Consider the following 144,179-nt stretch of genomic DNA (forward strand, 5'->3'; position numbering starts at 1 on the left):
GGGGGAGCCTAGCGTTACTTGCAGGTTTGTATTTGCTTACCAGTTCTGTTTCCTTTTCCTGATTGCAATGGGGAGGGTATGGTAGCTCTCCGAAGACGATCACGACGAGCCAGATGTCAGCAAATAATAATAATAATAATAATAATAATAATAATAATAATAATAATAATAATAATAATAATAATAATAATAATAATAATAATAATAATAATAATAATAATAATAATTTAATTTGTATACCGCCCTTCTCCCGAAGGACTCAGGGCGGTGAACAGGGCAATACATAATAAAAAACAGAATACAAAAATTAAAAAGTGATTAAACCATTATGCCTGTAATAATTAATACATATTAAAATTTAAACTATTTATAAAAACCCAACCCCATCCCGTCAGACCAGGCCAGCTTGTTCGAAAAAGAAGGTTTTGAGATCGCGCCGGAAGGAGCGAAGGTCGGGGGCCATCCGGAGCTCGACCGGTAAGCGGTTCCAAAGGTCTGGCGCGCCCACAGAGAACGCTCTCCCCCTGGGGGTCACCAATCGGCATTCTTTGATCGGCGGCACCCTGAGGAGGCCCTCTCTGTGGGAGCGCACTGGACGGAGGGAAGTTGACGCCGGCCGCAGGTGTTGCCGTAGGTAACAAAGCCAGGAAGTCATGCGCCAAAAGCAATGGCTGATCGCCCTGAGATGCCAACTGATTGGATACAATTCAAATCCCCACGCGGCTTTGGTGGAAGGGGTTTTACAGCTTGGATGACTATACTGTTCTGTCCCAGCCTATGTATGTCCTTGTTAAATGCACAAGGACAAAATCCCTTTTGACAAGTAGGCTGGAGACTCAGAAGAAAACAAACCCCTTTTGACAAGTAGGCTGGAGACTCAGAAGAAAACAAAACCCCTTTTAATATTGGTAACAAACCTGCCAAATGGTCCAAAAACAAAGGTAACAAAACACAATCCAAATGGAGAAAATTGTCCACACGAAACACAATGCAAAACAGAGAATCATTCACCGGCAATACCAACAGAACATGATCCCATGAAGTACTTTGCAATGGTTGCCTTCAGCAACCAGCACCACCCACACATTCCCTTTTTGTAATTCAGTCCTCAAGGCATGGCTTCTCAGTGCCTTCTCCTCCCCTGGATTCACCCAATTGCCTCCCTCTGGCCTACGCTCCTGGCCTGTCTTCATTTGCGGGCGTCTCTGATGTCCTCCAGCTGTGCGTCCTTCGAGTCCGACCAAGCCTCCCCATCCAGCTGCATCTCATCCTGAGCATGAGCGGAAGGGCCAGGCTCCTCACTGGAATGTAAATCTTGGAGCTCATCAGAGCCTTCCTCTGACTCTGATGGCTACCCAGGGCCCTTCTCCTCCTCCTCAGATTCCCTGGACTCAGCTGCTGGGATCACAGGCTGGCACAGAGTCAAAACATATACAGTGTTAATGAGCTTTTACCTCAGACCTCACCTTGATCCCTCACTGTTACTGATCCTCAAATAAAAGAATCCTGTTTGAAGCAGTGATTGCCTCAAGAGTTCAAAATCTTGGGAGAACTGATGAAGTGGGTCATTACAGATACCCTTCTCATTCTGCAGCAGTGCCTCTGTTGTTATATGTTTTTCCACCTGAAGAGTAGTATTTTGAAAGGGGACAGCAACAACATCAGAGGGAAAGCCCAATCACATTGTCTATAACCATCGGCATATCAAAAATCAGAAAAAATAATCCACTACAGATACAGTACAGGTAAGGATTGAGAACAACAATATCAGCAATATTTTGTACTGGTCCAAGGATGGGTCAATAACATTTTAATTCAGGGCATGGGGAAAGGCCTCTGTATGGTGAATAAAGACTGGAACTAATAGTTTCAATCAGTGAAATGTTATCAGAGAGTATAAGTCAGATGATTTACAGCTCTCTGTAAGTGAAACTCTTGATTAATGTTTTCAGAAACATCACCAAGAACATTACATGGTTCATTAAGACAGTTCACTCAGTAACATATTGATGAGCAAATCTCAATGAGTTTTATAGATTTTCTATGAAAACTTTATATAGAAAATGACAAAGGTGGGTTTTTCAGTTGCAGAAGAGGCTGGTGAAATGTTTTCAGCTGCTGTCAGGTCCTCCAAATACTGACACAGATCAGAAGAAAAAAATTATATATTGATCTCAGTTAAATAGCTTTGTCAGGTTGCTACAAGAATGCAATCAAAGTTTTATTGAGAACATCAAGGACATTGAGAGCAGATTCATAGCAACTTTCCCCAGTTGCTGGAATCCCTATTTCTGTAACTGAAAACCTGTTCTATTACTGTAAGCTATAATGCAGAACTATGTTTTAAAATTATACAGAAATATAAAGCAAACTTGTGTCGTAAGCATTCATTCTCTGATATACAGAAGTTCATAAAGGATTAAGCCAGCTACAGTATACCATTTGGTTAAATGAAGCATGTAGCCAACAGTGAAATCATTTTTTCTCAAAATATTCTGAATTTAGAATAATTTTCATCAGACCAGAATAATGGATGGAGTAGTATAAGAATCTGGATTTTGCCAACAGCAGATCCATTCTAACGAGGTCTGAAACTTCACATTTGATTTTTTTCTAATTCTTTGGACCAAGTTCAAAATCTCACTTGCTCATCCTGCATAACCCCTAGATACTCAAAGAATGAAACAAAATGAATTATACATAATATTCTGTCCCTGTATCCCCTATTATGGCCTCTTATTTTAGTTTCAGCAAGCTTTGAAATTTCTACTTGCACTCTTGCAAATTCCTAATGAAACAGAATTGATCAGAAATGGAAAGTTTTCAGATTTTGCTACTGGATATGTATGGATTATTCAATTTTAATATGTTTTATTCAATTTATACTTTAAAAATATTTTTATATATTATTAAATTTAAGTCCACTTTTCTGCGGATAGAAAACTCAACTGGTTTATAGCAATACAAGGAAACCTACAGGGTGCATTAATAGATTTCAAATGTAGTGCCAAACTAAACCTGATATCAATTGCATGGTTTAGCAGAAAACCTTTTAAGTTTGTTTTAAGTATGTTTTTGTTCCCCATAACTGTCATTGCAATATGCTTAATGGAAAAATTAAACATTTCTATGTGCATACCCACACTCCCATTTAATCTTTAGAAAAGTCTTCATTGATCTCTCAATTCAGTTATTATTTTTAGTGCAATATACTTCACAGGGATGTGAAAAGAATGAATTAGTGGGAAAAAAACATATAAGCTTCTTTTGCTGTTTAATGAACTGATATTTATAAATATAATTATTAAATAACAATGAACATTAGGAATTAATTCATAAATATTGTCAATGTGTGGCAAATTCTGAGGATGAATATGAAGAGGTCCATTTTATAATAAAATGGGGAATGATATACATCTTTAAAAGAAATACTCCGTACTTTGGGATGAAAATATATAAGCTTTTCTGAATCTTACTTTAATGTAGACTATGATGGAAATTTGACATGATATTTTTTTCCATCTAAAACATGTTTCCTTTCTCCAAGGACTCTATTAAAGTGGTATATAACAACTCCAAGAATGTTGTAAAAACGCAGATGGCAGTCTGATTTGTAAATAATTGGCATCCCTGAGGATCACAGCAGAGGCAGTAAGATTCAGATCATAACTGACATTTCATAAAACATGTCGGAGTGGACTTCCTCATTGGAAAAATCATGTCACATATGTTTCCAATAGCTTTACTTGGAACTAAGGTTTAACTAGTGTGATAAGCATTAGTAGATGAAGATTTGTTTTGTTTTTCTTTTACACAATATTGAGTTCATCTGCATCTTTAAACCCTCCTCCTCCTCCTCCTCCTCCTCCTCCTCCTCCTCCTCCTCCTCCTCCTCAACACAACAACCCTAGTATTTACTTGTTATGCTTCAGATGGCAGAAGAAAGGCAGAAGAAGCTCAAGGAAAATCAATAGCAATCACTCCTTCTCCCTGGTCTGTCTCTCAATATTTCTATAACATTTTATATTGTCCACATTGGAGATTATTTACTTTGGCACTGCCTATCAAGGCAACAGACATCACACTAAAAAGCAGAGACATCACCCTGTCAACAAAAGTGCGTATAGTCAAGGCTATGGTCTTCCCAGTTGCAATGTATGGCAGTGAAAGCTGGACCATAAGAAAGGCTGAGCACCAAAGAATTGAAGCCTTTGAACTATGGTGCTGGAGAAGACTCCTGCGAGTTCCTTGGACTGCAAGGCGATCAAACCAGTCAGTCCTAGAGGAGATCAACCCTGACTGCTCTTTAGAAGGCCAGATCCTGAAGCTAAAACTCAAATACTTTGGCCACCTAATGAGAAGGAAGGACTCGCTGGAGAAGAGCCTAATGCTGGGAAAGATTGAGGGCAAGAGAAGAAGGGGACGACAGAGAATGAGGTGGCTAGATGGAGTCACTGAAGCAGTAGGTGTGAGCTTAAATGGACTCCAGAAGATGGTAGAGGACAGGAAGGCCTGGAGGAACGTTGTCCATAGGGTTGCGATGGGTCAGACATGACTTTGCAGCTAACAACAGCAAAATCAAGGCAACAGCCAATATCCTATATTACATATGAAAGCCAAACTTCTTTTTGCTCAAATTCAGAAGTAGAATCTGTTTTATATGTGCTATTAAAATCAGTTTAATACCCCTAATCATTAATAATCTAATTGCTATGGTGACCAGGAAACCATTACCTAGTCCTGGTTGAATACTGTTTAGAAACCACCAAGGAGGTTGCGAAATTTTTATCAGTAGCTATACTAGTTGTCAAAAATCATCAGGCGTCTCCTCAGTACAATTAACTGTCAACTGCCAAATGTTTTAGGATTTTCTTGGAATTTTTAAACTGTTGTTTTATAGATATTGAACAGTATTTTGGTCATGCATATGTTTGATTTTGGACCATAAATATTTTTTTAATTTGATGAAGTATCACTAAGCAAATATAGAGATAGTCAGTTCCCTCCCTCCAAAACATATAAAACTTTAAATGTCAACTTGGTACAGGAGTCATTAAAAGGGAGTTAAGAATGTAGCTGTTATATTCCGAACAAGTGACCTCTGTTTTCAAAGGCAATACAACATATGACACATTATAATCCCCTTTATGGACACTGTCAGTTGAGATAGATGTACCTAGCTCAAATTGGCAATGCATTTATGATATCTCCTGCTATCACTTCTTTTTATCAGCTGAAGTTATTTGGCTAAAGGTAAAAGGTAAAGGTTCCCCTGCACATGCGTGCTAGTCGTTTCCGACTCTAGGGGCTCATCTCTGTTTCCGACTCTAGGGGCTCATCTCTGTTTCAAAGCCGAAGAGCCAGCGCTTGTCCGAGGACGTCTCCGTGGTCATGTGGCCGGCATGACTAGATGCCAAAGGCGCACGGAACGCTGTTACCTTCCCACCGTGGTGGTCCCTATTTTTCTACTTGCATTTTTACGTGCTTTCAAACTGCTAGGTTGGCAGAAGCTGGAACGAGTAACAGGCACTCACTCTGTTACGCGGCACTCAGGATTCGACCCACCAAACTGCCGACCTTCTGATCGACAACCTCAGCGTCCTAACCCACTAGCCGGCAGCAATTGTGGCTGTGGTGGCAATGGCAGTGGCTGCAATGGTATCACAGTGGTAGCTGTGGCAGTGGCCGTGGTGGTGGTTGTAGTGGACATGGCAGCCCTATTCATTCAGCCCTCCACAACAGTCCTAGTTTTGCATGTGGCTCTTGGGAAAATTAATTTCCACCCTTGGGATACTACTTTATATAAGCCTATAAGTCCCTCCCCAAAGCCCAATCGTATCTCATGTGGTAGTTCTGGAGTGAACAACATAAGCCTATTATACTGACCAACACAGCTCTGGCTTGGAGAAAGACCTGGCAACCTGCTCATTTTCCCCACCAAAAATCTTTATGGATCAGCTCAAAGATGTGGAAGGTATGGTACCAAGCAGTGTGTCCCCCTGACTGAGAGGTACCAATAAAGCTACAAGAGGAAGAGCAAAGAGACTATCATAGTAGCAGGAGCATCCATGATGTGGGTGGGGTAATTTCTAATGGACCCACACTGTTGAGACAGGTCCTAGTGCAGGCATGTCAAACTGCCGGCCTGTGGGCTGGATGCGTCACACCAAAACCGTGCTGACCCCATTGACAGCAATGGGGAAAAAGTCACGATATGTCACACGACATCAGGTGACGTCGCAAGTTTAACATGCCTGTCCTAGTGAAAATTTCCCTCTGATGTTCAAAGATTTTTAAGTTAGGAATATGGAATGTCAATGGCTTAAAGCTAGGAAAGCTGAATATTGTTAGGAATGAAATGAGTAGGCTCATCACTGATATCCTAGGCATCATCCAGGTTCATTGGACTGGCTGTGGCTTCTTCAAATCTGATGGTCATATCGTATACTACTCTGGCAATGATACCATCGGAAAAAGAGAAATGGGTTTTATACTGCATAAAAATGTGGGGAGAACCATAGAAATTTTTCAAACAGTCAGTGAAAGGATAATGGTAATATGTATCAATGGAAGCCTTGGAATAAGGCTGTAATTCTGCAAATTTACACTCCCACTCTATGCTGAAATTGAGGAAACTCTGAAACAAACACTAAAGAAAGACATTATATTATTGGAGATTTCAATGCGAAAGTGGGAAAAATGGGAGAAACAGGGGTCATAGGCAAGTTTGGCCTTGGTGAATGAAATGAGGTAGGAGAACATCTGATTCAGCTACACCACAAATAACAGCTAATAAACACATGGTTTGAACATCCCAAATGGCAACTATACATTATACACTAATGGAGAACGTTGAAACCACATTGACTACATATTACAGTATGTAGTGGAAAAGTTCCATCCTCACCATGAAAACATTCCCTGGTGCAAAATGTGGGTCAGATCATGAACTGTTCACTGCCAAACTAAAGTTCAAGTGCTACAGGTCCAACCTTCATTCAGAAATTTGACACCAATGCAGTTGAAGCTAAGAACAGATTTGAATTGTTCAACCTCACAGAAAGACAACCAGATATGCTACAAAAGGAAATAAAAAGAACCATCACTGAAGTAGCCCCAAAACATATTACATACATGAAACCACTGAAATTGGCCATATGGATCTCAAAAGCTACAGTAAGGACTGCAGGAAAGATAAGGAAAACAAAAGCCATTGATGACAGGGAAGAAATGTGAAGACTAAATGCAAAATTCCAGAAAGAGGCAAGAAAAGATAAAGAAAAGTACTGGGCTGAGCAATGTGAAAAACTGAAGGAAGCAGCCATGACAGATCATACAAGAGAGGGTTTCACGTATGTGAAGAAGGTCAGAAATTCTTTTATGGCAGGAAAGGCTATGATCAAAGGATATGATAGGCAGGAATTGCATGACCAACAAGCCGTCAGAGAAAGATGGCAGGAATATATAGAACAAGTTTACACAAATGAAAAACAAGGCCAAGCCGTAAGAGGAGAAACTGACCTACCAGAAATGAAACCATATATCTTGAAGGAGAAAGTAGTGTGGGCAGTATCATTGCTACTTATGGCTGCGAAATTTGGACTCTGAAAAAAGGCAGATACTGTAGAAGGATGGACGCCTTTGAACTGTGGTGCTGGAGGCGATTGTTACACATCTCATGGACTGCAGACATAACAAACAAAGAAGACCTAGGCCGAACCTCACCAAAAATATCACTTGAAACCAAGATCACCAAACAGAGGCTGTCATACTTTGGTCATGTCATGAGAGCTGACTTACTGGGAGGGATCAGCATAAAAAGGTGAAGGGGCCACCCTAGAACCCACTGGCTGGATACTACAAAGGACGACACTGGGATAACCATGGCAGATCTGAAGGAGGCAGTGCAAGACAGAGAGGCATGGAGAGGGCTGACCCATAGAGTGGCCGAGGGTTGGACACAACTTAAATGGCTGACAACCACAATATATCTAGTTCTGTGCCCACCATAACATTCCATCTGTTGTTAGTGCTCTTTTAAAATGTATCAGCAATTTAGAATTTTAATGTGACAGAAAGCAAAATAGTTAACTATACTGGGACTACTTATATTAATTATATTTAATTTATAATAATTAAGTTTAAGCTAAATATAGTTAGCTTTTCTGTTTTATCAGTTTTCAAAAACATGGGGCCTCCTGTTCATAGCCTGTAGTAGCGCTGGATCTAAAAAAAGGTTGCACATTCCTTATGTAATAGCACATTGATAAAATTAATATTTTAATAATTAATTAATTAATAATTAATAAAAAATATCCTCCCCTATTTCCAGTGTGCTTTATAAATGACCCCTTAATTTGTTGAGTTTATTATTGATTTCCATTTCCATTTATTTTCTCTACCTACTGGAGATGAAGTAATTTTTCAGCTGCCTCGTAGTGCTGCTTCTGAGTTAGTCCCGATCAAAGAGAGAAGTGGCAATTTATCATGGATGTGTCCTTTTCTCCCCGATTGGTGTAATTTCTGAACTATAGCATCAACTGTATGTTGGCAATGCAAAGAATAAAAGATTCTTGGTGAATTGCCTGTACTTTTTATTTTTTTTTGAATGGATGAAATGTGGCAACCTGCATAGAAAGCACTGGGCAAAGTCAGCTTGTATTCCTGAGGGCTTGTTGAAAGATAAGTGGAATTGGTTTCTTTAATTAAAGTACACTTTATCTCCAAGCTATAAAGAATTGCTACAGTGAATAGGTACCCAACTAATGGAAACCTCCAATAATCTCTTCAGCTTTGTATCCCAAATTCATTTTATTCTGCATAAAGATTATTTTTAGTGCTAAATCTACAAGTGAAATAAACATTCCAGTACTGCAAGATGGAAATAACTGTTTCTCTTCAGTATTTATATTTTGCCATTGAAACAAGCTGAAATTATCCCTTTAAATTATATAACAAACAGCACTGCATTTGAATTTCCTTTATATATTTTGGATAAAGAGACATAAAGCTAAATGAATCCCAAATGAAATAGAGAATTCATTGTTATTTTTTTATTTGTAAGAATTGCTGCTCTGAACAACATAGTGGCTTAGGGAACCCCAAGATTTGGCTAACTTTTAGGTAATCATTAGATGAAATATTATACAGCTTTAAGCATAGTTAACTTATATGTCTTCATGTGAAGTGGCTGGATTTAATTAAAAATGTTATGCTGATTATTAAATTCAACTTCGATGAATTAGATTGTTGATGGAAATGCTATCTATGTAAAATTTCTATAGGAAGTATATGTACATTTGTTGTTGTTGTTGTTAGCTATGAAGTTGTGTCCGACCCATCGCGACCCCATGGACAATGTTCCTCCAGGCCTTCCTGTCCTCCACCATCTTCTGGAGTCCATTTAAGCTCATATGTAAGTTAGATAATGTTAATTATAATGTACGTCTGAATTAAGACAAGTTGCTCAAATCAGATTTCAATCCTCTGTACAACTATTAGCAGCTAGCTCTTTTTATGAAGCTATTGTCCTATTTCTACACAATGCTATATGTGAGCTGGGATTTGAGCTGAATTTCCCAACTTGTCTTGTGGCACTGATTATGGGGCCTTTCCAGAACTTAATTGAAGATGCTGTTTCTTTTAGCTTATGAAACCATACAGGATAAGGACCAAGGGTATCTGTGACATTGCATTCTCTAATTGATTCTTTGTTCATTCAGCTTGCAAGATGATTCTCTAGGCACTCTAACCTCAAGAGGTAAACAAATGGGACTCATAAAACATTGGTTTTTGTGGCTGCCTAAGCCCACTGAAACATTATCTTCTGAATATATGTCTGGCCCCTATTTTAGTCAACTTTCAGAAAACTTTCAAGACATGGCTCTTCTGAAATGAATCTGGCCATCTGTTTGGCAATGTGCTGTTTTAATTTTGCAAAGCATCTAGTATGTGTTATGAAGAATTATGGTCATATACAAAGAATGAATGAATAAATAAACTCCATGAGCATAGAGCTGATTAAAATCTTTGATCAAGGACAGAGAAAATGACCACAGTCAAATCTTCTCTCTCTTCATTTACTTATTGTATGTGGTTTAGGGAGTCTAAGCATTCTTTGGAAAAGAGGAAAGAGAAAGATTTGGCAGGAAGCAGAGAAAACAGATTTAAGTTGTTTACATGTCAAATCCTAAAATAAGCAGAATCAATGGAATTGTACATATCTATTACATAAGCAACAGAATGAAGCTGCTGCTATTTACATCCCAGTGTTCAACCTCTAGAAACCAGAAGATCAGCTCAAATCAATTGGATGACCTTATTGACCTCAGGAATGTAATTGCCTGCCCCCTTTTACACTTTCACTCCCGTATTATAATAAAGGACAAATGGTTTCAGCGAGACTGTTGACAGTGTTGTGTTTGAGAGAAATGAGCAAATTGCAATCCTGCCCTATTGCTTTTTTTCTGCAGCAACATCTCATTTAGTCCCATCTAAAAGAACTAGATTTCCTTTTATTAAACCAAACACACAGGATTATGATCGGAAAAAGTAATATCTCTACTTTAGAAACTTTTTTTGAAATCCAAATCATATTTGTTCTTGAAAATGATCTATATCTTTTAGAAATATATATATATACTACTTGAATTGCCATTTTTCTTTCCCCCTAAAGCAACCCAACATAAATAATCCATCATTTTTTTTAAAAAAAGCATTTGTCATTTTTCCTTGAGTAATTTTAATATTTTTCTCAGTTCTAGTCAATTGTAAGGAGACCATTTCATTCCAATTCTCCATCAAACACCAATTTCCATAAGAGAAACCTATTAATCCATCTACAAGTCCTTTTTAGAACAGTACTTTATCATCAATTGTTGGCATAAATACACAATATCAAACTGTTAGTCTCATGCAAATTTATTTCCACCCCAAGAAATCTACAATGCTTATCAGTCAATACAAATTATAGATGGGGTTTAATGTATAAAATAACTCTATTCCTTTTTTAAGATCCTGCTGAAATAAATTCTTTATTAAAATTTTATAAATCAAATATTTTATGTTCATTTTCTTAGGCAAATTATATTTTAATTTTTTAAAAGAATATTTATTTTGAGTAAATATTGTTTTTGGATGACAAAAGAAAAAAGTTTTAAAGATTAAAAAGCTTTTGGCAAAAAGCTTATCAAGGAATGTATATTTAAGACAGTTTAAAATGGATGGGGGTGAGTGATGGCTTAGTAATTAAAGACACAGAGCTTGTCAGCTGAAAAGACCTGAGAACTGGAAAACAGGATGAGCTCCTGTTACTTGCTCCAGCTCCTGCCAACCCAGCAGTTTGAAACCGTGCAAATGCAAGTAGATAAATAGGTAACACTTTGGTGGGAAGGCAGCAGCATTCCATACGCCTTGGCATATAGTCATGCTGACCACATGATCACAGATTTCAGATAATACTGGCTACTTCAGCTAAGAAACAGAGATGAGCACTGCCCCCTAGAGTCAGAAAAGACTGGACAAGGGAAACCTTTACCTTTTTGTTGTTGTTGTTAGTTGTGAAGTCGTGTCCGACCCATCACGACCCCATGGACAATGTTCCTTCAGGCCTTCCTGTCCTCTACCATCTTCTGGAGTCCATTTAGGCTCACGCCTACTGCTTCAGTGACTCCATCCAGCCACCTTATTCTCTGTCGTCCCCTTCTTCTCTTGCCCTCAACCTTTCCCAGCATTAGGCTCTTCTCCAGTGAGTTCTTCCTTCTCATTAGGTGGCCAAAGTATTTGAGTTTTAGCTTCAGGATCTGAACCTTCTAAAGAGCAGTCAGGGTTGATCGTAGCCTTGACTATACGCACTTTTGTTGGCAGGGTGATGTCTCTGCCTTTTAGTGTGCTGTCTAGATTTGCCATGGCTTTCCTCCCCAGGAGCAAGCGTCTTTTAATTTCTTGGCTGCAGTCCCCTGTCTGCGGTGATCTTGGAGCCCAGGAGCCCTTTATCTTTACTTTCTAAAATGGATAAAGGAGACAATTATTTTTAAAGATTTTTTTTGGTTAAAGTGTTTTTGAACAAATTAGTGTGCTAGACTGATAAAGACTGAACCAAGGTCCCCTAATGAGCTTTATCCTAAAACTCTCATGAGTGGCATTTTTCAATCTTGATACTTTTCTGATGTGTAGGTTTTAATTTTCAGGACTTCTTAATAATGCCTGAAAATTTGGGGACTTGAAATCCTCAAATCCTGATTGGAAAAGGCTACACTAGACTATACTAGCTATAACTTCGATACAGAATACCAGCTTCAAAATCATTGTCTGCTTAGTACTCTCTCTCTCTCTCCCTCTCTCTCTCTCTCTCTCTCTCTCTCTGTGTGTGTGTGTGTGTGTGTGTGTGCGCGCGCATGGGTGCACATGCATGCAATCACCATAATTTTTCCCTCCAAGCTCTGATTATTCCTTATCCTTTTGGAAAGGCTGATCAGCATAAAGACTGAAATAATCAGCAACTTTTGGGAAAGGGCAGAGAACACTTTTTTAAAAAAACTTTATTAAAGGCAATTTTCCATCTCTTTCATTGTAATCACATACAAAAAAAAAGCCCTCCAAGAAACTAGAAATGAAGAGTACTGTCTGTGGAAAAACCAAGGGCAGTGCAAAATCCTCTGTTCCTTTCTTCTCTGACGCCTTGACAGAAGTTGTAAAACTTCACATTCATTCATTGATATAAATTTGGTCCCATCTTTCCAGCTGCTGGTCAGGATTTGAACTGGTAGCAGTGACAATGGCATTTTTGTTTACACATAGAAAGAGGTATGCTTATTAAAAACTGATCTGAGAATAAATAACCATGAATCCATCAGTTAGTTAACAAAAAGCTAATCTTCTATTCCAGCAAAATTAGGGGTGTCTGTTGCTGACTATGCCTTGTGCCTTAAGCATAATGAAGGGGCTGCTCCAGATTGTGAGTTGGAAGGAGAGATAAGGCCTCATTTTTAAATTAATTCCATCCAGATCTACCCCATGAAGAGCCTGTTTCATTCTCCTCAATAGTTGGGATGATGCTGACTGATCTGAAAAAATGGTAAGTGCTTTATGTAACCTTATGTTATATATGGTTATGCGACATTACGTTAATTATATTAATATTTTGTTTATAAAAGGTAAAGGTAAAGGTTCCCCCGCACATGCGTGCTAGTCGTTTCCGACTCTAGGGGCCGGTGCTCATCTCCGTTTCAAAGCCGAAGAGCCGCTTGTCCGAGGACGTCTCCATGGTCATGTGGCCGGCATGACTAGACGCCAAAGGCGCACGGAACGCTGTTACCTTCCCACCGTAGTGGTCCCTATTTTTCTACTTGCATTTTTACGTGCTTTCGAACTGCTAGGTTGGCAGAAGCTGGGACGAGTAACAGGCACTCGCTCTGCTACGCGGCACTCGGGATTCGACCCGCCAAACTGCTGACCTTCTGATCGACAAGCTCAGCGTCCTAACCCACTGAGCCGTTCAAATTTGTCAGCATCTTTTTACTGGACCAAACCTTATTTTGTTTGGGAAATGGATTGTTTGGGGAATTTAAAAAAGCTTGACAGTACAGTTATTCTCTTTTTTTGGTTGGTTTTTTTAGTCAATTTATGAGTGATGCTTAATGGACTTGAAGCATTTGAATGGAGCTATCCTCTGTTGAGCACTTGATATGCAATAGCATTATACAACTGTGCCCAAACTACTGAGCAGGGAACACTGACTTGTAAAATCATGAATAATTGTCCATATTCAGCATGCAGGACTCGAGTGTTTATTGAGCAGTAATAGCTTCTGCATATTACACAAAATCTCCAGTGTAAGGTCAGTTTCATGTTGCATGGAAATAATTGTTTAAAAAAGAACTATGACTCATCCATCACCATTGTCTGTCAAATCTAATTATCTTATAGATTTTTAAAATTGGGGTTAGCCTTTTCTAAACTTTCAGTATTATGCAATATCTTATGAGATATTTATCTCCTCTGAATCAGCTGAACCACTTAAGAGTTTCCTGTGCTATATTCTCCGAGCTTTTAAAATTCATACCTACCTAACATTGATATCAGTGATATATACTTCGTTTGTACAGTAATTACCTAAAATTAGGGAAGAGCAATGAAGATTTTATTGATTGACAGATTTGATTGATTGATTTACTCTTTGATGTATCATCAGGTCAATGAAGACTCATGACAGTTTATAGAAATCTGTTAAAAACATAAAGGTAAGGGTAAAGGTTCCCCCGCACATGTGCGCTAGTCGTTTCCAACTCTAGGGGCCGGTGCTCATCTCTGTTTCAAAGCCGAAGAGCTAGCGCTTGTCCGAGGATGTCTCCGTGGTCATGTGGCCGGCATGACTAGATGCCAAAGGTGCACGGAACGCTGTTACCTTCCCACTGTAGTGGTCCCTATTTTTCTACTTGCATTTTTACATGCTTTCGAACTGCTAGGTTGGCAGAAGCTGGGACGAGTAACAGGCGCTCACTCTGTTATGCAGCACTCAGGATTTGACCCGCCAAACTGCCGACCATCTGATTGACAAGCTCAGCATCCTAACCCACTGAGCCACCGCGTCCCTGTTAAAAACATAATAACCAATTAAATTGTTTATGGTAAGCTGACACTACCATTACTAATACATTGTATGGTTGGAGGATTGAATTTGTTTGTTTTATCACTTTTATTATTAATTATTGTTAATTCTCTACATTCTGTTGTAGACTCCTTGTTTATACTTTACATTTTGTAACAACTTTCAAAACAAGTTTTATTTTCCTAAAGAATTTTTATTTTCTGTGCTTCTTTTGAGCTTAACTTCCTGGGTTTTTTTGACTACTCTGCATTCATTGGAGATAACTTTTATATATCTAAATATATTATAGAATATATTTCTCCCAACATCATTTTTCAGCAGTGATTCTCACATATGAACTTCCTTCCTCATCCATTGTTGTTGTTAGTTGCGAAGTCGTGTCCGACCCATCGTGACCCTATGGACAATGTTCCTCCAGGCCTTCCTGTCCTCTACCATCTTCTGGAGTCCATCTAAGCTCATGCCTACTGCTTCAGTGACTCCATCCAGCCACCTCATTCTCTGTCGTCCCCTTCTTCTATTGCCCTCAATCTTTCCCAGCATTAGGCTCTTCTCCAGTGAGTCCTTCCTTCTCATTATGTGGCCAAAGTATTTGAGTTTTAGCTTCAGGATCTGGCCTTCTAAAGAGCAGTCAGGGTTGATCTCCTCTAGGACTGACCGGTTTGATCGTCTTGCAGTCCAAGGAACTCGCAGGAGTCTTCTCCAGCACCATAGTTCAAAGGCTTCAATTCTTTGGCGCTCAGCCTTTCTTATGGTCCAGCTTTCACTGCCATACATTGCAACTGGGAAGACCATAGCCTTGACTATACGCACTTTTGTTGACAGGGTGATGTCTCTGCTTTTTAGTGTGCTGTCTAGATTTGACATGGCTTTCCTCCCAAGGAGCAAGCGTCTTTTAATTTCTTGGCTACAGTCCCCATCTGCAGTGATCTTGGAGCCCAGGAAAATAAAATCTGTCACTACCTCCATTTCTTCCCCATCTATTTGCCAGGAATTGAGAGGGCCGGATGCCATGATCTTGGTTTTCTTAATGTTTAGTTTCAACCCAAGTTTTGCACTCTCCTTCTTCACCCGCAACAAGAGGCTCTTTAGTTCTTCTTCACTTTCTGCCTTTAGAGTGGTATCATCTGCATATCTTAGGTTGTTGATGTTACTTCCGGCAATCTTAATTCCAACTTTTGATTCATCTAGCCCTGCCTTTCTCATGATGTGCTCTGCATATAAGTTAAATAGGCAAGGCGACAGTATACAGCCTTGCCGGACTCCTTTCCCAATTTTGAACCAATCAGTGGTTCCGTGTCCAGTTCTCACTGTTGCTTCTTGGCCCGCATATAGATTTCTCAAGAGACAAATAAGATGGTCTGGTATGCCCATCTCTTTAAGGACTTGCCAGAGTTTGTTATGATCCACACAATCAAAGGCTTTAGCATAGTCAATGAAGCAGAAGTAGATGTTTTTCTGGAACTCTCTAGCTTTCTCCATGATCCACCGTATGTTAGCAATTTGATCTCTAGTTCCTCTGCCTCTTCGAAATCCTGCCTGTACTTCTGGTAGTTCTCGATCCACATACTGCTGGAGTCTAGCTTGTAGAATTTTAAGCATAACTTTACTAGCATGAGAAATGAGTGCAATGGTGCGATAGTTTGAACATTCTTTGGCACTGCCTTTCTTTGGAATTGGAATGTAAACTGATCTTTTCCAATCCTGTGGCCACTGTTGAGTTTTCCAAATTTGCTGGCAAATTGAGTGTAGCACTTTTACTGCATCGTCTTTTAAGATTTTGAATAGCTCAGCTGGAATACTGTCACCTCCACTAGCTTTGTTGTTGCTCAGCTTTTCTAAGGCCCACTTCACTTCACATTCTAGGATGTCTGGCTCGAGGTCAGTGACCACCTCATTGTGATTATCAGGGACGTTAAGCTCACTCTTGTATAGTTCTTCTGTGTAATTTTGCCACCTCTTCTTAATCTCTTCTGCCTCTGTTAGGTCCCTGCCGTTTTGGTCCTTTATCATGCCCATTTTTGCATGAAACGTTCCTTTCATCTCTCCAATTTTCTTGAAAAGATCTCTGGTCCTCCCTATTCTATTGTTTTCTTCTATTTCTTTGCATTGTTCATTTAAGAAGGCATTCTTATCTCTTCTAGCTATTCTTTGGAATTCTGCATTTAATTGGGCATATCTTTCTTTTTCTCCCTTGCCTTTCACTTCCCTCCTTTCCTCAGCTATTTGCAAAGCTTCCTCAGACAGCCATTTTGCTTTCTTGCATTTCTTTTTCTTTGGGATGGTTTTGGTTGCTACCTGTTGTACAATGTTGCGAACCTCTGTCCATAGTTCTTCAGGCACTCTGTCTATCAGATCTAATTCCTTAAAACTATTTGTCACCTCTACTGTATATTCAACAGGGATATGATTTAATTCATACCTGACTGGCCTAGCGCTTTTCCCTACTTTCTTTAATTTAAGCCTAAACTTTGCAACGAGAAGCTCATGGTCTGAGCCACAGTCAGCTCCTGGTCTTGTTTTTACTGACTGTATAGAGCTTCTCCATCTTTGGCTACAGAGCATATAGTCAATCTGATTTCTGTGTTGACCGTCTGGTGATGTCCACGTGTAAAGCCGTCTCTTGGGTTGTTGGAAAAGAGTGTTTGCTATGACCATTGTATTCTCTTGACAAAATTCTATCAGCCTGTGCCCTGCTTCATTTTGTACTCCAAGGCCAAACTTGCCTGTTATTCCAGTTATCTTTTGGCTTCCTACTTTAGCATTCCAATCCCCCATGATGATAAGGACATCATTTCTGGGTGTTAGTTCTATAAGGTGCTGTAGGGCTTCATAGAACCGGTCAATTTCATCCTCTTCAGCACCGGTGGTTGGGGCATAGACTTGGACTACTGTGATATTGAATGGTTTGCCTTGGATTCGAACTGAGATCATTCTGTCATTTTGAGGATTGTATCCCAGTATTGCTTTTCCTATTTTTTTATTGACTATGAAGGCTACTCCATTTCTTCTGAGGGATTCTTGCCCGCAGTAGTATACCTGATGGTCATCTGACTTAAATTCACCCATTCCTGTCCATTTTAGTTCACTGATACCTAAGATGTCAATGTTTAGTCTTGTCATCTCTTGTTTGACCCCGTCCAGCTTTCCTTGATTCATGGATCTTACATTCCAGGTTCCTATGGAGAAAAAATCTTTACAGCATCGGACTTTCCTTTCACCACCAGACATATCCACAGCTGAGCGTCCTTTCGGCTTTGGCCCAGTCGCTTCATTCTTTCTGGCACTACTAGTACTAGCCCTCTGCTCTTCCCCAGTAGCATATTGGACGCCTTCCGACCTGAGGGGCTCATCTTCCAGCGTCATATCATTTTGCCTTTTGGTACTGTCCATAGGGTTTTCATGGCAAAGGTACTGGAGTGGGTTGCCATTTCCTTCTCCAGTGGATCACGTTTTGTCAGAACTCTCTGCTATGACCTGTCCGTCTTGGGTGGCCCTGCACAGCATAGCTCATAACTTCATTGAATTACGCAAGCCCCTTCGCCACGACAAGGCAGTAATCCATGAAGGGGTCCTCATCCATACTTCACTTCATCATTACGTCAAGCATTTGTTATACTTCTTTTAGCTGAAATTTATTTATGCTGCACTTTGCACTTTTCATGTTAATCCAAACAACATCCCATACCTTCTTTCCTTATCTCTACTTGTTGTTAATTCAATTTGGAAATTAATCACTTTTCTAATAATTTTTCATCCATTCATCCTGCAGTTGTTCACACTATCAATTCTCAGTTGAAAAGAATAAAAGGGAGTAGCCAAAATGATTTTGCAGTTCACCCAGAGAAAATGTTAGCTTCTAGTGAAGTTCATAAGAAGACAAATGAAAAATGTTTATAACAACAAGATCATTTGATATGTTGGTAACTAACTTTTCTTTTTTCTCACAGTGTAAAAATTATTAAAATTAAATGCAGGAAGATTAATGAACAATATAATAAACTATTCTTTTTCACATGGTTAAATTGGGAAATTGACTGACACTTAATATGCTGAGGGCTAATCATTTTAGAGGCTTTTGAAAGGAACCTGGATACATTTATGCAAGATTATTATGTATAACTATTAGGTTGATTATTATTAATTTCATAGTAATGGGAGACAAAATTATCATTATGTTTCTGTCCATGTTTCTGAGTTTCCTAAATAAATAACAGAATAACAATGTTGGAAGGGACCTTGGAGTTCTAGTTCTTCTAGTCCAATTTCTTGCTCAGGTAGAAAACCCTATGCCATTTCAGACAAATGTTTGTCCAATCTCTTCTTAAAAACATCCAGTGTTGGAGCATTCACAACTTCTGAAGGCAAGTCATTCCACTGATTAATTGTTCTCACTGTCAGGAAATTTCTCCTCAGTTCTAGGTTGCTTCTCTCCTTGATTAGTTTCCATCCATTGATTCTTGTCCTGCTTTCAGGTGCTTTGGAGAATAGTTTGACTCCCTCTTCTTTGTGGCAACTATTGAAACACTGCAATCATGTCACCCCTACTCCTTCTTTTCATTAAACTAAATATACCTAATTCCAGCAACCATTCTTTATATGTTTTAGCCTCTGGTCCCCTAATTATTGCAAGGAGATCAAACCGGTCAGTCCTAGAGGAGATCAACCCTGACTGCTCTTTAGAAGGCCAGATCCTGAAGCTAAAACTCAAATACTTTGGCCACCTAATGAGAAGGAAGGACTCACTGGAGAAGAGCCTAATGCTGGGAAAGATTGAGGGCAATAGAAGAAGGGGACGACAGAGAATGAGGTGGCTGGATGGAGTCATTGAAGCAGTAGGCGTGAGCTTAGATGGACTCCAGAAGATGGTAGAGGACAGGAAGGCCTGGAGGAACAGTGTCCATAGGGTCGCGATGGGTCGGACACGACTTCGCAACTAACAACAACAACCCCTAATCATCTTTGTTGCTTTTATTGGTACTCTTTCTAAATACTCAACATCTTTTGTACAGCATGATGATCAAAACTGAATGCAGTATTCCAGTATTCCATACCAAACATGATCATATAAAATGCTGTCATTGTGAAGAGAAAATGTGGGCCTAGATGGTCATTAGACTGCATTAGCAGAGTCTTACATTATTATGCCTTCCCATCATCCCATAAAACAAAGTAACTGTATTCTCAGTTAAATCTTAGTTCATCTTAGAAATAAGACTTGAATAAAGACACATAATGTTCCAATTCTGTCTTCCAAATCTCTCTGCATTCTCAATAATCAACACTTACTGCCTAAAGTGGCCATCACATTTAAACTAATGATTGAACTAACATTATGGTCTTTGAAAATCTCTGTGATGCTATTATATCTTGTAAATAGAAGGCTGCTGCTGACTAATTAGCAACCATTCTCTCTGCTGATATCAAATAGAAATCAATGGGCTAGAAGTTATTAAGGTCAATTTTGGCAAACACTCTGAAACAGATTATTGCTATGTCACTGTACATGCCACAATTGCTAGATTTTTTTATTACAAGTATAAAGGTAAAGGTAAAGGTTCCCCCACACATGCGTGCTAGTCATTTCCAACTCTAGGGGCTGGTGCTCATCTCCGTTTCAAAGCCAAAGAGCCAGCGCTTGTCCAAGGACGTCTCCGTGGTCTTGTGGCCGGCATGACTAGATGCCAAAGGCGCACAGAGCACTGTTACCTTCCCACCGTAGTGGCCCCTATTTTTCTACTTGCATTTTTACGTGCTTTCAAACTGCTAGGTTGGCAGAAGCTAGGACGAGTAACAGGCGCTCACTCTGTTACGCAGCACTTGGGATTCGACCTGCCAAACTGCCGACCTTCTGATCGACAAGCTCAGCGTCCTAACCCACTGAGCCACTGCGTCCCTACGATTACAAGTATAGTAGGTGTATTTAGTGGGGAAAAAACTTTATTCCATATAGAAATATCTGCTTTTATTCTTCTCCTTTCTTACCTTGTCTCTGCTGCCAGACTATCAAATTATTCTTGGTATAGATTATAATTCTGTGGTTTGTATGACATACTGAATTTCATCAGGTTCCATTTTTCCATTTCATGAAAATGCCTGAAAAATGCTCATAAAAAGGAGGGCAGATTACAGAATAAAGCATAAACCTGAATATACGTACCTACCAGATTTTGGATTCTTCCAAATGTTGCAGTCTAGTACATAATTGTTTAAAGGATATATTAAAGTATTCTTCAAAATAATTTTAAATAAGCATTTTGACAAAAAGTATTTGACAAAAATATTATTTACATACATTAAAATATCTCTTCAAATGACTTTTTGTATTTTAAGTAATCACAGATTACTGTAGAATATAACAGATTTGTCCTTAAAACTTGAGAAAGTAGCACAAAATAGAATGAGATAGATTTTAACCAATCAGTACTATATTTCTCTATAGTATGTCCCGTGATATCTTGTTTTAAAAACTGTCAGCTCCACATTTCAGAAACTACTGTGTTTCTCCGAAAGTAAGTCCTACCCCAAAAATAAGCCCTAGTTTGGGGGTAAGGTACATGCCTAAAAATAAAGCTAGGGCAGGGGTGGAGCTTACCATTGCAGCCAGGCCTCCCATGGATCGACACTTGCCTTGCCAGCCCACTTCTGCTGCCGAAGGAGCAGCTTCATTCTACAGCTGAGAATGGAACTCTGGCCTGCATTTTGCAGTCAGAGGCCTTTCCGGAAAAACCTCTGCAGCCAAGAACAGAGCTATGGATTCAATTGTCATGTGTAAAGGCCTCTGACTGCGAAATGCAAGCCGGAGCTCCATTCTCAGCTTCAGAATGAAGCTGCTCCTTCGGCCACAGAAGTGGGCTTGCTGGGTGGGTCTGTCAGTGCCGCTGTTGCGACGAGAGTACAAAAGACCCCCCCTCCCAAAATAAAATCCTGTTTTGGAGGCAAAAAAATAAATAAGACCGGGCCTTATACTGGGGAAACACAGTATACAAATCCATTGAGGTACTGTATGTAAATGTGGCATGAAACCTTTAAGATGGGAATCTGTGGCCATGACTTCATGAGTGGCAAGGAATGTTGCAGTTCCCATCCCCTAAGGCACGGGTCAGCCACCCGCGGGTCCGGAGCCGCATGCGGCTCTTTCAGCCATCTCCTGTGGCTCCCAGTCCTCTGCCATGTGCACTCCAAAAAAATAAAGTGGGACTAAAAAAGTTCAACCAATCAATTCAAACTTCTCATGGGAAAAAAAACTTGTGAAGCTTGAATTGATTGGTTGAAGTTCTTTGGTTTGTGGGACTTCCCACAAGCTGTTTGTGGGACTGCCCACAAACCTCTTTTCTTCCTCAGACTGCACATGGCGGCAGCGGAGGAAGAGACAGGAGGACTGCTGGAAAGGTCGGTCAGATGGGGGTGTGCCGGGGAGGAAGAGTTCTGTGTGTGTGTGTGTGTACATGTGCGCACGCCTCCAAATCCGTTCATTGCCAAGGTTTCTTCCCAGTGAGGAGGGTCCGCTAGAAAGAGGGGATTTAGCAGCTTAGTTGGTCAGCCCACAAGCTTTCTCTTACCATTTTTGTTGGATGAGGAAAGACACAATCCCATTTCTCGATCTGTACCCTCCCTAATACCCATTGGGCACCACTCAGTCTGTTAGAAGGAAACCAAAAGCCACCCCTTTCATGTTCTTCCTTCCAAGCAGGCAACCTTTTGGGGGAGGAAAGGGTGAAGCAAACGCACCCCTCCCCCAACCATTCCTTGCAGAAGAAACTAAGACTGATCAGCCACATTTATTATGAAGTGGCCCCTCTATTCTGGAGAGCCAGCAGGGCCCCTGCTTCGCTTTTCCTACATCAGCAGGGCTGGCACTCCCTTAGCCTGGAAAAAGAAGAGTAAAAATCTCAAAAAGATGGTTCTTGCTAGCGGCAGGGAGCTGTGAAGGTTGGTGACTCAGGAGAAACGACCGGGGGGGAAGGTGGTGTTGAAAGAAAGGGATAAAAAGAAAGTTTTTATCTCGCTTTCTCATTCACTCACACATTCCTCCCAAAAGCTTCTTTTGCTCTCATCGACGTCCATGGGGACACTTGGCAATTAAAACCACTCCCGCTACTGCTGCTACTGCTAACTTTTTCACTTGCTGCTTGGTTCTGATTTAACCTGAGAATCCTCAGATGCCACTGCTTGGGGTGGAGGAGGCTGCCCGGGTTCGGCTGTAGCGGAAGTCAACAACAGTAGTGGTGGAGGCAGTGGTGAGAGAGATGCTGGAGGTCTGCCGCATCTCTGTCAGCCTCCGCCTCCCCCACAGAAACAAATCCCCGTGCCGGCCCCCATGGCAGCAGCGAGACCCAAGGAGCGGACAATCGCTTCGCTGGCAGCTGCTGCTGTTAGGGTGGCCTAGTGCACTCACCAAGACGCTGGAGCGTCTTTGGCGGCAGGAGTAGCAACGCCTGCCTGCCGGGCGGAAAAAACAGAAAGGTTGGCAGTGGCGGTGGCAGCAGTGGCTGCTTTTCAGGCAGCTTAGTGCCCTTGCCGAGATATGGAGGTGCTCCAGACCCGCGCTCTGCTCCTCTCCACTGTTGGTGACTGAACAGCTGGCCCTGACCTCTGCCAACTGGAGCCCATTCTCGGAGGTCGAGGCTGGTGGTACAGAGTCATCAGCTGATCAGCAGCCCTGTGTATGCATCCTCCCGGGCCGACGGGAGCTCTGGCAACTCTATAAGGCCGGCCCCGAACTTCACAAGTGGAAATCGAGGGAGATTGCCAGGAACACGAGATCAGCGTTTCTCAGCCCGCGCTGATCTCATGCTCCTTACAGTCTCCCTCTCTTTGTTTCAGCTTGCTTTCTGCATTTGGGATGAAGACTCGAGATTCAGCGTTTCTCCATGCCTGCTGATCAGCACACGGGGAGAAACACCCATTACCTCTGCTGAGCCATCCCAGTTGCTTTCTGCATTTGGGATGAAGACTTGAGATTTGGTGTTCCTCTGCGCGCGCTAGCGGGGGCAGAGAAACACTGAATCTCGAGTCTTAGTCCCAAATGCAGCAAGCAAGCTGAAACAAAGAGAGGGAGACTGTAAGGAGTGCGAGATCAGCGCACGCAGAGAAACGCCGAATCTCAAGTCTTTGTCCCAAATACTTGCCTTCTGCAACGCAAGCAACTGGGACGGCTCACAGAGGGAATGGGTGTTTCTCCCCATGCGCTAGTGGGCATGGAGAAACACCGAATCTCGATTCTTCATCCCAAATGCAGAAAGCAAGCTGAAACAAAGAGAGGGAGACTGTTGTTCTGTACCAGCCTGCTACCGGCCTTGCAGAAAGGCAACCCCTGTACAAACGGCAGAGGCTGGAGAGCGTCTGAGGCTGGAAAACGTCTGCCAAGATTTATTACACAAACAAGCAACAAAACATGAAACAAGATACCGGAACTTTGATCCTCAAACGGAGCGGTTGCTTTCAGCAACCAGCCCTTCCCCAAACACTCCCTTTATTAGAGTTCAGGGCGTGGCCTCCCTGTGCCTCCTTCCGAGGAGTCCCACAGCCTTTCTCTGCTTGCTCCTGCTTGACTGCCTCCTGCGTCGGGCGTCCTTGAACAGGGCCAGCTGTGGGTCATCATCATCCGCACTGTCGGGCTCGCGCAGCTGAGAAGAGGGGCCTGGCTGGGGGCTCTGCGAAGCCTCCAAGCCATCATCAGCAAGTTCGTCTTCAACACCCTCCTCCTCCCCCTCGTCTGAGTCATCCGAGTCATCCGACCCGGCTGCCGGACCCACAGGCTGACCCTGAATCACAACAACTGTAAGGAGCGCGAGATCAGTGCATGGGGAGAAATGCCGATCTCGTGTTCCTGGCAATATCCCTCGATTTCCACTTGTGAAGTTGGGGGCCGGCCTTACGGAGTCGCCAGAGCTCCTGTGGGCCCGGGAGGATGCATACACAGGGCTGCTGATCAGTTGACGACTCTATACCACTGGCTCTGACCTCCGCTGACGGTCGGGGCCAGCTGTTCAGAGTCACCAACAGTGGAGAGGAGAGGAGCGTGGGTCTGGAGCACCTCCATATCTCGGCAAGGGCACTAAGCTGCCTGAAAAGCAGCAGCCGCTGCCACCGCCGCCGCCAACCTTTCTGTTTTTTCCGCCCGGCAGGCAGGCGTTGCTACTCCTGCCACCAAAGACACTGTTCTGTTCCAGCCTACTACCGGCCCTGCAGAAAAGGTAGGGACAACCCCTTTACAAAAGGCAAAAGGCTGGAAGTAAGCCCGCCAAATTTATTTACACAAAACAGATCCAAAACAGAGCAAACTGAGCAAAACAAAATACGAACCACTAAAACAGGAGCTATTCAAACGCTTGCCTTCAGCAAACCAGCCCTCCCACACATTCCCCTTTTAAACAGTTCAAGGTGTGGCTTTTCTCTGCCTCCTTCCAAGGTGCCCCATTGCCTTCCTCTGTTTACTCCTGATTGACTGCCTCCTGCATCGGGCGTCCTTGAACAGGGCCAGCTGTGGGTCATCTTCATCCATGCTGTCAGGCTCACACAGCTGGGTCTGCGTAGTAACCATATGGGAGGGGCCTGGCTGAGAGCTCTGCGAAGCCTCAGAACTGTCCTCTTCAGGCTCTCCAAACCCCTCCTCCTCCTCCTTCTCTGAATCGTCTGACCCAACTGCCGAACCCACAGGCTGACCCTGAATCACAACAGACACTCCAGCATCGCAGCGAGCACACTAGGCTGCCCCAACAGTAGCAGCCACTGCTGGCGGAGCGATTGCCCACTCCTTGCGGCTCGCTGCTGCCATGGGGGCTGGCACGGGGATTTGTTTCTACGGGGGAGGCGGAGGCTGACAGAGATGTGGCAGACCTCCAGCGTCTCTCTCGCCACCGCCTCCCCCGCTACTGTCACTGGCTTCTGCTACGGCCGAACCTGGGCAGCCTCCTCCACCCCCAGCAGTGGCATCCGGGGATTCTCAGGTTAAATTGGAACCAAGCAGCAAGTGAAAAAGTTAGCAGTAGCAGCAGTAGCGGGAGTGGTTTTAATTGCCAAGCATCCCCATGGATATCAATGGAGGCACCGCAGCTGGCCTTTTGAGTTGGTGAGTGAATGAGAGCGAGAGAGAAACCTTTTTTGAGCAGTGTGAGTGAATGAGAGCATGAAAGAGGCTTTTTAGAGCAAAAGTGAGGGAATAAGAAAGCGAGAGAGAAGCTTTTGCAAACAAAACATGAGTGAATGAGAGTGAGAGAGAAGCTTTTCCATGCAAAGGTGAGTGAATGAGAGTGCTGCATGTCTCCCCTTAGGCTCCACTGTTCTGTCAAGCCTCTTGTTTTGTGCATGCACACGCATGCGCATCCTTCTTTGCAGCTCCCAGTTTTGTGAGGGAACCAGTTCCGAGTGGCTCTTTCACTGTTTCAGGTTGCTGACCCCTGCCCTAAGGAGATACATATGGCGGGATCCAAAAGAAGGGCCTTTTCCGTGGTGACTCCCTCCCTCTGGAACATCATCCCTCCTGAAGTCAAACTGGCCCCCACTCTAACACTCTTTCGGAAGGCCCTGAAGACCTGGTTCTGCCAGTGGGCCTGGAGAACCTGAGTGGGATGGAGCCAATTCAATTGCTGGTATGAATGTGTATTGTCACCAGTGTGCGGGATGGGGGGTTAGTGGTTTATTATTTTTATTTGTTATTATTTTTATTTCTTTTATATCATGCTTTTAAGCTGCCTTGAGTCACCATGTGCGAGTAGGCAGCAATATAACTTTTCTAAATAAATAAATAAATAATATATGTATGGGGGTTAACAACACATTTTTCTTTTTTTTAAAGACTTCTTTCTGAAGACATGCAAATAACTGGAATTAAATTATAAGAGGATGAGATTTCATGTCAACTAATTTCATTTAGGATTATTGTAAAGATTGTAGTCGGATCAGCCTAACGCACATACAGGAATTCTGCCACCTTATTTGAAGGGTTCCATTTTATTCCATTTAAATATTCAAATCAGGAAACGTATTCTGATCAAATGCTTTGAAAGCAATTTCTGCTACAGAAATGGAGCTGATGGAACATGGGCAAAAGCATAGATTACTACAACTCCCCTTATACAAGGTTTCCAACTATGTAACCCATACACATTTTTTTAGATTTATCCACCATATTTCCTTCATAGGGAAAGACACTACATCTTCCAATTACTTTTCATAATTCTGTAAAGTAGATTGGACTCTTAGACCATGATCAAAGAGTTAACATGGTCAAGGTTATAGCTGAACCTGCATTTTCCTGATCCTAGTTCAAACCTTTCAACATTACATCATATTTTACATTTGAATGTGTAATAGCATTGCCCTATTACTATTATAGGACCAACAAAGAATTCTGCTTACTCTTCTAGAGAGAACATTGTTCTTTGTGGGCACCAGTTAAACGAAAAATATATGGTCTTTAAACTAACCCTACTGAAATCATTTAGAATTTTTTTTGATGATTTACTTATCAAACTAAATAAAATGCTTATGAACACAAATCTTTACACCAAAAAGTTTTAAGTTTAAGTTTTAAGTAATTTGTTTTATTAATTATTGTTATGACAAATTTAGTAGGAGCAACCAATAGTTTTTTTTAATGATAAACAGAAAATTCACAGTTATATGAATTCCATCTCATTTCTTATGCCAAAATTTTTGAAGAAAAAGAATGTTCACAAATCCATGGTGTCCCAAAAGTGCTTTTTCAAAAGGCAACGGGACTTCATTTTTTTCCTTGGAGATGTTTTCCTTCTCATCCACAAAACTTCTTCAGCTCTGACCAAAGGGAAGGATTTATATTCCCTGCAGTCATCTCCTCATTAGCATACTTTCTGAGAGTTGTTAAGGCCACTTGAAGGTTTTTCTGTGCCCTCAGGGTCACTCGAATAATGCAAATGGGTGTAGAGCCTTCTTGAAACTGCTGAAAACTTTGTACTATAAACAGGAGATAGGTGTTGTATCCCTCCCCCTCTGTTGAGAGAGTCTTAAGGTGGATGGCCTCTTTGACCCCTCTTTCAAACCAGTGGTCCTCTCTATCCTGAATATGGACATTGCTGTCTTCAAAAGAATGGCCTTTGTCTTTCAAATGCAGATGGACTGCTGAATTCTCTCCTGATGGGTTTGCTTTCCTATGTTGTGCCATGCATTTGTGAAGTGGTTGTTTTGTTTCCCCAGTGTACAGATCTGTACTGCATTGTGCTGTATATATCACATTGCTCAGTTTGTGTCTGGTTTGTGTCCTTGGGGTGGACAAGCTTCTACCTTATTGTATCTGTATATTGTGTTGGTTGAAAATTCTCCTGAGCTTTTTAGATATTCCTACAACATATGGAATGACAACATTGCTTCCTATGTTGTTTTCTTCTTTGTCTATTATGGAGAAGCTCCTGCTGGGTCTAATTTTTGATTTGATAAAGGCCCAGTTGGTATAGTCACGCGTTCTGAGGGCTTACTTTATGTGTTTTAGTTCTTTTTATATCCCATCTTAGCTGGTAGGCAAACTTTCAGCCTAGTGGTGTAGGTCAGGACTTTTCAACTGGTGGTACTTTAGCACCTGGCAGGTGGTATGTGACCCCTAGCCAAGTGTAGTGGGGGAGGGAATGAGCTAAAGCAGCACTAAGCAGGCCTGAAGGAGACCATCTGGGGATGCAGGGTTCGGCAGAAGCCCCAGGATCAGCATATGTGGCCACATGCTGGTTGGAGCTTCCGGCACACCTGGAAGAGAAAAGGAGGGGGTGGGCAGACAGAGGAAAAGCTATAAAAGGAGCAGGTTTTGGTGGGAGAGAGAGAGGAAAAAAAACACACGGAAAAAGAGAAGAGAAGAGAAGAGAAGAGAAGAGAAGAGAAGGGAAGGGAAGGGAAGAGAAGAGAAGAGAAGAGAAGAGAAGAGAAGAGAAGAGAAGAGAAGAGAAGAGAAGAGAAGAGAAGAGAAGAGCATTTCATTAGAGAATGAGCAAGTGAGCGAGCAGCCCTTGCAAAGTGAAGGATGAGTGAGTGAAAGAGCGAGCGAGGGGCTTGTGCGAGCAATGTGTGAGTGAATGAGGGAGCGAGAGAGAAGCTTTTGTTAGCAATGTGTGAGTGAAAGAGAGCAAGACAGAAGCTTTTGTGAACAACATGTTAGTGAATGAGACCAAGAGAGAAGCTTCTGCGAGCAACATGTTAGTGAATAAGAAAAGCTTAATTTGTTCTTTTCAGCTGTTCTAGCTAACATTTTATAACCAAGTAAAGTTTGGTTATATTGTGGAAATCTATGACAATCAACTATATTAACATGAAAACAATGTTTTATCTTTATTTTTACAACCTTTCAATAAGTTACATGGGTAACTTACTCAATTGTAAGATCTTCCAGCCATCCACAGGAGGTAGGTGTGAAAAATGAGTTTCGAACTTCTTAATTATTTATACTGCCTGTCGTTTTCTTTTATTTCTTCATTCACAGCTGCCTCAGATATGTGACTTTGGACAACTTAGAGCAATTAAAAACAATATAAAAACATTAAAATATTAACAAGTAAAAAGAAATCCACATGAAAACCATGTAACAGAATCTGTGGAATGAAAAGTAGCCAACAACATCAAAATTATTCATTTTTGTTTGGATTGATATGGCCACTTATCTCAAATACTAAATGTTTATTCCATATATTTCTAAACCATATATTCAGGATATATAGTGTTAAATTTCTTGGATGAAGAATGATTAACTTTGCCACCCAGAAACCTGCCATTTTAAGACATTTTGGCCTAATAAACGTATTTTACAGCATTATGCTTTTGATGGTGTCAGTATCCTGAACCAATTTTTTTTTGCTTAGAGATGGCAGCAATTAACTTATGATCTGTCACAACTAATATTTATGAGATAAGACGTTGTTTTTATTGTGACTCTTAATACGTTTACAACAATTCAAGAATAATGATTGCATCCTTTGTCTTGCATAAAAGTACCCAGACCAGGGGTAGGCAACCTCGGCTCTTTTATGACTCATGGACTTCAACTCCCAGAATTCCTGAGTCAGCATAGCTAAAAGAGCCGAGGTTGCCTACCCATGACCCGGACCTTCAGAGATAAAATAGAATTCAGTTCCATGATTAGAGTCCGTGAGTCTTAAGGCTTACTTTGAAAACTGCAATTGACCTCTTAGGTGAATGATTTTAGCTCACTGAGGCCTTTTCCTCCTTCTGGCAGATAGTCCTCTTCTGGAAGGAGCATCCTCTGTGGATGAGCTGATGGAGTGGCTGATGCAGTTGGCCAGGGACGTGTGTGAAGAGCAGGTATAATTTCCAGTTTTTTCAGGACCTGACCTTCCTTACTGAGGGTCTCACTTAACGACCTGCTTGTTCATTTACCGATACATCGGGGAGAGTGGAGGAGGGTCATTAGGTCTGCCTCTGTCTCTCTCTTGATCCTTCCGTGTGTGACAATATTGTCTCCTTCCGCTATTCAGGTCTCGGATCACACGTCATTTGGATGTTCATCCACAGACAGGTGTGAAGAGCAGGTACTAATTGCCCATTTTTTAAGGATCTGGTCTTTCTTACTGAAAGGGTCTCACTCATGGGGTAGGGAGGGAACACACAAGAATCTTGATCTTTGTCTTAAGGAATGGTACAGGCTGAATTGGGAGTCTCCTGCCTTACTTGTATCCCACTTGGATTATGACATCCGAGTCCACATGGGGTTTCCCTCAAAGGCCGTCTAGAGCAGGGCTTTTCAACCTTTTCACAGATTGTACCACTTTTAGGACACGACAATATTTGACTACTACCAGTGCTTAGCAAGGTGTCAAAAACTTGATGACTTAAAAAAGGGGGGGATTTTGGGTTTTATTGATTAGATTCATTTGTTGTTATAGAAATGGCTAGTTTATAATATTATGGAAAAGTAAAAAGTTGAGGTTTAATGTTCATGCTTCCTTCTAATGCAACAGAGGACGTCTGTTCTTTTTCCCTTCTCCTCCCCTCCTCCACACTATGTCCTAATATTTACTTTTGTATTTTTGTATTTTATTCTGTAATCTAATAAAATATTACAAACTGTAGAAAAAAAGGAAAAAACTACCAGTTTTAATTTCTTTGGTGGCTGTTCCTTTGTTGAATGACTTTCCCTTTGCACTGACAAATGTATGATGAATTTATTCATATTTATTAATATGCAACACTACCAGCTAACTCAGGGGTCTTCAAACTTGGCACTTTTAAGACTTGTGGGCTTCTGGTTTGCACGCATGGTGCTGACGGATTTTCCGGGAGAAGCTCTCTCCCCGGCATCCGGTCTTACTTCCTTGGAGGACCCTGCAAAGGGTTAAAAGTCACCCTGGAGAGGCAACCACCATGAGGAAGCTATCTCTCTGCAATTGCGGAAGGGTGGCAGCCCTCCGTTTGATTCGGAGTTACTCCTCTGGCCCAAAGAAGAAGAGATTGGCCATTAACATGGCCAATCACTAAGCCATTCCCTGCCGAAATCCAAAATCACTATCAAGCACAACGAAGCAAACTGGAGGATTTGAGTTGAGATCTTACCCTTCTTACTTCCTTAATTACTTTCCTGTGGGAGTTTCTTGAAAATCTTTTTCCCCCTTCTTGACAATTTGGCGACTGCTTACTTGGGGATTTACAACCTTAAAGCCTCAAAAGAAATCAAATGACTAAGCTAAATAACTAAGCAACTGTATCTGTACCTTTGAAAGTTTTGGGCCACTAAAAAGTTTTTATTGTCTATTTTTATGGGGACCCACTACCCTATTTACTACTAAAAATGAATTAATTGGAAAAAACACTTATATTATATTACTCTGCAAAAGAATTGTACATGCTATGGAGGACCTGGTATAGCAAGTAAACCTTTTTTTTTTTACTCTGAGACCTGGCTTTAACAAATTTGTCCTTGACATTATCTTTAAACATAAAAATTGGGAACACCTGGCACTGAAAACAACCTTTAGGAATAGTGGAGGTGGACATTTATTGACTTTTATTAAAATAGCCTCCACTAAAGGCTTATCTGTAAAATGTTAAAGAAATGGAAGAATATATCCCACCACTTCACTACAAACTCATACTTGATACAATTCTGGCAATGACTGCAGAAATAAAAGCCAGACTCAAAGACAAATTTGATAGCACAAACTCACCAAATGAGACTCTTACTTCAATTGATGAACTGACAATCCAAAAACAAACAGAGGATGAGGAATTTAACAACAAAACAGGTGACTCTAAAGTACAAATACAATCTACTGAGAGCCTTGAAGTCCAAACTTTGATTTCAACTATGAAACCTAGAATTCAACAAGCAACAGAAGCTGCAGAAAGCAATACTAAGATGGAGGATGCCAAAGGCCTTCAAATACAGTACACCAAGACTTCAACCAACCAAACAATAATTACAACACCAGTCATGACCTCTTACCTAAGCCAGATGGATTTGAAAGAAGAAGAAGACCAGGGTGAACTAAGAACAACTGTACTACGCCAAACATGGAGATGGGGTTTACTGGAATGAAAATTTAATGACTACAAAGGGGTCACTCTCTATGATAAATTGATAACTGGATGGTCTCTCTGGATTCAAATAACATGCATAGGAAGAAAGGGAGACACATTTGAGAAGCTAAAGGCAATGATATGGAAGCCTGTCTGGCACAAAAAGAAAGCTAGAATTAGATTTAAATGAATTTTTCTTCTTTTTCTCTTGTAAGTGTTAGGACTTGCAATAATAAAGCTTAAACTTTTCTTTCAACTGTTAAAAGATATAAACTGAGTCTATATTTAGGATCTAGATTTTTAAGGGAATGAAAATTAGCTACAAATAATAAAACATACTTTCTTAACTATAGATGAATTGTAAGGATGACAAATAGCATATGTATGTATTTCAGATATGATAATTAGTATATAATGAAATAGATTAGCTATCAGAACATAACTTTGAATTATATTATAGAATTTGCAATGATATAATAAAAGATATTATTTTAAAAATGGATGAACTACTAAGATGTTAAACAGAATATATTTGTTGTAATGATAGAGCTAAAAAAATTTCTTAATGGGCTAAGGGGAATCTTTGAAAGATACACATTGATTTTATACTTAACTTTTAGACCTTTAAAGGAAAGGAAAGTTAGCTATTAGAATTGACTTATATTACAGAATTTGGAAGGATACAACAAAAGATATTTTCTCAATAATTAGTGAACTATTAAGATGTTAAATAGAATAAATTTGTATAACATAAGAATGCACTGAAATGAACAATATATGTATTTTAGACAAGATAATTACTATAGAATGAAATGGGGAAATGTGGGCTACCCAAAAATTAAGTTTTCTTTTATATATTGTAGGCTAGTTCAGAATATCGTATTCCAATTAGGTAAAACATAAAAACAGGACATGGATATGTACTGTATATGTGAAAATATAATGAAAATTGTTCTAATTGATTGTATTATAATTAGAAATGTATTAATTTGATTAATTTGACTATGCTATCATAACTAAGGGAATTGGAGAGGGAATTCTTTTTGATGTAAGTTGACATATCTATAAATGACTTTGTTATTTACTATTGTTTACTTTTAACTACCCAACCACTGTATTGCTTCATAAATACCTGGATGTAAAACTAAAAAAACAATAAAACTTGTGTGTGTGTATATATATATATACACTATATATATATGTGTGTGTGTGTTTTCGTAGATTTTCACGGGTACAGGTATGTAGGTCTTGGCATATTCGGGTCTTTTCCCGTGTAAGATTGAGAGTGTCTTGGCGATGTTTTGACGAGGTCCCACTCGTCATCTTCAGGCTGGTGTGTTCTGCAACCAATTAAAATGTAACAACACAGCCAGCCAACCTGCTTACAGCAACCAAGCCAGCACCTCACACCCCCCCCCACCCCCACCAATATTTATAGAGAGACGGCAGCTCCGATCACACTTTGCTCGCACAAGCACAAAGCCGAAGAAACCAGCCTGAAGATGACGAGTGGGACCTCATCGAAACATCGCCAAGACACTCTCAATCTTACACGGGAAAAGACCCGAATACACCAAGAAATAATAATATGATAGATAGATAGATAGATAGATAGATAGATAGATAGATAGATAGATAGATAGATAGATATGACTTGTGGACTTCAACTCCCAGAATTCCTCAGCCAGCATGGCTGGATGAGGAATTCTGGGAATTGAAGTCTACAGGGCTTAAAGTTGCTAAGTTTGTAGACCCCTGAGCTGTCCCTTCTGAGTGTAGTAAGAATGCACACACACCCAATCCCTTCCCTGTACCCTTAGAGACACAGGAATCAAGTGCAAAGCAAGAAAGGCTCACAAAATAAAGAAACACATAAACTCTGGGGGTTTTTCCCCCTTTAAGCTGCCTCAGGCATGTCTCGTGTCACAATGTTGCAAACCGTGACTGAAAGGCTCTAGCAATTGCAAAAAGCTTTAGCCTTAAATTAAGCCTGCTTACCTTCAGAGAAACCTTTCTAAAAGCCATAGACAGACTCAAGATAAGGGGGTAAAACTAATTACATTTGTTTAAAGGGATTAAACCTATGGAAGTCAACACTTTGGACCAATGGTGGGATTCAAATATGTGAACAACCAGTTCTCTGTATGGATGCCCCTTCCAGAAGTGCATTCTGGGCCTGGGCAACAAAAAATTAGCTACCGGTTCTGCTGAACTGGTGCAAACTGGCTGAATCCCACCACTGCTTTGGATTCATTGCTAGCCTAAAATATAGACTAAACTCTTCCAATAACCAAAGCACACAAACCGAGCCTCTGAATTACACAACGCTGTAAAAACTGTACAAAAATCCTTATGGTAACCCAATCAAGCTGCCAGCTGATCCAGAACTAAATAAACCCACCTCCTTTCTGACATGCCGGCTTTTCATTTCATCAGCACTGATTGCATTCTCCTGGCTGGAGAAAATGAACCAGGGGACCTTTTCTTCCAGCAATAGCTGCTTCTTCTTCTCTGTCCCTGTTTCCTCACTGCCAGCTGACCTCTCCTTCTCTTTCCTTGTTGTCTTTTTTTCTCCTTTCCCACCCAAAGCAGTTCCTTTTATAGCCTCTCCTCTCCTCCCCCCATCTTTTTCTTCAGTTCACCTCCAGCTCTGTGCTGCTTCAGGAAGCACCAATCAGTAGGAACCAATCAGCTGGCCCCCTGAAGGCTCATGGGACTTCTGTTGAGTCCTAAGAGTCCTGCAGCTGCAGCTGTCTCTTCCTCAGATTTGGGTCGCTTCGGCTCATTCCCCTTCCTCGCTACACTTGGCTAGCAGTCGCGTACCACCTGCCACATGGCAAAGTACCACCAGTTAAAAAGCCCTGGTCTACAGGATCCAAAACAGCTATGATGCTGGTGGGGGTGGGGGCAAATCTCAACCCTATTTTCCTTAACATCTTCCCAAGTGAACTTAATGTATCTGTCCACAGAACTGATGTATTTGCAGAAGGCTTCCAATTCCTGTGATAGTCTGGGCTGAAGATACTTCTTGGATGGGAAGCAAATTTGTCTTCAAGGAAAAAACAAAGTCCAGTTGCCTTTTGAAAAAGCAGATTTGGGAAGACCATGACCTGAATGACTGAGAATCTTCATAGATAAATCCATGGTATATTTAAATTGTACTAAGACACAGGCCCCAAGAACCATGCTGTAATGTGGAAACTCTGAAACTTGACCAGAGGTACTTTTCCTAGAACTGCCCTAAAATGAGCTTCACAAAACCTGTCACTGTTGTGCATGCTGGACTTTTTTCTACCTGAGACATGCTAGGAAAGCAATAGAGCAAAACCATCACAACCAGGGTTGAGATTTGCCCCCACCCCCACCAACATCATAGCTGTTTTGGATCTGTAGACCACTACCTGATAACAATGTGGAAATTCAGTTGCAGAATTTCTGATAGGATTGAGACATTTTCCCTGCTTTTAGCCAAAATGGATTTCCCCCTTTTGATATTATCAGATCTTGTGATATTCTTAGACCAAATCTTGCTGATGCTTCTTTGTATGAAATACAGTGTAAATCCAAGCTCCTGAGGACTTTGCTTAAGGAGTTAGAGCCTTGCTGGAGCAGTGGGCTAATGCCTCCTTAAGTAACACCAGCTGCCTGCAATTAGTGCAGGTTCGCATCCCACCAGGCTCAAGGTTGACTCAGCCTTCCATCCTTCCGAGGTAGGTAAAATGAGGACCCAGATTGTTGAGGGCAATAAGCTGACTTTGTAATAATGCTGCTGGGGGGGGGGCGGAAGCCCTAATAAGCAGGCATATACATAGAATGAAGGCTATTGCTAAGCACATTGATTTGTGCTTTAAATTGTAAGCCGCCCTGAGTCTTCGGAGAAGGGTGGGATATAAATGGGATTAAAAAAAAAGTTACCCAGAGGAAAGGAGCAACAGGGCCTGGCTGCAATGGCATGAGCCACACAAAATGACTTGGAGACATACACTCCTAGTATATAATGCATTATAATCTTGGTTAATTCTTTCACAAGAATTATTTTTCACATACTTTTAGTGTCTAAAGGTCAATTTTTATTGTTTGGTCTAATCACGTTTTAGAAGTAGATGAGGCCATGATTCAAAATAAATAAGGCTTACTGTTGTAGAAATCATTTGCCCATAGGAATGGGAAAAGATTTGATCTCATCCCTTGAAAACAAAATCCAAAATGGTTTCCAGAACATAGGTTTCTAGATAAAACAACTTGCTTTTTATTTGACCTTAGAGTATTCCTTTTCCTGTATTACAGTGTGGGGCTATTTTACTTCTATTGTTTGTCCTTGAATGAGATCAAAGCAATGTTAGAGTTGTGAGCTTTCCAAAAGCAGAATTTGAGATGATTATTAGAAATACAAAGGGAAATTAAGTCCCTAATTATAATATTGATTCATGACCCAGCAATGGAAGAGAGACAAGTAGGTATGTCACTGATCATGGCTTTCATTATAAGTTGTAATTCTTCATTTCTGAGCATTAAATTTGCTTCCTCCATTGTAAGAAGGAATACTTTGATTATACCTTTTTGAAAAATCTGATCTCCCATGCAGAGGCAGTAAATTTCTTATTTATAGGTCTGTAAAAGCAAGGAAGATAATTTATGAAATTACGATGCCTTTGTATCTACCAGAAAGTTCACAAAATGACTATACTGAAAAAGTTTAGTTATGCCTTCAATTTAGTCTGCTATTCTTAGCCATAACAAAGATACAGCAAAAATACTTTAATTGAATATCCAGCTCATACATATTCTTCTTGATTTGCTCATTGAATACAAAATTGTCAAAAGGTAAAATGCATTTCTGAGTAAAAGTTTCCTTTTGGATGTTAAGGTTTAAAAACAACAAAAAAAAAACAAAACCCAGCAGGCCTATTTTTTTCTTCCTTCACTTTTTTGTGGATAAATATCTTAAGGCTGGTTTGAAATATCTATGTCATTTTTTTCTGAATCATTTATAGAGAACTCTGCAAGGAAACATTATCCATTCAGTCCCTACTGTTTCCTTTTATTGAAACTACACAACTCCGATAATTTTAATAAGATGAATGAATCAAATGCCTATGTTTATGGAGACGTAAAAAGTATTTACATTTTCTGCCAAAAGATGATATTAGACGTAGCAAATCCAACATTCATTATGTCTTTCTTTAGTATTCACAATTTATAAATGTTAACTTCAAGCTGAATGATGTAATATAGGATTTATGATATGAGTTAATGAACTTGTCTGTTTTGTTTTCTCCTATATTTTCAGCAAAAAAGAAAAAAAAGTGCTCTGGAGGTCTCTTCTCTCCTTTGAGTATACTGGAATAAAGTAGCATTTCAAGCATTAGGGAATGGAAGAAATGTAACTTTCCATTCTACTGAAAATGTTCGTAATAGGCATTAGAGGCACAGAGAATATGGAGGAACTTATATAAAGAACTCAGAAACAATTTCCCAGGGCCTCGTATTGGGATAATCTGTTGTAGCAACTATGTGGGGAGGGGGAAATTATCTTCCTGCTGATACTTGTTATTGCTAAGGACATAAGAATGAACAGATACAATAATAGGGAGAACTCACAGACAAGGGCGAATTCATTCAGCCTTCCATCAGATGTCATTCAGAATACGATGTCCAGAGTGGTCTTTGAATTATTCAGGCATTATGTTTGCCACAGAACAGAGAGATTACATCCCATAGGGCAGGGGTCCTCAACCTTGGCAACTTTAAGACTTGTGGATTTTGACTCCCAGGCTGAGGAATTTTGGGAGTTGAAGTCCACAAGTCTTAAAGTTGCCAAGGTTGAGGAGCCCTGACATAGGGTTATGATACACAGGCTATTTTTACCTATCCGCTCATGGTTCTCTCTAATAAAGGAACTAATGTCATACAAGTATATTCTTCTAGAAGAAGAAGAAGAAGAAGAAGAAGAAGAAGAAGAAGAAGAAGAAGAAGAAGAAGAAGAAGAAGAAGAAGAAGAAGAAGAAGAAGAAGAAGAAGAAGAAGAAGAAGAAGAAGAAGAAGAAGTTGGAAGGGACCTTGGAGGTCATCTAGTCCAACCCCCTGCTCAGGCAGGAAACCTTATACCATTTCAGGCAAATGGCTGTCCAGTCTCTTCTTAAAAACCTCCAGTGTTGGAGCATTCACCACCTCTGGAGGCAGTTTGTTCCACTGGTTAATTGTTCTAACTGTCAGGAAGTTTCTCCTTAGTTCAAGGTTGCTTCTCTCCTTGACTAGTTTCCATCAGTTGCTTCTTGTCCTGCTTTCAGGTGCTTTGGAGAATAGCTTGACTCCCTCTTCTTTGTGGCGGCCCCTGAGATATTGCAGAAGAATGTCCTATTAGAATTGTATGTGTAATGTATTGGGCCTTTTACTTGAGCTGTTTTCACATGTCTTTGAATGCTGCTTGAGATTGCTTAATTAGGGTGTCTGTGTAACGGTTGCTGGCTGCCCAGACATGCAGTCTCCAGGAGGATCATTGGTTGGCTCTGGGGTGGGAATAGGTTCCTTTAAACCTATTGGCCACTGCCTAGTGGCCAGCTGTATAAGTAGCTGCGTAGAAGCCTCTGTTCTCAGTTCTGTTCCTGTTACCTCAATAAAGCAATGTTCCTGTTTGAACCCTCTTGTCTCGCCTCCTGCTTCCCAAGAATCCACTACACAACAGTATGTGTACTGCAAGTTAAACACTACTGAATTCAACGGAATATAATTCTATGTAACTATATAGACTACTTCAGTCATGTCTGATAAACATATTGGGCAGTGAGGGTGAAGGTTATATTCTCCGAGCTTGTGGGTTAGTTTCTGAACGTTTTATTACCAGGCTAGGTCACATTTTCACCAGTGTTGGTGTTCTGCTTGTAAGGGTTTGGTGTGGTCAGTGAAGAGGTCGCGCCATGTGACTGTCATCTCAGGTGAGGGTCACATCAGGTGAGGGTCTTGTTATGGATCTTGTTATGGGTCAGGTGGGGATAATGTCAGGTGAGAGTTTTGTGAATAGACAGTATATATATATATGAGGATGACAGATGAGATTTCGTCGAAACGTTGCCCTGATACCTCCAATTCTACGTGGGAAAAAACCCGAATGACCAAAGATCTACATACAAACACCCATGAAAACCTCAGAAAACACACACACACACACACACACACACACACACACACACACACACACACACACACACACACATATATATATATATATATATATATATATATATATATATATATATATATATAACACTATGATAGTTATATAACATATATAGTTGCATAATGTTTTCTGTAGTTAACTACAAAGAGAATTGTAACTGTTTACTGTTGTAAGAACATATTATGCTCTATGTTTTATTTTTTATGTTGGTTTCACTTACTTTTTAAGCACTTTTTTTAAAGTACATATCTCTGGTTTTGTTCTTTTTGTTTTTCTATTTCATAGAATCACAGAACTGGAAGAGAACTTTGGAAGAAAAAAAACATGAGATCACTTTCTTTAGCACCAATCATGTTATTCTCTTTTATCATTGCATTAAAAAACCTTTCATCAGTCTGTTAGCCTCCCAATAACTCATATCTTCCAGTCACAAGGGATTGCAACAGCCATGCTTTAGATACCTTGGGAAAACCAATTCAGGCAAGGGTAGTATAAAACTTTATGATATTTCACTATGCCCTTTTAAAAATATCTCTAGCAACAGAATACATTTTTTTTAAAAAAAATGAACGAACGATAGACAAGGTTACATAAAGAACAGCTTTTTCCCCTCACACATCTAGAATTAATTAGCCTATTTATATCTGATGTCCACATTTAATTGTGTTGTAATATTTTAGTGAACATTATTCAGTGGCAAAGGGGCACTGACACAAATGAACCAATTTAGTCATGGAAACAATATTAACCTTTGCTGCAAAGTAATGTGAGTCTTATAATAATGACTGTAATTCACAATTATGGCATTTAAAAATATCACTTGCCTGGTAGGTTTTAGGACTTTTGTTAATCTAAATTCCAGATTGAAACTGAAAGAAGCTGGAATGAATTAAAAAGTAATCCTTCAGCAAGCTCTGTTAGAAATAATCACTGTAGAATTCAGTGGGACCTGTTCCAGAAAAAATATCATAAAAGTGCAGCTATAAATGTTTAAAATCACTAATGTCAATAATGTACATCCAAACATTTTTCAGTGACAATATTTCCTATTCTGGCTAGTTGTATCCGTAACATATTTTGGGGTTATAATGGTAGTACTGAATAATATAATAAACTGTAATTAATGTTTGTAATTAGTCATAAGTTTGTGGAATGAAAATTATTCCTTTTTGACTTCCCTGGAAATTTATTTTATTTTTTATTCCCATTGTGGTCATGACAAGTTTTTAGATAAACACGCAGTAGAAAACGGGTCTTATTCCCAGGAGTGCAGGCTCTGAGAAATATTGCACAATATTGGAGTGTAGAATGGGTTATGATAATGACACTCATGAATATTTATTTGAAAAAAAATACTTTAAAAATAGATGATAATACATGTTTTTGGAAACCTTTACCAAAAGCAATAGAGTAACTTCAGATACATTTTTATATAAGGTTTATTTTAAGTATTTTTCCTGATTTCAAATTGAGTTTGGTCTTCCCGATTCACAACAATGCTGATATTTTCAAATGTTTTAACAGCTCACTACAGACCAGATGCTTTGGCTGTTTCATAAGCACCTGAGATGTTCTCTTGATGAGATCCATGATAGAAAATAAATTCACAACTAATCTTAATCAAAACTTCAAAAAAAAAATTATGAGGTAAATGCTATCAAGATACAAGATAGTCCTTGACACAACTGAGGCCAAAACATACAACAGAGCAGTGTGGGTTTACTTGGGACATCTTCCAACATTTTACTGAATCAAGTGGTTTCAGATACTTGATGAACACATTCAAGTACAGGGACTCAATACTATTTTTTGTAGTCATTGTCCCAAGAAAAATTAACAGTCATGTTTTCATGACATATGTCGCTATTACGTCACATTTAAAAGAGCTAAGTAAGTTTGGAAACTTTATAATGAAACATAGATACTGTCTCAGTAATGAAATCTCAATTAAATTTGGGAAATGGATGATTTCTAACTATATTAACGTGAAAAAAAGATCCTTTTGATGCCATTTGCAGTAGCAGCACAATAAATTCTTCCCCAGCCTCCATTTATGCTGGGATCCCACCTTTTATCCTTCACAGTATTATGCACTAGTAGTCCTCGACATACAACCACAATTGAATCCAGAATTTTTGTTGCTAAGTGAAACTTTTAAGTGAGTTTTGCACCATTTAATAATAATAATAATAATAATAATAATAATAATAATAATAATAATAATAATAATAATAATAATAATAATAATAATAATAATAATTTTATTTATATACCGCCCTTCTCCCGAAGGACTCAGGGCGGTGAACAGGGCAGACATATAAAAATACAAAAATACAAAAGTTAAAAAGAATTAAACATATGCCCAAGCTAAAAACAGTAAATACATATATTAAAAGTGACAATAAAAACCCAACCCATCCCCCATCAGGCCAAGCCGGCTTGTTCAAATAAATGTGTCTTCAGATCGCGACGGAAGGAGCGAAGGTCGGGCGCCATCCGGAGCTCAACCGGTAACCGATTCCATAGCTCCGGGGTGCCCACAGAGAAGGACCTCCCCCTGGGGGCCACCAATCGACATTCTCTGATCGGTGGCACCCTGAGGAGGCCCTCTCTGTGGGAGCGCACAGGGCGGAGGGAAGTTGATGCCGGCAGCAGGTGCTCCCTAAGGTACTCCGGACCCATTTTATGATCTTTCTTGCCATAGTTGTTAGGTTAGTTACTTGGTTGTTAGGTTAGTTACTTGGTTGTTAAGTGAATCTGGCTGCCCCATTGATTTTGTCAGTAGGTTGCAAAAGGTGATCGCATGACCCTGGGATACTGCAACCGTGGTAAATATATGCCAGTTGCCAAGGATCCAAATTTTGATTATTTTACCACGGGGATGTTACAAAGATCATGAGTATGAAAAACTAACATAAATCACTTTTTTCAGTGCTGTTGTAACTTTGAACTATTACTAAATGAGTGGTTGTAAATCAAGGATCACTTGTACATCAAACATGGACTAATATGTTTTATATTTTAAATCTTATTTCTTGGATTTAATTTTGTTATTGAATAACAAAACTCTGTTTATATTTTCCATTCTTCTAAAAATAAAGAATAAAGTAAAAATGTTTACTTTTATTACTGACTTTACTTATACTCAAACTTATAGTGTCCATGCTAGAGATTTGAGACAGTTTATAAAACAATAAACAGCAAGTTAGCCTCTTTCCCCATTATTATTCTTTTATTTTATTTGTATGCAGTTCTTCTGCTAAGTGGCCTCTTTTTTTCACAAGATTTTACTGACTGTTAAACTTCTTGTAAGCCAAAGAAGTGACTGAAAATTATCTCAGTTTAATAGAACTGTTGATAAGCAGTGTGGTGCCTAGAGGGGGAGATTTCACCTCACAATCAGGAGGCTGTGACTTTGATCCTAGGTAGTGGCAGGTATTTCTCTCTCTGGGCACAATGAGTACGGTAATTGCTGTGCTGTGACTTCTGCATAGGTGTCAGGAAGGGCATTCAGCCAGTAAATGCTCAGCTCCGTTCAGTTGCCCTGACTCCACCCCAATGCAAGGGACTACATGGTTGTTAAAAGAAAGAAAAAATAGAACTGTTGACTGTTTCATGTACTAGATCAGAGTTCAGACAGACAATAAAAACAAGAAAGGACAAGTTATTTGTTTTAACAGTTTTCATATTAGTTGAATCAATGTCTAAATTGCTCTATGTGTAAGGCTATGAAACGTCTACCTATTTATGAGCAGAGAAATTGGGTTGTCAACTTCTCGGAATTTTTACAGGAATACATGAATTCTCCATTTGTAGTGAAAAAGCCCAATGAGACTGCTGTCCCCATTAGTCTAGGATTTAACTTTATTGAAAGAATGAAAGATGAACAATTGAACATTAATATATACTTCATGGCCTAAGCAAAGCAACTTCAAATTCCAGCTATAAGAGTTTCCTTGAAAAAAAAAACATGCATTGATTGAAAGAATTTCTAAAGCAAATTCCTCCATTAAGTTAAATGACAGCTACAAAATAGGCAGACCACAGCAGGAAAGGTCAGAATTTCATGAGCAGAATTCATGAGCAGGAATCACATACCAGAGTAGGAAATCAGACGGTTCGTCCCAATGGCTCAGAACTGCCTCTTAACTCAGGCTGCAGCCAGTTATCTTCAATTAAAATAGATTCTACCTTTGTTTGGCAAGGAGCCTCACTGAGTCCATATTTGTCATGCTCTCCACTCAATTTGCTGAATCCGAGAGCTTGGAGGCTGTGCCTCATCATCTGACCACCATCATTGGTCCAGTTCTTTTCACAGTGCCTGTGTTTGATTAGCCTCTGGTGATTCAGGGCTTGGTGTCTCTTGAGGCTGACATTACATATGTTCAGCTGAAGCAGCTTCTTCAGAGTCTGAGTCTACGTCTAGGGCTACGACACTCTCTTTAGTGCATAATTTTTATTTCCATTCACTTTTTTTTAAATAAATCATTAAAGTGCATTTTTGAAATATATATTTTCATAAATTACATGTTATTTCTGTATGTCTATTTTTTCTGTAGGATTATTTGTAAATTTATTTGTAGAGAATTTTGCCTTTGTCAGATGTACTGAAATACATTATATTTTTATTTTATATTAGTCATAAATGTGTGACCCACTTTATATAAACAATGGTACTTTATATATGCATAGAAATTCACTCATCAAAAGTCCATTTCAGAATAAGCCAGGTAGTTAAGGACAGGAGAAGTATGGGGGGAAAAGATTGCTCTTTTTTTTCTTACCAGTACCATCTGCTATACATCTCCATACTCTCATCTGCCAACTATCTTTGCTTCCCCTGTACGTTATCTTTTGCTCTTTGATCTTGCTCTCTCTTTTGAGGATCACATCACCTGCAGCCAACCTTGACTGTCTCCTTCTGCTCAAGCCATTAAGGCTTCTTAATTTATATTTTTGTGATTCTATCCTGATTCATTGTCTATATAAACATAACAGTGCATTTCATTCAGATTAATGTCTTTTTCTATATTAATTTATGATTATTTTTTACCATATCTTGTTTTACCAGATACAAGTCTTAAATTCTAATCCCCATTGTATCCAGCTTATTTTCTGTCTCTATGATATACTCAACTCCCCAAACCACTGCACAGAATCTTGTTCTTAAACACAGTCATTATGGTTTCTTTCAATAAACATTTCTTCCTTGCAATAAACCATATGCTATAAGTTACCTTTCCACTCCATTTGCACATTTAAAATATTTCCATTTATTTGTTCATCTTAATACACATTCTAACAAAGTATATAAAATGATCTAGTTTTCTATCATTTTTGTATATTTTACCATATTTTATATAATTTCCATGTCCAGTTTAATTACCTTGTTCATTGATAATTTTCAGATCCAAACAACTTGTTGCACAGTATAATCTAACATTTGTGCCAAATAATTTGGATTCTCAGACATGGTTACATCTACATAAAAAACATCCAGATAAATTCACATTCCCAACAATGCAGCTCTAACTTCTTTACTAATATTGCTTATATAAGTCTAAAAATTTTTTTTATAAATAACAAAAGCATATCTTTGTCTCATTCCTCATTAATTATCAATTAACTATTTAATTATTTATTTAGCTAATCATTCAGATTATTCTGTATATGTTTATTTTAGTTATAAATAAAATTATTGAATTCAGCAATCAACTTTCACATTCCATTCTTTCATCAATTATCAAAAATTAAGACTACGTACTTACTCTAACTCAACAAACATAAATAAACTTTCTTATTTATTCAGACATTCAGTGAAATGCGGAAGACCAAAACTCTGGTCTGCATATAACCTACTGCCATAAAACTTAACTGAACAATTTTTATTGTCCTATTATGTTCTTTCAAGTACCTTCCCAGATGAGGTTAAGGATTTTGCATTCACTCTTGCTATATGTTCCTTTGTACAGAGGAACAATAATGTCATTCTTCCAATCATCAGGAATTCATAAGCAAATCCATATTTTAAAATTTCTGAAATTTCTCAATTTGCACCTGTAGTATTACTATTTTTCAGTATTCTTAGTGTGTTCCCATCAATGCATTGTTAAAATCTAGCAGAGTTTCCCCCCCCCTTGGTTTCCATTCATTAAAAATGCCTCACTATTTCCCCCAAAATCATTCCTGCAGTTATCACTAACCTATAAATTCTTACACCCACAACAGTAACAGTAGAGATACAAATTAGTTAGCCAAGTTTTTACCTCTTTGTGGATGGTCAGAACATTGGGGGCTTTCCTCATTTCTGGGGGCAAGATGTTTCACAAAGAGGTCCTCTTCCTTGACATTACCAGTTGTAATTCTGTTACTGATGAGGTTTGTAACCTGCTTGAAAAAGTGGGACTAGGATGGTTCCATAGATAACCTGGCCCTATGCTGTATAGGGCTTGATAAGTAATGACCAATACCATGAATTGAACCCAGAAATAAACCAGTACCCAGTGCCATTCACAGAGCAGAGGTGTTAATGTGCCCATGAGCATATGTTATATATGTGATATATATTCTACGTTATGATCTTTCATTCAGCATAGTCGTCAACAGAAGATGCCACAGACATTGACTGCTGTTGCATCACTCCGTGGTCAACTGAGGCTTTCACATAGCATTATGTTAAAATAAAGGGCAGAGCAGGTTACCAGGTGTAGTTTTATTTTTTTGATTCTCTGCTAATGATAGGAACAGTATGAGTCAATGGAACATTTTAGCTAGTACACCACAAGCCTAACCAACTCATTGTGCTCATGGTTTAATATACAAGCTGGGATATCCAACCTATGGATTCCTGCAAATCAATAAAATGTAGCTACTCATCTTCTAAGAGGCAAATGCAATGTACCCATATGTGTTTAGAATATAAGCTACTTAATCTTAGCAATATAATAGTAGCCTGAAGTATTCAAAGTTTAACAATTATAACAATTATAATAGTGCAATACTATCAGTATGATATGGATACTACCATGCTAATGTTACCAAAGTAGACTAAACAGTGATTCTCAGAAAGATATTTAGTTTTTTTTCTTTTTCTCTTTTTCAGTGTAAGAATTAAAAGTTTTTCACATTATTTTTATTGTTATTAATCTAAGTATGTTGATTTGCTGTTGATCGGTTTGACTTTATAATGCTGATTTGGATAATAAAGACCTTAAAATATCTGCAACTAGGATTTTTTAAGGATCATCAGACGCTTTTTCCAGTTAACATCATAGGGAAATTTACTAATTGGTACCTTGGTTGCTTCTGTAATGTTGTCCATTGCTCCTTGTCGCTTTTTGTTTTATCCATATTTGTAACATCTGTTTCTTTTTGTTTGATTTCATAGATATTTGATCTTGTTTTATCCCATTTTAATTGCCTATCTTGTTTATTTTGAATTCTGTGAAATCTTTCAAGCTGGCAGAGACATGTCAAACCTAATTTTTTCCATGGCTTCTCTGAACAAATGGCTGAAAGGATTAGCATTTTTCCCTTTATTCTGACTTTCCAGCAACTAATTAGTCAGCCAAACCTGTGGTTTATGTGACTCTGAAACATAGTGAAAGGTTGTCTGGGCACAGTGTGATTGAATCTTCCTTATTAATATCTTTGCTCTACAAAGTGAAAGAAACAGGTATTGTATTATGAACTTTCTTCATGAGAACAAACGTAAACTGGTGATTGATACAGAAGCTACTATTAAACTGAATTCGAATATATTGTTTACATTTGTTTTTCTCAAAGTAAAAATAGAGACTTTAATTGGCTTTTTATATCTTACATAAGTGAGCAAGGGGAACAATTTCCAGGGACCCAAACATTGAAATTTTACCACATCCAAAATGAAATGTTGAAGCAGACCAACTTGGTATTGCCAATTTCTTCAACTTTGGGGAAAGAGCCATTGTTAATGTACAGTGTTAAAGGAGTCCTGGTGGTGCAATGGTTAGAATGCAGTATTGCAGGCAAACTCTGCCCACAGCCAGGAGCTCGATATTGACTAGCTGAACCTCAGACTTCCATCATTCTAAGGTCAGTAAAATGAAAACCCAGATTGTTGGGGGCAATATGCTGATGTTGTAAACCTCTCAGAGAGTGCTGTAAAACGCTATGAAGCAATATATAAGTCTATGTACTATTGCTATAGCTATATTTGTGGGGGCTCTCATTAGTATAGGGATGAAAGGTAGCCATACACTCCAGTGTCAAGAATTATTACTTCCTCTTAGCCAGCAAAATATCAACAAGTACCACATCTAAGAATAAACATGGCCAAAAAAGGGTGCATGTATGAAAGTTCTTTACAAAATCATTTTGCTTCTTATTGACATTGTAAAACATATTTTATCTAAGTAGTAGGGAATTATACCATAGATTAAGTCAAGCAGGTAAGAGAGCATTGATTGATGGGGATTAGTGTTTCATATTATTTGAAAAATAATTCGGCCTGCATTATGAAAGGACAATACTGTTCACATTTGGATGCAATATTATAATCACTGTAAATCTTTTGTATGTCTCCCAAGAGATGTCAGCCCAGTGCTGGGAATCCATTAAAATCTTATGCTTTTCCTGCAGTTTGTTACAGAATACTGTTATGCTAGCACTGTTAAAACAAAAGGGATTCTAGTAGTCCATTACTGATATAAGTGAGTTCCATTTAATTTTGAAAAGTGTACTTTTACATCGTACAGAAATCAGCCCAAACTAACATGGTGAATCATGCCATTTTTATGATGCATGAACACAGCAAAGAATATGCAAGATAACTATATAATAAATAAACCAAATAATAAATCAAGAAAGTAGTGAGCTTTCTTCATCAACTTTCTATGTTCTGATTATTGCTGTTATGCCTGATCATTCAGTTAACTCATAGTCACCTACAGCAATTGACTAGCAATGGTTAGACTTTCAGAACTAGATGAAGATGCCAAGACCTGAACGTTAGCCCTTCTAATATAAAAAGAAATATAAGAAAAGGGTTATTTTCAAAGAAAAAAATCTCCCTCCCTCCCTAAATATACAATATAAGGAAATACTGCCTTTGACAGATGCCTAGACATTCCAAAATCCAGAAATCCACAATACAGTATTTCCAACAAAATACTAAACGGGTTCTAGAGTTGTCCTGTGTAGGATTTATAATGGTCTCACATCATCTATCTGTCATGGTTCCAATAGATGAAAACAGTAAAATAACTTCAAGGCAAGAATTCTTTCTTAAAGAACATTTTATTAGGAAACAAAAGTATCGGCATCGTTGAACCTAAGAATGAGATTCCCTCCTCATTGTAACAAATTGCAATTCCCACCCCACAAAAGCTGTCATAAATCACATTCCCCAATTAGTACAAAATGTGGGCATTTCTCTCCGGCCCCTTAGCCCGCCAAAACCTTATCAGAACACGTCCTTGAGTTCCCATACTTCTATATTGTTATGGCTAGCTAAACCCTCAGGCATTTACCCCATTCCCCCTTCTACATCTGAACTCTAAAAGAATAGAAAAGGCATGTTAAAAGTAAAAAATGGCTGCTGGTTCTCAGTTGTCAGAGCATTGACATCCATTGTCACAGCATTGACGTCAGGCCCCATTTAACAAAAAGGAGGAGTCCTGTGATTTAAACAGAAGCATAGGTTAGGGAGGGCCTCCTGGCTTATTTGGTTGTTTGTCATAGAATTTAAGGGATGCGGTGGCTCAGTGGGTTAGGACGCTGAGCTTGTTGATCAGAAGGTCGGTAGTTTGTTTGGCAAAGATTTCGGCTTACTTGAAAGACCATTCGCAACAACGTTATATTATGGAGTGGAAAAAGTGGATTGATTACATCCAGAACAAATATGGGACTAAAAAGTTTCATTTAGCATTTGTATAAGTTTTGATGTGATATTAGTATTGCTTGTAGTCATTTTACATGAGCTAGAGTGTGATAGACTTAATAGTTTATTGTTGTTAACATATGGTTGTTTATGATTGTTTTTACCTTTATACCTTGTATTTAGCTCTGGGAAGTCGGGGAGGGGGGAGGGGGGAAGGGGAGGGGGGAGAGTTAGGGAGGGCTAGGAAGGGTTGGGTGGGGGGAGGGGGGGAGGGATTGTTAAAGATAAAATGTATTGAAAAACTTTTCAATAAAAAAAAAGGTCGGTAGTTTGGCGGGTTGAATCCCGAGTGCTGCGTAGCAGAGTGAGCACATGTTACTGGTTCCAGCTTCTGCCAACCTAGCAGTTTGAAAGCACGTAAAAATGCAAGTAGAAAAATAGGGACCACTACTGTGGGAAGGTAACAGCATTCCATGCGTCTTTGGTGTCTAGTCATGCCGGCCACATGACCACGGAGACATCCTCGGACAAGCGCTGGCTCTTCGGTTTTGAAACAGAGATGAGCACCAGCCCCTAGAGTTGGAAACGACTAGCACACATGTGTGGGGGAACCTTTACCTTTACCTTTTACCATAGAATTTATGAACGAGCCTGTTAGCCTTGATATCAGTAGATTTCACCCAAGTGACATCTGATAATGGGTATCCCGTCCACTGTACTAAATACTGTAAGTTTCCCTTAAAAATTCTAGAATCAAGTATACGTTTTACTTCATAATGTGTTTGTTCAGCTACCACTAGGAGACCAGGTGCTTTCTTGGGAGGAGGTTGTAAAGTGGACCCCTGTTTTAATAAACTACAATGAAAAACAGGGTGAATTTTTCCTAGGAGTTGTGGGAGTTTCAACTCCACTGTAACTGGGTTTATGATTCTGACAATGGGGAAAGGACCTGTTCTGAACCAGCCTGCTACCGGCCTTGCAATAAGGCAAACCCCTGTTCAAACAGTAGAGACTGGAGAGCGTCTAAGGCTGGAAAGCGTCTGCCAAGATTTATTACTCAAATAACAGAACAAGAAACAAAAACACTGGAACTTGAATCCTCAAACGGAAGGGTTGCTTTCAGCAACCAGCCCTTCCCCAAACACTCCTTTTATTTAGAGATCAGGGTGTGGCCTCCCTGTGCCTCCTCCCGAGGAGTCCCACAGCCTTTCTCTGTTTGGTCCTGCTCGACTGCCTCCTGCGTCGGGCGTCCTTGAACAAGGCCAGCTGTGGGTCATCATCCTCCGCACTATCGGGCTCACGCAGCTGAGAAGAGGGCCCCGGCTGAGGGCTCTGCGAAGCCTCCAAACCATCATCAGCCGGTTCGTCTTCCACACACTCCTCCTCCCCCTCATCTGAGTCATCCGACACATCTGAGCCGGCTGCCGGACCCACAGGCTGGCCCTGAGTCACAACACTATCCCGCACCGCAGGGCCCTTCCCCCGGGGCTGCCGATCCGGATGCGGTCGGGATGGGAATTGTTCGTGAAAAGCAGTCACCAACGCAGGGGCATGAACGGCGGTCGCGTCTTCCCATGTGAAGTCCTCCGGCCCGTACCCTTTCCACTCGATCAGGTACTGGAAGCGACCTTTCAGCCAACGGGAGTCCCTGATGCTGGCGACCTCGTACTCAGGGGTGCTGCCTCCATCACGAGGTCCTGATGGGGGAGGTTCCGCTTGGCGAAGTGGACAAGCCGGTTGTTCGGGGACCAACAAGGACCGATGGAAGACGGGGTGCACGCGCAGGGAACGTGGCAGAGTTAAACGATAGGCGACCGGATTGATGACAGCCTCGACTGGGAACGGTCCAAGGTAACGGTGGTCCAGCTTCCTCGCCGGCCGTGTGGATGGTAGGTTCCTGGTGGACAGCCAGACCCGATCCCCCACCGATAGTGGAGGCGTATCCCTTCTCGACCGATCGGCGAACCTCTTGTAGTCGGCCTTGGCCTTCTCCAGCTGCCGTCGCACCAACCGATGGATCGCCTGTAACTCCGCCATGAAGTCGTTCGCTGCCGGCTCCGGTGAGTCCACGGGAGAGAGGGGGAAAAACCGGGGGTGATAACCCACATTGGCCAAGAACGGTGTCATCTGCGTGGAGGTGTGCTGCGAGTTGTTAAAGGCAAACTCGGCTATGGCCAAATAGTCCACCCAATTGTCCTGCTGCAGGTTAACGTAGCAGCGCAGATACTGCTCTAAGATACCGATGACCTTCTCGGTACCCCCGTCAGTTTGAGGATGATGCACGGACGAGAGGCAAACCTTAATGTCCAACGCACGCATCAACTCCTGCCAGAAGCGGGCTGTAAACTGGGCCCCCCTATCGGAGACGACTCTATCGGGAAGGCCGTGCAGCCGAAACACCTGTTGGATGAACATGCGACTAGTGGCGCGAGCTGACGGTAAGCCGCGACAGGGGATGAAGTGCGCCATCTTGGTCAGCATGTCCACCACCACAAACACTGTCGTGAAGCCGGAGGATGGGGGTAGATCCGTCAGAAAGTCCATGGACACAGCCCCCCAGGGTCTCTTGGGTGTTGGCAAAGGCTGCAGTAAACCAGGCGGGGCCCCTGTCGCTGACTTGGCCTGCCTGCATGGGATGCAGGAGGTGACATAAGACTGGACGTCGTGTCGGACTCGGGGCCACCAGAAGGTACGGGAGACCAGGTTCAGAGTCTTGAACAGGCCAAAATGCCCCGCAGCCGGGTTATCATGACACTGGCTGAGGACGAGTCCCCTGAGTGGCCCTCCCGGAACATAGAGCCGGTCACGATAATACAGAAGACCATCCGTGACCGACCAAGGCGAATCTGGCCCCACCTCTTCCTTCCGCTGAGCCACCCACGCCTCCTGCTGCTGCGCCTCCCGGATCCGAGCCCGTATATCAACCGGCTCCCGCACCGCAGCAAAAGACTCGACGGGGATCACTGTCCTGGGCGGAAGCTTGTCTTCCACTCGGGTGTATTCGGGCTTCCTGGACAGAGCATCCGCTCTCTGATTGTGCCCGCTTGGTATGTACCGCACCCGGAAGTCAAACCTCGCAAAGAAAAGGGACCACCGGATCTGGCGTTGGTTCAAATTCCGAGCGGTCTGCAGGCTTTCCAGATTCTTGTGGTCCGTCCGGACCTCGATTTGATGTCGCGCCCCCTCCAGATGATGCCTCCAAGCCTCGAACGCCGCCTTGATGGCCAGCAGCTCCTTCTCCCAGATGGTATAGTTGCGCTCCGAGGGGTTCAATTTCCGAGAGTGATACGCGCAAGGGAAAAGGGTACCGCTGGGCGTCGTTGCCTGGAGTAACACGGCCCCAATGGCAATGTCGGAGGCGTCCGCCTCCACGACAAACGGCCGTTGCGGGTCAGGATGCTTCAAGATGGGCTCCTTCATGAAGGCATCCTTCAAAGCCTGGAACGCCTGTTGTTCGGGGGCGTTCCACTGGAACCGAGTCTTCTTCTGCAGGAGCCGGGTGAGGGGGGCTGTCAAGGCAGCAAAGCCAGGGATGAATGTTCGATAGTAGTTGGCAAATCCAAGAAGTCGCTGAACATCCTTCACGCGACGCGGGGGTTGCCAACTCTGCAACGACTCAACTTTACTCGGCTCCATGGCGATGCCCTCAGGAGAAATGCGGTGACCCAGGAAATCGATGGTCACCTGGTAGAACTGGCACTTCTCCAACTTGGCAAACAGCCGATGTTTCCGGAGGCGCTGCAGGACCTGACGGAGATGCTGATGATGCGCTTCACGCGACGGGGAGTAAATCAGGATGTCGTCCAGGTAAATCACGACAAACTGGTCCAACAGATCCCGAAAGATGTCGTTCATAAAATGCTGAAACACAGCGGGGGCGTTGGTCAGGCCAAACGGCATCACCGTGTACTCGAAATGTCCATAGTGAGTACCAAACGCCGTCTTCCACTCATCACCCGACCGAACCCTGACGAGGTTGTAAGCTCCACGCAGGTCCAGTTTCGTGAAGATCTTAGCCTCCCGGAGTCGGTCCAAGAGCTCGGGGATGAGGGGCAGCGGGTAACGGTTACGCACCGTGATGGCGTTGAGTTTCCGGTAGTCACAGCAAAGCCGTAACTCGCCCGACTTCTTTTTGACGAAGAGCACGGGCGCAGACACTGGCGAGGACGAGGGCCGGATGAAACCACGAGCCAAATTCTTTGTCAGGAAGTCCCGCAATGCAGCCAACTCGGGCTCCGACATGGAGTACAAACGCCCCACTGGGAGAGGCGCATCAGGGACTAGATCAATGGAGCAGTCATAGGGCCTGTGTGGGGGTAATTGATCCGCCTCTGACTCGCTGAACACATCAGCAAAGTCGGACAGTTCGGGAGGCAAGGAAACCCCTGGGGAACCCTTCACCTGGCCGGCACAGATATGGCGGGTGTGGTCCACGCACTGCAAACTTGGGAAGGTGACCAAGTTCTGAGACCAATAGATCTGTGGATCATGCGCCCGGAGCCACGCCAGTCCCAAGACCACGGGGAAGTGCAGATCCGAAGTGATGTAGAACTGGATGGCCTCCACATGGGAACTGATGGCCATACACACTGGTTGCGTGGCGGCCGTAATAGGCCCGGACAGGAGCACTCGACCATCGATAGTCTCCACTAGCATGGGCGGATCCACCGGACACTGGGGAACAGCCCATTTGGCCACAAAGGCCGAGTCCATAAAGTTTGTGGTAGCCCCAGAGTCAATTAAGGCATGGACCGGAATCCCCTCTGGCTTGCCAGGAAGGATCAGACGTGCCTCCAAAATCAAATGCCGTGGAGGTTCACAGGCACCGTCGGAACGGCGTCGCTCGGTGTGGTCGTTGTGGGTCGCCCGATCTATCACACCGTCTAGATCGGGCTCGGGCCGTTTCCCGACAGCAAAGTAGGGGACTTTCTCGGGGCAGACGTGGTCACTGATGCCCGCTGACGCTTCTTTGGGCAAGAAGCAGCCAAATGTCCAGGGTCCCCACAGTAAAAACACAACCCCCCCGATCGTCGTCTGTCCATTTCCGTCACCGATAGACGGGACCTGGCGGCACCCAGCTCCATTGGCTCCTCCCTCTGGACTGGGGGCTCACGCACAACAGGGGCGGCAGGGGTCTGTGGGGTGGCACGGCGACTCTTTCGCTGCTGCAGCCGGGCATCGATCCGCAGACAAAGGTGGATCAGCCCATTCAGGTCTGAGGGAATGTCCACACGGGCCAGCTCATCCAACATCTCCGACAAGCCATCCTGGAAGGCATCCACAAGCGCAGTCTCATTCCAGGCGGAATCCTGGCTAAGCAGCCAGAAATCGCTGATATAGGCCTGTAGGGGGCGCTGACCCTGCCTCAGAGCTTTCAGGCGTCGGGTGGCAGTCTGCGCCTTAATTGGGTCCTCGTACATGAGGCGCATATGGTCACAAAACCCCCCAAAGTTATCCAACAAAGGGCTAGGTTGTGCCAGCAGAGGCGTGCCCCAACGAGCTGCATCCCCCGACAGAAGGCTTAACACGAATCCCACCTTATCCCGGTCAGTGGGGAAATCAGCTGCTCTCACGCTGATAAAAAGCTGGCATTGTCCCAGGAAGGCAGGAAACAGTTCTGGATTGCCAGCAAATTTATCCGGCATAGCTATCTGACATTTCCTCCTGGGTGGGGGTGCAGCATGTACCTGAGCTTGCAGTTGAGCCACCTGAGCTGCCAGCAAAGTGAGTTGCTGGATGAGCTGAGCATTCTTGGCACGTAGCTGCTCCATCGTAGTAGTAAGGGGTGGGAGGCTGAAAGCAAACTGTTCTGAACCAGCCTGCTACCGGCCTTGCAATAAGGCAAACCCCTGTTCAAACAGGAGAGACTGGAGAGCGTCTAAGGCTGGAAAGCGTCTGCCAAGATTTATTACTCAAATAACAGAACAAGAAACAAAAACACTGGAACTTGAATCCTCAAACGGAAGGGTTGCTTTCAGCAACCAGCCCTTCCCCAAACACTCCTTTTATTTAGAGATCAGGGCGTGGCCTCCCTGTGCCTCCTCCCGAGGAGTCCCACAGCCTTTCTCTGTTTGGTCCTGCTCGACTGCCTCCTGTGTCGGGCGTCCTTGAACAAGGCCAGCTGTGGGTCATCATCCTCCGCACTATCGGGCTCACGCAGCTGAGAAGAGGGCCCCGGCTGAGGGCTCTGCGAAGCCTCCAAACCATCATCAGCCGGTTCGTCTTCCACACACTCCTCCTCCCCCTCATCTGAGTCATCCGACACATCTGAGCCGGCTGCCGGACCCACAGGCTGGCCCTGAGTCACAACAGGACCTAGATTATTTGGTCCCAATTTCTTACTAGGCAGTTTGAGTCACAGATACTTTGTGGATAAGTAAACTTTTTCCCCATCATGGAGCAATCTCTGGGGAGCCCTTTTCTTATCAGGTTGTTTTTTATAGGTCTACAAGGCTTTTTTCAGCATGATTTTCATTTTGTCCCATACTTCACCCCACCCCGCCAACCATTGGTCAAGAGTCTGGGAGGTAGAGGGTCCTTGAGGATACTTAGGTATTGGGTTGAATTCCTTCCCCGTAGCAATCTTAAAAGGTGTAAAACCAGTGGTGCTATGAACGGTGTTGTTGTAAGCCACCTCAGCAAAAGGAAGGAGGTCAGTCCAGTTCATTTGTTGATAATCCACATAACATCTAAGGTATTGCTCCACCATCAAGTTTGCTTTTTCAGCCGCCTCATTCATAGACAGATGAAAAGCTGCCAACAACCCCTGCGATGAACCAATTATTGCCAAAAACCCTCTCCAAAACTGCCATAAACTGCATCCCCCTGACAGAGATTATATGTTTTGGTGTGCCATGCAATCTATAAATTTGCTTAAGAAACAGCTTGGCCAGTTTTTGGGCCGATGGGAGTCCCTTGCAGGCAATAAAATGAGCCTGTTTTGAAAAAAAAAAGATCAATCACAGTCCATTATTACCATATTTCCTCTGCTTTCAGGCAACTCACGTCAACTCAATGGCATCTATTATCACAGTGTTGACATCATCAACTAAGCAGAGATTCTGCCAATGAGCTATGCAGAACACAACCCAATTTCAGTCACGTGGTTCCAAGAAGAAAAATTACCTTCTAAATAAAAGATCAATGACAGACAAAAAAAACCCCTATTACAGAAATACATAGAATATTTTCTTAAAATAAATATTTTTTCAGGGATGTCAGAAACAACCATATGGGATACAACTAAAGCTTGTTTGAAAGAATTTCTCATATGGTTTGCCACAAATTTAAAACAACCATATGAAACATAAATTCCATTTGGAACAAAATTAATCAATAACAACATATAATTAAAGGAAATAAATATTGATAAAGAAAGCCTGAAAAGTTATACTGGTGACTTAGAGTTTAAAAACTTTATCAAATAGCATATACAATATTAAATAAACTCATAACAATTCAAGATTTTTTTTTTTAAATGAGAAGGTACCAGGCCCAAATTGTTGGAAACATTGCTAAGAAAAATGAATGAAGTTAAAGAGCCAAAATAATATGAAAGACATGGGAGGTAAAATTCATAACTTTAATTTACAAAGAAAGGAATGATCTGGAAAAGCCTCTGTAATACAGACCGATTTCTATATTGAACACTGGTTGTAAGATATTCAATATATTGTTAGTGAATATTTGAAGAAGTGCATTATTGAAATAATACTTACAGATCAAACATGTTACATTCCCAAAAGGAAGATGAAAGACAATAGTAGATTTAGAATAAATGTATTAGAATGCATGAATAATAAGAAAATGAAGGGGGCAGTAATGTTCCTAAATGCATAAAAAGCCTTGGATAATTTGGATTTTCTTATTAGCTGTATTTTTTTTTAAATGAATGCAGGAGAGGAATTTTAAAGCTGGGTGAGGAGTATACATCAACTGAATACAGCAAAGAGTACAACAAATAAAATACAGTCCACTAGTTTTCCAATTAATAAAGGGAAGTTTTTCCTTGCTTTCCTTTATTATTTGTAATCACTTTTAAAGTTTTGAAAGACTAGATTTGGAAGGACAAAAAAAAAACAATTTAGATCAAAATTCAGGGAGAGGAATACAGAAATTGGCTGAAATGCTTGCTTGTAAATATTTCCTATAACCAGAAAATAAAACTAAAATAGTAAAGTGAGGGTTGCCTTTATGACTGGCTATGACATCCCTGGCTATCATATAAGAGTGCCTTTGACGTGTCCTGCAAATTCCACATGCACCCACTATACCAAAATGTTTTGGTGGCTTTGGCCAATGGGCTAAACCTTATGACTACACCTGCATCACAGTCTGGTTTGGAAGCATCACTGCTTCAGACAGGAAGGTGGTGCAGAGAGTGGTGAGGATGGCCGAAAAGATCATTGGCAGTTCTCTCCCTCCCATCCAGGACATAGCACAGAAGCATTGTTTGAACAGGGTCCGTAAGATTATCTGGGACACTACACATCCTCCTCACGACCCGTTTTCCTTGTTACCTTCTGGGAGGAGGCTTTGTGGTATCCATAGCAGAACATCCGGATTCAACCATAGTTTCATTACATACAGCATTAACCTTGTGAACTCTCAGGCTTCCTCCTTCCATTATACAGTATATTCAAGATGGACAGTATTTAATATTTATTTGTTATGTATATGTAGGGGTGTGGGTCTATACATACGTTGTATATAGTATGTTTTAGGTGTGTGTCATGTATGTGTTTCATTTTGAGAGTGGGCAACTGAATTTCATTTTTGATGTGTGCCGTAGTACCCACAGTAAAAAGTGACAATAAAGATTATCTTATCTTACCTATTTTCAGTACAGTGTTTGGCAGGACTGGAATAACTTATTCCAGTTTGACCTCTCACATTTCCAATAAATCAGGTCACAGATCTTGGTGGGTATTAACTCTCATTTACATTATAATAAATAAAATTAGATAATTGTTTTCCATCTGCTTCTTAATAAAAATTTGAAAGGATTAGCTTTCTCTCTCTCCCCCCCCCCCACCATTCCTTTCTCAGAGGATATTCTTGTGACTGTCAGACATGCCCCAGAAGGGTCCCTAGGAAAGAAAAAGCTTCCACTCCAGTTTGTTGAAGTAATAGGTTCTTTTACTAAAGATTGCTGGCTGCAATAAAGGCAGACTAGAACTAAAGTTCCCACGCAAAAGGTTACAAACTTTCCCCCTTCATCCTAGCCCTCCCCCCTTGACCAGTTCATCTTCAGCCAATGGAGAGCTGTCTAGGTATTTTGAGAACCACTCAGATGTTTGGAACAATCCACATTCCATTCTCAAGTTTCATGGCCTTAAAGACTGGCACAGGCTGGTTTCTTACATCCCAGTGCCTGTCAAGCTGTCACCGTCCCTCCCTTTTCCCTACCTAAGCCACATGTATGGTCATTGCCCACTTGCTCTCCCCCCCTCACCCCAAAGCTGATAGCAGGATGCCTGTGAGGCACCAAGCCAAAGATGGCCAAGCTAACAGTGACCCATTTACAAAGACAAATTTGAGACTGCAGGCAGACTGAGAATTCATCTTCCCTTTGCTTCTGTAACGGCTATTTAAATAAACGAGTGCAATTATTATTATTATTATTATTATTATTATTATTATTATTATTATTATTATTATTATTATTATTATTATTATTATTATTATTATTTTCTGGCCACCCAGGACATTGAGTGCTTTCTTAAATTCAAAAAAGAATAATCGCTCACCTTCCCTCTGTTTTATTAAATCTTTTAATCCATTTTAATCCATTTTTAAAGGTAAACTAGTTTCTGTAAGAAATAATTTCCACTTAAATTAATAGTGATATAACTGGCTGACCATCAGAGTACCTTAGGCTTTCAATTACATTTAATTATCTAGTGGTTTTGCTGTGGTGTTATAACTCTATTCATCAGAGCCCTATGTGCAGTATTTAGTTAGGTCAGATTCTTTGACCCAGTTTTCTTCTGTACTCATGTCAGCTAGAATTTGTGTAACACAGTTCTGCCTTCCTACTTAGACAAAGGATAATAACCTTTCCCTGGATATTCAGAGGAACTTCACTGCAGTAGGAAACAAATGTGGCAATCTCTTCTATATAGATAAGGCCAGGGAATGGGATCCATGAAAAGCATACGAGCAGCACTCCTGCTGGTCTTGTTAGGCTCTGGCCTCTTTAAGTGTACAAACTATGCAGACATGTCAAACTTGCGACATCGCGTGATGTCGTGCAACGTATCGGGAAAGTTTGGCCATTGCCGGCAACGGGACGGGCGTGGCTTCCACATGATGCGTCTGGCCTGTGGGCCGGCAGTTTGACACCCCGACTTCAAAAGAATGTGGAATGTGCTAAGCCAAGAGCTCACTGACTCTTCCTGGGTTCTTGGAATCCTGCAACAACATAAAAGAGAAACTGCCCAGCAACTGTATTATAATAGAACAATGAATTATGTTCTACAATAAGTTGGGAAATCTGCTGACCTTCAGATGTTGCTGATTGATGTCTCCCAGCAGCCAAAAACCACAGCCTTGATCACCAGAGGCCGATGGTGAAGGTTGCTAAGAACTATTCAGTGACACATCTCAAGAGCTATAATTTCTCTGTCCTGGCACTGTTTTTTAAATACTTTTGGTGACCTGGAATAGCAATAGCAATAGCATTTAAACTTATATACCGCTTCATAGTGCTTTACAGCGCTCTCTGAAAGATTTACAATGTCCCCAACAATCTGGGTTCTCGTTTTACCAACCTCGGAAGGATAGAAAGCTGAGTCAACCTTGAGCAAGTCACGATCAAAGGAATTGAACTCCTGGCAGTGAGCAGAGTTAGCCTGCAATACTGCATTCTAACTATCGCACCACCACGCTTATCCATGATATAGGAAAATGATATAGCTTGGTAATTGGATATTCTTGGGGTAATAAACGTTGTTGTTGTTGTTAGTTGCGAAGTCGTGTCCGACCCATCGCGACCCTATGGACAATGTTCCTCCAGGCCTTCCTGTCCTCTACCATCTTCTGGAGTCCATCTAAGCTCACGCCTACTGCTTCAGTGACTCCATCCAGCCACCTCATTCTCTGTCGTCCCCTTCTTCTATTGCCCTCAATCTTTCCCAGCATTAGGCTCTTCTCCAGTGAGTCCTTCCTTCTCATTAGGTGGCCAAAGTATTTGAGTTTTAGCTTCAGGATCTGGCCTTCTAAAGAGCAGTCAGGGTTGATCTCCTCTAGGACTGACCGGTTTGATTGCCTTGCAGTCCAAGGAACTCGCAGGAGTCTTCTCCAGCACCATAGTTCAAAGGCTTCAATTCTTTGGCGCTCAGCCTTTCTTATGGTCCAGCTTTCACTGCCATACATTGCAACTGGGAAGACCATAGCCTTGACTATACGCACTTTTGTTGACAGGGTGATGTCTCTGCTTTTTAGTGTGCTGTCTAGATTTGACATGGCTTTCCTCCCAAGGAGCAAGCGTCTTTTAATTTCTTGGCTACAGTCCCCATCTGCAGTGATCTTCGAGCCCAGGAAAATAAAATCTGTCACTACCTCCATTTCTTCCCCATCTATTTGCCAGGAATTGAGAGGGCCAGATGCCATGATCTTGGTTTTCTTAATGTTTAGTTTCAACCCAAGTTTTGCACTCTCCTTCTTCACCCGCAACACAAAGCTCTTTAGTTCTTCTTCACTTTCTGCCATTAGAGTGGTATCATCTGCATATCTTAGGTTGTTGATGTTTCTTCCGGCAATCTTAATTTCAACTTTTGATTCATCTAGCCCTGCCTTTCTCATGATGTGCTCTGCATATAAGTTAAATAGGCAAGGCGACAGTATACAGCCTTGCCGGACTCCTTTCCCAATTTTGAACCAATCAGTGGTTCCGTGTCCAGTTCTCACTGTTGCTTCTTGGCCCGCATATAGATTTCTCAAGAGACAAATAAGATGGTCTGGTATGCCCATCTCTTTAAGGACTTGCCAGAGTTTGTTATGATCCACACAATCAAAGGCTTTAGCATAGTCAATGAAGCAGAAGTAGATGTTTTTCTGGAACTCTCTAGCTTTCTCCATGATCCAGCGTATGTTAGCAATTTGATCTCTAGTTCCTCTGCCTCTTCGAAATCCTGCCTGTACTTCTGGTAGTTCTCGATCCACATACTGCTGGAGTCTAGCTTGTAGAATTTTAAGCATAACTTTACTAGCATGAGAAATGAGTGCAATAAACGTATATGCACCCTATTAGTATCCTTAGATGCTCAAATTATTATTCTTTATTCATACCATAAATATTATAGTATGTTATTATTATTCAAAGAATAACAGTACCAACAATGTGTTTTTGGAAGTTTAGCGTTCCAGCCGTAACCAAGGAATTATCCAAACAACACATACAATATACTATGTGCCCAGCAAAGTGCTTTTTTTAAAATTTTGCTAATCCACAATTGACATTGCCAAAATATTCAGACCTTGTAAAACATAGTTAAGCTACTTGTTATTTTAATATTTCCACTTATGTGCCAATAAGTATAGGAATCATTTTTCATAATCATCTATTTTTATATATATTTTTTAAAAAAATCCTTGATTCTGCCATTGCCACACCTATAAACATTACTCTTTTCTTTTTAATTATTGTTAAATCTTGTTTATTACTTTCAAACTATTGCAGTCAGTCTGTATACAAAAATCACATTAACTTGTCATATCAACTGCAGGTTATTTCTCAATTTTGTGATCATATTACATGCAGTAAACTTGGAAATTATTGCTTTCGCACAGATGCCGATAGATGGTAATGGCTGCATAACATTGTTTATAGTCAGTCTGAGCAATTTTCCTGGATCCACTATTTCCTGGATTTCCACGTTCTCACTTTTTTATTTTTATTTTTTACAAAAATCTGCATTTGTTGGTAGGTATGTTGAATCCTTGGTTTCATCATGTTTGTTTTTAATGCTTATTCATGAGGTCACAACATTAATCCTGTTTTTTAGTGTCAGTTTGTAACTATTGCCAACTACTGGCTTATCAATTTTATTTTCAGGTTTTTTATTTATTAGGCATATAAATTTGTTTATTTCTCCAATACTGTATTCTAAATGGTTTCCCAAAAGTTCATTTTTATAGTCATATTTTGCCTATGCTACTTTCAAAAATGTTGCAAACTGAGAGATGATCATTTAGGTTTTGTTTGCCTTGATACAATCACTCACTCTCCATTTTTCTTCTTCAACTGTCTGCTTTATCTGCAGTAAACCATGGCTTTAGGTTTTAGGTGCATATTTAATCAGCATCATATTATATTAATATTATACATCTTTACTTTTGCAATTTTAGGTATTTCTATAATAAGAATTTCTATATCCCTGAGCAGAATGATAATTTTACATTGGTGAAATATGGAACACATATGTGCAAACACAAGGTAAAAATTCTATACAAAACAAATTTTTATGGTTTATTTAGGCATAGAGCCTAGGCCAGGGATCTGCAACCTTGACAATTTTAAGACTTGTGGACTTCAGCTGCTGGCTGAGGAATTCTGGGAGCTGAAGTCCACAAGTTTTAAAGTTGTCAAGGTTGCAGACCCCTGGCCTAAGACAACAGAAGCAATCCAGTGTAGGTGACATCTTAAAGGCTATCAGATAGACTATCAGATTTACTTTTTCCTTAAGGGAGCAGCTGCACTTTCTGCTTAATCTCTTTCCTTCCATTCCTACAGATTGATTTATGCTATACTGTAATAGCACAAGCAACTTTGCAGAAAGAATTCTGTTAAATCACACATGAATGGGCAGCCAACATCATTTAGATATTGCTAATAAAAATCTTCAGCAGTTTCACAAACAGAGCTAATGGTGAGTGATGATGGGAGTTGCATTTCAGCAATGTTTGGAGGGCCACAAGTTCATCATCAAACACGCTTTAGCATTGTCAATCTGTTCTATTTCCCTGCATGAATCTTTCTTTTTTCTGTATGCTAAATGCTCTTTCTTTTTTTCTCCTTTATTATTATTTTTTGTTAAGTTCATTTCTCTTGCGTACTGGGTAGCTCCAACCAGGAATTGAATCTACTGAAAGGCAATCAGACCAGACATAATTGGCCAAATTCTCAAAGTAATTTGTTTTGATTCAAAAAGCTGAATTTACCTAAAACTGCAAAAGTAAAGAGGTATAATACTATTATTCCATAAAACTAAATAATGTTCTTGAAAATAAAGTTTATTTTTACAGCATGCAGTACAAGTGGGATTCATATACAGGACAAGAGTGTAAAAAAGCATTTTGCACAAAGTTCTTAAAAATGTTAAGTAGCTTGATCATGCAAATCATATTTTACTTATTTTAATATAACACAGATGAAAAAATTGAGCCTATTTCAGCATTTTATTTATTTATTTGAAAGATTGGTATGGCCGCCCATTTGTGAGCACAACTCTGCAGTTTGCAGTGACAATAAAAACTGCAAAACCCTAAAACAAAAACTAAAAACCCGGAGCCTCAGTCATCCTCTCTGGCTGCCCAACAGCCACTCAGTGCCTGGGTAAAGAGCAAGTTTTCACAATCTTCCAGAAGATTAAAACATCTTCTTAAAGAACATAACATTTGTTTTCTAATCAATTTTATTTTAACTAATGAAATTGAACTCAGGCTATATTTCTTATTGATCAAGCCTGGCATTGTTAAATGGTTAGTTAAGTCATCAGTGGGAAACAGCAGCTAAGTGATGTCATAACAAGTGCAAACAAAATGGATTAGCAATGCCCCCTCTTTAGCATTGACTTCTATGGTAGGTGTTTGGAGTGCTAGTCAGATGTTTTATAATTATAGCACAACTCATATCTCTTCTTACTATCTACTATGTAAAACTTCCAACAAATTTGGTTTTTCTTCCCCCCAAATGTCCTGTCTATTTGAGTACGGTAAAGGTAAAGGTAAAGGTTCCCCCGCACATGCGTGCTAGTCGTTTCCAACTCTAGGGGCCGGTGCTCATCTCCGTTTCAAAGCCGAAGAGCCAGCGCTTGTCCGAGGACGTCTCCGTGGTCATGTGGCCGTCATGACTAGATGCCAAAGGCGCACGGAACGCTGTTACCTTCCCACCGTAGTGGTCCCTATTTTTCTACTTGCATTTTTACGTGCTTTCGAACTGCTAGGTTGGCAGAAGCTGGGACGAGTAACAGGCGCTCACTCTGTTACACGACACTCGGGATTCGACCCGCCAAACTGCCGACCTTCTGATCGACAAGCTCAGCGTCCTAACCCACTGAGCCACCATGTCTATTTGAGTGGCCTTCTTTAATTAATGAATTATGATAATGCCTCTTTCTCCTATCAACAATTCCTTACTTTTTGTACAAGACGCCTGATTTAATAATTAAAACAAAGTAGGGATTTAGTGGGCTGTTCTGAATATTTCTAAATCTGCAGGAACACCGAGCCACTGCAGAATTTATAAAGGTGTAGCAATTAAATTATCTCTCCATTCTGTCTTCTCAAACAGAAATAAGTATGTAAGTAGTATTATTTATGGTGCTTCATACAATCTATTCCTAGAAACCTGGTCTCTTTTTATGTTAGACCACAGGTTTAGATACCTAACTTTGTATACACCAATAGTACCAAAAATTCTAACTCTGTAATGAGGGGAAAATGGAAAAAATATGAGGAAGAAAGGAGGATCAGGGGGGAAAAATATTGGATTGTGCAGTACTGAACAGATTTATATTGAAGAAATTAATGTTAAATATGTGATCCCAGACAACACGTTGTTTACTAAGCACTAAAGATTGTAATTCTTAAAAATCAATAAAACATTTAAAATAGGAATAACAAGACACAGCTATAGCAACCATTCAGACATCTAATGGCTATATAGACCTAGGAATAGAATATTGCGAAATATTACTATTTCTGCATCAGGAGTCATCAGGACATCTGTTAAATGAAAGCCTAAACTAAAACAGTGGAAACTCAAGGCTTTTGCACTTCAATTTAGAAATGGTCTGACTGATCAAAGATCCATTAGACTGAGGTTCAGCGTTGTCTACAACCACAACTAGCAGCTACCAACTTTTGTCTCCCTGTTGTGAGTCGGTCATTAGGATGGCTGTGTTGGGATTCTGCAACTGACTATACTGAGACAATTTTGCAACCTGTAGACTTCAGCTCCCAGAATTCTGGGAGTTGAAAGTCCGCAGGTCATAAAGTTGCCATAGTTACCCACTCCTGGATTAAACAAAGCCCTTTCCCCAATAGCTTGATATTTTATAATTGACTTTTCAACATTTTTTAAGTGATATCTATAATGTTCTAGATACTGCACAATAAGAGAAAGAAAACAAGTTCTTACTCACAGGCTTGTAATGTAAACAATAAATTTCCATTAAAAGCATCAACCTTAAAATGGATTGAATGGCTGCACAAGTAAAATACACCTGAGGCAGTGGTGGGATTCAGATATGTGAACAGCTGGTTCTCTGTGTGGATGCCACTTCCGGAAGTCCGTTCTGGGACTGGGCAACAAAAAATTATCTACTGGTTCTGCTGAAGTGTTGTGAACCGGATGAATCCCACCACTGACCTGCAGGCAATGACTTATTTGTGAATATTAAAAACAGAAAGCACGAAGAAATTCTAGAAACAGGATTGGGTTTTTATCGTTGTTTTTGTTTTTCTACAATTTTGCATAGCAATTCATTTACCTCAGTAGAAGTTGAATATTTCTAAAGCTATTACAATAACGGAAGAGAAAAACATTCAAAACCAACAATTTTGGTGTCATTCACCATGTCTGATTTTATAAATTCCAAAAATGTTTGATAAAGGTAAAGTATTATTCTCTAATTATTTTCACAGTTCATGGACAAAATCCGAAATAAGGGGTTTATGAAGCATAAAATTAAATAGCAGAGTACTTCTAGGTATACACTGCAGTTGTCTTCTCTGTTTTAAATCCAATGTCAAATATAAATTCTAGTTAAATATCAAGGCCAGGATGCTTAGCAACCTACATTGCTAGATTTAACAACAATGCACCACTATTCATACTAGCTAAGTTCCTTTCAACGCTTGCTATAGCTAATGATTGCTAACTGATTTTCTGAAATATTCCGTTCTTGGGCAGCTTTGGATGCAGTCACAGGAGGATTTCTGTTGATCAGTAGGAGTAGGTTGGTAGAAATAATCTTTATTAACCTCCTCTTTTCCTGGCAACTTCAGCATTATGTTTTCCCCCCAACATCATTAAGAATCCAACAATCAGTAGCAATTTTACTTAATGGGAAAAGGATGAAGCTTTTCTCTGTTAAGCTCCTCTGTGGGTTTCGGCATGTTTTGTTACTATCAGTGAATAAGTATTAATAGATCTGTATCAGTGTGTGCTAACATGTATGCAACTCCCAACTAGGCAATCTTAAACACAAGATGTTTACCAACTCTGCAAACATTGAATATCAAGGTGCATTTAGATTCAATTACTCTTCAATAAGCAGAGTAGATTTTTCCATTCGTTATACTGTAAAGGTTTTTTTTTAATTATAACTACAATAAGGAAGAAATAAACATAACAGCCTGCTGCATGCCAGAGTGCTCCATGGGATCTTCACCCTTATACATTTGTACCTGATTCTATTCTTACCCCATATGAGAAGGTCTCTCATGGCCCCATTGGAGATGGGTTTGGAGAAGGAGGAGTTGGAGGAGGAGGAGTTGGAGGAGTTGGAACCAGGACCATCCAAGAGGAATGGCACATCTTCTCTGGAATGTTTGGAGAGGACAGGGGCTGAGGATGCTGCTGCTCCAGGCCCCTCAGGCACTGGGGGAAGTGGTCAACTGGACAGGGTACTGCCTGCCCTCACAGACACAGGGGAGGATTAGCTGCAGACAAGCAGTGGTGTTGAGAGGCAGCAAATCCCCTCTGATGAGGAACAGCTGCCTCCCCCACTCATTCTGAAGGCATGGAGAGTAAAGCGGAGGCAAGCTCAAAGGAGGTCTGTGAGGCTGCTCAGAAGAAAGCCACTCCACCCCTCCTCATAAGGAACACTGGCTTGGGTTTGATTTAAGCCAAGGCCAGGAGAGGTTGTCTTTGTCAGGAACAATTGTTTTGCATTTCCTGGGCCTTGGAAAAGCTCAGCCTTAACTTGTCTTTCTGCCTGTGGAATTCGACCATTGCTTGTGGACTCTTGCCCTTACCCTGTGGACCTGGAATCTTGTGTATGACTTATAGACCTTGCTTTGTGGATTTGCACCTTGTTTTGGGGCTTCCTTTCTGCCTTTGTGATTTGCCTCTGGTGATTGTTGGCTTTGTTTGTGGAATTGTGCCTTCAGGGAAGTTTGGGGTGGAGCTTTAGTGGCCATTGTAGGGCCATTTTATGGAGAATTAGCAGAGCAATAAAGGACTGTATGGAAGCTTGCCTCTGCCTAGGCAACCTGGGTCATAACAAGGTCCTACCTAGGAACCATATTGCTGTAGTGTGTTGGGTGTTTCCCCTCTCATCCTGACACAAAGCTTCCTGAGAATGATGTAGGGTATCTGGAGGAGGAGACTTGGGATAATATAGATCTGCTTGGTTCCAGTTGGCCTGGTAGTTTTGTAATAGGAACACTTCTCTCGTCTTGTGACCTATATAGCCATTTGGCTGAGGTTGAGAGACTACAAAACTCATTTGCATGAGAAGCCTATTTCTTCTTCCTTTGGGGGTGCTGAAGAAGAGCTGAAGCTTCTTGGATGAGAAGTGAAATGTTTTCAAACAAAAATAAGAACATCCAGTTGCCTCATGAAAAAGCATCTTTGGGACAACTGTGACCTAGATGACTGAGAATCTCTATAGACGGAGCAGAAAAGAGTGACCAAGATGATTGGGGGGCTGAAGACTAAAACATACGAAGAATGTTTGCAGGGTATGTCTAGTCTAGTGAAAAGAAAGACTAGGGCTGACTAGGGCCAATATTTGAGGGGCTGCCACAAAGAAGAGGGAGTCAGCCTATTTTCCAAAGCACCAGAAGGCAAGACAAGAAACAATGGAAGGAAACTGAACAAAGAGAGAAGCAAACTAGAACTAAGGAGAAATTTCCTGACAGTAAGAACAATCAACCAGTGGAATGGATTGTCTTCAGAAATTGTGGGTTCTCCAACACTGGAAGCTTTTAAGAAAGGACTGGACAGCCATTTGTAAAAAAAATAAAGGGCATAGGATCTCTTGTTTGAACAAGGGGTTGACTAGAAGACCTCCAAGTTCTCTTCTAACCCTGTTATTCTGTTTAATTGCAACCCTTTAGGGATTGTTTGGGTTTGTGCAAGTTGGCATTCTGATTACACAAGTATTCTCAGACAGCCATAGGCCGCTCAGTCTTGGAGGTAGTCTGCAAGTTCCAATAAAGGAGTCAACATTAACTGCGCTCTATAACTAAAATCCAATGTTATCTTGTATTATAAAATGCACATGGTATCCCAACATAAAATCTAAATAAACACTATCTTTCCATGCAAAATTGTTTTCTTGCCTAAATATATACAATAAGAGAATACATACTTGCACATTTTCTGTTGTTGAAGATGTTTTCAAGCCATATCTGGAAAGCTTGTATACATTACAATAGAAGAAGGGAAGTGACACCAATGTGTTTTGGCTCCTCCTATTGTTATTGTCGATTCGACCCACCAAACTGCCGACCTTCTGATCAACAAGCTCAGCATCCTAACCCACTGAGCCACCATGTAACAGAGTGAGTGCCTGTTACTCGTCCCAGCTTCGTCCCAGCTTCGAACCTAGCAGTTCGAAAGCACGTAAAAAGGCAAGTAGAAAAATAGGGACCACTACGGTGGGAAGGTAACAGCGTTCCGTGCGCCTTTGGTGTCTAGTCATGCTGGCCACATGACCACGGAGATGTCCTCGGACAAGCACTGGCTCTTCGGCTTTGAAACGGAGATGAGCACCGGCCCCTAGAGTCGGAATCGACTAGCATGCATGTGCAGGGGAACCTTTACCTTTACCTTATTGTTATTGTGGCATCTTTTTAATTCTACTTGCAGGCAGTTGTTAGCATCAACACACTGGCAAGGTCCACCGTTGATTATATGACCTGGTACTTCTTTCGTTGTGAAAAAATCTTGCTGTTATTTCAATAATTAATAATTAACATGAACAATGATCACTGCTCTAAGGATATTGAGAACATACAAGGGTGACTTAAGCCCAGCTACTTAACAGCATTTCTTGGAACCTTATTGTCATTTTTATGATTCCATAAAAATATATTTTCCAGAGTGTCTGCAAATGGTCCTAATTAGGTCAGAAGTATTACATTTCTGTGTAATACTGATATTTTGTCCCTAGACATTACAAACGTCAGTTACAAATAATGGTAAGCAAGTTTCTGTATATGATCATCCTGTTTTAGCTGACTGCTACATTCTTTTTCCTCATCTCTGGAAATGAGCATTTGCATTTTTCTTTTATGCTGCTAATTGCTACCTTTTTTTCCTTTCCTTTGTAGACTCACCGAGAGAAGACAATATCCTCTTCCTGTAGTCTTTGAATGTAATTGTGCACTTCTGATGTGATTCATTCCTAATCAACTTCATGACTTTTTGCTTTGAAAAACATTTAAATGACTTGCTACATTTCAAAGTCAGTAGAGATACTGCAAGAAATCATACAATTAATGGTCTCTGTAAAATATTCAGAATAATTTATGATATTTGCATTTTCTACCCAAACACCTAAACTTATTTAAATAATCTGCAGTAATTAAAACTAAAACCCTGACCATTTATATCTGGATAAAAGATGCTGGTCTGGCCTGAGTAGTTGGCATCCTGTGGCCTGGATATTTGTCAATGGCTTTTCTTGATATATTTACCAATCCAAGTAAACACAGAAAGCTTGCTGAAGGTTACACCTTCTGAAAGACATGACATGATGATGATGCATTCACAAAACTAATTTTTTCAGCCATGTCTGTAAAAGGTAGTTATCCTAGGAAAAGTCAGCAGAATATGAGTCTGTCAAAAAAAAAACCACTTGGCAAGACACTGTCAAAGTTGACACCAGCCAGGACAACTAAATCAAACCATACAAGATTGAAAAAGGTAGAGAGATCTGATCCATAGAACATAGAATATGAGGATTTGAAGGGACCATGGAGGTTGTTTAGTCCAAACCTCTGCCAATGGCTGGAAATCCTATACCAGGGCTCAGCAACCTGAAACAGTGAAAGAGCCACTCAGAACCGGTTCCCTCACAAAAGGAAAAACTGGGAGCCGCAAAAAATGTGTGCGCATGTGTGTACATGCGCGCATGCGCAGAACAGGGTTTGACTGAAGAGTGGAGCCAAGGCGAGATATGCACCTACCCTGCATATTTGAATTGATTGGTTGAAATGTTTTAGTCCCACTTTTTCTTTTTTGACTGCACATGGCAGAGGACTGGGAACCGCGGGAGACGCATGCGGCTCCGGAGCCTCGGGTTGCAGACCTGTGTCCTATACCATTTAGGACAAAATGGCTGCCCAGTCTGTTCTTGAAAACCTTCGGTAATGAAGCACCCACATTTTCTGGAGGCAAGTTATTCTAACTTATTACTCCTTAGCTCTAGGTTGGATTTTTCTTTAATGATCTTCCATCCATTAGTTCTTGTTGTGCCCCTTTGCAGAATAATTTGACCCCATCTTCTCTGTGACAGCCCCTCAAGTACTGGAGGACTGCTATCATACCACCCCAAGTCCTTCTCTTTGTTAGACTAGACATACCATAGAATTGCTGAGAATCAGAATTGATTAAATGGATATGATCATCGTCGTCGTCATCATCATTGTTATCATCATCAAGCAAGAACAAAACAATGCTGTAAAACAATGGCAGCCATCAAATAAATCTACTTTATATACAACTTTTGTTTGTGGGGGGGAAGGTTGGGCTTAAATAAGTCATTGCAGTTTTCTTGGCAAGTTTTTTTAGAAGTGGTTAACCATTGCCTCCTTCAGGGGCTGAGAGACTGGCTTAAAATAATCCAACTGGTTTTGTACCTAAGGCAGGACTAGAATTCTCCCAGTTTCAAGTCTTGTATCTTAAGTCCTACACTAAACAGGTTCTTATTTATTGTAGTTACTAAATGAAGAGTGCAACAAAAATCAGCTAACGTATCTTTAAGTCTTGGCTGTGCATGGGTTAAAATTTACAGGGAATAAAAAGTATCTTTACATTTATTTAAGGAATTTTTTTTTATCATAACTACTTTCTTTAATATAAATTGGTTTAATTTATCTTAAATTATGTTGCAAATTATTTAATACATAGTCAAGTTAACAGTAATTTTTAAATTGCTCTGCCTTGGAACACGGCAATTAAAATAACTGTCACTTTTTTATTTCTTCAATTTGAAAGTAGCAGAAATTAGTACAATAGATTAGTTTTAATTTTACAGCTGAATTTTTTAAAAAAGCAATAGAAGGTTAAAATGTAGAACAAAGTTGATTGAATTTTAGGCACTTCCTTGTACAATTATAATTGATTACTTCTTGCTGACATCCAGAGGTTATTTTTCCCACATGCACTGAAACATTTCAATTGCAAATATAATTGATATATTTCTCTTTTCGTCATAAAAAGACTGGTCAATTTTACTAGGCCCTTTGTAGATCAAGTGTGTATATACTCTAATAATTATAGTCAGTGCTTTTTTTGTTAAAAAAAAAGGTGCCGGAACACACACACATCATACAACCCTCCTTGCTTACCCTACAAGGTTAATCTTTGTAGTTGAAAAAAAAACCCTGCAATTTTTAGTATATCTAAAAGACTAGGATTTTTTTCCAAGGTAAGTTAATACTATTAATGTTACCATGCACTGTGTGGCTTTAAATTACAAGAAGGCATTTTATTAATCTTTTGGGACATTTACCGCTGGCATACCCATTTAGTTTAATGAGTGGAAATGTCAGCTTTCTATGTGGAATGAAATTGGCCCAATAAAACAAAATTTGGTTGCTTGTAAAAGATTGAATTATTTTTAAGAAGTTGTCAAACAAGGTGGCAAAATTTACATTTGGAGTTTAATATGGATATTGACTTGAAACAAATTAAAGTTGAAACTTTGTCAGTGAAGAGATTACTTTTAATTTACCTTTAAGTTAAACCCAATTTAATAAATAGATCTGATTAAACCTCATACTGTAGGTCAGGGGTGTCAACCTGCCGGCCCGCGGGCCGGAGCGTCATGGAGAAACCGCGCCCATCCCATTGCTGGCAATGGGAAAAAGTTCCGATACGTCACACAACGTCACGTGACGTCGCGAGTTTGACATTGCTGTAGGTCTACCTTTACATCTGACCAATGCATAATTAAATATATATTATTAATAATAATAATACCTCCAAATCACAAGACATTGGCTTTATTCTTATTCTTCCCCTCTACAGTTTGAATTTAAAGTACAAAAGACTAAAAAGAGATTTTTGTAGACATCCCAGCCTTTGAACTACCCAAGGAACTGAAACAGCTTCCACGCCAGCCACCTTTCTTTCCTCTCGCTTCGCCTCACACCCCACCTTCTGTAAGATAAGGCAAAAGGCTCACTCACCCTCTCGTGAAAGATGGCCTCCATGTTTATGTGTCTCCCACCGCGACCATCGGCTTTCATATCACATGGTCTGACCCAGCCAATCAAGCCACGCTCTGCCTGTGGTGGTCCAGCACCTCATGGCTCCTCCTAGAGGAGGCAGACAGTGCCAGAGGGGACCCCACTCGCACTGTACCACCAGTGGGGCATTTTCAAAAACAAATGAGGATAGGAAGGGAAACAATAGGAAAAGAACGCAACTCTGGAAAATCCATTGAAAAAAGGTGCCAGAACTCTGTTCTGGTGCGTTCTATGACAAAAAAAGCCCTGATTATAGTTTATAAAATTGGGAATAGAAATGAATTTAATGAAAATTAATGAAAATTCTTGTAATGTATCACCTCAATTTTATAGTTACTTCTGATTAGACAGACAGACAGATAATAGAGCAATTCCATTTATGTATCTTACATAGCAACTACCCTTTCCAAAGAAACAGGAAAAGGATGTTCTTCCTGTAGCTAAATTAATGCCAGCATCTTATTTTCAAACATTTAATGACTTATGGATATTTATTTAAATAAATGTATTTATAGATCTTGTAACAAGAATACAACTAATGTACTTGGACAGTATTGTCTTATTTATTAACTGCATACATGCTTTCCAATAAATGTCTCTGGAAGGCTGACAGTGGTCATGTAGCCTTCAGTGACATTTCATTTTGCTGAGAAAAAATATGCAGAATTTCTCTAGGCCCCTAAAACATCCTGAAAAAAAATATTTATGATGATCATTTCACTTGGTTATTTATGAGTTGGAGGTCTCTATGAAGAACTTTTAGACAAACATAGAGAATTATTGGAAAAGGAATAGTTTATCTTTTTCATTCTATAGTTTTATGTTCTGGAAGTAATGGAAATTCCAGTCTAACACAATACCACTAAAAAAGAAAAAAAACAAGAAATCCAAGAAGAAGCCAGCATGGCTGCACAAAGATCTCTCTGATAAACTAAAAGACAAAAATGACAAGTAGAAAAAATGGAAAGAAGGACACATAACTAAGGCAGAATATCAGCAGATAGCCTGAATTTGCAAAGATGAAGTAAGGAAAGCAAAGGCTCAGAATGAACAAAGTCAAAGATAATTTAAAAAAAGTTTCTTTCAACATATAAATAACAAGAAAAAAGTCAAGGAAACAGCCGTTCTCCTAAAGAGAGAAGATGGCAAGGACGTAACAGGCAGTAGAGAGAAAGCAAAGCTGTTTAACTCATTCTTTGCATCTGTCTTAATGGAAAAAAAGTAACTATAGCCTAACTACCAAAAACAGAACCATAAAAGACAGACTAAGAATAAAAATTAAAATAAACAAGAAAATGGTAAGAGAACATCTGTCTGATATTGATGAATATAAATCACCAGGACCTGCCAGATTATATCTCAGAGTTCTGAAGGACCCGGCAGATGTTATCTCAGAATCATTGTACCATATCTTTAAAAAGTTCTGGAGCACTGGGAAACACCAGAGGATTGGAAATCCCAATCTTCAAAAAAGGAGGGGGAAAAAAACAGCCCAACATCAAAACCTGGGAAGATACTGGAAAAAATAATAAAATAATAAAAAAACAGATTTGTCAACATCTAGAAACAAATAAAGTTTGCAATAGTGGCGAATATCTGTATTTCAGGTGTAGGATTTATCACAAATAAAGTTATAACTAGTAGCCAGCATGGGTTTGTTAAAAACTGATCATGCCAAACCAATCTTATTTCATTCTTTGACAAAGTGACTAAATTACTAGATCAACAAAATGCTGTGATGGATTTGTAACTGGCTGACAAACTTTACTCAGTGAGTCATCCACTTTTGCATATTCAGCTGAGACATCAGAAAAGGGCTATACTTATAGGGATTTGAACATGGCTTCCCAAATATGGACACTAATAATGTGTATTTTTAAAAGCAGGAAGGAAAAAATGGAAAAAAACAGATTGTGCTTATCTGTAATAAACAGATTTAGAAAATAAATATAAATATAACTTAATTCATATCCATACATATAATGAATTGAATAAAATTATAAATTCAGTTTTCAGTTACACTTTGATGAAGTTTAATGGAGAAAAACAAACAAAATGAAGGTCCAGGGGCTGGCAATAATATGTTATATTACACTGATTATAAGAAAAGTGTTGGAAAGCTATGCTTAGTTAAAAGGAGTTTTCTGTATTTAGTAGCTAGTTTTTTTCCCCCTGTCCTTCCCTTTTAGTTATGTGATTACACAATTGGGAGATATACTCTTAATTAGTACAAAATCTTTTGTTTTTAATGCCTGTAAAATTGTACTCCCACAGTTTAATCATTTTGTGACAAAACTGTTTCCTTAACCAACCTCCACCTCCAAATTTTCCAGTGGATCTGAAAGATCAAGAAATGCACACAGACACACAGACACAAACACACTCAGACTGTCATTTGGCAAATGAATCTTGTACCATTGAGATGACAGCCTTAGAAAAGAAAAAAATAATAGTTTTTCCAAATGTATTTTTGCTAAATGGACCTCTGAGGGAAGAGACTTACTTTTATAGTGTTGTGAAGATGCATTCTACCTCCACTAATGGACTGGCATTATTTTAACTAGACATTAAAAGCATTGTTGTAGTAAGAAAACTTATTGCCTTTTACTATTGTAACTGCTTTGAACGCATGCTACAGCCCTGTTCTGGAAGTTCTCGTAAAACAAGAGAGAAACTGTATTTTTGTGAAATGCACAACAAAAAGGGAAAGGTGGGAACACCTTTAAATCATTCTAGTAAACAGCATTATAATCAAAATGATTATATATGGAAAAAATTAAATGCAATAATTTCAGTATGAAAAATACAAGCCTATGTGCAATATTTTCCGCTACAGCTCTAATTGCTCCTTCAATCGCTCATTGAAAAAGGTGGTTTGAAAGAGTACAATTTTTAGTTTATCGTTTCAGAGGAATAGAAACTATGAAAGGATTTAAGACTGCAAAGCCTATTGATATGTTGTTGGGAGTATATATTGTTGATTTGTTTAGGATTTATTTCTGAGCATAAGTTTCTCCATATAGGAGAAGTTCCTATATGAGGAAGTTCCTGGGATTTTATTGAAGTGTGATGAGCCACAGAGATTGCATACTTTTTTTAAAAAAATACCTGTGCATTAAGAAAACTAGAAGATTCATAAAAAAATAGAACATTCATAAAAAATAGAAGATTCATCAACAATCTCTTTGCCATTTCATAAAAAAGTAAGCACAAGGGTGCTATACTCCACCAATACAACTTTCTCAATGCTTTTCTTCTTTTAAATTATTTTTCCCCTAGCAAAATGAATGAGAGGTGTTAGGGAGAAATAGCAGATTTTTTCCCCTCTGAAAATTATTATTTATATGAAACTCAGAAAAAGTTCATTTTGATAAAGACTGTTGCTAATGATAAGAGGTTCTTGTTGATAATTAATGATAATTATTAATAAATGATATTATTAATATGTTAATAATAATTAATAATATTAATGATAAGGGGCTATTGTTTTAATGATAACTGTGAGAGGGATTTTGGAGTCCCAGTGGACAGACATTTAAATATGAGCCAACAGTGTACAGCAACAGCCAAAAAACCCAGTGCAAACCTAGGTAGCATTAACAGAGGAATAGAATCAAGATCACATGAAGTATTAGTACCACTATAGTAAGACCATAATTAGAATACTGGATCCAGTTTTGGTCACCGTGTTATAAAAAAGATGTTGAAACTCTGGAAAGGGTGCAGAGAAGAGCAACAAAGATGATTAGGGTCCTGGAGGCCAAAACATGAAGAATGATGCAAGAATTGGGTATGTCTAGTCTAGTGAAAAGAAGGACTATAAGTGGCATGATACTGTTCCACTTATTGTTCCAATATTTGTGGGGCTTCCACAAAGAACAGGGGGCAACTATTTTCCAAAGTACTAGAAGGCAAGACAAGACACAATGGATGCAAACTAATCAAAGAAAGAAGCAACCTAGAACTAAGGAGAAATTTCCTAACAGTGAGAACAATTAACCAGTGGAACAGCTTGCCTTCAGAAGTTGTGGGTGCTCCATCATTTGAAGCTTTGAAGAAGAGACTGGACAGCCACTTATCTGGAATGGTATAAGCCTCCTACTTGAGCAGGGGTGTGGACTAGAAGATCTTCAAGGTCTCTTCCAACTCTATTACTCTGTTCGGTCAAAGTACAAGTCTACTTCAAATAAGGATAGGGAGGAGGGAATCACCATTATTTTATTTTATTTTTGTGGAGAAGGTTGATACATTTTTGTTAATTTTTGAGCTGCACTGGTTCAGGTTCATGAAAGTAGTGGGACCTGTGGACAGGGGCTAGAGACAATGAGAGATGGACCCATGTAGTCACTTAACAACCAAAACAGGAAGAGCTGGGATTGTGATCATCAGGCAAGGCAATCATGTAAATATTTCACTTAATGACCATTGTGACTTATGGCCAAAATTCCAAGCAAGCAAGCAAGCAAGCAAGCAAGCAAGCAAGCAAGCAAGCAAGCAAGCAAGCAAGCAAGCAAGCAAGCAAGCAAGCAAGAAAGAAAGAAAGAAAGAAAGAAAGAAAGAAAGAAAGAAAGAAAGAAAGAAAGAAAGAAAGAAAGAAAGAAAGAAAGAAAGAAAGAAAGATGCTTTTTAGCCTCATAAGCCTTCATGAAACTTTGGATGCTGTCTTCTCTCTTACCTCTTCTCAATATCAGCTACAGAAAACTTTAGCTAGGGTTTCCTATTATAACTGAACCAAGCAGTTGTGATTTATTTTATTAACAATAGTCATTATCATATACAAGCCAAGCTCTCTTTACTGATGTTAACTCTGAAGTAGACTGGAAAGAGAAAGGGATAAAATCTTAACAATGGATCCATGAACCGTGCAGCACTTACTTCTATCGGTTTAAAGAAAATGCTAATTCAATTTAAACTATTTTTTCAATTATTTGTTGAGGGAAGTTAAAACACCTTGGAAACTTCTTCTCATTTAACATGCAAAGACTTTATCTCTTCACTTCACTAGTGGTTTGCTGCAGTTCCTTAATTGCAAGAACAGTTAAGAACAAGTAATTGCAAATTCTTCTGGCCTCTTTTGTCAGCACTTAAAACATATTAAAAAAGTATGACAACCTTGCTAAAGACACATACATAAGTCCTACAACATATAAAAGCAGATGCTGATTTCCTCAATAAATGTAATTAGCTTTAATCTCCTTCTTCCCTTCCTGTCCAAACACTAGCTTAATTTTGTCATTGTTTAGTTTGTTCCAAAATGACTCCTTGAGGAAAAACAACACAAATTGAACTTAATTTATTTTAAAGAAACAAGACTAGGATTTGATGGGTAAATGGATATGCCAGATATGGAATGATCAAAATGAATTCTTTTTTGTTTCATTAGCTTTACCACCGATGTACAGAGTACTGGACAAATGTCAAGAATTTGTTAGCTTTATCCCTGGACAGATTTTCCTGAATATATTTGTGTTGACAAATCTGCCCATGTAAGAAAGTAATGCTGAAAAGAGGCTGCTGTTGCTAATTAAGCCATTATTTCTTTCAATTGCTGATTGTTGTAAGTAGATGATCACACACCTGATCTCTTTATTTAAGAAGGGATTCATTTACAGTAATTGCAAAGTAACAATATGGCTTTGGGACAATCACTCTCGCTCAGCCCACCCCATCCCACAGGGATGGGGAAAATAAGGAGGAGGAGAAGTAGTGTGCGTGTGTTATTTGTAAAAATAATATAAGTGGGAAATAAATAAATAAATAACACAGTAATACATTAGGCAGAAATTTTTATCACCTTCATTCAGTGGCGTAGTGTAGGTTGTCAGCACCCGGGGCAAGGCAAGGAATTTGCACCCCCTAACCGCACTGCACGCCTGGCACACCCCCCCTCCACAGTGGGCGGCGACCCGGCGGCTCGGATTGGATTCGCACAGCCAGCACTGCAGTGAGAGAAAGTGAGTGAGCCAGGCAGGGGCAGAGAGCTGCGAGTGTGAGCGTGCCCCCCCAGATGTTGCGCCCGGTGCGACCGGCCCCCCCTGCACCCCCCACGCTACGCCACTGCCTTCATTATCTTGTATACCTTTTGCACTGAAAATCGGTATTCCTTTAAAATGTCAAACGATCTGTTCCAAAATCTTCTAAATCATTACTATCCCATTTTAATTCTCTTTAAAATCCTCTACTGTGCATGGGTGTCAAACTACCGGCCTGCAGGCCAGATGCATCACACGGAAGCCGTGTCCACCCCATTGCTGGCAATGGCAAAACCGTCCCAACACATTGCGTGATGTCATGTGATGTCATGAGTTTGACATGTCTATGTCTAATGCCTTCTGAGAGTTGAACATAATCTGGCATTCTGCATTAGAAAAATTGCATAGATTTTATAATACAGTTTTCTATGCATGACTCTGTAGTGCATATTGCAATATTAGGGAACTGTGCTAGTCTTTTTTGAATGATATATTGGAATAATTTTATAAAAGAGACCCAGGGATTTCCTGAAATGTACCTGTGTACCTTTGAGCATTGGAGTTGATTCTACCCATTAAAATAACATTTCAAAATGCTGAGGGAACATTGCAAAAAATGCAACATTTAATGTAAGTGCTGTGATTCAGGGTCAGCCTGTGGGTTCGGCAGTTGGGTCAGATGACTCAGAGGAGGAGGGGGGGTGTTGAAGAGCTTGCTGATGATGGCCTTGAGGCTCCGCAGAGCCCTCAGCCAGGCCCCTCCCACCTGGTCACTATGCAGACCCAGCTGTGTGAGCCTGACAGCATGGATGAAGATGACCCACAGTTGGCTCTGTTCAAGGATGCCCGACGCAGGAGGCAGTCAATCAGGAGTAAACAGAGGAAGGCAATGGGGCACCTCAGAAGGAGGCAGAGAGAAGCCACGCCCTGAACTGTATAAAAGGGGAATGTGTGGGAGGGCTGGTTTGCTGAAGGCAACCGCTTGAATAGTCCTGTTTCATAGCTCCTGTTTCATGGTTGGTGTCTGTTTTATGTTAATAAATTTGGCAGGCTTTATTCCAGCCTCTTGCTGTTTGTAAAGGGGTTGTCCCTGCTTTTTCTGCAGGGCCGGTAGCAGGCTGGTACAGAACAGTAAGCATTTTTCCTGAAAATATATAGAGGATAATCAGAGGAACTTTTTTTGCTTTCCTCAGTTGTTGAAAGTGTTAAGAGAGTTCAAGAAATATGTTTTTGATACTGAATTTGTTTTCATAGTGTAGATCTAATTTATTAGTGTAATACTTATTTTTTTATTGTTTTAAAACTTTCTTTCTTTGCCAATGCTAGTTGCAATATAGTCAAGATGTTGAAGGGGGCTGCCAAAACAGTCAAGATGTTGTTTCAATGGTGGAAATGAAAATCTAGCCCTTTTTAGGTGTGTCACTTGTTTAAACGGACAGTTGCAATTACCCGTGAATGGATACATCATAATTATTCCATGGAATGTCGCACTACAATATGTTCATTTCCTGTGCTAAATTACATTGAGAACAAGTCTGGCATAGTGGTTGAGGATAGAGAGTGGTTAAGGTTAGAAATCAAGTCCTGCCTTAGGCACAAAGACTGGAACTTGAGCCAGTCAGTTTCTCTCAGCCCTACATAACAAGCAAATGACAGTACGACCACAACTGAGCCCCAAATTTCTGTTGTTAAGTGAGACATTTGTTAAGCAAGTTTTTGCCCACTTTATGACCTTTCCTGCCTCAGTTCTTAAGTGAATCACTGCAGTTGTTCAATTAGTAATATGGTTGTTAAGTGAATCTGGCTTCCCCATTGACTTTGCTTGTCATAAGGTCGCAAATTTTGATCCCATGAACTTGGGATACAGCAACGGTCTTAAATATGAACCAGTTGCCAAACATCTGAATTTTGATAACATGATCATGGGGATGATGCAAAGGTCATAACTGTGATAAACAGTCACTTTTTTCAGTGCCGTTGGAACATTGAACGAAATGAACTGTTGTAAGTCGAGGACCACCTGTAACAGTTTGCTGCACATATGTCAAGAAAATACACTAAATGATTCTAAAAAAAACCAACAACTGAATCACAACTTGCGTTAAATAAACCAATAGTGGAGTTGGCAAATAACTGACAGATGGTTCCACAAAATCAAAGTTATCTTGATCTCAAAACAATAATTTAAAGATTTCCTTTGACAATTCAAACCTGTTAGGTTCCATTATTTTTCTCTTGTTCAGTAAATAAACTAGCTGAGTTCATAACCTACTAAATTATGAAAATCAGCAGATGCGTGTGAGCCAAGTATTAAGAAAAAATGGTTTTATGATCCACTGGGAATTAATGAAAATGTAACTGCTCCAATTCAGTAGGTTTCAGTTTAGTACTGTCATCAGACAAGCCTACGTATATGAATTCTTACAGGAGAGTAGATAAATTCTTGCTTCCATCTAGCAGTCATCTGGATTTTTGCAAGCCATGTGTAATCCTGCTAATTAAATCAAGTACTATGAAGATCCTCTGGGCTTTGATCGTTCAAATAATTTAAATAATGTTCAAAGAATTATTCTGACAATTACACGTCTATTTTCTATCATAATGTATTTAGGGGAAACTGTGAGTTATCTTTCTTCCTTAAGCACTGAGGCAGACTGGGTGACTTTGGGACAGTCACCTACCTCACAGGTTTATTGTTGTGGAGAAAAAAGAGAGCACTGTGCACACTCTTCTTTCAGTTATGCCAGATAAAAATGGGCTACAAATCAAACTGAATAAATACTGATTTTGAGAAACAAGACAAATAAGTAGAAATGACACAATGAACTGTATTTTCTGGATTATAGCATTTCAAATAATATTTTCCTTATCTCTCTCTCTCTCTCTCTCTCTCTCTCTCTCTCTCTCTCTCTCTCTCTCTCTCTCTCTCTCTCTCTCTCTCTCTCTCTCTCACACACACACACACACACACACATACAACACACACACACACACACACACACACATGAGAGACATACAAGAAAACTTTTAGGATCCAGTCTGGGTCATTTGGAGAAGATTCTTAGCCTTATTCCTTATTCCAGCAGTTTTCTATGCTGCATTTCATAATGCCATGGAATGTTACATAGAATTTGTATGTCTACATTTGTCTGAATTCTACAGGATCCTTTTTACAAATCAATCAGGTCCCCTTTTCCATGTTCTATAAGAGGAGACAATGATAATGTTTTGCTACTCTATTGTTTGTATTTTCTTTTCTTTTTTAAGATAAAAGGTAATCACACTCAAACACGGAGGAAATGTCTTATGGTAACCTCAAAACAGCATTGTTTTCTTCCCAGATTTCATTGTTATTTTAACAGCCATCTGCAGTTTCCAGCTTGTGCTATCATCTAAATATTGTAGGAGGTTTCAGGAAACTGACAAATCAAGCTGTTGTGCTTTTCAAACTTGCCCTCATGCTGTTTTCCTGTAGTCTTGGAAACAGATGTCTAGTTTGCAAAAAAATTGTCAGGTAAACTACCCACGGTATGAGAAATCAGCAGCAGTGGACAGAATAGTGGTAATAATTTGTCAGATTGCACTCACAACTTCTGAAGGCAAGCTGTTCCACTGGTTCATTGTTCTCACTGTTAGGAAATTTCTCCTTGGTTCCAGGTTGCTTCTCCCTTTGATTAATTTCCATCCATTGCTTCTTTTCTTGCTTCCTGGTGCTTTGGAAAATAGGTTGACCTCCTCTTCTTTGTGGCAAATATTGGAACACTGTTATCATGTCACTCCTAGTCCTTCTTTTCACTAGACTAGATATACCCAATTTCGGGTCTAAACATCTTTTTTTTTATAATATGGTGACCAAAACTGGATGCAGTATTCTAACTGTGATCTTACTAAGGCTTTATATAGTGGTACTAATATTTCATGTGATCTTGATTCTATCCCTCTGTTAATGCAACCTAGGATCACATAGGCTTTTTTGTCTGTTGCCGCACACTGCTGGCTCATATTTAATTTATTGTCCAAGATCCCTCTCACATTTACTGCTTTTGAATCAGGTTTCACCTAACCTGTACCTGCACATTTGATTTTTCTTGCCTAAGTGTAAAACCTTACTTTTCTCTACATTCTCTACATTTCTCTACATTGAATTTCATTCACTTACAAATCTACCTTATGGTGATGCTGTTTATCACACATTTTTTTTAGCTTACCAAGAAGTAGGTTGTGGTCTGCTTTGTCAAATGCCTTGCTTAAATCCAATAATACTATATCCGCCGCATTTTGCTGATCCACTAGTTTAGTCACTTTGTCAAAGAATGAAATAAGGTTTGTTTGGCATGATCTATTTTTGACAAATGCATGTTGGCTTCTGATTTTAACTTTGCTTGCTTCTAGGTGTTGGCAAGGGACGCAGTGCTCAGTGGGTTAGGATGCTGAGCTTGTCGATCAGAAGGTCGGCAGTTTGGCGGGTCGAATCCCCAGTACCGCATAACAGAGTGAGGGCCTGTTACTCGTCCCAGCTTCTGCCAACCTAGCAGTTCGAAAGCACGTAAAAATGCAAGTAGAAAAATAGGGACCACTACGGTGGGAAGGTAACAGCGTTCCGTGCACCTTTGGCGTCTAGTCATGCCGGCCACATGACCACGGAGACGTCCTCGGACGCTGGCTCTTCGGCTTTGAAACGGAGATGAGCACCGGTCCCTAGAGTCGGAAATGACTAGCACGCATGTGCGGGGGAACCTTTACCTTTGACCTTAGGTGTTGGCAGATCTGTTGCTTGATTATTTTTTCTAGGATCTTCCCAGGTCAGGATGATTGGTCTGTAGTTTCCTGGATCTATTTTTCCCCCTTTGTAATCCGTCAGGTGGTCTCTCACCATTTTTTTTGCTTATTTTAATTTGTACTCCTAGCCTGTCTTTTATGCTTATAGTTTTGACAGGATGGGCTGTATTATCTTTTTACATGAAGACAGATGCAAATAATGGATTAAGCAGGTCTGCTTTCTCTCTACTGCCCGTGACTTCCTTGCTTTCTTCTCCCATTATTGGACCACTTGTTTCCTTGACTTTTTCTTCTTTTTTATATTGTTTTTTACATTTGTTGCAAGCTTTACTTCCTTCTGAACCTGAGCTTTCCTGACTTAATTTTTGCAAGTTCAGACAATTTGTTGGTATTCTGCCTTAGTTCTCTGTCCCTCTTTTTGTCTTTCAGTTTATCAGGGAGTTCTTTGTGTAACTATGCTGGTTTCTTCTTGGGTTTCTTGTTTTTTTTTTCCAGGTGGTGTTGAGCTGGGCTGGGCTTTTATAATCATATTTTTCAGAGTTTCCCAAGCTTCTTAAGTTGTTTTCCCCTTTAAGATTTTCATCCAGGGAATCCTTTTTAAGCTTTCTCCAAATTTGTTAAAATCAATTCTTTTAAAATCTAAGACACTGATTTGATTATGTTCTATTGCTTGTGTTTGCATTATACTGAATTCCAATATGACATAGTCATTCTCCTCCCCCTTTCCCACTCCCCTGCAAAAGCTGGTTGAGTCAATAGTCATAGAAATGTTTTTCTTAAATCTTGAAAAGTAATAAAAACAAACATATAAAGCAAAGTTTTATTTCATGTATATTATCTACTAGTATCCTTTCTTCATAAATCCCTAACATTAGAAATCATGGAAAATACCTTCAAATCATTATCTAAAGTAATAAAAAGAAGCAGGGGCCAATTAAATTATGGCTTCTGTGTAGAAAAAAATATTTCTTTGCATTAAAATGAATGCATGGTATTAGTCAGAAATATTATATTGTCTTCTATACTTTTGAGTTCTTCAATTAAGATGAGAATGTGAAGTTATCTTTATTAGAAATCATGCTTAGAATCATGTTTCTTGCCCTCAAAACTCTGCAGATAAATACACCATTTTTGGGAAGGAGAATAGAACAGAACAGAACAGAACAGAATACTTTATTTGCCAAGCTCTCTGTCTATCGAAACCATGACACTCTCAGTGTACATGCAAAACAACAGAGTAATAATAATCATAATAATAATACAAATAAGAGGAGGTAATAAAGAAAATGAGAAGGATAATTAATAATAATAATAATAATAATAATAATAGTAATAATAATAATAATAATAATAATAATAATAATAATAATAATAATAATAATAATAATAATAATAATAATAATAATAATAATAGTAGTAGTCAGTGCTTTTTTTGTAAAAGAAAAAGGTGTCGGAACTCACACATGTTATACAACCTGCCTTGCCTACCCTATAAGGTTCCATCCAAAAAAGGTGCCGGAACTCCATTCTGAGCGTTCTATGAGAAAAAAAGCCCTGATAATAGTAATACCATACAACATACGTAAATATACCTAGACATAAGACAAATAGAATTAGGTGTTCAGCAGACTGATGGCATGAGGGAAAAACTATCCTTGTGTCTAGCTGTTTTGGCGTGCAATGCCCTGCAGTGGTGTTCAGAGGGGAGAGTTGAAACAGTTTATGTCCAGGATGTGAGGGATCTGTAGGTATTTTCTTACCCCTCCTTTTGACCTGCACAATGTACAGGTCTTCAATGGATGGCAGGCTAGTTGCAATTGTTTTTTCTGCAGTTCTATCTGTTGGAGTCTATATCTGTCCTGTTTGGTTGCTCTACCAAACCAGACAGTTATAGCGGTACAATGGCAGACTCAATAATTCATCTGTAGAACTGTGTGAACAGTTCCTGAGGAAGTCTGTACTTCCTTGTTATACCTTTTTAATATTGGTTCTGATGTTAGGTGTCCAATTCAAATACTGGGAGATTTGTTGTTGTTGTTAGTTGCGAAGTCGTGTCCGACCCATCGCGACCCTATGGACAATGTTCCTCCAGGCCTTCCTGTCCTCTACCATCTTCTGGAGTCCATTTAAGCTCACACCTACTGCTTCAGTGACTCCATCCAGCCACCTCATTCTCTGTCGTCCCCTTCTTCTATTGCCCTCAATCTTTCCCAGCATTAGGCTCTTCTCCAGTGAATCCTTCCTTCTCATTAGGTGGCCAAAGTATTTGAGTTTTAGCTTCAGGATCTGGCCTTCTAAAGAGCAGTCAGGATTGATCTCCTCTAGGACTGACCGGTTTGATCGCCTTGCAGTCCAAGGGACTCGCAGGAGTCTTCTCCAGCAGCATAGTTCAAAGGCTTCAATTCTTTGGCGCTCAGCCTTTCTTATGGTCCAGCTTTCACTGCCATATATTGCAACTGGGAAGACCATCGCCTTGACTATACGCACTTTTGTTGACAGGGTGATGTCTCTGCTTTTTAGTGTGCTGTCTAGATTTGACATGGCTTTCCTCCCAAGGAGCAAGCGTCTTTTAATTTCTTGGCTACAGTACCCATCTGCAGTGATCTTGGAGCCCAGGAAAATAAAATCTGTCACTACCTCCATTTCTTCCCCATCTATTTGCCAGGAATTGAGAGGGCCGGATGCCATGATCTTGGTTTTCTTAATGTTTAGTTTCAACCCAAGTTTTGCACTCTCCTTCTTCACTCGCAACAAGAGGCTCTTTAGTTCCTCTTCACTTTCTGCCATTAGAGTGGTATCATCTGCATATCTTAGGTTGTTGATGTTTCTTCCGGCAATCTTAATTCCAACTTTTGATTCATCTAGCCCTGCCTTTCTCATGATGTGCTCTGCATATAAGTTAAATAGGCAAGGCAACAGTATACAGCCTTGCCGGACTCCTTTCCCAATTTTGAACCAATCAGTGGTTCCGTGTCCAGTTCTCACTGTTGCTTCTTGGCCCGCATATAGGTTTCTCAAGAGACAAATAAGATGGTCTGGTATGCCCATCTCTTTAAGGACTTGCCAGAGTTTGTTATGATCCACACAATCAAAGGCTTTAGCATAGTCAATGAAGCAGAAGTAGATGTTTTTCTGGAACTCTCTAGCTTTCTCCATGATCCAGCGTATGTTAGCAATTTGATCTCTTGTTCCTCTGCCTCTTCGAAATCCTGCCTGTACTTCTGGTAGTTCTTGATCCACATACTGCTGGAGTCTAGCTTGTAGAATTTTAAGCATAACTTTACTAGCATGAGAAATGAGTGCAATGGTGCGATAGTTTGAACATTCTTTAGCACTGCCTTTCTTTGGAATTGGAATGTAAACTGATCTTTTCCAATCCTGTGGCCACTGTTGAGTTTTCCAAATTTGCTGGCAAATTGAGTGTAGCACTTTTACTGCATCGTCTTTTAAGATTTTGAATAGCTCAGCTGGAATACTGTCACCTCCACTAGCTTTGTTGTTGCTCAGCTTTTCTAAGGCCCACTTCACTTCACATTCTAGGATGTCTGGCTCGAGGTCAGTGACCACCTCATTGTGATTATCAGGGACGTTAAGCTCATTCTTGTATAGTTCTTCTGTGTAATTTTGCCACCTCTTCTTAATCTCTTCTGCCTCTGTTAGGTCCCTGCCATTTTGGTCCTTTATCATGCCCATTTTTGCATTAAACGCTCCTTTCATCTCTCCAATTTTCTTGAAAAGATCTCTGGTCCTCCCTATTCTATTGCTTTCTTCTATTTCTTTGCATTGTTCATTTAAGAAGACATTCTTATCTCTTCAAGCTATTCTTTGGAATTCTGCATTTAATTGGGCATATCTTTCTTTTTCTCCCTTGCCTTTCGCTTCCCTCCTTTCCTCAGCTATTTGCAAAGCTTCCTCAGACAGCCATTTTGCTTTCTTGCATTTCTTTTTCTTTGGGATGGTTTTGGTTGCTACCTCTTGTACAATGTCACGAACCTCTGTCCATAGTTCTTCAGGCACTCTGTCTATCAGATCTAATTCCTTAAATCTATTTGTCACCTCTACTGTATATTCAACAGGGATATGATTTAATTCATACCTGACTGGCCTAGCGCTTTTCCCTACTTTCTTTAATTTAAGCCTAAACTTTGCAACAAGAAGCTCATGGTCTGAGCCACAATCAGCTCCTGGTCTTGTTTTTACTGACTGTATAGAGCTTCTCCATCTTTGGCTGCAGAGCATATAGTCAATCTGATTTCTGTGTTGACTGTCTGGTGATGTCCATGTGTAAAGCCGTCTCTTGGGTTATTGGAAAAGAGTGTTTGCTATGACCATCGTATTCTCTTGACAAAATTCTATCAGCCTGTGCCCTGCTTCATTTTGTACTCCAAGGCCAAACTTGCCTGTTATTCCAGTTATCTTTTGGCTTCCTACTTTAGCATTCCAATCCCCCATGATGATAAGGACATCATTTTTGGGTGTTAGTTCTATAAGGTGCTGTAGAGCTTCATAGAACCGGTCAATTTCATCCTCTTCAGCACCGGTGGTTGGGGCATAGACTTGGACTACTGTGATATTGAATGGTTTGCCTTGGATTCGAACTGAGATCATTCTGTCATTTTGAGGATTGTATCCTAGTATTGTTTTTCCTACTTTTTTATTGACTAGCCTTCATACTCCATTTCTTCTGAGGGATTCTTGCCCGCAGTAGTATACCTGATGGTCATCTGAATTAAATTCACCCATTCCTGTCCATTTTAGTTCGCTGATACCTAAGATGTCGATGTTTAGTCTTGTCATCTCTTGTTTGTCCACGTCCAGCTTTCCTTGATTCATGGATCTTACATTCCAGGTTCCTATGGAGAAAAAATCTTTACAGCATCGGACTTTCCTTTCACCACCAGACATATCCACAGCTGAGCGTCCTTTCGGCTTTGGCCCAGTCGCTTCATTCTTTCTGGCGCTACTAGTACTAGCCCTCTGCTCTTCCCCAGTAGCATATTGGACGCCTTCCGACCTGAGGGGCTCATCTTCCAGCGTCATATCGTTTTGCCTTTTGGTACTGTCCATAGGGTTTTCATGGCAAAGATACTGGAGTGGGTTGCCATTTCCTTCTCCAGTGGATCACGTTTTGTCAGAACTCTCTGCTATGACCTTTTCGTCTTGGGTGGCCCTGTACGGCATAGCTCATAGCTTCATTGAATTACGCAAGCCCCTTCACCACGACAAGGCAGTAATCCATGAAGGGGACTGGGAGATTATAGAACCCCAAAACCTGAAGGATTCTGCTGCTGATGATGTGCTGTCAAATATAGTAACAGGTCAGTGGTGGAATTCAAATATGTGAACAACCAGTTCTGTGTAGATGCTGCTTCTAGACGTCCATTCTGGGCCTGGGCAACAAAAAATTAGCTACCGGTTCTGCCGAACTGGTGCTAACTGGCTGAATCTCACCACTGTAACAGGTGGTAGAATAGGAGATCTCCTCCTAAATCCACTCTCATCTCTACAGTTTTAAGCATGTTCAACTCCATATTGTTCCGTGTGTTGTTCAATTTCCCATCTATATGCAGACTCATCACTGTCTCAAATGAGGCCAATGACTGATGCATCATCTGTAAATGATGTAAAAGGTGATAGCAAGCAAATGGAAGTCAAAATTAAGTCCAAGCATTGTGAATGTCTCGTCTGACATATCTATGCCAAGGAATGCTACTTCCAGACTGATTTGCATGAATAACTTCGTCCATTTTTAATTCATCTCAATAACTCAGGATATGACACATACAGTAGCTTCACAATTTTACTAGGCCACATTGTCCTTAACCCATTAGCTTTGTATTACCATGTGTGACGCTCAAAGCATCCAATTACACACCTGTTATTGTTAAGATGTCATAATTTCATAAAGCATTACACTGTAATAAATAATATAACTATTTCAGGGCAGCAAAACTGGAGAAACATAATATGATTTCTGAGGGGAAGAGAAATTCACTAGGACTTTTTAAGAAGGGACAATTCCTATAAAAATGGTTCTCTCTCTCTCTCTCTCTCTCTCTCTCTCTCTCTCTCTCTCTCTCTCTCTCTCTCTCTCTCTCTCTCTCTCTCTCTCATCACTCTTGTTGTCACTATTGCTATCTCTAGCTCTCAGGTAGAAAGAAATTACAGATAATTCTTTTGAAGTGTTTTCTATTTTTCCATCCATTTGACTAGAAGACAGCTATAGTGCCTTCCTACTGCTTAAATTATTTTGTTTTTCTAAAATTTAATTCATTATTCCTGTTCTCTAAAGTGGTAGGCAGACATTAATGCAGCATGGGGGCAATGCTTAGAGGGAGCAACTAGTGTCTGATTGGCATTAAAGCATGAATATTTCTGCTTTAAATGCAGCATGCACCAGTATGAAATGCTTTCACTATCCCTATGTAATTGACATTTTTTTTCTTTGTAGTTTTTCAACTGGTATCCATAATTACATGTAAATCATATGTTACATTTTTCCTTTGCACTCCCTGCATATTTAATTTTATGTTTTTATGGCCCATATTTGTTCACCATTCTTTCATTCAGTGCTAAACCCTATTTTGCCTCATTGTTAATTTGTATGCAATAATCATGGGTGATTTTTTTTACTTTATTAAATTGTACCTATTTCCATTTTGTTCATCTTTCTGATCTCTTATGTATGATTGGTAGATGCTGTCTGCTCTGCTCTGCTTATACAATATCTTTTTCTTTTTTCTATATGTGTGGTTTTCCTGTATATAGTTACTATCTCAGATATCTAACAAGTATCATATGTATTCCATTCACATTTGAAATGTAATCCTTGAGGTACAACAGGCCATTTAACAAACATTCAAAGTTACAACCCCCCAAAAAGCTAAATACATATCTATTTCAATGTTATGACCCTGCAGTGCCCTCCGTGGTCATTCACTCTTATGACCGACCACAGTAATGCTGTACCACACCCACCCACCTATTAACTCTCTCATCCTGACCTGCTGGGTCTAGAGGCACTGGGCCTGCTTTGCCAACATACCAGGATCCACACACTCCTCCTCATCCCTCCCCGTCACCATTAGTTCACTTACCTTTCAAAGATATCCAGAGTTCAGTCAGAGTAGAGAAGGCCTCTCCCTTGCTGGCTACATGGCACAATTGAGAAGAAATCCTGCTAGTTTTGTTTTCCTTGTAATCCTTTACTCCTCGGCCATCAGCACAATTTCTCCTTAGCTCCCCAAATGCCAGTTTAATACAATGGGGCTTTTGGTTCATTGCAATCCTTAACTCCTCAAATGTCAGCATAACACAGTGGGGCTGTCGGTCTGTTGCAATCCTTTGCTCTGTCGCATTACACTGCATTAAGAGAGCTAAGGATTCCAGGATGTCTTAGCTCCCCAAATGCCAGCGTAACCCAATGGGACTTTTAGTCTGTTAGATCCCTGAACACTGGTACTAAGGATTGCAACAGACTAAAAGTCCCAATGGGTTACACTGGCATTCAGGCAGCTAAGACATCCTAAGTATCCTGAATGCAGCACAACACGACAGAGCAAAGGATTGCAACAGACTGAAAGCCCCATTAGTTTCTCTTTTTGATTCTGATAAATTTTAACTACCATATGAGCCTTGGTGGAGCAGTGGGCTAATGCCTCCTTAAGTAACACCAGCTGCCTGCAATTAGTGCAGGTTCGCATCCCACCAGGCTCAAGGTTGACTCAGCCTTCCATCCTTCCGAGGTAGGTAAAATGAGGACCCAGATTGTTGGGGGCAATAAGCTGACTTTGTAATAATGCCGCTGGGGGGGGGAAAGCCCTAATAAGCAGGCATATACATAGAATGAAGGCTATTGCTAAGCACATTGATTGTGCTTAGATTGTAAGCCGCCCTGAGTTTTCGGAGAAGGGCGGGATATAAATGGGATTTAAAAAAAAATCTTCTTGTAGTTGTTTATTTTTATAAGCTGAACTTTCTGCCCTCAGTCCCATTCTGATACTACTTCTATCTTGTTTCCCCTAAAACAAGACCGGGTCTTATATTAATTTTTGCTCCAAAAGACGCATTAGGGCTTATTTTCTGGTTAGGTCTTATTTTGGGGAAAATACGGTACTAAAGGTGTCCACCTGGCTGACAATCTTAACTGGGGCTTATTTTGGGGTGGGGGGTGGGGCTTATATTACGAGCATCCTGAAAAATCATGCTAGGGCTTATTTTCTGGTTTCATCTTATTTTCGGGAAAAACATGGTATGTGGCAGAAAGTGAGGATGAAGAAAATGCAATTTTACTAGCTAAGGATTACTAGGAGCTCTGAGATCACAGAAAGATATTGCTATGGTCAAAATGTCTTTTGAAAATTGCAGCACAAATTTACACCAAAGTTAGCATGCTTCTACAGTAGAGGTCATAAAGTAAAAATGGCACTCATGCCAGCAAAATCAAAACCACGCCCCTTTGTGTATACATGCAACATGGATGTGTATACAAAAAGGGTGGAGCTTTGATTGTTCTGTTGCAACCATCGTCTTGATTTGTATCATGATCACCATCACTACCCCGCTCCATGTATGTTTTATCCTCTCAAGATGATTTGATGGATTTCTTCCATGCTGTATAAAAGAATTATTCTGATTATCACTCCAGAATCAGAAAATAAGGAAGAAGACATAGACCTGTCACTGTTTTAGTGGATTTGTCAACTTTCAGGATCTGATCAGGAAGATAGTTGTGTTGTTATTACAGAGACCTTGATGTGTTTTCAGAAAAAAAAGTCTGTATGGACTATATGAAAGTCCAGATGTCACTGTTTCAGAAATCTCTTGGAAAAAGCTCTTTGAATTTTTATGCTATGTTATGACAAAAAGGTCAAGCTATGCAACAAGTGAAGAACAACACCATGGTTGTATTGTTCTGTACCTGATGTGAAAAATGGGAGCATTCCAAAGGAGTTAATTTTCTTAAGCAAAGAGGGAAGAGGGAAATCCTTTTCTTTTAGATACAAATGATTTTGCTAACATGCATTTGTTCAAATCTATGAACTACTTTTTTGAATGGTGTATATATTTTTTTCTCCAGCAAAATCCAGTTTCTGTCAGAATCCGTTTATATCACATTCATAAATGTATGTTTAAAACATTATCCCCCCCCATGGAATCTGCCATCTCACGAGGAAGGAGGAGTGCATGTGGATTCAGCCTGCCTTAGGTTATATCAAAGGCCAAGGGAAACCTTTTGAACTGGGGGGAACAAAAGGGAGGGTTAGAGAAGAAGGCATCTGGCCTGTGTTTTCTTTTAATTCTGGAGAGGAAGAAGGCAATAACCATAAAGATTCGAAGTTCCTTTTTCCCCATGAAAGGGAGGACACGAAGTAGAAGGATGGGGGCTGACCAAATGGGGTTGAGGGAAGGGGGGTTGAACCGGGAACCCTTTATAAAGTTTCAATTTGTAAAACAATACTAAGTCCTGTCTTGTATTTCCACAACCAAGCATGTCCGAGTAAAAATTCCTTTTGGACTAGAACTGACTCCAAGAGTTTTTGTTTTCCTAAGACGTGATTTGGGGTGGGTCATGACAGTTTCTGTATCAGCTCAGTACATTGTGTGGCCAACTATATAACTATATAACTATATAACTATATAACTATATAACTATATATATATGTATATATATATATATATATATATATATATATATATATATATATATATATATATATATAACTATATAACTATATGACTATATAACTATATATATATAACTATATATAACTATATAACTATATATAACTATATAACTATATATATATATATATGTATGTATATATATATATGTATATATAACTATATAACTATATATATAACTATAACTATATATATATAACTATATATATATAACTATATATATATATATGTGTGTGTGTGTGTGTGTGTGTGTGTGTGTGTGTGTGTGTGTAAATTACTAACAAAGAATTTAGGGAGGCTGATATGCATTTCGGACTCATTAGTCTTCATCAGTCAGTCATACCCTTCTGAGATTCGAACCTGGTCTGCTTGCACGTTAGGCAGTGTTTTTACTTCTTGAGCCACAGGTTCTCTCTCGCTTTGTTAGCTTTTTGCAAGGGGAGAAATATGTGTCATATGTTAACTCTTAGATTACCTTGCTAGGCCCCAAACATGGGGCAAATCTTTATTTCCTGTTTTCAGCCTTATCTCAAAGGCCATCGAACAGGCTGTAGTCACACCGGACAGTTCATATATTTGTGTAAATTACTAACAAAGAATTTAGGGAGGCTGATATGCATTTCGGACTCATTAGTCTTCATCAGTCAGTCATACCCTTCTGAGATTCGAACCTGGGCTGCTTGCACGTTAGGCAGTGTTTTTACTTCTTGAGCCACAGGTTCTCTCTCGCTTTGTTAGCTTTTTGCAAGGGGAGAAATATGTGTCATATGTTAACTCTTAGATTACCTTGCTAGGCCCCAAACATGGGGCAAATCTTTATTTCCTGTTTTCAGCCTTATCTCAAAGGTCATCGAACAGGCTGTAGTCACACCTGTTTAACAAAGCGAGAGAGAACCATGTTTGGGGCCTAGCAAGGTAATCTAAGAGTTAACATATGACATATATATATATATATATATATATATACATATATATATACATATATATATATATATATATATATATATATATATATATATATATATATATATATATATATATATATATATATATATATCAAGCACACCGCTGCAGTCCTAAATACAAAAAATATATTTTAGAATTTAAGAAGCTCATAGGTTGGACTACTGACAATGTTCAGTTAAATTCACATTTTTAAACTGAGAATATCAGTCATCATTTGAAAAATTATTAGGGCACTATTTGTCTGACCTCACAGATCCATGTGGGACATTTCTTGAAAGGAAGTGCCAGTGGATGTGAACAGTTGAAATTTTATAATATGCTTAATAAGAACAGTTAAAGTTCTTAACCTAGTAAGCTGGTTTAGTTTTAATTTTAGCTGGCATTTGTGGTTTAGTATGACTTACAGATCTATCTCATTTGGTTAGTTCAGGATTCAGTATGTTGGTAAAACCAGTTAATGAGATTCTAAATCAAAAATTGGCAATTTTTGTATGGTGGTTGAACTACATTTTATTTTATCATTTTGGAGGTTGCCAAGGGACACAGATAGCATGGCAGGCTTAGAATAACTATTTAGGAGGCATAGAGATAGACTTTCCTTTTCTTTCTAAGCTTCTGGCATTAAAGAGCCAGTAAAATAGGTGCAGACAGAATCTTATAAAAGATTTTAAAATAGTTAATGAAGTACAAATTCTTCATGTATTCCTATTTATTGACCAAATGATGTTCAGATGGATAAAGCAAGGAACATGTTGTGACCTAAATAATGGATAGGCACATCCAGGATTGTAGCATTGTAACCTACTATTGTTGCTATATCCTATATTTCATATCAAGATGACTTTCATTCTCTTTTCTGCTTTAAAGATCCAGGTCTGTTATTACATGGGTCAAGTCATAATTTGATATAAAGGAGAAGAAGAAGAAGAAGAAGAAGAAAAACCTTAAGGATCAGATCATTTTGCCTTCAGGGGGACCATCTGTCTCTCCACCTAGCAGTTATAATTGGGATTTGTCTTCAGCACAAATGCTGCTTTGTTGTTTTCTGAAGATGAAACAAAGTATTTTTGCAGGAACTGATGAATACTACCCGATATTAAATATTTAATCCAAATAAAGACCAGATTTATTATCTTTCTCCAAAGTATCAAAATAATATGTTATACAGCAATGACAGGACTAAAAATAGATAAAATATTGGTTCTTTGCATTAGCCAGCCCTTGTTTTGTTTTTTTAGTTGACAAAAATGACAATATCCAGAAAGTAGCAGTCTATCAGCTATAAAGAGAAAAGCATGGTTAATTCTACTCATGGATCAGATATTCTTGATTCTTCCTTAATAGAAAACTATCATTTTAAATGTTCTGGCCATCAGCATATGGTTTCATTTACCAGTACTGCTATTTTTCTGGATATTAAAGTCTGGTAGAGAAAGATCCACTGCATGATTTGCTATTTATAACCATTTTAAGAAATTGTAATATAATAAGCCTAATAATAATAATAATAATAATAATAATAATAATAATAATAATAATAATAATAATAATAATAATAATAATAAAGTTGGAAGGGACCTTGGAGGTCATCTAGTCCAACCCCCTGCTCAGGCAGGAAACCCTATACCATTTCAGGCAAATGGCTGTCCAGTCTCTTCTTAAAAACCTCCAGTGTTGGAGCATTCACCACCTCTGGAGGCAGGTTGTTCCACTGGTTAATTGTTCTAACTGTCAGGAAGTTTCTCCTTAGTTCTAGGTTGCTTCTCTCCTTGACTAGTTTCCATCCGTTGCTTCTTGTCCTGCTTTCAGGTGCTTTGGAGAATAGCTTGACTTCCTCTTCTTTGTGGTAGCCCCTGAGATATTGGAACACTGCTATCATGTCACCCCTCACCCTTCTCTTCATTAAACTACACATATAACAATATATTCTACTGTATGTCACTAGTAGAAGAAGAACCAATGTTAATTGGCATATATTGCTCCAATCTGAAGAGATAGCTTATATTAACCTGGACCAAACAACATAATTACATTGACATGGAATTCTTGCACTAAAAGGATCTTTCAGTGATGAGATAGTGGTGATTTGACAATGGTAGAATTCATGTAGCATACACTTCTATATTTCTGATGCAGGAAGTTCCAATTCTGCTATCCTGTGAAAGATGCAGCTATTGTGAAGACATACAGACATGTGCTCTGCTTCTGATTATGTGTGGATTGTCTTGAGGGACGACAGGAGACAGCAGGCACGGTCCAAAACAATGCGTTTATTGGGCAGAGGTCCCGGGCGATGCAACGCCGGGAATCCCCCGTATTTATAGTGAACAGGGACAAGAACAACAACATCAAGAACCAATAAACAAACGGGGTTCTCCCACCTAACAAGGACGCCCAATGAGAGAGAGAGACCGGCTAAAGGTAGGCGCGGCTGTAGCGGCTTGTTGCCAGGGCCAGCTGGCAGCTTTGACAGCTCCGGCCGAGCTGCGCATGCGCGGTTCTCTGAAGTTTGACAGCTGTCAGTGTACTGCGCATGCGCGGCAGTTTGACAGCTGTCAGAGTCGGCCGGTTTGACAGCTGTCAGTGTACTGTGCATGCGCGGTAGTTTGACAGCTGTCAGAATCGGCCGCTAGCCGCTTGGGTGTGGGGGGGAATGCCGCGGCAGCCTTTTGACGGTTGTCAACGGCTGCCGGGGATCCCCTATAGATGTGAGGGGGTTGTTGTGTGTGTGAATATGTAACACCCCTTCCCCCCTTGGCCCTGGAAGTTTAGGTGGGGTCAGTTCCACTAGTCCTGCTGCCGGCCCATTCATAGTCCGCCAAGTACAAGGGGGCCTTCCGTGGTCTGGTGGAGCGGCGGAGGCTAGGGCTGGGCTGGCTTGTGCTGGGCTGGTCTTCCCTTCCCTCGGTGGGGAAAGTTTCGGGGTTTGGAGGTTGGGGGTCATTGGCGATGTCTGGGACGAGTGGTACTGGGCTAGGTGGCGTTGGTGGTGCCGCTGGGGAAAATAGTGTGCCCGGTTGGGCTTGGGAACTGTAGTCCTGTGACACCCGCTTCCTCAATTGGTCAGCGTGTCGCCGGATGAGCCGTCTGTCTCCTAAGTCGATGAGGTAGGAGACTGGGCCAGTCTGGTCGGAGATCATGCCCTGTAGCCACTTGTCGCCGGCCCCGAAGTTCTTTGCCCAGATGGGCTGGCCGAGAATGAAGACTTTGATGGTCAGTGCGTGGGTTGGTTCGGCGGCTGCCCTATCGGGGTGCTAACGGTCCAGTTTTGTGACCAGGCGGCGCCCCCAACGGAGTTCGGCCGGAGACTTGCCAGTGGTGGTGCAAGGTGTGGAGTGCTGGGCCAGGAGGTATTTCGCCAGCCTGCAGTGCCAGTCGCCGGAGACCCATTTCTTTGCCTGGTTTGTGTTCAATTTTATAAGAGTATGCTGCTAAGAATGTGGTCCAGCGAAGCATTCTGGGGGATAAAATTTGCGGGGTCAATTTGTCCCAGGTAAAGAGCCCTAGCAGGGGTTTGTGGTCAGTGAAAATTGTGAAGTGGCGACCGTATAAGTAATCATGAAATTTCTTCACGCTCGCCACTAATGCTAGGGCCTCCTTGTCAATTTGCGCGTAATTGCGCTCGGCTTTGGACAAGGTCCTGGAGTAGTATGCGATGGGGGATTGAGTTCCATCGCTGTGGAGGTGGCTGAGGACTGCGCCTATGCCATAGGGGGAGGCGTCGCAAGCGACACAGAGGGGCATTTTCTCTTTGTAGTGGGTGACAGTAGATTTGTTTGAAAGGAGTTGTTTTAACTTGTTAAAACTGTCGTCGTGGGCTTGGGTCCAGAGCCACTGGGCTCCTTTGTCTAATAACCTGTGGAGCGGCTCTGCTATTGAAGTTTTGTGGGGGAGGAAGGCATGATAGAAGTTTATGAGACCCAAAAAGGCTTGTAGTTCTGCCTTATTTTTGGGAGGTGGTGCTGCCCTGATGGCTCTGACTTTAGAATCCGTGGGGTGGATTCCATTAGCGTCAATTTTGTACCCCAGAAATTCCGTAGAAGGAACTCCAATGGAGCACTTTTCTTTTTTTAATTTGAGGCCGGCGGTGCGAAATCTTTGAAGCACCTCTCGCAGCCTGTCAGCTAGTATTTCCTCGGATTCCCCTGCGATGAGCACGTCATCAAAGTAGGGGCAGACCCCGGGGATTCCTTTGAGGGTCCGCTCCATGGTTTCCTGGAATATTCCAGGTGCTACTGCGATCCCGAACTGCAGGCGATTCACCCTGTACGCTCCGCGGTGGGTGACTATGGTTTGGGCATTGGCCGTTTGCTCTGAGACTGGCAGCTGCAAGAATGCATGGGCTAAGTCTAATTTGGCAAATATGGTGCCTGCCTGAATAGAAGAAAGCACATCCCTGACAGCCGGGACTGGGTAGGCATGGGGGTTCAAAGCACGATTCAGGGTGGCTTTATAGTCCGTGCAGAGGCGGACCTCCCCGTTAGGCTTGACAGGGGTGACTATGGGGGTTTCCCAAGTGCCCCCTTCAGTGGGTTCTATGACTCCCAGTCCAATTAGCCTGTCGAGCTCTACTTCTATCTTGGATTTGAGAGCGAAAGGGACTCTTCTTGCCTTAATCCTGATGGGCAGGACCTCTGGATTCAGTTTTAGGTCGATGGGGGGGCCATTGAATTTCCCCAGCGACCCGTCAAAAACGTCTGCGTATTGTTGGCAGACGGCTTGTAATTGGTGAGGCTGGAAGTGGTTTACGCCCAAAATTTTTATTCCCAGGGGTTCGAACCAGTCGAGGCCAATAAGGCTGGCTCGTTTACCTGTTGTGATGTGGGCTGTTAATTCTCCCTGGAAATGTTGATAGCTAATAGAGAGCCTCGTTTCCCCTTTTAATTTGATAGGGGCGCCTTGGAAAACAGCTAGCAGAATTTTTGAGGGGGTAATAGGGAACCGGCGTCTGCACTGACGCGCGATCCCTTGTAGGGTGTCCCAGGACAGAATGGATACTGAGGACCCAGAGTCCACCTCCATTTCGCAGGGGATTCTCTGTACCCAGACCTGAATTTTAATTTTGGGGCGGATGAAGCTGGTGGTTAAGGGCCCCTGGTCCGTGCTAGTGGTCATGACGGATGACCATAGGGCCTTCCCTGGCAATTTGGGGGGGGAATATTACCTTCCGGGGCCGCCTCCAGGTCGTGAAGGGTCTCCCGGGCGGTGCTGCGGCAGGCGGAGCAAATGTGGCCAGTTTTTCCGCAGCCATGGCACTTGGCATTATGAAATTTACATGATGCCCTGGCATGGTTGCCACCGCAGCTGGCGCACTTGGAGCGGTTGGTGGTCTCCCTCGGACCTCCAGCCGGACGATCTGGTCTTTTGTCGCCCTCTCGGCGAGCCTGGGGGTCGGCAGTTCTCGGACGGATGGCGTCCACTTCAGTCTTCTGCTCGGCCGTTCCTGGGTCAGCATTTCTAGGGCAGTCGTGGTGGACTGACCCCGTGAAAGGATTTCCCGGTGGCAGCGCGTCCTCCCGATGGCTATCTTCATACGCCATAATTTCAATTGTTAATTCGGCCAGGTCCATCGTCGGCTTAGTAACGAGCTTCTTCTGGAGCTTCAGGTTCCGCAGACCGACGATGACCTGGTCCCTTATGCGGTCCTCGAGGTCCGGGAAACGGCAGCGTCGGGCCGCTTGTCGGACTGTTGCTATGAATGATTTAGCCGGCTCGCCTGGTCGTTGGTACTGGCAGGCGAAGTTCAGGCGCCAGTACAACTCGGACCGTCTTGGGGCAAAATGACGATTGAGGCGGTCGACCAGCTCAGCGTATGGCACAGAAGCCACCGGAGCAGGGTCGCAGAGCCCTACGGCCACATGATAGACCGCCGGGCCGCTGAGGCAAAGGAGCGCCGCGGCTTTGGGGCGATCCTCGACAATGTTGTTGACGAGGAGGTACCCCTCCACTTGCCCGAGATGCGATTCCCAGCCCTCGGGCTGGGAGACATCGAATTCTTGGACGTGCCCAAGATTTGCCATACTGTCAGGTCCACGGGTCTGCTTAGGGTGGTGTGCGTGGAGGGCTCTCCCGACCAGCAAGTGACTTCAGCGGTGTCAGCTGGTGGGACGGCTTCCCTCCTTCACTTGTGGCTTCAGCTAGTGACTTCAGCTAACAAGCAGACCCGTATCCCATCCTCGTCGCCAGGTGGATTGTCTTGAGGGACGACAGGAGACAGCAGGCACGGTCCAAAACAATGCGTTTATTGGGCAGAGGTCCCGGGCGATGCAACGCTGGGAATCCCCCGTATTTATAGTGAACAGGGACAAGAACAACAACATCAAGAACCAATAAACAAACGGGGTTCTCCCGCCTAACAAGGACGCCCAATGAGAGAGAGAGACCGGCTAAAGGTAGGCGCGGCTGTAGCGGCTTGTTGCCGGGGCCAGCTGGCAGCTTTGACAGCTCCGGCCGAGCTGCGCATGCGCGGTTCTCTGAAGTTTGACAGCTGTCAGTGTACTGCGCATGCGCGGCAGTTTGACAGCTGTCAGAGTCGGCCGGTTTGACAGCTGTCAGTGTACTGTGCATGCGCGGTAGTTTGACAGCTGTCAGAATCGGCCGCTAGCCGCTTGTGTGTGGGGGGGAATGCCGCGGCAGCCTTTTGACGGTTGTCAACGGCTGCCGGGGATCCCTTATAGATGTGAGGGGGTTGTTGTGTGTGTGAATATGTAACAATGTGTATTCTTAAACATGATTTTGGAATCAAAGCTAAAGAATTGCAAGAGAGAGAGATCTCAACAATACCCTATATTACCATGTCTTATGGTAAATGCAATGACATTAGTGTAATATGTAAAATATTTCCTTTTAGAGGTTCTGAATTCCTTCAGTTTGGCTTCAGTGAATGATTTTTGGCTTCTAATATTATAAAAGTGGGGAAAGCTTTTCATTTTCTCTTCTTCACATAATTTATATAGAACATAGAATAACAGAGTTGGAAGGGACCTTGGAGGTCTTCTAGTCCAACCCACTGCTCAAGCAGGAGAACCTATACCATTTCAGACAAGTGCTGTCTAGTCTCAAAAACCTCCAGTGATGGAGCACCCACAACTTCTGAAGGCAGGCTGTTCCACTGATTAATTGTTCTCACTGTTAAGAAATTTCTCTTCAGTTCTGCACTGCTTCTCTCCTGGATTAGTTTCGATCCATTGTGTTTTGTCTTGCCTTCTGGTGCTTTGGAAAATAGGTTGACCTCCCCTCCTCTTTGTGGCAGCCCCTCAAATATTGGAACACTGCAATATAATATTTGCAATGCAAATAATATTTTTACTTCTACAATACCAGTTCCTTATTGTCTTTTTTCTCATAGGGAAATTACTTCAGATTCCATGATCATTTTTTGCTTCCCTTTTCAGGAACAAACCTGCAAATATTTTAGAAAAAATAAGGCTTCATTGAGTGCACAGCATTCCCCCCCAGGCCTCTTGTGGCCTGAATAAGCCAGGTTTCACTAGATGCTGTGCAACTTGGAATCACTGAGACCAATCACTATGCCAAAAATGTTTATGATGCACAGTGTGTTATCTTATATAAGAAAGTTGAAAAACACAACTGACCTTGAGAAAAGCTACATACATAATTATCACATTTTCATTGGACAATATATCAAGACATGCTGCCATAGAAACATTTCTGCTTTTTTAGCACTGGCCAGAAATATATAAATCCCTATCAGGCTAAATTCTGCTATTTCTTATAGTCTTGTTCTTAAATGTGTTCATAGGAAGAGCTATGCTGGGAGATATCTTGGAGGAAAACAAGCATTTTCCTCTCTTCCTAAAGGGAAACCACAGAACTACAGAACAATTATTCCCAGTTTGAGTACTGTACTTGTTGTTTTTGTTGTGTATGTATGACTTTGAGATAGTGTTGATTTCTGGTTACCCCCTAGACCAGGCATGTCAAACTCCTGGCCCATGGGCCAGATGCATCATGCCAAAACCGCACCCACCCATTGCGAGTTTGACATGTCTGGCCTAGACAAATCTCTGCAGCTTTCTTGGTAGGATTTCAGAAGTGGTTTGCCATTGCCTATTTCCTAAAGCAGAGAGAGAGAGAGAGAGAGAGAGAGAGAGAGAGAGAGAGAGAGAGAGAGAGAGAGAGAGAGAGAGAGAGAGAGAGAGAGAGAGAGAGAGAGAGAGAGAGAGAGAGAGAGAGAGAGAGAGAGAGAGAGAGAGAGAGAGAGAGAAGAAGAAGAAGAAGAAGAAGAAGAAGAAGAAGAAGAAGAAGAAGAAGAAGAAGAAGAAGAAGAAGAAGAAGAAGAAGAAGAAGAAGGAGGAGGAGGAGGAGGAGGAGGAGGAGGAGGAGGAGGAGGAGGAGGAGGAGGAGGAGGAGGAGGAGGAGGAGGAGGAGGAGGAGGAGGAGGAGGGAGGGAGGGAGGGAGAGAACCAAGGTTATCCAGTTGGCTTTGTAACATCATGGTCTTCCAGTTTTTAACTTGAAATTTGGTCTCTTACATACTGAGTTTTACGTAGATGCCACATTATCTCAAGAGAAGGGCAACTAGTATGATCAGTAGACAGGAAACAAAGTCAGATGAGGACACACTAAGGTAAGTGGTTATAGTTAACTTTGAAAAAAAGAAAATTTAATAACATATGATACCATTTTTAAAAAAATATGCTGAATACATGACACACGGAAAGTAATGTCATCAATAATTTCAGTTGCATGTATTTTTTTTATTTTCAGAAAGACAAATTTCAACTAACTATTGAGAAAAAGATTTCTGTAATTAACAGCAGTGGAATCCCTAGTTTTAATCGTGAGCATGGAATGAATTATGGGAAATGTAGTGAACACACTTCCTTAAAGACGTTCAATAAGATGATGGCCAAGTAGATGTGAGGGTAACTTAGAAAACCAACTTCATTTTATGATATGATTATCTAAGTTGACTGGTGATTGGGACAGATACTCATTTTCAGCCCTTTCTATTAAAGATAGTTGTTTGTGAAGATAAAATTAGAGGAAGGAGGGTTATATATAAACTGTCTTAAGGTGTGACACTTATCTAGTATAAATACAATGCAAATAATAACGCCTTAGAAGAACAGTGGTAGGTTTAAATACAACTTGTATGTGCACCTTTTTCTTATTATTCCATAATTAAATATTCAAAAATTATTTCCTTTTCCTGGATATTTCTTTTGGCATTGCACTTTAAAATAAATATTTATACCAATTATATCATTAAAGAAAGCTAAATTCATTGTTATATCCCTTATTAGAAAATTGCAGAAAAGGCAGAAAAAGGATATGTATAACACTGTAACATTGCTTTTTTTAATTTAGTAATGTATAAACTGAATGCTTGATGAGCAAAGTGAGTTCCCTGGGGGGGGAAAAGAGCTTTTTTTCTCCATCTGAATTTTATTTTTATGTGACTTTCCCCAGAGAAAATATAAATGAATTATACTTCTTTTTGTGGAAGCTCTTAAATTATCAAGCCAAAGTGTTTAATAAGTTCTTCATAACAGTAAGATACATCTGATAGTAACTGACTATATCACATAGTACAAGGCTTAATCTAATATATGCAGTTTTAAGAGTGAGATTATAGATGCTATCTGCCAAAAACATTAAGTCCATGTTAACATACTTGGGAATTAAAGCAGTGTGTGATAGTCTATAATTTTAGTTACCATTCTGCATTTTTGTAAATCTTCTTTTTTTTAAAAAAAAAATCTATCACTTGCTATTCTAAAAGAAATCACAGAAACAGATTGCATTCCTGAATTTAATGATTGCTCAGAAGGCTGCTGCATACAAATTGCCTTCAGAAAAGGAATGCATATTTATAAAGCACGTACCAACAATGTGAACTGACTTTGCGATCCTGAGAAATAAAACATATTTTTACTGCAAATATTACTGGAAATTATAAGGATATAAAGTAAGAAGATGGATCAGATTCACCAAGATCCTTGGTGGAGAAGTGGGCTAATGCCTCCTTAAGTAACACCAGCTGCCTGCAATTAGTGCAGGTTCGCATCCCACCAGGCTCAAGGTTGACTCAGCCTTCCATCCTTCCGAGGTAGGTAAAATGAGGACCCAGATTGTTGGGAGCAATAAGCTGACTTTGTAATAATGCTGCTTGGGGGGGGGCGTGAAAGCCCTAATAAGCAGGCATATACATAGAATGAAGGCTACTGCTAAGCTTGTAAGCCGCCCTGAGTCTTCAGAGAAGGGCGGGATATAAATGGAATTAAAAAAAAATTCTGATATATATTTTTTACAGAACAATATTTATGTATTCAGAAAGAAATGGGTCTGAATTCTATTCTATTCTAAGTCTGGGCATCCATGATTTTCTCATCCTGATCTGATTTACTGGAGGTTCTGATTGCTACCAAGAGTGGAAGACTTATTATTCTCATGTTGCTGTCACCCATACTAATCCCTAACATCAATACCATTGCTAAACATCTTGTCAGTCAGCCTTTACATATCATTCTAAGAAGTCCAATTCACCACACATCTTGGCTTGTTGCTTGAAATCACGACTTTGTTCCTGGGTCTTGGGCATTGCAATACCCTGGCAAAATTGAAAGGGCATGGTTCATAAAACACAGTAGTAAGAAGGAAGGAAGAATTTTAGATTCATTGATTAAATTTAAAAACTAATATTGGACAATTCTTAGTTGTCGTAATCACAGCATCTTTCCCAAAAATGAACTCGAACACATCTTACGAAGGAATGTAAAAAAAAGGGGCTCCCTCTTTCGTAGGATAAGAAAATTAGATAACAAATTTCAGTTATAGTACTAATATAGTTTTACTATGTTTGCTCATCTGCTAAGCCATATATGATAAGGAATAAAGTAAAAATAAATTTCATATGTGAATAGAATGAAATATGCTTACATAGTCATTAGCCACATTCTAATCTTATTAAATTATACTATAAAGTTTGTTAATATTAAAAGGAAGAAATGTTAGTGAACAGCAAAGTCATATAGTGCTTGGAAAATTTATTGCTATCTGGATTTTTCCATTTTCTTTCCCAGAATTTCAAACTTCTTTTCTCCTCACAGCTATAAACAAAGATATATTATATATTGGAACTTTTAAAGAATTTCATTAAGACTGTAGAGATTGTAAAGGTTATATTACTACAATAATAAATCCTTGTAATATTTGCATTAAAGATAAAATAAGATTTGGATAATATGATAGACTAACACTTTATTTGTCTGCTGATAGGGCATCGAATAAAACAGTGTTGGAACTAAAATCAGGTCCAGTTCCAAACTGGGAATAAAATGTTGGCTGCTTAAGAAAGAAAAATTATTGGTGAGCAGAACCAACAACAGCATATAGTTCTGGAACAGCTGACAAAATGGTTGATTAAGTGGATAGATTTTTATGAGATTCTGGGGCTTTGAAGTTGAGATGTAATTCTGGTCTTCAAGTCTGAAACATAGCTACTTAGAAAGGCAGATACACAATTTAGAGATCAAGAGATTAAAATTGCCACAGAGGAAAGGGATAAATGGATGGGGAGTTGGGGAGTTGAGAAAGAAATCTGAGCTATATAACTTTGCAGAAGCCAAATGGCTGGACGCATATTGAAGGCAGGCATTATTAGCTAGCAGCTAGCTTAGCAGAAAATGTTTAGTTTTGAACAAAATTTTCAATGTTCCCTGGGGGTTAATGCTATAAATTTCTAAGTAACTTTTAGATTAGCACAATATCGCTTGAACAAAATTGATGGGACACTGCTTACAGAACCAAACTACAATCAATTATGCATAAGCTTTTGGCCCTTATCCAGATTTATATCACTTTCAAATATAAGTGATTAAAACAAGCAAACATCTCAGCAAGATTTAAATTTTGGGACAAACATAATGAAAACATGACAACAAATTTTCAGTATCGGTCTCCCGATACTCCCATGTAACACCTCTACTCCGTGAGCTGCATTGGCTTCCGGTTGCCCTCCGGGTGAAATTCAAGGTGCTGGTTATTACCTATAAAGCCCTACATGGCCTGGGTCCGGGCTATTTGAGGGAACACCTGCTGCCGGCATCAAACGCCCTTCGCCCAGTGCGCTCCCACAGGGAGGGTCTGCTCAGGGTGCCGCCGGTGAGAGATTGCCGGCGGGTGACACCCAGGGATAGGGCCTTCTCAGTGGGAGCGCCTGCCCTCTGGAACCAGCTGCCGGTGGAGCTGAGGACTGCCCCCGACCTCCGATCATTCCGCCGGGGCCTGAAGACCTGGCTCTTTGAGCTCTCGGGCCCAGGCTGAGGAGAAATTTTAATTGGGGTTTTAAGTATACAGGGTCAATTTAATATTTTTTAATTTGGTTTTTTAACTTTTGTATGGTGGATTTTTTAATTTCCTGTAAACCGCCCTGAGTCCTCAGGGAATAGGGCGGTATATAAATGTGAATAAATAAATAAATAAATAAAATAAGAAGTACACATTTTGGAAATAGGTGCAAGGAACATGGTCAGAAAGTTAATGATAATCATTTCTTCCTCTGGCCAGGAATAAAAGCTTCCACGAGATCTTTCTTTCAATCAGAGCTGTAGCAAAAAAAGTGCTGTAATCTGGGCAAATTTAGGGGTACTCACAAAAATAGTTAATTTTATTTCTGTTACTTCTAAACTTCTCATAATTGAATTTGAATTCTCTAAATTCAAACGTTGTTTTGAATTTATCTTCTAGGCTACTGCATCAAGTTTTGTCATCTGCTCATTTGATGAGGATCCATTGGTGAGCATTCTTTAAATGTGGCTTTTTCTGCAAGCTATGTATCTACTTACTACTCACACTACCCAGCCCACACTTAATTAGCCTTGCTAACCAGGATGTGATGGAAATTTTTATAAAATGTTCTGCTGAAGTAAAAAATATGTCTGCAGTATTTCTACAAGTCATTAAAAAGTTATGTGATTAAAAAGAAAAGCTGGTCTAGAAATATTTGTTCTTGCCAACTCCACAATGTCTTGTGTAATTGCTTTTGAAGTAGAGTACTTAAAGATAGAACTTTTAATAATCTGCTTTTGAATCTTCTCATATATTAATGATACATGAACTAATTTGTAGTCTTCAGAATATCCCTACTCGCTCCCCTTTTTAAGAGAGAGATCTGCTATCTAGTTCACCATTCTTTGGGATTGCTTTAAAGGTAATATGTAAAGATTTCACCAGGCTATCTATCTTTTTTAATATGCTAGGATGCATCTGGTCCTGAAGATTAAATTAATTCAAAATAAACAATTATTTTCTGATAATATTTTTTTATCAAAGCTTAAAGCCTGCTCTTTCATCTTATTTTTCACAACTGCCTGGTAGAACACGTACTTTTGTTGGAGACAACTGAACAAAAATAAGAGCTGAATAGCCCCCACACTTCTTTGTTACCTGTTAGCATTTTGCCTCCTTCACTGAGCAGATTATTTACTGATTCTTGTCTTTTCATTTTATTTTGAACATATGTGAAGAAATCATTTTTGTTAACATCCTTCACCGAATTCAGCTCATTCTGAGCTTTCACTTTCCTGACTTAAGCTCTATAGCTTGGGGCTAAATGTCTATATTCTTTTGTGACCTGACCCTCTTCAATTTTCTATTTTGTTATCAGATCTTCACTAAGCTTTTTGTGCAGCTGTTTTGGCTTTTTCTGCTTTCCTCCAATTTTTCCTTCAGTGAATCCTGTCTGCAATTATGCTTTCGGTAGCATTTGTTCTATAGGAAACCTTTTCCTCTTGATCTCCTTTTCTCCTTACATCTCTTGCCACGGGATCCTATTTATCATAACTTTAATTAAAATCTGCTCTTTTATTTTATTATTTATTTTATTTATTTTATTACATTTATATACCGCCCTTTCCTGAAGGACTCAGGGCGGTTTACAGGGTAATTAAAAATCAAGATACAAAAGTTAAAAACAAATTTTAAAAAATTATATTTGTCCCTGTATAAATAAAACCCCAATTAAAATAAGATTAGTCCTCAGCCTGGGCCAGAGAGCTCAAAGAGCCAGGTCTTCAGGTCCCGGCGGAATGAACGGAGGTCGGGGGCAGTCCTCAGCTCCACTGGCAGCTGGTTCCAAAGGGCAGGCGCCCCCACTGAGAAGGCCCTATCCCTGGGTGTCGTCCGCCGGCAATCTCTTACTGGTGGCACCCTGAGAAGACCCTCCCTGTGGGAGCGCACTGGACGAAGGGAACTTGATGCCGGCAGCAGGTGTTCCCTCAGATATCCCAGACCCAAGCCATTTAGGGCTTTATAGGTCATCATCAGCACCTTGAATCTCACCCGGAGGGCAACCGGAAGCCAATGCAGCTCACGGAGTAGAGGTGTTACATGGGAGTATCGGGAGACCCCCATCACAACTCGCGCAGCCGCATTCTGTACCAGTTGGAGCCTCCGAGTGGTCCTCAAGGGCAGCCCCATGTAGAGAGCGTTGCAGTAAAGACCAAGACTACACTCAGTTTCAAACTCTCCTCAAACAAAGAATTTCAATGTTCATTTCTCACTTTTCCCCAAAGTTCTCGTTGCTTCCATTTTTAAAAATACATTCCCTATTTTCTTTCTTACTTCTTACTTCTTGTACTTTCCTTTCTCCTCCTGAAAGAGGGAGCTAACAGAAATTGACTGGAAGAACCATATTTGGCTGGGTTTTTCTCCCAACACATGCCAAGGTAATTGAAATATCCCATCACACCGCTTCATTTCTTCTTGAAAAATCTTCCATTTGCTTTTGGAAGGCATCAATGACAGCATCTCCTGGGGTGGTGCAGGGGGGCGGGGGAATGTTATTAAATATCATCACGAATCCTGATTTTATTTCTTACTACTTTAGATTTCCTTTTCAGTACTGCAAAGTTCATTCACCTGGGTTTCTATGAATGAATAAATAATTTTAGCAAACAGTACATTTCCTTCCTGTTTTCTATTGTTTATTTTCCCTTTGAACAAACTATGTATATTCTTTAGCTGCTATATTGTAGTCATTGAATCCTCCAGAAAGTTTCTATCATATCTACTGAATAACATTTATCTTTTGTACTAAAACTACAAGTTCCATTGTTTATGTCTCATGCTCTGAGTTTCAATGCCCAGACAACAAAGGGCAAGAGTTTCATGAGGTCCAATGTCTGTATATATATGTGTGTGTGTGTGTGTGTGTGTGTGTGTGTGTGTAGATTATAGATATAGATACAGATATAGATATAAATATAGATATGATGTTGTAATATACTATTGCAAATATAATATATTACGTACAATTTATTATAAATTATTATAATTTATGTATTGCTCTCTATATATTAAATACAAATGTTATAACAGTTATAATATTTAAGATAAAACAGTTTCAAATTTATTTAGAACCTGCAGATTCAACATTCATCAAAATATAAATGGTTTTGGAATTAAATTCTATTTTAATTGTATCAGGATAATGAGTTTTTTTTTAATATTTCCAGATAATGTTTTTCCAGTGGGTCACAATGAGAAAAGTCGACATTTCCCAAATTCTCTATTGTGTATTTCTCCTTTGTCATCTTTTCTTTTCTAAATTATTCTCAGTTTATATCACTGTTAATGACCCCACTATGATTTTCCCACAGAGAAAGAAAATGAAACATTTCTCAGCTGCAGCCTTTTCACCATGAGAAAAGGGAAAAATACTCTGGCATAGATTTTTCAATGGCATTGAGAGGGAAGGCAAATATTTTGTTCCTTCGTAAGCAAAATGAAAAAAATACTGAGGATTAGGTCTAGGGCAGGGGTAGGCAACCTCGACTCTTTTATGACTCATAGACTTCAACTCCCAGAATTCCTCAGTCAGCTATGCTGACTGAGGAATTTTGGGAGTTGAAGTCCATGAGTCATAAAAGAGCCAAGGTTGCCTACCCCTGGTCTAGGGGAAACAAAACAAAATCAGATTAATTTTACCAAGCTCAAGATATTCTACAGCAATAAACACTTGATTGATTGATGGGAATAATCTAGTTACTCTTGGTGGAGTCTTGGCACTTTTGAAGGAATGAATTTGTTATCTGTTGTTTCTTCTGGACTGCTGACTAGTGTTTAAACCAAAAATGAAGGCAGAGGTTGTGATCAGTGGATTTTTGTCCACCTTTGGCTACTGTATCCATCACAACCTGACATGATCTGGTGACATTAATTCATACCTTGATCAACATCTGGTTGGATTGCTGTACCACATTTTATACTGGGCAGCCTTTAGACACAATCCAGATGCTACAACTGGTACTGTGTAATGCAGTATCTAAATTTCAGCTTGTTCAACCCTGCCATTGCAGAATGATATTCATCATTGGAAAATCATTACATTGACTACCAGTGGATTTCCAGTTTGTAAAATTGCTTTTCACCCATATAGACCTAGGCAGCATAGCATTAAGATACATCAGGCATCACCTTGCCCAGACGGAATAGGCTTATCTGGCACAAATATCCTGAGAAGTCCTACTGAGAAGTCCCACGTGAGAAATAAGTGGGATGTGGTCTTTGTGGCAGGTTTTTTTTCGTAGTGCTGCTCCTGCTTTGGAATTTATTTTCTACAGAAGTCCACATAGCTTCCATCCAAGCATTTTGTAAAATAGTTTTATAGTTTTACCCATGTTAGTCTGTCACCTGTCAACTTATTTAGAAAGATTAATACTGCCCTTATAATACAGATTGTAAAAATAAAGGTTTGACCTAAAATTATACTAGTTTAACTCCATATTACATTGGTTAATCCTATATCTGTATTTGGAGTGATCAAAGCTGAGTTGAACCAAAACAGAAGTTTAATTTATGAATACCTTGCCATATAAACAGTGAAACATAGATATGCATAGAATTTAATGTGAGAGTAAATCTCCCTGCTCCCCACTTACTCATTAGTATTAGAAAGCCATCACACACTGTATTTTCTACATCAGGAGTCCCCAGTCCCCGGTCCAAGGTCCTGTACTGGGCCATGGCCCATGTGGAACTGGGCTGCGCAAGCAGTGGGCAAGCAGGCAGAAGCATAAAGCTGCATTTATGCAAGTGGTGTGCACAAGCATAAACACATCTGCTCTCTCCCTTCTCTGCCACCACTGGTGGTCTGCAGAGCTAGAAAGGTTGGGGACCGCTGTTCTACATATATAAGTTTCAACTTTATATAATGTTTGATCATCCCAGAAGCAGCAGAAAATCCATCCAATCTTCAAAATGCATCGACAGCAATGGAACATATCAAAGCCATCTGATTTGGTTTGCTACATCAAAGCAAGTTTCTATTTCAATTTACAAATCTGCCTTGATGATGTGATTCAAATTAAACATGGTTAAAACTTTGAATGTTAATGTACTTTAAATTCATCCAGTGATGCTGATTCCATCACTTTCCAAGGCAATTTGTTAGGTGAGAATATACTGCTAAAAAAAATAAAAGGAACACAAGATAAGACATCCTATTATTAAATACAGTACATTGTGTTGTTTAAGTGTTCCCTTTATTTTTTTGAGCAGTATACAGTATATAGCCTCCTTCATATGCACTAAATTGCTATCAATATTGTATGTGGGGTGTGTGTGTGGTACAGTCAGTTACAAGAGTATAAGGAAAGAGTCCTAAACTAGCCATATATCTTTTGTCATAATTTAGATATATTGGAGTTAAAAGATGGTGAATATTCTGCACGCATATGTTTTTATAAAACTTGATCAACATGTCATGACTATGGAGACTATGGTCTCTTCCTTGCCATTAGTGTCAGTTAGCAATTGCTTTATAGAATTGACAACCCAGCAGGGCCAAGAGTAAACTCTGAAGGACTCTTAGGTGGTGAAAAATGACCTTTAACCAAGGAGAATATGGATGAAGAGCAATTTCAGACAACAATTTGTTATATGAATCATTGTAGAAAATAGATGCTTTCCGCCTACTGGGTTGCTGATCTCTTTTTACTGGATTTCAATGAACTATGTTTTGATTGATTATCATCTTTTCTCTAACATAATATCAATCTGCATCATACCATTTATTACTAGCAAGCAAATTCTGTCACTCATCCTATATGATGTATGAGATTATCATGGTGAAGCAAGGATAATTGTATCCTTTCTTTTAATAAAGCAACATTCACAAAGAATTTTAAGAAACAGAAGTAAATCTTTCCAAGATACATAGACAATAAATTTCATCTAAAGTCCCATAAAAAGGAAGCAGGCAACAAGGCTATAATATGCTAGCTAGCTGTGCATTTTTGGGTAGAAACACTATATTTTAAACTTGTACATATTTTGTACAAAACTTGTACAAATTTGATTTCAAAAAGGAACCTTGCAGGAAGTGGGATGCAAAAATGGCATCTGTCTACAACTCTTCAAAGCAGCTAAATCTGTTTCCAGGAGCATGTAATACTTAGGAATTCTTGCAGAAAGTAAGAGTAATGTCCCCATAGACTCCAAGGGACCTTTTTGGAACTGAATCTGAGGTACTAGTATAGAGGTTTAGTACATTTGGCTGACAAACTTCTCCATGGCCGAGAAAGAAAATGATAATCAAGAATTCCACAGACAGTGATTTCACGATTATGATAAAATTAATATAAAGGTAAAGGTTCCCCCGCACATGCGTGCTAGTCATTTCCGACTCTAGGGGCCGGTGCTCATCTCCATTTCAAAGCCGAAGAGCCAGCGCTTGTACAAGGACGTCTCCGTGGTCATGTGGCCGGCATGACTAGATGCCAAAGGCGCACCGAACGCTGTTAACTTCCCACTGTAGTGGTCCCTATTTTTCTACTTGCATTTTTACGTGCTTTCGAACTGCTAGGTTGGCAGAAGCTGGGATGAGTAACAGGTGCTCACTCTGTTACACAGCACTCGGGATTCAACCCGCCAAACTGCCGACCTTCTGATCGACAAGCTCAGCGTCCTAACCCACTGAGCCACTGCGTCCCTTTTAAAATTAATATAGCAAAGGTAAATTTGTACATGTGTCTGTGTTTGTGTGCATACATATACATGTACACATGCATCATCAAGTCAATCTTGGCTAACAGTAACTAAATGTGTGTGGGGTATTTTGGCAAGATTTTCAGAAATCTGTATCCTTCCTAAACTTGACAGAATGTGACTGGCCCAAATTCATCCAGCTGGCTTTGTACCCAAGATAAGAGTAGAGTTCCTGGTCTCCCAGTTACTAGCCTGGTGCTTTATACTACCACACCAAACAGGCTCTCAAACATATGCATATAATTATGTGAGGGAAAAATCTTTTTTTTCTGATTATTTAAATGTTGGCATATTGTTTGCCATTGCCATTTATCAAAATCTCAGATCGGAGATTTGAGCTGATCTCAGAAGAGCAGAAATCTGTGAGTTGAGAAGGGGGAATTTATGATATGCTGATTTGAGTGGGCAAATATCAACAGTTTCATGCTTGTTTAATTTATCTTATAAATAATGGCAACATGTGATACGGCAGTGTGAAAAAATAATTGTTTTAGTTTCATCACCTTTACCTGCAATAATATAATTCCATTCATTCCATTGCATTTAAACTGCTCAGAGGTTGCTGGAAGAGCTGAAATCTGTGAATTGAGAAGGGAGAGTGAAAAGGACATAACTAAAAATTGAAAACAGCAGCAGTATAGACAGGGCAAGTGCGTCTGATATCGTGATTTCCTTTCATTCAGAAGGACTGGCTTAGTTCAGTGCAACACTTGTTTTGCAGTACTCTTTTTAAACTTGGAAACTGTCCTATCTGTAAACAAATCACTAGTCTACAAGGACAACCTGTGCTCTTCAGGCAGAAATTAGGTGTCCAGTTCAGCCCTTCTACTCTATTAAGCTGCCACGATATCAGCCCCCTCTACCACAAAGATCCTGCATGAGAAGAGCATTGTGGAAAACCGAGGGATCTGGCAGGGTCAGAGCTGTGAACCATAAACACAAAGCTTTCATTGACCTTAATAGGGACACTAAGGAGATAGGTCAAGATAGTTGTGATGATAACTCAAATAAGCAGGGGATTGTGGTCTGCTTGGACAGGGGATAGCATGAATCAGGTATTACACATCAGTCATGCAAGAAGATCAAGGCATCCAAAAAGAGAAGCCACCTTCTGGTTTGTGATTCAATTATAAGGGATGTAAATTTAGGAAAGGATACAGAGGTTTCAAAAGAAATCAGGTGTCTTCCAGGTGCCATTGCCAGTAGGGACAAGAAGTGTATTTGTAAGATAGTCAAGAATGCCTGCAAGGACTGTGATGTGGATGCTATTGTACATCTTGGCAATAACAATCTGTTCAAAAAAATGTAGTCTCTGTGCAGTATGATTTTCAGAGCTTGGGGCAGGAACTTAGCAGGATAGGCTGTAGCCTTACTTTTTCAGAGGTTTTACCAGTGTATAAGGAACAAAATGGAAAAGGCCAGCGTATAGCAGAATTCAACATGTGGCTAAAGGAGTGGTGTAAATGTGATTATATTAATGATTATATTAATCATGATGTCTGCAGCTGGTCTAATGAAAAAGTGTATAAAAGAGATGGTTTGCATCCATCAAAAAAGGAACTGAGTTGCTTGGCAATAAATTCACAGATTTTTCTGGAGAAATATTAAAACTAAACAATGGGGACAGTGAGTACGTTGATACAGAACATTCCTGTCCCTGGCAATCTAAAAATTATAGGGTTATTAGTGCATGTAACATAGGGGTGTGTGTTTATAAGAATATCAACTCAGATGTCAAGCAAAATCATTGCTTTCAATAGTGAGTGCCATACCAAGTGCACTAATCAAATAGGTGGTAAGAAAATAGGGGAACTTAGGCACCACACAGATTATGTAGAAAGTAAACACAGAGTCAATCAAAAAGGACTCAAATGTCTATACACCAATGCATAGAGCATGAGCAATAAACAGGGTGAATTAGAAATTCAGGTAAATGAGGGCAGATATGATATTGTCACCATTACAGAAACTTGGTGGGATGAAACCCACAAATGGAACACACAGCTAGAGGGATTTAAATTATTTAAAAGAAACAGACCAAATAAAAGAGGAGGTGGAGTTGCTCTTTATATAAAAAATAACTACATCTCTACAGAATTAGAACAAATCAATGATGAAAACTGTCTTAAATGCATTTGGGTCAATATAAAAGGGGGGAAAATGACAATGCCATAGATTTATACTATAGGTCATCCAACCAAACAGAGGAAATAGATAAACTTTTTGCTAGTCAGTTAACTAAGATACGTAAGAAGCACATCACAATAGTAATGGGGGATTTAATTACCCTGTCATCAACTGAAAGAACAAACAGATTCCTGACAAACCTAGCAGACAACTTTGTCTCCCAAAAAGTAGAGAAGGGAACTAGGAGATTAGCCATATTGGACCTAATTCTCACTAACAGGGATGAAATGATAGGTGTTGAAGCCACAGGAACCTTGGGGTGTGTGTGTGTGTGATCATGCAATATTGGAATTCAACATTATGCAAGCACAAGCAATAGAACACAGTCAAACTAGAGTCTTAGATTTCAAGAGAGCTAATTTCAATAAATTTAGAGAGAGCTTGGGAAGAATTCCATGGATGAGAATCCTCAAAGGGAAAACAACTCAAAAAGCTTGGGAAATTTTGATAAGCGAGATTATAAAAGCCCACTCTAGCACAATACCATCGAAGAGGAAAAATAACAGCTCTCAAAAGAAACCAGCATTTGGTCACCGCGATGTAAAAAAGATGTAAAGACTCTAGAAAGAGTACAGAGAAGAGCAACAAAGATGATTAGGGGACTGGAGGCTAAAACATATAAGGAACAGTTGCTGGAATTGGGTATGTCTAGTTTAATGAAGAGAAGGATGAGGGGTGACATGATAGCAGTGTTCCAATATCTCAGGGGCTGCCACAAAGAAGAGGGAGTCAAGCTATTTCCAAAACACTGGAAGGCAGGACAAGGAGCAATGGATGGAAACTAACCAAAGAGAGAAGCAACCTAGAACTAAGGAGAAGTTCTTGACAGTTAGAACAATTAATCACTGGAACAACCTGCCTCCAGAAGCTGTGAATGCCTCAACACTGGAGGTTTTTAAGAAGAGACTGGACAGCCATTTGTCTGAAATGCTATTGGGTTTCTTGCCTGAGCAGGGGATTGGACTAGGTGACCACTTCCAATTATTATTATTATTATTATTATTATTATTATTATTATTATTATTATTATTATTATTATTATTATTATTATTATTATTATTCACTAATGCCTCTAATGTCACTGTAAGAAGTTTGGCTTAGTGAATTACTAGTATGAACTGATTACATCAGTTCTATCACATATTTTTCTGTATTTTTTATTATAATATTTTAATGCCAAATATTATATGAGGTTTTACATTGTTTGGGAACCTCCTCTCTATAAAAAAAGGAGTCACTACTAAAGTCTTGGAAGTCCCACACTAATTTTCAAGATGGACCCATGCATTCATTAACAGGAATGGTTGCTTTGCAGATATCAACAGCATTCTAAATAGTAATAATCATTTCTGGACATATCTTTCTGTATAGTTGAAAAGTTGGACATATTTTTTAATTCAGTAAATCTGGAGAAATTGTGACATCACCTGGACAATATATCAATTCATTTCAGCTCAGGGTTTAAAAAATTCCTTTCTGCCATTTTTAAATATATTAGACAGATGTTAATTTTAGTGAACGCATTATACTGCACTGTTTCATAATGGTATACTGTGCTACTTATTAAGATATTTTATTATTAGCTGCTTTGAGATTCTTGAGATCCTTTGAATATTAACCAGATTGTGTAATAAATAGTTATTTTTATTGTTTATCATATAACACTACATGGCTCATATTCCAATCTGTTATACAGTGCATTCTGTTTTAATTAATGTGGGAAGACGCCTATATCAAAAACTGGTTAAGTACTGTTTTGCAGCAAACTATCACTTTTATCTACAGTGCTTTTTAAAATTGTTACACCTTTTGCTTTAAAACTGTTATCTCAGTTGATGTACTTTTTGAGGCAAAGTTGTCACATTCTTGATCTTATAAATGCTTCCTTATATATTTCAAAGGGATCATAACACACATTCATTCATCATTTGCATGGTCAGTTTAATAGATAAAGCCGATTTTTTTTTACTATAAATAGCACAGAGGACATTTTGCTTCTTCTTTGGATGACTCCCCCATACTTATGGGCAACCTTCTTAAGGAGCCAAAGCCTGCTGTATGTGAGACGACCATCCTGTTTTCTAATTGCTATTCATTGTAGTCTTTATTTGACAAAGTATCAGGAACAGCTTGTAGGCACAGACACCGGATGCTACAATATGTATACGTGTGTGAGCGAGAGGGAGGGATGATAAAAATCAGGGACCCATGCTTGTGTTGCAATTGCCTTCAATTACCCACTGAGAACTATAAGAGAAGCCACTGAAGAGCATAAAAATACATTTCCTCTTGTATGTTTGCAGCCATTTCAGAAATCAAGGTTATAAGATATTCTTATAGCATTATTCATTTGTTAGAAATATCAAATATATATATAAAAATCAAAGCAATTTATTTACACCATGTATAAACACTTGTAACCCCCCCTATTTTACACATGATTTTCATGCCATTCATGAAATAGGCATGTATGTATGTATATATGTATGTGTGTGTGAGAGTTTGTATCTCACATACTCAAAATACAGTGTTTTATCCCATTACTCAAAAAGTCCAATTTTCATTGATATAGTCCACACTATGTTGATAAGAAGCTTAGCTCTTTTTTGGGTGGGGGAGGTAAACATTCTCAGGATGTTTATCTGTTCTCTATGCACCCACCTCATATCCAAATAGTATTTGATTTTAGTAGAAAGATTTCTCCCCAGCTAGTGAGCATGAGGTTATAAAAAATTAATAAAGAAGCAATATTTAAAAATGAAACCCAATTGTGCTTTCTATGAGAAATGATTCAATGCCTCAAGAAAAAAAAATGCATTGTAAGAATCAGAACATGTTCAGGAGAGCAGTGAGATTTTGCCTTCTTCACCTTTTGTCTCCTTATTTGATGATGCTTTCAGCAATTTGACTATTTTTTTTTCTTTTCACATACTGTTCTGTATTTTCCAAAAATGCTGGCCATTTTGGCTAGAATTTGGCCAGCACGGCCAAAAGAAAATGTATTCTATTGCTCTATTAGTAACAAATTTACAGTGATAAGGAAGGTTGCAAACATAAAATCTGTTTATGTTCAGAACAATTCAAGTAATTCATAAATTCTAAGCCCTCCGTTAGACAGTACTCTATTAAGGCAATTCAAAGTATCATTAAGGATTTGTTGTGTACTGGGTTTCTTGAAAGCAGGAGACGAGGCGAGAGAGTTCAGGCAGGAACATTGCTTTATTGAATAACAGGAACTGAACTAGTAACCAAGGCTTCTACGCAGCTATTTATACAGCTGGCCAATAGGTTTGAAGGAAACTTCCTGCCCTAGAGCCAACCAACGGTGGTCCTGGAGACTGCATGTCTGGGCAGCCTGCGACCGTTACACAGACTCCCTGATTAAGCAATGTCAAACAGCATTCAAAGACACGTGGAACAGTTCAAGTAAGGAAGGCCCAATACATTACAGGATTTACCATAACTAACCACCAGATTGAAAATAAAGTAGATAGATATTAGCAGGGCTTTTTTTGTCATAGAACACTCAGAACGGAGTTCCGGCACCTTTTTTGGATGGAACCTTGTAGGGTAGGCAAGGCAGGTTGTATGACATGTGTGAGTTCCGGCACCTTTTTCTTTTACAAAAAAAGCACTGGATATTAGAACAAAAGAGTTGTCAATAACTTATGCAAAGAAAGCCAAGTCAGGTATACATCTAGATTCAGTCTCCAGATCAGCAACCTGATGTATTTCCCAAATAATGTTGTAGCAGGTTCATCACTGCCACAAATCAAAACATTAGAACAAAATACAAAACTGCGTACCTTGAAAAATACAAATTGTCCTAATTATTTTCCACAGTACATTGTTGAAGAAAAACTGGAAGAAAGATATTTTATGCATACATATTGAATTATACAAAAGACAGTACATATATGGATGACAGTATACGTTCTTTCCCATTTTCTCCACAGGCAGTAGCTGCAGGGGAGGCAATCAAACAAAATACATATAATGAAGTATCAGCATGTGGAGAGAAGCACTGTATGATAATCTTCCCCAGGATGGAAACACATAAGTTTATGTTCAATTGTTCTGATATACTTATTATTTGGGAATATTCAACTGGTTTTTCATTATATCCAGGTATAGGTTACAATGGGATCAATAAAGAAATATTGCAATATGGAATGCTCAAGATTCCAACTTGTTAGCCAATATGCTTTATTTCATTCCTAATGCCTTTGCTTTAATTTATAGCTAAATAATAGTGCCAACTGAGCAGATATCATTCTCATTTTCATTTTTTATATTTATACCACTGTTTTTTAAAAAGTTTTCATAAATATTGTTTATAACAGATGTCGCTGCTGACACTGAGTCTTTCCCAAGTTTACTGATACTTTCCTGTATAAATGCTGCCATTCTGCAGACTAAATAAACAGACAAAGCATATCTGAGGAATGAATTGGAACTAGTAGATGGACTATTATTGCAGTATCTTTTATTTGATAGATGTTAGCTATCAGATGTGATGATCCAATTCTAAAGATGTCTTAAAACAAGGATAAATGAATGAATCCTAGTATTACACATATTTGACTACTTATATTTATTTGCACATATTCTACAGTCACAGATTGTCCGAAATTCACAGATGATTTTCTCAGATTTAGGATATTTCCATATAAATTCTCATTCTCAAATCAATGGCTGAAGCTGAAGTCGAAATGAGCCCAATCTAGTGTTGAAGTCTGCAGTTTATTACTGAAATTTAAATACAGCTTTTGATCAAATCAGATGCTATAGCAATGACCATTAAGAGCAGTTGCAGAACACTAAGAAGAGAACTATATCTGTCTAGGTGAAGAATAAATTATTTTTGATCAGAGTTGATATTCCTTTAATATAACATCCCCCCACAACTTGTAGGACCATTCCACCCTGAACACAATATGGACCATTCCACCCTGAACACAATATGGACCATTCCACCCTGAACACAATATGGACCATTCTACCCTGAAAACAATATAGACCATTCCACCCTGAACACAATAGACCATTCCACCCTGAACACAATATGAACATTTAGATTAAAAGTTCCTATTGGTGTAATTTAAAACTGTTCCCAAAGGTGTGAGATGGGTTGATCCAAATGTGCTAAGGGAGAAAGACATACTACCTGCATGTTGCATTCCTAGCAATTAATGAACGGAAACCTGAAGGGAAAGCATCATATATTCTATTTGATTAATTTGTTTAATTTGGCTTTAGCTTGCCATGCTTATTGCAGAGGTATGAGACAATGGGGAAGTAGAGAAGTATGGCTGTCATCTCCTTTGCTTTAAAATACAATATAAAAACATAAAAATAGTCCTTGTGGATAAGACTAAGGCCCACCTTAATCCACCATTTTGTTCTTACAGTTTCCAATCAGATACCTTTGAAATAAAATACCTTTGAACCAAAAGTTGTGGGTGCTCAAAATACTGGGGGTTTTTAAGAAGAGATTGGAAAACCATTTGTTTGAAATGGTATAGGACAGGGGTAGGCAACCTTGGCTCTTTTATGACTCGTGGACTTCAATTCCTGAGCCAGTATGGCTCAGCTTGGAAACTTCTCCCTTTCTCCTCAGCATGGCTGGCTCAGGAATTCTGGGAGTTGAAGTCTACTAGTCATAAAAGAGCCAAGGTTGCCTACCCCTGGTATAGGATATCCTGCCTGATCAGGGGGCTGGATTAGCAGACCTCCGAAGTCCCTTCCCACTCTATTATTCTGTTATAAACCCAGACAAGAGATAGAAGGATATTCCTTTCTTACTGCTGCCTGCTGCTGTTGGAATTTAGATGTATGCTCCATCTTGATTTCAATAGATTTCAGTAAGTATAGTTCAGTTATCTACTAAGAGCTACCTTATTATTTGGCAAAACTGATGCTTACTAGAGAGAAAAGAGGAGGTCAAAAAGGTGGCGAGAGAGTGAATGGCTGTATCAGTTTATTCATTATTTTATTTACATTATTATGGGCAATTCAATTTTCTCCTGAAATTGTTTTTTTTTCAGCCCCACTGTCTCCCCTTCAAAAGATTAAATCCTAGAGAAGGTAGCCTTTAACAGGCAAACTTAAAACTTAAGTTTTGCAAATCAGAGAACATATTTAAAAAAAAACCAGACAAAAAAGTCAGGTATGGAAAAACACAGATGAATTAATTTCATAAGACAGTAATTTATTATGAAACAGACATAGTATTAAGTGGTAAACAATAAATTTCAAGTGAAATTCAAAATAAGCCTCTGCATGCTTCATGCTCAAGAAATGTTGCTTTTTCTTCAGAGCTGAATCTATTTCAACCCAAAATCCATTATCATCAATACAAGGAAAGGTGCCATCTCTTTGCGAGTGACCTCCACTACTCTTCACTATGTGGCTGCAAGATGTATTAATGAGAAAAATATTAAACACAGAGCAAATAAGCAGCAAAATGCTTGATACATTTGTTAATGCCATTATCAAGTTCCTTTTCTAGTGTTGAAAAGATAATGAAAAATTACCCCGATGGAAGAGTTCATCTCTGCAGTTTATTGCTTTTTTAATTGCTATATGGCTAAATGTTTTTGCAGCAATGACAGCAGCAACATCATCCATGAAGTTACCATTACTTTTATTTCATGATGAGCCCTGTTTGTATTCTATCATTGTATAAGGCACTGGTGTCAAACTCGCCATGTCACGTGACTCTTTTTGCATTGCTGGCAATGGGGTGGGCGCGGCTTCGGTATGATGAAACTGACCTGCAGGCCAGCAGTTTGACACCCCTGATATAAGGCAACAAATGCAAAAATATCAGGTTAGTTTTTAGAGCTGATACACTCTTGATAAGATCAGCAAAAATACATATAACATTCAAATACAAACATATAACAAGGTTTCCTTATGCTTTTTCCTCTCACCAATTTCTTGGGATCGTTTTGGTGAGCTGAAAGCTAAGAATGCATTTGAGTGATGTAATTGTGGTGTAACAGGGTCATTCCAGAAAAGTAGGCAAGGCCAGGAGAAAAAGTATATATGCCATTTATTTATTTTCACATTTACTACAATTAAGGAAAAGTCATTATGAGTTTACTAATTTCAGAATGATCATACCAACTTTAATGAAAGTTTGGTTGCGTTTCGTTTTTCTTTCCTGTCAAACAAATCAGAGGCTCATTGAAGGATTGCATTAAGGCCTTTCATTTTTACCTTGTCCTTCTGTTTTCCACGAGACTTTTTGTGCATAAGATAGAGAAGATTATCCTTGTAAAGATAAAATCTAGGTGCAACAAAATGGTTTTTCTTCCAATTCTCTCATTAATTCAGGATGTGACTTAACTTAAGCTCTGTGCATTTATGAACATTTATGAAATACATTTTTTTCTAGTTGCAACAATGAACAAATTTTCCAGTTCTTATTCCACCATTATTCCACATCTCTACCAACTGAATCTGATTGCTACAGAACTCACACATTTTTCCAGGTAAAAAAAAATCTGCCTGTGAATAATTAAACCCTGGGTGGAAGTGTGGGGGAGAGAGGAAGGGTAGAGGGGAGGATATTTAAAGTCTTGACAAATTGTTCTAGGAACCAGATGTTTGTTTTTTGCATATGCAGATGGGTATTTTTGTGCAGAGCTTTGATGAAGATGCTATTTATAAAAAAAAACCTTACAAAGCAATTACTTGTCTTTTGCATACAACAGCATCAAGTTCCAAAATAGCTGCTTCATAAAAGTTGTTAATTTGGATTGTGAAGCTTGATTTTTCAGAAAAGAAAATACAGGAAGAGAGAAGAAGAATAGCAAGAAGGTGGTGTAGTGATCCCCTTCAGGCAAAATCACACAGTCTTTCAAGAATAATAAGGGCAAACTAGCAGCAATACATTTCAGGCAAAAGTGTTTGAGTTAAGTGCTTTTTTGTTCTTTTTTTTAAAAAAATGCCTATTTTTTTTTGTTCAGTAACCTAGAATTGCAAAAAAGAGAGAAGAAATAAACAATCTATGCAACCTCTAATGCAATGGATACCCATTAAACTTTATTAAAAAGTACTCAGCTACACAATCTACTGCAACACAACTATCACAATCTATGAGAAGGGTAACACGCTTCAACAGACTACTACAACCACTTGGCAGTGCTGTAACAGTCAAACCAAAAAAAAAAATCCTTCCAAAACTTCTTAAGCCAACCAAAAGACCCAATAACCAAAAAAGAAATGAACAGGAATCATTATACAATGGAGAGTATAATAGGCGTTATTTAGGCTAGACAGGGAGAAGATTTGCAGAAAACATCCACAAACATCAACAGGCAGCCAAAAGGCATTATCAAAATCTCCTAATCTCTTGTCACATAAACTAATTCAGCCACATCTAGTTGAATCCAATTCAACTAAAATGTTGACCTTTTAGATCAGGTTAAATCCAAAAAAAAACAACAACAACTAGGAAATGGCTTGTCTTTCTGACAAATTAGCCACCCACAGAAACATATAAACACCATCAACATTTATAAAATACAATTAAATGTCAAGGAAGGAAAGAAACAGCTCAGAGCCTGCAGTCTCCAGCAAACAAGACTTCTGTAAGTCAGAAACAGCACCAGACAAACAATTTGGGGAGAAAAAAAAATCTTAATCAAGAAATGAAGGAAAAACCCAAACCCCTAGACTGGCAAAGAAGCTATTATATATAAGTAACCAGCAAACTTCATTCCCCCATGCACTGATAGCTTGATAATAAAACATCTGCAGAAAACTATACTCAGAGAGCAGCAAGAACCCAGAAATTCAATCCTTAGCTACCTATATTTTTTAAATATGCACAGTATTTCAGAGGTCTGTTGTTTATTTGTTTGAGTATATTACATGGTATGTAAGGTGTGACTTCAGATTGGGAAGAATTGATTTTGTCCTCTATCCTCTTTTAAACAACAACAACAACAACAACAAATGAAAAATATACCACGGACTAACTCTGAGGATCAAAATTCACATTATACTCAAAGAGAAATGCAGATGGTAGGATAATTATAATGAGTTAAAATGGTTTAAAGCATTTGGGATGTGTGTTCCCAATCACAATTTAAATTCAGTTGCTCAAAGTTTACAAAAAACAAACAAACAACAGAGTAGGATATGGATACATGTGGTGGGTTACAGAAGAAATGGTAGCTTAGGCAGAAAGATTTGAGTATTTCTCAAGAAAAAACACATAATGCTACACTATTCCAGATCCCACTGTTTGCATAAAGCTTCAATATTAGAAGTGTCATTGTATACTGTACATGTCTTCAATATCTGTCTTTCAAAACATTGCAATTTGAGAACTCTGGTTAAATCATAGAAGCTAATCAGTCACAAACTCAAACCACTCTCTTCCCATTCTCATTCCGAAGTAGCTCTGTTTCCTTCTAAAACAATAATAAAACTACAGAAGGTTTAGATTTGGAACCATATTAACAATATGTACAGGGTTATATCTGAATCCAGAAATCTGTGAAAGAGTATTGTTGAATATCCAAATGTATCGTTGTTTATTGCACTGTGTTCTGAAATGCAGCTAGAGGATTGTTAAGAAATAAGTAACCATTTCTTAACATGTTTGTTGCAGAGAACAGTACCAAAACCTGGAATGCTAGCATTTTGACACTGGAGAAGTTATCATTCACATTAGTGAAGAATAAGGAAGGAAGCTAAGACCTTTTTTTTCTCATTAGGAAGAAGATGATCTGTTTTGTTTTGTTGGCTTCTTTTCCAAAGCAGAATCATTGCCCTAGCTTCTGATCCGAGTGCTATTTAGCATAAGGTCACCCAAATGCCAAATACTGCTATGATACATCCCATAGTCTCTCTTTCTCTCTCCATAAGCAACTTTTGCAGCCAGCTATAATTGATTTGGTCATGAGCCCTGGGAAGTCCAGCTACCTTCCTCCAGACAAAAGATGAGAAATGCAAAGAATAACCCTCTCAGAATAAATAGCAGGGGGAAAAGAAACCGATCTTTTCTAACTCAAATGTTATCTAAACTCAGGATCAGCCCCAGTCAGGTATTTCAATAGAGATTTCAAGCTGCTGCCTGGCAAAAACATGATAGATTTCACATTGTTGGGGCTCTTATTCACCACTGCCATCACCTGCCATAACAGCGTTTGTAAACTGTGCAGCCTGGTGACAGATGAACAATGAACAAAGAATAGAAAAGGATGAAATGAAAAGGCATCCCGTTGGCATAGGGGAGGAGAAGAAGTCCTCCATCGACCTCTCCAAAATGGCATTTTGTGAGTTATTTATCTGTGCCTAGGATCATACAGCACATCAAAGTCATTCTAATGAAGTGGTGGAAAAGGAGTGTCTATTTAAAACTGGTGATGGATTTGTTTGTTTTCTGTTGGAGTGACTAACACAGGTTTCTGCTCCTTGGTGAAAATGGACAATGCTCCTTTGACTTACAAGGCAGCAAATAATTATTAATCTATTATGACATATAAAAAAGGGACGCGGTGGCTCAGTGGGTTAGGACGCTGAGCTTGTCGATCAGAAGGTCGGCAGTTTGACGGGTCGAATCCCGAGTGCCGCGTAGCAGAGTGAGCGCCTGGTACTCGTCCCAGCTTCTGCCAGCCTAGCAGTTCGAAAGCACATAAAAATGCAAGTAGAAAAATAGGGACCACTATGGTTGGAAGGTAACAGCGTTCCGTGCACCTTTGGTGTCTAGTCATGCCGGCCACATGACCACGGAGACCTCCTCGGACAAGCGCTGGCTCTTTGGCTTTGAAACGGAGATGAGCACCGGCCCCTAGAGTCGGAAATGACTAGCACGCATGTGCGGGGGAACCTTTACCTTTACCTTTATGACATATAAAACAGGCATACATAAAATAAAAATGAACAATACAGCATGTGCAAAAACAAAAGGTGAAAAAATCACACAAGTTAATATATAATAGAATGACAACAAAAGGTAATTACAGCTATGTCCCAAATTCTCCTGATTTTGTAAGTCTTTATAGGGGAAAAAGTAAGCTTGCAGTGTGAACCAATCTGTTCCTCCTTAAGTTTTATTACTCTAGCACATGCGTAGGCAACCTTGGCTCTTTTATGACTCGTGGACTTCAACTCCCAGAATTCCTGAGCCAGCATGGCTCAGCTTGGAAACCTCTCCCTTTCCCCTCAGCATGGCTGGCTCAGGAATTCTGGGAGTTGAAGTCCACGAGTCATAAAAGAGCCAAGGTTGCCTACCCCTGCTCTAGCTCATAGATCCTTTCAATTTTTGGCCACAGAGTAGTTCATCAGCATATCTAGGTTATTGATGTTTCATCCTCCAATTTAAAATCACAATTGTCTTCTTTCAAACCAGCTGTGAGGATTTTTTTTTTGGCAAGGAGGCAAGACAAGAAACAGTGGATGGAAACTAATTAAGAAAAGAAGCAACTAGAATTAAGGAGAAATTTCCTAACAGTGAGAACAATTAACCAGTGGGAACATCTTGCCTTCAGATGTTGTGGGTGTTCCCATCACTGGAGGCTTTTAAGAAGAGACCAAACAGCCACTTGTTTGGAATGGTATGGGGTCTTCTGCTTGTGCAGAGGTGGACTAGAAGACCTCTAAGATCCCTTCCAACCCTGTTATTCTGCCTTTGGTCTTTTCTTGCATCACATCTGTCCAATATAGGTGTCTGTTACTTTAGTTTCATGCTTTGAGTGACCCTACTGTGAATATTGTTAATTTATATGTGTAGGTAAAGGTGAAGGTTCCCCCGCACATGCGTGCTAGTCATTTCCGACTCTAGGGGCCGGTGCTCATCTCCGTTTCAAAGCCAAAGAGCCAGTGCTTGTCCGAAGACATCTCCGTGGTCATGTGGCTGGCATGACTAGACGCCAAAGGCGCACTCTTAGCAAATACTCCAACATTCTTCACTAACTCATTCCAGGAATACTGTACATCACAATTAATTTCTAAATTAACTTCCCCTAGAATCTATCAATTTGATCAAGATATTCAAACAATTAACTCATTTTAATCTCTTTAAAATATTTTCATCGTAATTCAGTCCCCTCTCCCCGTATGGTTTTGAAAAACCAAAGCCATGTTTATATCCTAAAAGATACTGTATTGTTATTTTCTTATAGCACAGTTGCTTACATTTTGCTTCCCTTGCACATTGAATGCATTTCATTTGAAACACCAGGCAAGGCTTTTAGCTAATGCTAGAAGACATGTTACCAGCTTCAGTTGATCAAATCAGCCACTGAGAATAATTCTGAATAATGAATTGACATAATATTTTTTCATTTAGATCTAAAAAATGAGACTTCTAATGAGTTCCTCTCCAAAGAATCTAAAGAATTAATTCAGTTACTCATTCAACCTCATTTGGGAAGAAATCATATGTTAACAAAACCTTCCTGCTTAATGCTGGAACACCAGTCAGAGTGTGCTGGTGCAGAATATAAAGTAATAAGTGCAAAGCAGTTCTAAAACACGCAGCTGCTTAGTGAATTATGCAATTTTTCACCTAGTTATTTTTCCCCCCACTGTTTGAGCAGTATTCTGAACAATATTCTTCAATTTTCATATCCTTTTTGAATCTTACACTCTACAATGCTGGGTCTAGGAAGATATTGAGATATATGAACAGTAGTTTCTACTGTCTTTCCCAGTGTAAGCAGAAAGCTTGGCAAAGGGGGCATCTTACAGAGAATAGGATAAATAAAAGTCAGCAATATCCACTATTGGCACACTTGAAGCAATTGACTAAAAATGAATGGAAGCCATCATTAGTTGTATTTGCTACTTCCTCCAACTCTCCTGCCTTAAAAGATAGGTCAACACTGTTTATATAGTGGTTATTCTGCAGTCAGGAAAATCATCTTGCAATCATCTTCATTAATTTTAAGGCTGTGACCCAATACACATGGACTGTACATATCTTTACATAATTTTCTTTGACTCATATAACAAGCATATTTAAAAAATGAGATTCTTTCTAGATTCCAATAGCTGTCAGTCTTTCAACAAATGGAAGACTTTGGTGTGTCCCATCATTTTTCTCCTTGTTAGTTTTAATTTAAAATCTTTTCCTTGTATGGACTTTAAATCAATTAATGGTTTCCATATTAGCTGGCCAGCAAGCACGTATTCCTCATAGTAAGGTAAACATAAAGGTTCCCCCGCACATGCATGCTAGTCGTTTCCAACTCTAGGGGCTGGTGCTCATCTCCGTTTCAAAGCCGAAGAGCCAGCGCTTGTCCGAGGATGTCTCTGTGGTCATGTGGCCGGCATGACTAGACGTCAAAGGCGCACGGAACGCTGTTACCTTCCCACCGGAGTGGTCCCTATTTTTCTACTTGCATTGTTACGTGCTTTCGAACTGCTAGGTTGGCAGAAGCTGGGACGAGTAACAGGTGCTCACTCTGTTATGCGGCACTCGGGATTTGACCCGCCAAACTGCCGACCATCTGATCGACAAGCTCAGCATCCTAACCCACTGAGCCACCGCATCCCTTCATTCCTCATACTAGCTGAGTAGTAATCAGAGCTGTAAAGCAATACATTTGAAGGGCACTTATTTAGGGAAAGAAAGATCTTCCCAGACTTAACATTATGGAAGCAATAAATATACCAGTAGACAGACAGCTCTTTTCCCCCCAGTTATCCAAAACAGATGTAATACTTGTTGTCTATATATCACAGTCTGCATGACCCTAACTAAACAGTTATTGTAGTAGAGGGCTTTATCTTGTACAATTCATGGATGTGAATTTAAGGTTTTCTCTTCCAGTATAAGAGAGAGAACAAGAAAATGAAGAATTTATTTTTTTCTTATTATATTATGCTGACCTTAATTTCTGTACTTAGGAGAACAAACGGATACCACCAAAATGCAGTATAGCAATATGTTAAACCTTTTTCTGTTGATTCATAAGAAATTCTCCTACTTGAATGCCTGGTTCAGAAAACATCTTGATTCACTATGAATTTTAGATAACAGCTGGGGATGCAACATGGGATGAAGAAACAGTTAATTGATTTAATTCCCCATAATAAGGATGCACAGTTTACTAACAGATTATAAGAAGCAGCAGCAAACACTTCTGAGTGAGTTGCACTGATTGAAGGCGGTAGAAGTCAGTAGCTCTTAAATCCTTATTGTTATTCAGACAAATATGAATATGAAAAATTAAATAGCATAGATAAGTATGTATCTGGAAGGAATGGTTTCAACACACCTGTCTGATAAGAAAAATAATCCATAAAGCAAATACTCCCTTATCTTTGATTGATAAGGAGACTCCCTTGCAAAATATAAAATTCCAAAGCCTGCATTAGTTATAGTTTGAAAAATACTACATACAATACAGATTTTGGAAACCAAACCAGCAGAGGTAGAGTAACAATTTTAAAATACCTTATGTAAAAGTGCATTTAGTAGCTATAATACCTTATATACGTAAAAGTGTATTTAGTAGCTATAATTGCAGTGTTTATCGACAGTCTAATTAAAGAGAACATCCATCACATATATTGCTTTCTTGACTAATAACAAATCAGTTTTGCAAGATGGATACATAGCATACATTTTTCCCCTCTGTCCCAACTCTGAAGGAAAACTTGCATAATTTGAGAAGAGAAAAGTAATCCCCAGATAATAACTTTTTCAAATTTCTGCCTCTTTTTGATAAGAGGATAATAATAATAATAATAATAATAATAATAATAATAATAATAATAATAATAATAATAATAGTAGTAGTAGTAGTAGTAGTAGTAGTAGTAGTAGTAAGTTGGAAGGGACCTTGGAGGTCATCTAGTCCAACCCCCTGCTAAGGCAGGAAACCCTATACCATTTCAAACAAATGGCTGTCCAGTCTCTTCTTAAAAACTTCCAGTGTTGGAGCATTCACCCCTTCTGGAGGCAGGTTGTTCCACTGGTTAGTTGTTCTAACTGTCAGGAAGTTTCTCCTTAGTTCTAGGTTGCTTCTCTCCTTGATTAGTTTCAATCCGTTGCTTCTTGTCCTGCCTTCGGGCGCTTTGGAGAATAGCTTGACTCCCTCTTCTTTGGGGCAGCCCCTGAGATATTGGAACACTGCTATCATGTCACCCGTATTTTTCAGTCCTGGGTTCTCATGTGAGGTTAATTTAGAAGAAAAGGTTTAATACGGTTGACTTGAAAATGTTCTGCACTTAGCTCTTTGTCTTTTCCAAATCTTCTACTTCTCTTTCACGTAACACTTTTTTGGTTTCTAAATTCAGAAAAGTGAATGTTGTCAGTTTTCACAAATTGACTCAAAGAAATTCTGCAGAATTTTTTTTTTTAAAAAAACTTCTTTGGATTTTTCTCAAGTACAGAATTATTGTATAGATATACCGATGTTTCCACAGAAACATAGTTTAATTCTAGATACATTTCAAAGGACTATATAATAGCCACCAGTGTTTCTCTAGAACAGGGGTATCAAACTCAATTTCATTGAGGGCCGCATCAGCATTGCGGTTGCCCTCAAGGGGCCGGGTGGGTATGGCCAGGGTGGGCATGGCCTACTGGGTGGGCGTGGCTAGAGTGCGTATGGCCTACTGAGTGGGCGTGGCCAGCTCTAAATCGTTCGCATCAAGGGTGCCTATGGGGGCCTGGGCAGGAATGGGACAGATCTGAGGGTCTCTGGCAGAAGGAGGGTCTCTGGGCCAGGGCCAAGGCAGTGGGGGCCGTTCCCTCACTGTTTCCAGGATGGCTTCGCGGGCCACATGAAACCACTTTGTAGGCCAGATCCGGCCCCCGGGCCTTGTGTTTGACATGTCTGCTCTAGAACAAAGATAGACATCCTTTTGGTGTTTGAAGTTCTGCTCTCTTTATTTTCTCCACAGGTTTTTTTTTCTTCCCAGTCTTTGGGTCTCCAAAGGTATGATCAAAGAAGTTGAGGTATCTGGAATGGGTGGGCCTGAATTTTTGCTCCTTTTTAGAATGGAGGAGTATATAAAACAAAGACAGAAAAGCTATGTAAAGTCCCTTGGAGGCTTAAGACATCTATTATTTTTATTTTGTAAAAAAAAAAAATAGCCACAAAAACCTTTCTGCAGCATTTCAGTACATTGCCAGCAAATTTCAAAGATAACGGTTTTCTCTGAGGAATCCAAAAGGGAGCTGAGGATGTTAGGCAATCCATGGATTACGTTAACCTATGATGGAAATGGCAAGTACTCCTCAATTAAAATTCTGTATCCATTGGAGTTCATAATGAAGTTATACAGTATATACCAAAATAAGTGCATGCTCAAAGAATCAATGTATCTTTAAACCACTATTCAGTCATTTGTCAATGTCTTTCTAATGCTTCCAATTCATTTTTTTTTTAAAAAAAATTCCTGTGGAAAGAATTGCTTTTAGTCCCTCATGCTCACTTTAAAATGTATCTGTTATTCTCAACAGCTTTCATCAAATAATGCTACACAATTATACCCATTTTTTTTACTCTCTCTTTTTTTTAAAAAATATCCTAGTTAATATTATATGGAAATGGTCTAAAACACAAAGATTGTGTTTCTAACATGGGCGGACAATTTCTCTCTATTCCTCATTTTTCTTCAATATATTGTAAATAAAGAAACCGAGGAAAAAAATTTATATCTATTGTTTTTATTAGTTTTGAGTGCATTCCTTTAATATTATATATCATTTCTGTACTGGGAAATTTGATTGAATAATGCCTTTAACTTGAGTCTTTAAATCACTTGAGATGTTGAATCCAATCTGATGCCTTTAAATTGTTTTGAAGATACCCAGTTTAATAGATTTTTCTGGCTTTGCAGCTTCTCAAACATTTTTTGCCATTTTTCTTTCATATGTGAGCAAAATGAATAATAGTTTAGCGATGTGAGCTCTTTGAAATAAATATACATGTTAGTAAAAATATTTTCTCATCTTCGAAGAAGCCCTTCATATGAGTGCTTGGTGAGCATTAGTATCTTATTCTTCAGTTCAAATTTGTTTAAGTGGATTTATCTAAAGAAATGAGAGTAAGAGACTTGGATTTATCCTGCTATTCTTGTCTGATCTTGTTTGTTCTTTGTTCCACAATCTTTTATATTGTCCTACGCCTCTTTTAACTTTTATCCCTAATCATGAATCAGTTTATTTAACCTATGACATCATCCCTGAAAGTCTCTATGCCCAGTTTCTCTTTTTTTTCAGCCTTTTAATTCCTCCCTTATATTGTCCCCACTCTCTCAATAACCTATCTGCTTTCCTTTTGCTACTTGCCTATCTGTCCATTGTTCTGGAGAATGGTTTAAAAGAATGTTTATTTGTTAAAGAATAGTGCAGGGATGTCAGGGGCCCACAAAAAATTAAGGAGTGGGTATGCAGGCAAGCATGAACATGGCCCTCTATGGGATGGCCCAGACGGGTAGACAACCTTGGCTCTTTTTATGACTTGTGGACTTCAACTCCCAGAATTCCTGAGTCAACCATGCTGATTCAAGAATTCTGGGCATTGAAGTCCACGAGTCATAAAAGAGCCAAGGTTGCCTACCCCTGGCCCAGACAAACTAGGGACATGTTTTGGGAATAATTGCAGAAGCCCACTCTGGTCTTTGGGATATCACAAAGGGTTGAGATTCCATGTCGCACACTTGATATATTGATTCTACCCCTCTGTTAATGCATTTTAGGACTGACTTGGAATTTTTGGTGGCTGTAGCTGGCTCATATTTAAATAGTTGTGTCTTAAGAGTTACAGCAGTGCTTTTTTTGTAAAAGAAAAAGGTGCCGGAACTCACACATGTCATACAACCAGCCTTGCCTACCCTACAAGGTTCCATCCAAAAAAGGAGCTGGAACTCTGTTCTGAGCATTCTATGACAAAAAAAGCTCTGGGCTTAACTACCTTTAATTAATTTAAATACCACCTTTTCCCTTCAGAATGTATGTTCTAGCATAGTGATGGCAAATCTTTTAGAGACTGAGTGCCCAAAAACCACCCCACCCCCACTCCGCCCACCCACCCCTACCCTGCTCTGCCCTCACCCTGCCCTGCTCTGCCCTCACCCTGTCCACCCTCAGGGCCATCTACAGCCTGGCGCAGATCGCCCAGGTGGCCCTGCAGTGCCATGGTGGCCACGCCCTCTGCCCATGCCCCGCAGCATCATCTGCTGCCCAGCTGCCATGTGCTTGGCTGCACTGCTCCGTGCGGGCTGCATCCAGGGGTGACTCCTTTGGGGGGGCTGCTGGTGAGGAAGGGACTGTGGGGGGGCAGGGCTGGGGCAATGGCATGTGTGTGTGCGTGCCCACAGAGAGGGCTCCAAGTGCCGCCTCTGGCACTTGTGCCATAGGTTTGCTACCACTGTTCTAGCATATTACTTTGAACTACAAGTAGTCCTTGACTTACAACAGTTTATTTAGTGACTGTTCAGAGTTACAACATCGCTGAAAAAAGTGACTTATAACCATTGTAGCATCCCCATGGTCACATGATTTACATTCGGATGCTTAACAACTGACTCACATTTATGGCGGATGCAGTGTCCCGGAGTCGTGTGATCCTGTTTTGCAACCTTCTGACAAGCAAAATCAATGGAAGAACCAAATTCACTTAACAACCGTGTTACTAATTTAACCACTGGCTCACTTAACAAACGTGGTGAGAAAAGTTATAAAGTGGAGCAAACTCACTTAACGAATTTCTTACTTAACAACATAAATTTTGAGCTCAATTGTAGTCGTAAGTTGAGGACTACCTGTATTCTCCTTTTGTATTTGAAATCCTATGCTGGATAGTGTTTAACATGTTGGACTGGGAGAGGGGAAATCCAAGTTATATAGTCTATTCTCAGTTACAGAAACCCAGTCAGTGATGTTAGGTACTTTTTTCTATTTTTCTGGGGGAAGAAGATATATATGTCACTTCGAACTTCAGTACAAAAGGCAGAATATAAATCTCACCAATAAAAATGAAGGAAGGGCCTTAATGTATAAAACCACAGATACTGACCTATTTCTAGCGTGCTTGAATTCTTTCTACACAGATTTTGGCAAGACAAGTATAAGTTCTACCTTTTTTTATCAAATTAAAGAATAACATATTAAGAATCTGTTCTTCTTTTAAATGAAAACTATCCAACATTTTTTTAAAATATGGTGATCAGCAGTATAATTGTCACTTTAAATAACTGAATGCCTAAGAGGATACTTAAATGTCCTAAGTGGAAATTTGAGAAAGAATGATCGATGCAGTCACATGCATCCAAGTATTTTTTTTTAATGCAAGTGATTTGAAAAAAATATAATGCCTTCCTTTTTTTTTCTCTTTAAAACAAAAATGCTTCAAGACTATACAGAGATTTGGCATCCATTATGGAAGAGAGATTTAACGATAGGATGCTATACTGAAGATGGGAAATATGAATAATAATAATATAGATAAAGACATTAGAGCCAAGACAAATAAAAGAAACATTAAAACAAAAATATATTAAAGAAATTGCACAGTAAGAGGTCTGAGACATTGGAGGAGGTTAAAGATCCCAAACCACCTTTAATAGGAGATGCCATCTATTATAAAAATGCACTTAGCCAATTCAGTTTATATTAAAGCAACTAGGAGTGGGAGACATAATGTATTTGAGCAATTTCCAATAAATGTAATTTAATGCAACTTTCTGAGCAGGATTTTTCTACACTTCAAAGATCCTGTAAAATTTCTTTTTTCCTGAAAAGATTACAGATAGATTTTTTTTCCTTTAGAAAAAACAAAAAAAAAGCCTCTTAGCAGAAATAGGTATTACATCTTAATGTTAAAATTACACATAACAAGTGTTTCTGCATGATTGAGTAAAGGGAAAATAACACTTTGTTCACTATTAATAAAGATGACAAACATTTCAGAAGACCGATGTATTATCAATTATTACGTCTAAACTGGATATTTTCTGTTACTTTTATGGAATTTATTTTAAGTATAGGCCACAAAAAACCCTCCAGATATTACTTCAAAGAATATGATGTTAAAAGAAACTTGGACAAAGTTGCAAAAAATAAAATAAAATAGGGTTGTCAAACACTGAAAGAAATGAGATAAGAATGAGGATTAGGCATGAAAGGCATAGAATAGAAATATTTAGCATTTTATTATTATATCAAGGGAAAATAATGAGACCTAATGAAGAAAAAATAAAGCCAAATTAGGAGAAAAAAAAGAGTTAACAGATTCACAAATGTAAGATAAATAATATGGAGAGTAATAAGGAGATGCAGCAGTCCTTTTCGCAACAATTCAGTAAATAAAATGTGTTTCTTCGTAAAACCTTTCTTGGGGTTCAATAAATATTCTTAATTTACACTATACAGCTCATTTCTATGAGGCAAAAAACCTTATTAAAAATAGGAATTACCTGAAAACAAAAATGACAGTGACAGGTTTTGACTCTGATTTTCCCAGACTGGTTGAGTTTTATATATTCATATATAGATGGCTCTTTATAAGAAGAATAAGGTACTTAATTCTTTCTTCTTTTCCTGCCTTGGCAGCTTAGAAAGCTTTTTTTATGGGGGTTTTTTGGGGGGAGGAGGGGGTTCGGTTTTTTTACCTAAAGCACTGATGGCAAACCTTTCAGAGACCGAGTGCCCCCAAACCACCCTGCCCCTGGTCTGCCTGTCCACCCCTGACCTACTCTGCCCTCACCCCTCCCGCCCTCAGGGCCATCCACGACCCACTGCAGATCACCCAGGTGGCCCTGCAGTGCCAGGGTGGCCACGCCCTCCGCCCGCCTGTGCCCCACAGCATCATCTGCTTCCCAGCTGCCATGTGCTTTGCTGCGCTGCTCTGTGCGGGCTGCACCTGGGGGTGACTCTCCTTCAGGGGGTGTGCTGGTGAAGAGGGGGCTGCAGGGGCTGTGGGGGAAGGCGAGGCTGGGGCAATGGCATGCATGCCCACAGAGAGGGCTCCGAGTACTGCCTCTGGCACTCGTGCCATAGGTTCTCCACCACTGACCTAAAAGATGTGATGCTAGTGACACATCCTTCAGGGGAAAAAAGTGCCTTAGAGATTCTTAATAAATTTGTACAACTTTTACATATAAGCTCTGCTAAAAAAAGGACCGCAGTGAAAAAACTTTTTGCCTCTATACTTTCTACATTCTTAAATAATTGATGACGATACTTTTGGATTTCTGTTATTGTCTTATACAATTTGATATCACATTTGGGATTAGATTTTTTGGGAACTGGTCTATGTATTCAACATCTCTAGACATAAGTTGTGCATCCTTCTCTATATATGGAATCCTGGTTATTTGCTCATATGTCTGAATGAAGGACTGTGTCCCCAGTTCCTAGGACAGTGGTTGCCAACCTATGGCACACATGCCAGAGGTGGCACTCAGAGCCCTCCCTGTGGGCACATGTGTGTTGCCCCAGCCCTGCCTCATCCCGCAGCCCACTCAACCCCTGGAGTAGAGTCTCCCCTGAGCTCAGCCTGTGCAGAGCAGCAGAGTCAAGGATATGGCTGCTGCACAGTGGGGACAAGACTCTGCCCTCGTGCCTCTATTGTGCACAGTGGGCGGGCGGAGGGCATGGCTGCCATGGCACTGCTGGGCTGCCTGGGTGATCTGTGGCACGCTTGGAGGCAGTGGATGGCCCTGTGGGCGGGGGCAGGCTGGAGGCAGGGCAGGAGGAGCGGGGGGGGGCAGAGCAGTGGCGGGTTGGGGGCACTTGGTCTCTAAAAGGTTAGCCATCACTTTCTTAGAAATTATGAGATGTCCCATCTATTTGATTAATTGATTAATTGTGATATGGCTTTCATATTAATCTCTTGTTTGGGGCAAGGCACATTTGTCTTGATGGTGAGCTCCTGATACAATGTTCAGTTTTTCAGCCTAAGTCTACTCCTTAGTACCAGGTGTTACTTATTTTGAAGGAAATCAAAATTTATTTATTTATTGATGACACATAACTTCATAAATATTCTTAAATATTGATAAGAATCACTGAATGAAGTAGAAAGATAACTATAGATTTGGTCTTGTCAGTATTGCTACTGATCCAATATGAAAATAGATACAAAATGGGAGAGAAAAATCTTACTTGAAGAAAACCATTTTGCAACCAATTTATTTATTTATTTATTTATTTACTTATTTATTTATTTATTTATCTAGGTGAGCTCGAGATTATACATCTGAATGAATAATAAGGCATGTATGATGAGAAGCAATATTAATTCACTGAAAATTGGGAACTATTTTTGAAACTAAATTTTATGTGCACTTCCAGCTAAATTATTATAATTAATGATTGGCTCTGAAGTATTATTTATATTTCTTTTAGAAAACCTGATTTTTGGTATGATAGTATTGAAAGAGGTTGCATGTGAGTTAAAGCAAATCATGTCTTCATGGGAAAATCTCAGTTGTGATTGCTGTCTCTCTCTGAAGCTTTGGCTTTCTAGGTTTGATGTCCCTGTGTTTGTCTTTTCTTTATTGTCACATAATGGACTGCAAAAAAGCATATCTTTAGCAGGGTAAAGAGAGAAGAATTCTTCTACAGACATCATATATTATCTTGGAGGTAACTGACTTTTAATCCTGGCACATATCCAGTCCTGTTTTAGAAAGACATTTCCATTATGTCTCAATAAAGACATAACAAAATTAATTTCAATAGCACATATTAATCATCCAATATATTTTGAAATAAGGGACGCAGTGCCTCAGTGGGTTAGGACGCTGAGCTTGTTGATCAGAAGATCAGCAGTTTGGCGGGTCGAATCCCAAGTGCCGCATAGCAGAGTGAGCGCCTGTTACTTGTCCCAGCTTCTGCCAACCTAGCACGTAAGCACGTAAGCACGTAAAAATGCAAGTAGAAAAATAGGGACCACTACGGTGGGAAGGTAACAGTGTTCCGTGTGCCTTTGGCGTCTAGTCATGCCGGCCACATGACCACAGAGACGTCCTCGGACAAGCGCTGGCTCTTTGGCTTTGAAACGGAGATGAGCAGTGGCCCCTAGAGTTGGAAATGACTAGCACGCATGTGCGGGGGAACCTTTACCTTTACCTATATTTTGAAATAACATTTGGTCTCATCAGTCAAACAAAACTAGGCTACGATCACCATGGCAAATTTTGAAGCTACAATGCAATAATATCGACTGCTACACTTGATATAATATTCAAATTTCTCATGGCAACATATCCTGTGCAGAGATACCTAGAATAATCCTGTCATGGGGTGTGTGGCTGTCACATTTTTGGCTGACAAATGGTAATTTTCAGGATGGTAATAAAAAATACAGGGGAATGTAAGTGGGCTTAAAATGGGGAGGCTTTAGAGATAAATATCAATCTTATCTCCAATATTCTGGGCACACTAATTCTACTTAAACACCACTTATAAGCCTTGCTACATTTGAGTAACTTATGTTTGACCTTCATACTCATTGGCAGATATCAGTATAAACCTGAATTGAAATGAAATGGGCATGTCAAACTTTGAAAGCTGGATTAGTGGAATGTTTTATATTGGTTTGTTTTGGCTTTTAAGTGAGAAAATCAACTTTAGTACAAGGATTCACATTGTTCCAGGACATGGGGAATTTATGGATATACAACATATAATATGTGTAAAAGCAAGTGTAATGTTAAACAATCTACTGTTCAATCTGTAGACATAAATCTAATAGTTCAATTTGCATAATTAACTTTGTCTAAATTGTTAAGTATTATATTAATTCCATTTTAAAATGATATAAGACAAATGTGACATTGTTTGACATACAGCAATCTACTGCATCATAATCAAGATACCTGTAAATGCAGATACATTAATATATTTATCTTAGAAATGTGCCATATTGAGCAATACAATGTTCTGAGTAATCGTATGGAGAATTACATCCCACCTATTTCCCAGTGCATTTATCATAGGCATAAATGTCAGCATATATATTTGGTGCACTGGGTATAAAACTGAAGGTTTATTGAGGAAACAATATAGCACAATTCTATTACTTCTAACAGCTCGATTTTCCTGAAATGATATTTACTGCTGTCAAAAATATTTGGTTGCTCTCCAAGGATTCCAGACACAATTTGCTTTTATGGAACTTCCTTAGTTTCTTTTTTCAATGCTTAAAATCCAAAGTTAGGTTCATGACAAGCATAAGGTTAACAGAGCTTCTATTGTTGGCAGTTAGATATAATACCCATAAAGTTTTAAAGGAAGATGGATAGCGAATTAAAAACAAACGTGAATCATAAATGAAAAAGTGACTCAATAAATCAAGAAGGAAACTAAATGCAATTTGGAAAAATAAAGTCCAGTTTTTAAAGTACAATTAAAACAATTTATACTTGTAGCAAATGTAAGGATTTTTAATAGCATACTTGCAAATTGTTATACGGTTTACGTGGCTGCAAAGCTGAATGAAGAGAATTTTAACATTTATTTAATTACCTATTTATTTCTGGGGCTTATAATATACAGTATGCTACTTCAATCCAGCAGAATTCTGAGTGGCTCATGCTTCAAGAAAGTTGAATACTTACTATGGTAGTTCTATTTTTAAAAAAAATTCACTTGGGCTCCTATATTTACACTGAAAAAATTATTCAATACCACCAAAGCTAGAGGTGAGCAATGGAGGACTTATGGTTATCACAGCTGGGCTCCCATCCCCACATGGTCACCAAAGAGAACCTAAATCATTTTTTTTACAAAATATTCAAAATATTGTTGAATTACAAAATCTCAGTAAAGTTTATTATGCCTACGTGGAATATTGCAAATTTACTGTTCCCATGTGAGATCCTTTGTTAAATGGAATTATGAATCATATGGCTCCAACTGAAGCCAAAACTGTCTATTTTTTCACATGCAGAGAAAGAGTACCATTTTGCTAAATAGTCTAGATGGAGACTCAAGTAAGACAATCCTCAGATTTTGTTTTCTAGAAAATATATGGTCTGCTTTGTGAAATCATGGCTTGTTTTATTTTTCCCACGTCTTCCTTTTAAAGAATGTAAAATTATGTGAAGTTAGATATTGTAAACCACTTAAGCTACAGACTTATAGTCAAATACCAATGGATGGATGTGAGAATAAAATTAATTAATCAAAAAAATTGGATTAGTTTTAAGTATAAACTACAATACAAATACATTTTGCTTCATTTTAAACCAAAAGCCTTAGGGCACAACCTTAAACTGGTAAGCAAATAAAGTTAAAAATTCTTTTCACACACCTAGTTGTATATTTTTCTCAAAATATCTATTATATTAAGTCAGCATTTCAAAACATTCCCATATCTACTTCAAATCAGTTTATTTATATTACTCCTTTGAAAAAATGAGGAACAGTTTGTACAAAATTGCTAGTAATCAACTGATGTCAATAAGAACACAATGAAATCACCTATCATATTTTTCCCATTGATTTCAGAAGAAAGATCAACAGTTGATACAGTCATTAAGGTACAGAACTGGGAGTTGCGTGCCCAGGTTTGTGTTCATAGAGGCTATGGTTTGGGGGCCACTCACAATATCTCACCCTCATTCTTGGACAGAAAAATAAGCACAGAGCTATGTACACAATCAATCTGTGCAGTACATCAAATAAATAAACAATTAAAAATTTTCACCTTGAATATAACTCTCTCATCCCACTTAGATACCATATTCATACACAGTACTTGGGTTCACATAACATGCTAAACACAATCTTGTGTTAACAAAACAGTTTTGCACTATATTGAAACAAATAAGCAAACAAATGAGGTATTATGATTCAAAATGATGGCCTGGCTTATGCAACTTTAGGCCACTGGCTGGGTTTTCCATAATATGCTACTGAATCTACCAATTCCCATTATTTTCCTGTTCTAATGTATTGTGGAAATTCAGCCTTGAAGCTTAAAGTCTCAATATACATGGTACAACTATTGAGACAATGGTTCAAAATTCTGATTTCCTGCAGATTCTTGATATCCCCAAATATGTCAAATAAACTGATATGATTCAATTATATTACATAAGTTTAATATCTTATTATATATGCCTTTAATTTAAATCAAATTTAATTTTTGCCATGGTCCTATCACCTCTTTGAAGTTATTTTTCCCACCTTGTACAAATTGTATTCTTTCTTGCTAAAAAGACAAGGCCAACACTTGGCCTGAAAAAGATTATGCATCAATGTTTTATGTGATACTAAAGAAGTAGGCCAATAAAAAAAGATGAGATTAAACTGTTAATCTAAACAGTATCTTCAATAATGGGATTGGAAACCATGCTTCTCTCTTTCAAATGACTATTTTGTGATGCTTACTAAAAAAAGTCTCTTGAATTGTTATCACATTATCATACTAATGGTATTCAAAGCCCTACATGGCAGGGGTCCGGAGTACCTGAGGGAACACCTGCTGCCGGCATTGACTTCCCTCCGCCCTGTGCATTCCCACAGAGAGGGCCTCCTCAGGGTGCCTCCGGTCAGAGAATGTCGACTGGTGGCCCCCAGGGGGAGATCCTTCTCTGTGGGCGCCCCGGAGCTATGGAATCAGCTCCCGGTTGAGCTCCGGACGGCGCCCGACCTTCGCTCCTTTCGCCGCGAGCTAAAAACATACTTTTTTGAACAAGCTGGCCTGGCCTGATGAGGGGATCGGGGGGGTGGTTTTGCTATTGCTATTTATTAGGTTTTAAATATCTATTTTAGTATGTGGGCATTTATTTAATTTAGTTTTAACTTTTGTAATTTGTATTTTTATTCTTGCCCTGTTCACCGCCCTGAGTCCTGCGGGAGAAGGGCGGTATAGAAATATTATTAAATAAATAAAAATAAATAAATAAAATACTGCTTACAAAAGAAATAAATTATGTGTCTAACTCTTGCAATACAGTTATTCAATGTTTATCCTCAGTATAACTGGGTACATACTATACGCATTTAATGTGTGATAGTAATACTTGACCAACTGCTTTTCCCAAAACTATTTCATCCATTTATTGTTTTAAAATGAAGCTTAGCAGTAAATCATCCAAACAATGGTTCAATTGAAAAGTCTATATTGAATTCAATCTCTCTTAGGCATTAAATATGCAAATTTATTTATAGCCCCAGAGAAACGTAAAGAAACAGGATATACTAAGAGAAGACATCTTTAGTAAGCTATTTTTCCCCCCAATTTATTACAAGATTGCAGTCTTACTTTTTGGATCCTTTCCTCTTACTGTTCAAAATATAAACAGCAGAATATCCTGTTACTATGCTGTTATGATAATCTGAAACCACAGGTAGCCCAAATATTACATACAAAAAGAGATTTGCTTTATCTTCTTTCATCTGTATAGTGATTTGAATTGATCAGATTGGCTGAAAGAATTTATTCTGTAATTTCATCAGCATGACATAAATAAGTGAAAGTACATTGGTTGCAATGATTCAAATTTACCTTAATTATTTATACATCTGTCTTGAGTTTTATGTATGTCTGTGTATAGTTTATGATTTTTCCATTAACGGTTGACTCAGTGATTGGATGATGTGCCATAAAGTTGGTGATGAGTCTTGGACACATAGTTTTTCTCCAGAATACTCTGTCCCAAGCTGGTTCCCTCAGATCGTCCAACATCTACCCGTTGTCTCTGTAACTGAGTCTATCCATAGAGTTGTTGATCTTTGAACATTCTGTTGGCAATGAAGCTCTCAGAATGGTACCTGCAGTCTCCATCTTGCTTTAACTTCTCATAGCAGAGAGATACAAATATTATATTGTGTCATGCTTCCACATACAGGATTTTACATAATTTCCCCTGTTGGAAGGAAGAAGAAGATTCTCTTTTTCATATAGTGTATATCCTGTGCAGTATTTTTCAGTTACTAGTGCCTCCCGGTGATCAATATAGCTCTTAGCAATGAAGAATTCATTTGACTGGCAGAACTGATAAGTCACTCTACTGCTTCATTTTGGTTTTGTAGGTCATAGAATCCAGCTAGGTTTGCCTCCTTAATATTTACAACTTTGCCCTTCCACGCTCCAACCACAATAAGTGTATATTTTTTGCACATTCTGTCCATTTCCAACTGAACTTGACCATAACATTTATTAACATCTTCTTCTACGTCAGTGGTTGAAGTATAAATCTGGATAATTGTCATATTAAACAATGATCCATAAATTCTAATTAATATTATTTGGCAATTGAGTACAGCATACCAAAATTTTATCCTTAATATATATATTTGTCTTTGAAATCAACATTCCCTTTTTTTGTTTTTCATAGCCCTAGGAGTCCCTCGGGAGAAGGGCGGTATATAAAAACAAACAAACAAACAAACAAACAAACAAATAAATAAATAAATAAATAAATAAATAAATAAATAAATAAATAAATAGAATGCTCTTCTACTTAAAATGTGTAATTCCAGTAATTTAAATTTACTCATGTCTATCAACTTTGCTGTTGATTTATGTCATTTTTCATTGTACCGAACTTTACAAGTTCATGCTGATTTGATTTCAAGCTCCCACTGTAACTCTGCCTTTGCAGAAAAAGCCAGTAATTTTGGCCATACCATTTTCAGCGCAGATTTTTTTAAAAAAAATCCTCCAGAGAGAAAATGCAGGAGTCAGTTTAACTATAAGTGTTTCCTCATTATAAAACCATTAAGGTCTGAATCAACTACTCATTCTGACTGAAGAGAAAAATTCATATAAAAGAGTTACATCTCACAGTCCGTTATTTAAATAGTTTAGCTGCCATATTTTTTATTTCTTATACTATTCATGAATAAGC

The sequence above is a fragment of the Vipera berus genome, assembly GCF_964194415.1.
Source record: "Vipera berus genome assembly, chromosome: 7".
In the NCBI taxonomy this organism is placed as follows: Eukaryota; Metazoa; Chordata; class Lepidosauria; order Squamata; family Viperidae; genus Vipera; species Vipera berus.